The sequence below is a fragment of the Perca fluviatilis genome, chromosome 1, assembly GCF_010015445.1.
Source record: "Perca fluviatilis chromosome 1, GENO_Pfluv_1.0, whole genome shotgun sequence".
NCBI classification, from domain to species: domain Eukaryota; kingdom Metazoa; phylum Chordata; class Actinopteri; order Perciformes; family Percidae; genus Perca; species Perca fluviatilis.
In genome coordinates this window covers 9,028,739-9,172,917 of record NC_053112.1, presented here as the reverse complement: position 1 = coordinate 9,172,917, position 144,179 = coordinate 9,028,739, and the positions used below count along the sequence as shown (strand labels likewise).

General features: G+C 41.2%; 2 protein-coding genes across 3 annotated transcripts in view; one reads left to right on the top strand and one right to left on the bottom strand.

Annotated features, from left to right (window-relative positions):
* The window catches only part of lcor (ligand dependent nuclear receptor corepressor), an 80,918-nt gene extending 73,988 nt beyond the window's left edge, over positions 1-6,930 (top strand). Inside the window, exon 7 of the mRNA XM_039800886.1 lies at positions 4,059-6,930. Coding sequence (XP_039656820.1) covers positions 4,059-5,199 — 1,141 coding nt within the window. The 3' untranslated portion in view covers positions 5,200-6,930. The remainder of the gene's footprint in view (positions 1-4,058) is intronic.
* A 52,634-nt stretch (positions 6,931-59,564) lies between these two features.
* Positions 59,565-135,739, bottom strand: slit1b (slit homolog 1b (Drosophila)). Of its 2 annotated transcripts, XM_039800816.1 has the most exons (39): positions 135,627-135,739; positions 134,658-135,032; positions 119,413-119,484; positions 117,351-117,422; positions 117,150-117,221; positions 99,268-99,339; positions 98,588-98,659; positions 98,111-98,182; positions 97,415-97,578; positions 97,171-97,318; positions 94,994-95,065; positions 92,027-92,098; positions 91,394-91,465; positions 90,812-90,955; positions 90,533-90,696; positions 88,880-88,903; positions 87,795-87,939; positions 86,555-86,629; positions 84,721-84,864; positions 84,202-84,345; positions 83,878-84,044; positions 83,128-83,266; positions 82,237-82,305; positions 81,709-81,780; positions 79,728-79,799; positions 79,465-79,536; positions 77,030-77,193; positions 74,447-74,571; positions 73,938-74,032; positions 71,795-71,934; positions 71,129-71,222; positions 70,745-70,882; positions 69,950-70,178; positions 69,686-69,816; positions 65,453-65,607; positions 64,251-64,462; positions 63,303-63,427; positions 62,454-62,662; positions 59,565-61,122 (listed from the first exon to the last, which is right to left on the bottom strand). In XM_039800816.1, coding segments are annotated over exons 1-39 (4,848 nt in total). In that variant the 5' UTR covers positions 135,629-135,739; the 3' UTR covers positions 59,565-60,859. The 2 variants fall into 2 exon arrangements, with proteins under 2 accessions (XP_039656750.1, XP_039656760.1); XM_039800826.1 differs by lacking the exon at positions 135,627-135,739 and having other exon boundaries at positions 134,658-135,466.
* Between the last annotated feature and the right edge of the window lie 8,440 nt (positions 135,740-144,179).

Below are 144,179 nucleotides of genomic sequence, written 5' to 3'. Positions count from 1 at the left end.
AGATCCCAGCAATTAGTAAGTAAGTGCAGTGTTACAACTGACAGAATTGAGTATGAAACTAAGACCCAAGTTGAAAAAAAAAAAGATTTGCAGTAAAGGATCATTCTGAACAGTTCAATTGTTCAATATACTGTGTCGGTTAAGAGTTCTAGTAAGATTGAAAGAAAAGTGAGATTTCTTAAAAAATGTGATATTTTACTGATTGTCATACCTGTTTTCACAAGTTGAGCAGGGTGAGGTCACCGTTAATGATTTGATGTTCCCAATAATTGACAGTTTCTCAGGAGAAGTCTCCATTTAATGTAATCCATTTGCAGACAGATTTGGAAGACATTGTGATTTCTCAGATTCAAAAAAAAAGGTAATTAAACCCTTTTCAACAGAAACACACACTTTCTTTTTTACTCTAACACAACAAGATATTGCCTGCTGACACACTCTACAAGCGCGGGCCCAGCGAATAAACCTCGAAATGGTACTTGAACCAAAACTAAAATTAGAAACCGCACCTTAAACCCCTCAGGAAAGGACCCCTGCCTCAGGGTCCTTGAGCCCTAAGGCCTCGAGGCTCACCAGGAGTCTCTAATGATCAGTTCATGTAATATTAACTACAGGAGGAGGTATTGTGGAGGTGGAATTACAGGCTTTGAAACTCAGACAGTCCCTAAAGCACACACCACACACTGTGTGCATTACAGGTTACTGGCTTTTAATTCAAAGGTCCCATATTATGCTCATTTTCAGGTACATACTTGTATTTTGTGTTTCTACTAGAACATTACATGCTTAAATGTTTAAAAAAAACACAATCTTTGAATATACCTGTATTCAACCTCTGTCTGAAACACTCCGTTGTAGCGCCTGTCTCTTTAAGTCCACCTCCTGAAAAAGCCCAGTCTGCTCTGATTGGTCAGCGTTTCCGAGTCTTCTGCATCTGCACTCTTTGAGTCTCTGCACCGTCATTGCAGCCGGGGAATGACTGTAACAGCAATGGTGCGACACTTTCTACATGTATATTGTATAGTTGTGCCATCACAACGTTACGAAAGCCCTGATGGCTCGTTTAAAGGCACAATTTCTGAATATGGGCTTTGTACATTTGTCTGTGAACTGACAGAGAATTTAAAGGAGTTGCGTTTTTATACTGTCACAGTATTTACAGTGCCTTGCGAAAGTATTCGCCCCCTTGAACTTTTCGACCTTTTGCCACATTTCAGGCCTCAAACATAAAGATATAAAACTGTAATTTTTTGTGAAGAATCAACAACAAGTGGGACACAATCATGAAGTGGAACGAAATTTATTGGATATTTCAAACCTTTTAAACAAATAAAAACTGAAATATTGGGCGCAAAATTATTCAGCCCCTTTAAGTTAATACTTTGTAGCGCCACCTTTTGCTGCGCATTACAGCTGTAAGTCGCTTGGGGTATGTCTCTATCAGTTTTGCACATCGAGAGACTGACATTTTTGCCCATTCCTCCTTGCCAAACAGCTCGAGCTCAGTGAGGTTGGATGGAGAGCGTTTGTGAACAGCAGTTTTCAGTTCTTTCCACAGATTCTCGATTGGATTCAGGTCTTGACTTTGACTTGGCCATTCTAACACCTGGATATGTTTATTTGTGAACCATTCCATTGTAGATTTTGCTTTATGTTTTGGATCATTGTCTTGTTGGAAGACAAATTCCGTCTCCCAGTCTCAGGTCTTTTGCAGACTCCATCAGGTTTTCTTCCAGTATGGTCCTGTATTTGGCTCCATCCATCTTCCCATCAATTTTAACCATCTTCCCTGTCCCTGCTGAAGAAAAGCGGGCCCCCAAACCATGATGCTGCCACCACCATGTTTGACAGTGGGGATGGTGTGTTCAGGGTGATGAGCTGTGTTGCTTTTACGCCAAACATAACGTTTTGCATTGTTGCCAAAAGTTCGATTTTGGTTTCATCTGACCAGAGCACCTTCTTCCACATGTTTGGTGTGTCTCCCAGGTGGCTTTTGGCAAACTTTAAACGACACTTTTTATGGATATCTTTAAGAAATGGCTTTCTTCTTGCCACTCTTCCATAAAGGCCAGATTTGTGCAGTATAACGACTGATTGTTGTCCTATGGACAGAGTCTCCCACCTCAGCTGTAGATCTCTGCAGTTCATCCAGAGTGATCATGGGCCTCTTGGCTGCATCTCTGATCAGTCTTCTCATTGTATGAGCTGAAAGTTTAGAGGGGGCCGGGTCTTTCGTAGATTTGTAGTGGTCTGATACTCCTTCCATTTCAATATTATCGCCGACTACAGTGCTCCTTGGGTGTTTTAAAGCTTGGGAAATCTTTTTGTATCCAATCCGGCTTTAAACTTCTCCACAACAGTATCTCGGACCTACCTGCGGTGTGTTCCTTGTTCTTCGCAGGCTCTCTGGCGCTTATACACGGACCTCTGAGACTATCACAGAGCAGGTGCATTTATACAGGAGACTTGATTACACACAGGTGGATTCTATTTATCATCATTAGTCATTTAGGTCAACATTGGATCATTCAGAGATCCTCACTGAACTTCTGAGAGAGTTTGCTGCACTGAAAGTAAAGGGGCTGAATAATTTTTTTGCACCCCCACATGTTTTTTATTTTGTTAAAAAAGTTTGAAATAGCCAATGAATTTCGTTCCACTTCATAATTGGGACCCACTTGTTGTTGATTCTTCACAAAAAATTACAGTTTTATATCTTTATGTTTGAGGCCTGAAATGTGGCAAAAGGTTGAAACGTTCAAGGGGGCGAATACTTTCGCAAGGCACTTTATACAGCTCGTCGACCTGCTTTTATCAAAAAAAGTGATCTGATCACATTTGTGTGAAAACCTCATAAAAAAGTTTGTACATTATTTTGTTACTTAGATGTTTTATTGGGAATTTTTTATCTTAACTATTACTGTAATTAAGTAGGTGGGTCAAGAGATAATTAGGAGTTGCAATCCAAAAATTATGAGTTCTGGTTTCAGAGTATTTTCCTCGCATATGAAAAACAGGGATTTATAACATCTACTCATAGTTTGAAAATGAAATGTTTTGAAATATACACATTTAACAAAATTAAATATTGGCTGCAGGGTAGAACTACCTTTCTTTAAAAAACATTTGAGCTTCAAAACACACACACTGTTGTTTAGGGAACACAGAACATGCACTCAGATGCTGAAACAATCTTTCAATCCGTCTCAATAGGGATCCCCCTCTGTTATGTGTATTTCTTTGCTCTTTTTACTTTTACAAATGTATGCCCATATTGAATCCTCAGATCCACCATTACTGTCGGGCGCAGCCTCCCTGATGACTATATGCTTTCTGTAACAGAACACTCTTTTGAGAGTGCAGACTCCAAAGCCTCTCGTTAACCCTGTATTGTCTTCAAGGAGCCCGAGACCGCCCACTGTGCTAATCTGTCTTAAAGCTTCTGCTGAAGACTCCCCACATCGCACAGTCAGTCGCACTGTAGCTCACCAGACTGTTAACAACAGAGAGATCTTTCCCTCAAGTTTCTTCTCCCCTGTGCCATCCGCTGACTTGACAAGCTATTTTCTGTTATTATGAACCTAAGGGAGCAATTTTGCAATTTTGTTGCTATAGTTACTCAGCAGTAGGAACATTGGCTGCAGCAGTTCAAGTGGAGGCACTTTGCGTGTAAGCGGTTGTTTCAGAAGCAGAGGATTTTCACAAATTTGAATCATTGAAATGTAAGATGCCCGCAAAGCAGTACTTGGCAAGAATGTTTGTTTATCCAACATGGGGCATTTCAAGAAATCACAATTTAAAATGTAAATAATCATCAAAAACAAGACATGGGACGGGTCGGTTAGATCTTTTTGCTTGTGAGCCTTCAAAACGAAGCAATGTCTACTTACAACCCCTCGTAAAAGGTTGCGTATGTTTTGGTGTGTTCAGATGTGAACGGTTAAATCCAGAAGTGATGTTGTCTTTTTGGATTGTTATATTTAAGGGTCTGAAAAAGTAAAAATGTATTAGTATTATCCAATAAAGATTAGTCCTCTTCTTCTTTTTTTTCCATCCAGACGATCTATCAAAGTGGAAAAAACCCTGCCAGAGGTGGATGACGACGGCTTGCTGCAGAGAAGCTTGCAGGACGGACTGGGGGAGAACTACGTCAACTCCAACTCCTTCAAGCCTCCATTAGCCCACTCGCTGCGTATCAAGGAGGAGCTCCTCAGCCAGAAGCACCGTCTCCTGAGCCAGCCTGCTGCTCTTTCATTGGCTAATCTAGAATCAGCCGGCTTGCTCAATCATGCGCAGACCTACTCCTTGCTCGGCCAAAAGGGCTCTTCCTCTTTCTGGGGAAGCAAGGCCCACCTCGAAGGCTTGATGAAGCTAAAGCAGGCCAGTGGAGCTCTAAGCGGGGCCCTCAGTGACCTCAAAGACCTGCCTACATTCCTGGAGAATCACCACAACCACCACGGAGCCTTCTCCTTTAAAAGCCACCATCACCACCACAATCAGGTGTCCAAGGCCCAACACCACCACAATGAAGGCAAGAGGGACCAGGGCCACTCGCCTCCTGTCGACCTAAAGATCCCTCAAGTTCGGGGCATGGATCTCTCCTGGGACTCCCATGCCTCTGATCTGTACGGCTATGGCGCCATGGGGGTTGGGGGTGGTGGCCATGGGGAGAACAACCTGAGTCGGAAGCTGAGAGCCATCCTGCCCAAGCAGAACCGCCGGGGAGGAAGCCTTGGAAGCCTGCTGGATGGGGCGGCTGACTACTGGAGCTCGGACTTGGACCACTCCAGTTCCGGGCCAGCGTACTCCACCTCTGACGCGGAAGGGGACCCAAACTCCAAGCAGCCGAGGAAGAAGAGGGGCCGTTATCGCCAGTACAACACGGAGATCCTGGAGGAGGCCATTACCGTAGTGATGAGCGGGAAGATGAGTGTGTCCAAGGCTCAGAACATGTACGGGATCCCGCACAGCACCCTGGAGTACAAAGTCAAGGAGCGCATGGGAACCCTGAAGAACCCCCCAAAGAAGAAGCTCAAGCTGATGATGAAGATGGAAGCAGGAGGCCAGGATTTTCCTCTCGCGGAGTCGGAGAACATGCCAACCGCAACCCCACAAGACAACGGCCCGCCGCTGGTTGCTGTTGAGCTCAAGGACAATGTAAAAGAAGAGATTGATGACAATTTCAAACCAATCGACTAAACGACTTACACATGTAAACCTCAGTCAATGACTTAAGTAGTTTGAAAATGGATGGGGCTTTATTTGTGCCAATTTACTTAGCAGTATCTGGGTGAGCACAAACGCAGGGATAATATGAGGAGGATTCTTAAAACACACTGGAGATAAACTAATCGGATGGTTTTAAACTAGCGTCGCTTTAGCGACGCTTTATAAGGATTTGTTTAGCTTTTATATCCAGGGGCTTAACAAATGCAGCTAAAGACACTAGTTAAATGACAATTATTGAAATTTCCATACGCATGCTGATAATCCTAAACCCCAAAACCCGATCCCCCTCTTTTCTGAACTTGACACACTGATCCATTGCTGCTCATACATGCAGTTTGGGCTTTGGACCATTCCAATTTGGAGGGGGGAAGGTTGAAAATTAACTCCTTAAAAAACTGACAAATTAGTCTCTTTACTGCTCCCCTCTCATGGAGTACTAGCTGAAAATTGGTAAGTGAACTGTCTATTACATTTGAAGCCAACTGTAAGGTTTAATCATACCATTGATGTTCCTCACCAGGGTTCTGAATCAAAACCCATTCTCTTATTGCCAGGTAGCCATGACGCTTTAACTGCAACACTTTTCTTTCCTCCTTAAGATATTCTGCTAATCTCTGTGTGGACGAAAGCAACATTAACCCGTCCTTTTTGAATGAGAAAAGACACACAAAAGTCATTCAGGGATGCATGTTTGTGAGTTTCGTGGACACTACTGACTTCTATAATCAACTTCTTATTCACTTTCTTTTCATTTGATTTGTTTTGCTTTCTTTTGCACTACACTTTTGGGTCTGGCGCTTACAGACCTGGTTACCTCGGCATTGTTGCCCTTGCATCATGCACTTATTATGGTCTGTCTCTGAAGCCCAGTCGCAACCTTGTAACGGGTCAGAGGTGCACATCGTCTGCGTACGCTGATCCATAATCAGATCCCGGGAAGCTCTGAAACCCTCTTTTTTGCCAAGAGACAAGTTGAGGGGGGAATGTGATTATGGATCAGCTGTTTTTAAGGCGAATGCTACCTCATGGACCTCCATCAGCGTCTCACTGCTGATCCTGGAATGCTGGAGCCGCCTTCAGGTTGCCCTGCAAACGGTTGCCGAAGTGAGCTCATCCCTTACATGGAGATCTTTATTGGATGAAGGCCTTTTAGGATCAGAATGTGAAACTCTGCTGCTATCCACTTGATTATCTAGCTCCTACACAAGGCTTTAGCTAGCCTAAGCTAATGCGTTTTAGCTAGTCTTTAGCTAACAACAACACATTGCTGATGTTTTTTGTTTTTGTTTTTTTCTAATCAAACTAAGCAGAAGCGGCTTAGCTGACGAGTTTTAAAAGATATTCTTCACCCTCAAACCTCAAAGACAGTTTGAACGGCAGTTTACAACGACAATGTGCATTTATAGAGGGTTCATTTTGGGATGGTGGGCGGGTAATATGCAGTGGGCGGGCTAGTTGATAGAAGCGAGGGAAAAGCAGATTTAATATATTATAAATTATTATGACTGATGATGTAAAAGCCAATCCTTGATTCTGGATGATTTCTTTTCTCCTCTTTTTTTTATATATTTTTTTTAAACTCAGGGTAACTGAGACAGATGATGTGGGTTTCAAATATTTCCTGTTGGACCTACAGTAGACAGACAGGAGGACAAGACGCGCCTCTCAATAATGCTTTATCTGTGGGGAAAGGCCATGTGACAGCGCTATATATATATATATATATATATATATATATATATATATATATATATAGCATATAGACTTGCTAATGAATCACAACAAAGAACAGAAAACACTGATGCTGGGTTTTGGGGATCGAACTTATGGCGCTAAACTTCTAAAATAGCACTTTTTAAAAGTAAGCAAAAACACGAGAGAAAGAAAGCTGTTTGAGGTCATGCACGTAGTGTAGCTCTGATCTGTGGGATACAGAGCAGGGAGCAATCGGGAGGGCAGAGATGGACGAAAAAAGCTTTAGTGTGTGAGGACTTTCGGAAAGCTGCAGCTTGGACCCAAACTAATCCCTTTTGTTTTCATCTCAATGACCTCCACGATTAAAGACAACAAAAAAAAGAAAAAAAAATGGTCAACCGATTGGACAAGTTGAGTTTTGTGTAGTGTCGTCTCGTTGTTTTCCCCTCCCCGTGCCACTAATAGCACCCGGGATAGAAAAACTATCATCACGTTGTACAAGGCGGGGAAAGCATATCCCTCAGAGGAGACCGGTGGAAAGGAAAAAGTTCTCCTCTGGGATTTTACATCAGGAAAAGATTGAAGGAAATGACAAAAGCTTTTTGGCCGTCAAGTTTTTGTGCTCTGTGGTAAATGTTGCTCTTCGCTCCTAACACTGCCTGGTGCTCACCCAGTCTGTGAGATTTTTAACATGAGAATTGTACCTCTCTGCTCAGATGAAATGATGATGATTCACTCCTTTTGAAATGTATTGTACATTTTATTTATTTGATTGGGTTTTTTTTCTTTGATTATTTTCTTTAAAATGGCATGCACCACTTTTCTTTGGCTGATTTTGGGGCCGTCCAATTGAATATATATATATATATATATATATATATATATATATATATATATATATATATATATATATATATATATATATATGTGTGTATATGTTTGGAGGATTTCAACACAATTAATCTCAAACTCATACTAAGTTATGAATGAATCAGAATCTAATTAGAATTAGAATACTACCTGTTGCATACTATCCTAATTTTTCCCTCTGTGGTGATTGGTTATCCACCTTAAACTTTGTAGCTCCCTTGGCTTGATTGGCAGCTATGAATGGCCAATGGGAAGAGCTTTAGAAGAGACCCCCTAGGACAACAATATTCCCGGGGGCCATCATGCATGAAATGCGTCCAACACTTTGACAGTGCTTAGCATTTGAAGTGTCTAATAGGGTTGTTGTGCGCGTTGAGTTGGACCCAGCGAAGGACAATGCCCTGATCTGATAGTTAAAACAGGATCGAAGCCCCAACAGTGACGATATAAAGCACTTGTTATGAACACGCCTCTGATAAAAGGCATGGCAGCTGCTCACGTAGCCAGCTGTGAATACAGTTAGACAAAACATGACGTAGTGTGCCCCCCTCTCTTTTAAAAAAAAAAAACAGAACAAAAGCCTTTTTAACCTGTTTCATGTAATGCATGTAAAGCATTGATTTCTGCTAAAAAAAAAAAAAGATAATGTGTAGAAATGGTGTATTTGGCACCTAATGCACAAGTTTGCATGGATGAACTCCAACAGCACTTAGACCGAATTCCCCCTGGGAGGTGCAATTCAACTCAAGGGCCAAACTATCACTGTGTATAATTGACACAAATCTCTAAATCCTTTACAAAAAGAAATCTCTCTTCCTTCAAGAAATTCTTGACCCTTACTGTACATTTGGCTCTTGCTATACATTTGCCAATGCTTTCTAAAAAGTCCCATTTTCAGCCTGCTCTTATCTACTGAGGTGCATGCCATTTGAGGTATATTTATTTCATTTCATTCGATTTTTCTTGTTAAAAGTCATGTGGTTAACGGCTCCCCCCCCCCCTGTCCGAAAAAAAGTCCTCCTCCTTGCAGCTGAGTCTCACTGCTGTTTTTAAAGAAACATCGTACTATATTATATACTTAAGAGAACAGTATATATCTATTTATATACATATATATTAACAATGAATGTAGTGAACTGAAATGAATATCTCAAACGTACACAACCAGAACAGTCATCTGCAAAAAAGATTGCACTGTAAGTTCTTTTTCTTTTTTTCTTTTTACCAGACTGTTGTTTTTATTCTTTTGCTTTTAGTTTCACTTCACGCTGCTTGCAATTGGAAACGCAGTCGTTTTCTGACGCGGGCGTGCGACAGTAGCCTTCAGTACTGTAAATGTCTCAGGATCGAGCCAGTGGGGGATGGGCAGCAATATTTGTCAGTCGGAAAATGGCGCAGACTTAACTACCTGTACAAGATGTAATTTATACACGTATAAACTTCAAAAAACGATAGAGCAGAGACAAAGTGCTATACCTCAATCTCAGAATAATGACTCCTTTCTGTGCCTCGTACTTTTACGTATACCTTACCCGGGAGCCTGGCGAAGGGATAGCTGATACTCTGGGAAATGTAGTATCCTCCGCTCTTTTTTTCTTTTCTCATCTGTTCGTTTTTCTTTTCTTTGTTTCGCCTCCTTCTTGCAAAGGGAGGAGGGAGACGCTTCAAGTGTCTGACTGACCAATATTTGCCACCCTACCTCTTTTCAGGTATTTTTTTTCTTTTCGCAACAACAAAACCTTATAGAAGTATATAATGAGCAACAGATTGAGAGAGAGAAGAAAAAAAAGAAGACCCACAGGGGCTTTACAGCTATTCCTGTTCTGAGCACTGGATGGGGTTGGTATGGGAGGGCTGCGAACCTCTCATTTCTTCCTCCTAAAAGTCAAAACATTTTGGGATTCGGTCATCTGGTTTCACCCTGGAGGCGAGGCAGTCGGTCCCACCCTGGTCTGAGAAAGAACCAGGTCTTTTTGTTAACTGAGGGTTTATTTTTTCTTTTCTTTTATGCTTTATTGTGTTTTTTTTAGTTTTTATTTTAGGTGTAACATAACTCCAGGTTGAAACATGACAGGGGGATTTTCTTTTCTTTTTAATTTTTTTTAATTTTTTTTATTTCTCACAACCGGTGAAATCAGAGACCCAGAGGGGAGATTGGGGGTGGGGGACAGGTGGGCAAGTTAACCTTCCTTTATCTGCTGTCTTGTAAAAGATCAATACATCCAAAATCTTTTACACTGCATTCCAAAAAAAAAAACCACACACACAGGAAAATGTACCTTTATATAATGAAAATGAGGAAAAACTATATACTTATGAATATATGTGTATTTATTTGACTGTTTTTGCATCTTCAGGTAAGCCAATCGATTTCTCTTTTGCTTTTCAGGTTTTGTTTTTTATTTTTTATTTGATTTGATGATTTTCTTTCTTCTGAGTGAAAGACAATGTCAATAACGTGATAAAAAAAGAAGAAAAGAAAAAACATGTCAAACAGCAACTACTGTAACCTCACTTAGTAGACGCCACATGGCGTGCCATTTGGTTTCAGGATGGCATGCGATGCTGCGTGCTACCAGCAAAGAAAGACCCACAATGTATACGATTGCCATGCTCCTCTCTGCCGAGAGGTTTCTTCTGTTTCTGTTAATGTCCCGCTGCACATCTGGTTGTCATTTATACCTCAGGTCCGACCACTTCAAAGCAGCTGATTGTACATTAGAAACACACACACACACACACACACGCACGCACGCACGCACACAAAGAAGAATCAGGATTTTTAGTACGGCTCGTTTCCAGATTTTTAGATGTAACTGACGGAAGCAGTTTTGGAATAATTGTCGTTTCTTGTCATCGTTCGTATACTGTTGTTATTCTGATGGCATCTTCGTTTCCTCTCTCCGTTTTCTTCTAAAACGAGAAAAGACACATTCTTTAAAAGCCAGAAGCCAGGTTTCTGTGAATACAACGCTGTATTCTCTCTAGCACATACATCCGTGGAAGAGCACGTAGAGACACACACACACACACACATACACACGCACGCACACTCTCCCTCCTCATCAGGTAGCCACACTTTGTGTGGGCGGGTTACATGTATAATTATGAAGCAGGGAGGCTGCCGTTTCTCATTTAGAAGCAGGTGGGTGTGTTTTGTTCACAGCCTGCAGAACATCAGCCCTGCTGGCTCATTTTGATCTGGGAGTCTGCAGGCACTGCCTCTGTGAAAACCACTTTTCTTCCTCTTTTTGTATTTAAATCAACCTACCAATCTTTCTTTCCTCCATTCTCTATGTGACCAGTCTTTGATTCAGATGCAGTTCTTTTGTTGCGGTTTAAGTTTCTCCTCTTATCTTTTCCTTCCTGCCTCATCTATTTCTGCCGCTGTTGGGAGTGACACATGCCGTTACAGGCCTCTGTGTGTACGAGCTGCCACCAAAGGAGCGAAAAACAAAGACCCCTGCGGTGTTTTATCCGTCTGCTGAGAAGCACATTTGACTTTAATTATACTGTTTTAAACAATGCAAGAATTTGAATTTAGAAATGTAAAAATCTTGAAAAAATTAGTTTTTGCCATGTCCTTTTTCACGGTATGTTGTTTAATTCATATTCAGAAAGGTAAAATGCTTTGAGTTTGAAGATTGAAATCCCACATTTGCCTGTGATTTAAAAACAAGACACAAAGATTTCCCAGTTAAGATAAGAAAGTGTATTGTGGCTGCATTGCATGCTGGTCCATCGAGGTTGCTGTGGCTTAACAAAATTAATTCTCAATCTTAAGACACAAACAAGCTACAAAATAGATGCAAGACCGCAACGAACATCTCCAGAGACTTTGACAGAAGTTGTCTTTCAGCAAACAGTCCAGGACTACGCTTAAATCTCTGTCTGAGAAACGGACACCTTTTTCTTTTAACTGCATATTCAAGAAGACTGTCTCTCTATCTTACTTTGAGTGCCGTTTTTTAAAAGATAATAATTGGCACAGCTACTGACAGTTACAATTTGGCTCGTGTGTCATAAGCTAAGCTTCGCAATGCTGTTGTCCCCCTGCCCCCCCCCCAGACATTTGTCAAAGCTGCGCTAACAGATCAGATCTAAAATGTGCATCTCTTTTGTCAGGGTGTGTGATGCCAAGTGCTGTAAATGTCAAAGCATTTGTGAGGATGTGACAAGCAGTTGCTCAGTAGCAGTCTGGCTTTGAAAAGCAGAGCGGAGTACAAATCTTAAAGGCCAGACACGCCTCTGGAATAATGCTCATCTTCAGCAATCAACACAACAGACACCTTCACTCCCTTCGGTTAGAACAAGAAATTTGGAGATAATGCCAATTCAGGAACCAGAGTGGAACAATTTGACTCCATAGATAAAGGTGTTCGTGTTAAAAGGTAATGCCTTGAGCCATTGTTGTATGTTGTTACTTGTCAGATAAGGTGAGAGCACCAATAGTGTTAACCTCTTGGTCTGGAAACCAGATCAAGATTGTGATAATTACACCTTAAATTTGCCGTTAAATACAGTATTCACTCATATGGTCTTTTACAAAACTGCGTGCTTTGAAAAATAAGAAAATCAAGCCACGTACAGTCAGATTTTGAATATCTTGGGGCTGAGTGTTTTCAAAGTGCACTCTTAAATAGCTGACTGCCGCCTGGTTTCCCAATACTTTGACATTATTCAAAGATTCCCATCCTGGCTCAGTCATCTACTGCTTGAACCCACACTTAACGGCATATACGTTATGTATTTGTTGTTCTTCAATCAGTGGAATCAAGAGGGCCTATTTGGAGACTCTACCGTTTAGGGTTGGTTTCTTAATCACATGTAATCTAACCACCCGAGTGAAATCATGGAGATCAACATTCTCCTGTCGAAGCAAAAAAAAAATGTCATGTGAAATTCAGGTCAAATTTGTCGGCTTAAATTCCCAGCCAACCCCGTGATTATGTTGCAATGTGAAAACCTCGCAGCAGACATTTTCTCACCCTGGCTTTTCTCGCCTCCGCCGAGCCGGCGGTGCTGGCGCGCGTCTCGCCCCTCCGCCTCGGCAGAAAGCCCCCCTTACAGATGGCAGTCGGATAGACTTGGCAGTCTGAGCAGGTTGACGGGAGTGCAGGGATGAAATCTAAGTAAAGTACGGCAGAATAAAGGCCACCGAAGGCCAGCGTCCCCACCCCCACGCCGCAGTTAGACAACAGGCTTTTAATGGAACGCCACTTCGCAAACGAGCGTTACTTTGGCACGTTGCGTCTACGTTTTAAAAGGTGCCACGGCTGCTTTCAAACTCCACTTAGAGAGGGAGAAGGGGATTATTAGGGCCCAAATAGCATATCTGATGCAGCTGAGTGCAGGTCGAACAGGAAATTCAGAGAAATAAAAGACACTGGACTGGTGAAGGAAATGTGGTCAATGCTCTGTGATGGAGTGCATTTCATGAGGTGCCCTTGTGTGTTGCCATGACAATCTCGCAGCATTGTGGAGGTGTTTTTGTGGCCCTTTAGAGCCACCTACATGGACCAGCTGGTCTCTGTTGCTCTGAACTCAACACTGGTTCATCTCCTGCATCGCATTCGAGCATTTGGAGGCTTTGGGTTGAGTTAGGAGAACTGAGCAGAACCGATGCAGTCAAAACAATACCAGTTATTATATTTAGATGATGCTTCTTAAGTTGATTCTTCGGGCTTTGTCCCGCGCCTGTTTGTTTCAAAGGAAATGCTATTGACAGAAGACGTGATTATACAAAATATATAGTCCCAACACTGACAAACAATTATTTACCACAAAATGTCTGTGATCCTCTTCTCATGTCCTCTTTCCTTTTGTTATTCTCCCAGCAAAACACTTGTTTTTTGTCTCGCTCTCGTTTGTATCCACGTGAGAGCATCTGAGATCAGGTATTTGTCCTTCTCCTAGCTCGTCTCTGAGATGCTCGCTGTTGGTTCTGCTACCTCAGACTTAGGCCTGTAGGGATGTTCAGGTGCAGACTGCATTCAGGAGTCAGTCAGTTGATGTGAAAATTGAAGGCATAGTCCGTTGTTGCCAGTGAAGTACCATTCCAAGCATTTCGTAGCATTCCTAGGCCTGTAGTTCAATGCCGGATGATTTGTCAGGCCTCCCACTGGCGGTCCTCGAGGACAGACTAGTCCCCGATTGTTTTGCCGACCGCGGCCATCTCCTTTTCTCGTTATTCCCCTCAAAAATGTGTCAGATCTTAATTGTCCTGTCACTCAGAAGTGTGAAGTTTCTGGAGATGTTTCAGCACGATGCTGGGGCACTGCACCTCCGTAAATGTTTCATTTTATTGTCACTTTCTTTGATGAAAAGTCAAAGTCCCGCTAACTATTTGTCATCCTCTCGGCATCTTTGGGCGGCAGAGCGTGGAGCCTTGGGGCTGACAGGCCCCCGTTTATCCCAGGAGTTCCTGGGCAGCCCCAGGTCCTTCACCTCCCATCAGACCTTTTCATAAACCTCACTGCCGCCTCTTGGGATTATATAAACGACCCAGAGGCCTCTGAACACTGTCTTCCCTCTACTTTTCTCTTTTCTTTCTCTTTCATCTTTTCACAGAGGCTTTGCCACTCTCTCCTCTGATGAGGAACGTGCAGATCTAGATTTTTTTTTTAAAGACAGGGCTTGAAGTTCTTTCTGCAACGACGGGGGGGTAGTTATCCTCTGCAATTTTGAGAACCTTTTCGTAAAAAATAATTAAAAAACACCACTTACACACCACATATACACAGTATTTGGGCAGTCGGTTAATATTTCAGGCTTGGTGAAAGTTTCCTATACTCTCCCGCTGAATAGACTCAACGTTTTAAAGGTTTGGCCGTTAATGTTGTACGATGTCTCTGGTCTCTTGTTTTGATGTTTCAGGGTAACGGGCTTGACTTTTGAGTTTTTGTGTTTAAAAAAAAAAAAAAACGTAAAAACAAGGATAAAAAATAACGGCTTGTGTTTTGTCGGAATCGCCAGTGCATTGCTGTGATCCTCTCGTAGCTTCTTTTTGCAGTCTTTGAGCAACATTTGAGCTTTTGTGTCTTCGACGGCCGCGTGATACCTTCTCTCGTCACCCATCAGTTGTGAAGTCTACACTACGTGCAGATAACCACACCAGCCGGTGTATTTATAGTCGAGTCGAGGAGCAACGCTGGCTTGCGAGCGCGATCGATAGTCAGGTCAGACAGACCGGCCCTCGGCGAGCGGATACCGGAGTTCAGTCCTCAGCCAGGAAGTTTGGCAGTACAGAAGATTAAATGTCATGCAGATGATTCCCACTGCCAAAACAGAAACTATTCAGAAACTCTTTAATGGAACAACCTCAAACTCATCTGGCACAAGCTGACTCATGAAAAGCCAGAACAACACCACTTAAAAGGGTTTTTAAAAAGCCTTCTTTTTTATTATTATTATTATTTTTGACTGATTCTGTACATTATTTTCAGCCAAATACTTTTTCAGTGCTTTATAAAAACAGCAAGGATTGTACATATGATTAACTCTTAGCAAGGGGAGCCTCATGCGGAGCTCACTTTAACGCTCCGCCTTGTTGGTCCTCTGCAGATCTAACTTACAAGACTTGGGACTGTTGCCTTCCCGAATGTCGGAATTAAGAAAATAAGATGCTCGTACTAACATGACATGAAACATGAGCGCTTTGACTGAATCCGCGTTCAGGGGACAGTAACGCTGAGTGTTTGTTCTTTCTTTTAACTCTTTGATAATAGTTTCCATCTTGGTGTTTCTTGGTGTGCAAAAATGTAAAGAAGAAGAAGAAGAAGACAAAAAAAAAAACTTACAACACAGAATACCTCAGAAAAGAAATCCATGTAACCTTGACGACCTCCACATTATTGTCAGATCCTGACCATCAACATTCATCTCCTGGGCACTTTCATTTCCTGTCCCTTTGTCTTTGTCCCCCCCCCCCAACCCCCCACTCGTGCTTCTTTTGCCATGCAGTGCGTAGCGCCCAGTGGAGGTTCCATAGCTTTTTATACCGCTTTGGTTTCACATACAGACGTTACAGGTTCTATGTCACGTGATCACCGTCATGCCGGTAAAGCTTTTTAAGTGGCAGCAAGCGCGTCAAATGGAACCAGTGACGTCTGTAATCGCGTGATCTGTCTTTCAATTTGTGATCGTTCTTGGTCTCTAACTTTTCGCAGCCCACCTTGCGTTCCTCATTTAAAGACGGAAAGGAGGTCGTTTTCGAGACAGTTTGATGCATCTGAAATCAGGCTGTTCTCGTGAACCATTCGTACATATAGATACTAAAAGTAATGCACTGTAATTCGTATGTATTCCTGCTTTATATACTTTTGGTGCCTAAACTTCACTGTTTTTCGCTAGCCTGGTTGACTGCCTCAACGGTTGTGATTGATGCCTCGATTTTGAAAAATTGGAAATGGGCTTGAATGGGCTCTTGCCATTCGATCGGTCGTCGCATGGCAGTCTCAGTAATTACAAAGGATATCATACGAATTGTTGTGCATACGTTTTCATAAGATATCATGAACCCGTTGGTGAGAACGCGTTGCGCGACTTCCAAACGGCTCGGAAAGATCCCCACAAGATCCTCTTAGAATCACTTCAAAAGATGGATCTGCATCGTGACAAAAAAAAAATCCTACCGTCTTTTGATTTTGAAAAGTGGGTTTGCTGAAAGAATGAAGGCCAATACGTGGAACACTTGAAACCACACAACCCCTTACGTTGTTCCTTTTCCATACCTCTTTATCTACTTATCTACTCTTTATCGTTGTTAAAAACTGAATGTAAAAAAAAAGGCAAACACAACTAACCTCTAATTTAACTATACATATTTAAGAATAAGAAATACTCTATATGTGCACATATATATAACTATACAAGCCCAATGCAGACACAAACACAAATGCATATGTATATACAAATCTCTAATGTCATATACTTTTATCTTGAAAAGGAAGAGGATGAGCCTTTTCCATTGATGATTCAGGGAACTAATACAGAAGTCCAGTGCAGTATGTTAGGCAAAGTCACTCCCACTCTGTTCTTGCTTGTTATTTCCCCATGATGTAGCATAGGGCAAAGGGGCGGGGCGACTTGAGTTTTTTTGTTAACAGAAGGAGTAGTAGTGGAACTAGGTCCTAGTGTAGTTGTAGTCTTTTCAAGCCTGATTCTGTGAAAACGGGGGGCGGGGACGGGGTTTTTTCTAAAGTGGACACTGTAGAGACAGTTTATTTATGAAGATGACATGGACGTGAGAGTCACATTTGGGGCGGGTGTGGGGAAGGGGGAGGGGGGGGGTCTTCAGTATAGTTGTACATAGAACTGCTTTACCCATCAACCCTTGCCTGTCTTTTTCACAGGTGAGGTGGAACTGTATATTGAAAGGCACTGCGGAGGAACGGCTTGTGTGTTTTTATGTCTAGAAAAGTAAAGACTGTTTTAAATGGAGGAAGTGGAGGGAGGCGGGGGGGCGGGGGGGGTTAGGGGATGATCTTGTTGAACAGACAATGAAGTTGTTACATAAAACGCTTCGCTTGTTGACCCTCTCGATATTTTTGCATGCTGCTGTAAATACCTCTCTATCAGTCCTTTTTGTTTGAAGAGGCTGATTGATCCAAAAGCGCTTTTTTTTGGATGTTGTCCGCAGGACCGATTCTGATGTTTTTTGAATATGAAATATTGCCCCTATGAGAAAAAAAAAAAATCCCTTTCCTGAGAAGAAGGAGCACCTAAGGTGTTTGTTTGTCACTGCAACAGCTTTCGTAGTGGTTTTTGGCTAAAGCTCTTTTTCAATCGTTTTTATTTTTTTTTTCCTTGTGTAAAGTAACGAAAAAAAGTATGTATGAGTGAGTCTGTGTGGCTTTTCCTCAGTTTTTCTTTAACCATATTCTTGCCTCAGAGCAGTTTTTTTTAGAAACATTGATCTACCTGTACTCAATGGAACGGTGTACAAGTTTGAAGAATTGCATCTCTGAACGTATCCTGGCTGTCTGTAGGAAAGGACGCCTATCTCTGGGCGACTTATAGACCCCAAATGACATCACCCGCACACACCCTCAGGGACCGTCAACAGCACTGCTCTCACTCTTATTCAGGTACTTAATCTACACCGAGTTTTAGCAGTGATCAACCTTAATTCTGATTTATTTTCATAAGCCTGTTCTATGATGACAGAAATGACCCCGCCAAAATCTTAAAAAACGATCAGATGCAGCTTTTCTCGCCGTCAGAATTTTGTTATTTTATTTTCTACTTACGGGATTACATCTCTCCTTTTGTACTTTAGCTGTCTCTGTCTCTTTTTCTGATCTTTGGATATTTGAAGTATCTTACGAATGTCAATCTTCTTCTCCGTTCGGGACTGCTGGGTCCTCGTTCGCGCTCTTGTTCTCTCGCTGACTTGTGCCAGGTGCCATGACGTTTACTCCGTGCCGAGCATCCGCGCTGGCATTTGGTGTTGTGTGGCTACAAAGCACCCGCGTAACGATGACTTACACCAAGCTGACCTCTTAAAGCATTCATACAAGTGCACAAAACAGTGGTTTGGCTCTTTAACAGTGTTTTAAGCCTCCACAATCCCTCACAGCAGTACGTTGGTTTGTGAGTTTGATCTCTCCGTCGCTAATGGAGTTACACACAACACAGAGGAATGTGACAGATCTGCCTTCAGTTCTTCTTCTTACGCTTCAGGGAAAAGTTTAGCAAGCCTCTCTCACCGCGACGGAAAGCAGGACAAAGTGCCCGGAGCTCAGCCGGACGTTGCGTGATCAAAACCTGCCGAACCGTAGAGCTGTGAAGGAGAACAAGGAGAGTCAAACTGGAGCAGAAAGATCTGCTTTTGCAGTTGTCGGTGAAATCGATCGCATTTGTTCTTGGACTCTTTTAGACAGCCGCGCTTCTTCTGCTGTGATCGTTTGTTTGTGTCGCTGCACACAGCTTGGTCCATGCCATGGATTTTTGGAAAGTCTCCCGTAGACTTTAGAGTGCGTAATAAGACCTTGTCATGCAAAAGCAGTTATTTATCGGCGTGGTCGGGACGACGGGGAGTGTATTTTGCCTACATTTTGTACCTCTTACAACAATCGAATCAGTGGACGTTTTGGTGAGAACTGCGTTAAGACTCTTGAAAGACGAAGTTGTTATTTCATGTTGTAAGAACTCTTAAGATTGCTTTTTACATTCCTGATATTGGTTTTGGTAGTAAGCTGATTTTAATTTTTTAGACTTTCTGATTGGGTTGGAAATATTTAGGTAAACGCAGGAAGTATTGTCCAGGGGTTTGGACTGTTGTTTGGGTAAAACCACAATTTGATTAGATTTTTTTTTTTTTAGGTTTCTAACGTTTCGTTATCACAACTCGGTTCTTAACGGGTGGCTGGACGCCCCGCTGCAGGGCCTGCTGGGCTTTTTTTTTTCCTCTTTCCCGCTGAGATTTAGTTTTTGGGTTTGACGATATACCTCATTCCTTCAGTCCGGCGGGCCCTGGGGTTGGGTGGGTCGCTGTGCCGATGCTCAGGACGCCCAAGCCCCCTTTCACGATTTGGTCCCACCTGGACTGTACCTCTCGCAAACGCATATAAACACACACACAACTACACACAGGTTCTCCAAATCCCCCAAATGGACCTCATTTTTTCAATATCTACTGTTTACAGTTTGACAAAAAAAATTGTATAATTTAAAAAATATTTTTCTCACGTTGTAGTTTTATTTATGTACAATAATTTTGTTTTTGTTCTTATTTTGTACCTTGTGAGTTGGACTTGTATTCTTCTAGGCTTATATTATCTATGTCCGTGTAAATGAGCACTTAACAAGGATCACAATAATCGGTTTCAGTTTGATTGACAGCACTATTTTATTTCTCTCTTTCGCTCGCCCTGTTTTGAATGCTAAATCTGATATTCTGATTTGGCTGATGAATAATAAATTGTCTCATTAATGTCTGTGATTTCTTTTTTTTTTGTTGTTGGACAAAAACATGAAAGATGATGATTTTATTTCCTACTGTTATTTTTTAAACTTCATTTTGCATTGAACGTCAGGCGACGCTGATTTAGATCTGTCTTTGTGCATGTGTAAAATATTTTACTGGTTATGTTCTATTAAATTTGGTAAAACAAAAATAAAAAAAATTGCCATTTTTGCCACACATTTCAGCTGTAATGTTGTGTGAGGTAGTATTCACTGGATGCTAGAACCTTCTTTTCAAAACCACTATTCTTCTAATAAATTTTGTTGTGAAAATAAAACGTTGGTCTCAATTGTGGTGATTTGTTCACTGTGTTACTATGTTGAAGAGGTGAAAGTTACAGTTAGTGTGTGAGTTTCTGAGACAGCCGTACTGTCCAGCTCTTCCTCCACTCCGGACTGAATGCAGGGAGGGCCGAGCCTCACAGCTGACCTCTGACCCTTCTTAACAGCCTGAATAAGCAAAATGTCCTCAAAGGTTAAGTAGCCTACCGCCCCTCAGAGGGAGCAACCCCAGCATCCCTCTCACTTACTCGCATCAACACCACAACCGAAAAATACTCCTTTACAAGTTAACGTCCTGCACATTATTTACATGAGTAGAACTATCCAAGAGAATATCCTTCATTATGAAACACTGACCCCCTTGTTACAGTATTGATGCATTCATGTAAAAGCTGTTATTTTAATGTTGCAGTGGGCCCAGGCCACCGCAACTAAGCACGCCACATTGCAAATTAACAACATGCCACCATCCTTGGTTGTTGGTTATTTCTCACAAGTCCCATTATCAAATCACCAATATTGCATGATATATTAGAAATTTGACAGTTCGGTAACACTTTACTTGACAGTACCGACATAACCATGACATGACACTGTCATAACTATGACATGACACTGTCATGAATGTGTCATAAACCTTAAAAACAAGTCATGAACGTTTATGACTTCTGTCATTAAGTGTCATTCGGTTTTTGTCATGACAAGTTGACATTGTTGGGCTTGTCTTGATTATGACAACTTGACATTAATCAAAGTGATATTACCAGAAGTTGTCTTGGTCACGACAACTTGACATTAAATTTGTCTTGATTATGACACTTTGACATTAATCAAAGTGTCATTACCAGAAGTTGTCTTGGTCATGACAAGTTGACATTAAATTAGTTTGGGATGTCTTTGTAATGACAACTTGACATTAACCAGGATGACATTACCAGAGGATGTCTTTGTCATGACAACTTGACATAAACAGAAATTCACCTCTTTTTGTACTCATGACATTTTGACCTAATGATTATTATAATTAGATGTGCAAGATTAGAGACCAATTCTAGCACTTTTTCAGATAGATGTCTGACAGGAAATTTCACAAAACTAGGTGTCATGACACTGTTATGACAGTGTAACTAATAAATATTTGAACCTCAAGTAAAGTGGTACCAATTGTATTTGTCACTAAGATATCATGGATAAGACTTGCTGTCATGACAACATTATGACAGTGTAACTAATAAATATTTTGACCTCAAGTAAAGTGGTACCAATTGTATTTGTCATTAAGATATCATAGATAAGACTTGCTGTCATTACCACATTATGACAGTGTAACAAATACATTCTTTGACCTCAAGTAAAGTGGTAACATTTTTATTTGTCATTAAGATATCATAGATAAGACTTGCTGTCATGAAAACATTATGACAGTGTAACTAATACATATTTTGACCTCAAGTAAAGTGGTAACATTTTTATTTGTCATTAAGATATCATAGATAAGACTTGCTGTCATTACCACATTATGACAGTGTAACGAATAAATTTTTTGACCTCAAGTGGTGCCAATTGTATTTGTCATTAAGATATCACGGATAAGACTTGTTGTCATGACAGCATTATGACAGTGTAACTAATACATATTTTGACCTCAAGTGGTACCAATTGTATTTGTCATTAAGATATCATAGATAAGACTTGCTCTCATGACAACATTATGACAGTGTAACTAATACATATTTTGCCCTCAAGTAAAGTGGTACCAATTGTATTTGTCATTAAGATATCATGGATAAGACTTGTTGTCCTGACAACATTATGACAGTGTAACTAATATATATTTTGACCTCAAGTAAAGTGGCACCAATTGTATTTGTCATTAAGATATCATGGATAAGACTTGCTGTCATGACAACATTATGACAGTGTAACGAAAACATTCTTTGACCTCAAGTAAAGTGGTAACATTTGTGTTTGTCATTAAGATATCATGGATAAGACTTGTTGTCCTGACAACATTATGACAGTGTAACTAATACATATTTTGACCTCAAGTAAAGTGGTACCAATTGTATTTGTCATTAAGATATCATGGATAAGACTTGCTGTCATGACAACATTATGACAGTGTAACGAAAACATTCTTTGACCTCAAGTAAAGTGGTAACATTTGTGTTTGTCATTAAGATATCATAGATAAGACTTGCTGTCATTACCACATTATGACAGTGTAACAAATATATTCTTTGACCTCAAGTAAAGTGGTATTAATATACACAGAAATATGGCATACATACAGATAAACTAACTGAAAAAAATAAAGTGTGCACACAAAAGAAACCCTTTTCAGTTCTATGAGCTCAATTGTTCTTTGATGACAAGAGTTCAGAGATGTTCAACATTGGGGCCCATATGAGTTTGGTTTCCGTTTGTCCTTCCACGATGAAGAATGAATCAAGGGAAATCCATCTAGGTTCAGAGTCTCGATCCTGAACTGGGAATCTCTAAACCCTGGAAGTCTCTGGGATGTGAAGAATCGATGTGATTCAATATCCCTCTGTGGACTGGGCCTCCCCTCCGTAGCCTTTTCACCTCCTCCACCTGTAGATAAGGCCAAAAAAATTCTCTCAATTACTATTCAGTAATAAAATCAATTGCTTAGGCTACAATGAAAATAAAATGAGGTCATATTTCAGTTAACCCCTATTGAAATATCTAAACCTCTATTCAGTTTGTACAACCGTTCTTACATTTCTTCTCTTAGGTATCAAACGTATATAAATCCCTCTCATGTACCAAAAGCACATTTATATTAATAGGCAACCTTTATACAAACAATGCATTTCTAATTCAAGTTGTATGGAACCTTAGTAACATTAACACTATCCTAAATATAATTGCATAAATTGCATGTAAACATCTCTCAAATTGTATTATTTCCCATAACTTAAGCTACAGTGTTGTAATCTAGAGGCATTAAGACTTGCGTGCTTATTTATCCCTCCCTGTAACTGTAGAAAGAATGCACTAAAGATTTGCCTCTTTAAGTTAGCTACTTCACCATAAACTCCAGTTAAACAGTTAAACTCACAATTTGTACTAACATTCATTCAACAAAAAACCCACAGCTAGCAATAGTGTTGAAAAGCAGCATTACTTTCCATAACCAATAGATATAATCATTAGCCTTTTCACAGGCAATATGCAGTAGCTAGTCTTCTAGCCTTTTGTGGCTAATTACCCTATTAGCATATGAATACAGCACCTTAGCTAACCCGTTAGCTTAATGCTATTAGCACCGATTAGCATGGATGCTAGCAAACTCTAGTGTTAAGGAGTTACTCACCATTTTACTGCCTCTAACGCCGTGACGATAGCTGATTCAGGCACAGCTCTCTTTTGCTCTATTTACAACAAGGTATAGCCAGTATTAGATAGTATTTAGTATGTAGAATTGATTTATTTTTTATTTTTGGCCTTATCTACCTGTGGAGGAGGTGAAAAGGCTACGGAGGGGAGGCCCAGTCCACAGAGGGATATTGAATCACATTGATTCTTCACATCCCAGAGACTTCCAGGGTTTAGAGATTCCCAGTTCAGGATTGAGACTCTGAACCTAGATGGATTTCCCTTGATTCATTCTTCATGGTGGAAGGACAAACGGAAACCAAACTCATATGGGACCCAATGTTGAACATCTCTGAACTCTTGTCATCAAAGAACAATTGAGCTCATAGAACTGAAGAGGGTTTCTTTTGTGTGCACACTTTATTTTTTTCAGTTAGTTTATCTGTATGTATGCCATATTTCTGTGTATATTAATACCACTTTACTTGAGGTCAAAGAATATTTTCGTTACACTGTCATAATGTTGTCATGACAACAAGTCTTATCCATGATATCTTAATGACAACTACAATTGACCGTTCGCAAAACCCCGCCCTCGAACGGTCCTCGTCCAATCCTAGCTCAGCAACTGTAACTAAGGAGAAGGACCCCCGTCAAAACATTGCGATTTCAGCAAGATCGTGAAACGATGCGCCTATGGTACAAACGTACCCCAAACAACCTTAACGTTGTCCTTTTTGAACACTGATTAAACGAGAACTCCGGGCAATTTTACGTTAATCTTGACCGCTATAAGGTATAGGAATTATATGCGAGCAAAAAGACGAGCCGAATCGGTGCTAGCAACACGGAGCTGCTAAAGCTAAGCTCCCACTCAGCTAAAACGGCAGTTTTGGGGGCATAAGATAAAGAGTGCCTTTGTGCCTCTTAACAGACACAAAATGCAATTAAAATGTGCAACATGAACAGGGCCCTTACATGACAACAAGATGCGTTTAGCTACTTAGCCATTGTTTAAATTCACCTATACCTCTTAGCTGCTAGCTGCCGTCTGGGATGAGTGAGTGTGTTCAGCCAGGCTCCGGTAATAATCATCACGCAGCAGTTCCATGTGTATTTGTAGCATATATATATATATATATCCATTTTGTGTGAATATGAGTCTCTGCAGTGGCGAATTGTGTGGTAGTTTCCTTAGCCAGGCTACTTCCTCCATCGCCTGCCGTGGCCGACAACAATCCACAGGCGGCCGCTGGTCTGGTGGATGTCCTCCAGAGGACAGTTCATGCTTTCGCGGCGATGTCCTCCAGAGGACAGTTCATGCTTTCGCGGCGAAATTTTGAAGTTTATTCCCTCCTCAAAAATAGGTATTTGAGCACTGTAGTGGTTATGATCATATCAGTGACTATGTAACTACATGGAAACGGGCCAAATCATGCCTGTTTCCCGTACAGTAACAGCGCCACTGAAGGCTAGCTCTAGCTCCATAGTTACTCCAAGCTTCTTCCCTTGTGAACACCTCCGCTCTTCACTTTTCACACATTAAGCTCCGATCTGCACACTGCTGTTTACCTTTTCCTGCTACAACTGAATTCCCACGGGACTTAAGCACAAGACTACAGCCTTCTGCAACGCTAGTTACTCTACAAGAAACAGGCATCACTTGGTCCGCCATGGCTATGTGTCTGGTTCTCAATTGTTTGACGGGCGTAGTAACAATAACTAGGGGGCGTGGCTTTTGCGAACGGTCAATTGGTACCACTTTACTTGAGGTCAAAATATGTATTAGTTACACTGTCATAATGTTGTCATGACAACAAGTCTTATCCATGATATCTTAATGACAAATACAATTGGTACCACTTTACTTGAGGTCAAAATATGTATTAGTTACACTGTCATAATGTTGTCATGACAGGAAGTCTTATCCATGATATCTTAATGACAAATACAATTGGTACCACTTTACTTGAGGTCAAAATATGTATTAGTTACACTGTCATAATGTTGTCATGACAGCAAGTCTTATCTATGATATCTTAATGACAAATACAATTGGTACCACTTTACTTGAGGTCAAAGAATGTATTTGTTACACTGTCATAATATGGTAATGACAGCAAGTCTTATCTATGATATCTTAATGACAAATAAAAATTTTACCACTTTACTTGAGGTCAAAGAATGTTTTCGTTACACTGTCATAATTTTGTCATGACAGCAAGTCTTATCTATGATATCTTAATGACAAATACAATTGGTACCACTTTACTTGAGGTCAAAATATGTATTAGTTACACTGTCATAATGTTGTCATGACAGCAAGTCCTATCAATGATATCTTAATGACAAATACAATTGGTACCACTACTTGAGTTCCAAATATTTATTAGTTACACTGTCATAACAGTGTCATGACACCCAGTTTTGTGAAATTTCCTGTCAGACATCTATCTGAAAAAGTGCTAGAATTGGTCTCTAATCTTGCACATCTAATTATAATAATCATTATGTCAAAATGTCATGAATACAAAAAGAGGTGAATTTCTGTTTATGTCAAGTTGTCATGACAAAGACATCCTCTGGTAATGTCATCCTGGTTAATGTCAAGTTGTCATTACAAAGACATCCCAAACTAATTTAATGTCAACTTGTCATGACCAAGACAACTTCTGGTAATGACACTTTGATTAATGTCAAAGTGTCATAATCAAGACAAATTTAATGTCAAGTTGTCATGACCAAGACAACTTCTGGTAATATCACTTTGATTAATGTCAAGTTGTCATAATCAAGACAAGCCCAACAATGTCAACTTGTCATGACAAAAACCGAATGACACTTAATGACAGAAGTCATAAACGTTTATGACTTGTTTATAAGGTTTATGACACATTCATGACAGTGTCATGTCATAGTTATGACAGTGTCATGTCATGGTTATGTCGGTACTGTCAAGTAAAGTGTTACCGACAGTTCTTTCTAAGGTCCCCAAATTTGGGGTGTTTGATCTGTCATGGGTGTCATGACGTGTGTAGATTTCTAAGCTGTAAAATAAAAACTGCAATAATTTTCGGTCAAACAAACGTCCATGTAACGTTGATAGTAGCCCAAGATTGGCAATAATTAGTTAAAAGTTTTACCCTGTTCACCTGTAGTGTCTTTAGGGTTGGGTACCGAAACGCAGTGCCAATAGGGCACCGATTCCGACGTAGACGGTAGTAACGAGACCGATTAAGAATGAAAACATTTCGGTGCCTGACTTTTTTTTTACCGCCCCCTGGAGTTCCTTGCGTGACGGCAGTGTGGCTATTCAGCACACTTGTTACTTGTGTGGTCCTTCGGGTCACCGGGACCCGAAGGACCACACAAGGGTTATGTACTTGCATTTATTTTGTTGAGAATTGCTCTCTAAACCCTGTCTCTTGTAAAGTAAGTAAGTAAAGTTTGTTTCTAGAGCACCTTTAAACACAGTTTAAGCTGACCAAAAATGCTGTACAAACAAGCACTAAGGTGCTGTATTAACCCTTGTTTTGTCCTTCGGGTCCTAGTGACCCACAACCACACAAAGGCTAATCAGAACTGATAGTGAGAGGATCAATGAAGATGCCGAAGGCAAAACGCTCCAAGGTTTGGCTGCATTTCACGTCTAAGGATGCAGACTCTGCGACATGCAACAGATCCCTTAAACCAATCTCGTGCAAGGGAGGTAACACGTCGAATTTGATGAAACATCTGGCGACACATGGAGTTTATTTAAAAGCCGAACAATGCACCGTGTTTGATAACCTACGTGACGCAAGGCCAAGCACTTCAACAGCAGCAGCCGGTGTCGGCCTCGTTCCTCTTCGAGTAAGTAGTAATTTAATGGCAACCGAAAATCTTGCATATCAGCCATTCATTTTGTTTTTTTAAGTACCAGTTCGAGAACCGTTTAAGCACTGGAACCGTTAAAAAAATACAGAGTAGGTGCCGGTATCGGATAAAACCCAACCAATACCCAACCCTAAGTGTCCCCCCCTTAAATTGTTGATGTGATATGAATGAAAGTTGGTGAGAAATTGGGGCAGATGCGATCATTTCAAAGCAACTACAAGATACTTTCATTGTGTGTTGATTTTGACGGCCCCTGTAGACAAAAGCGGTAAGGTTTGCGTGAGCGCGACCGCCTTGTGTCGGAAAGCTCTTTATCCGGCTAGCGTATTTGTTGTGGAAGGAAGTGGAAGAAAGACACAGATCATATTTTCCTTCTATCACTGGGCTTCACATCCGTCTTATTTAGCCAGTAGCCCTGATGCTTGAAGCTGTAATTCAACCAGCGGACTATCTCTTCCTCTGAGGGACTAAAACTCCAATCGAACACGTAGTCTGTTCTCCAGCTCAGCTCTCACTCTGCTCTCCGATTCTTTTGTCTTTTCTTCTCTCCTCCTCTCTCTCACTCCTTTACTGTGGCTCTCTCTGCAGCGGGGCCTGAGGAAAGAGCGAGGCCTCTGCGGTGGATGGAGGCAGAAGAAGACAAATAACTTTTCAGGGCACAGGAAGTAGGTCATCCTCCTATCAAATATTTATTTCTCATACTGTGCCTAAGGCTTGAAAAGGACTTCCTCTTTAGATGAGAGTGTGTGTGTGTGTGTGTGTGTGTGTGTGTGTGTGTGCGTGCGTACCTGCGTGCGTGTGCGGTTTCATGCTTTACTCATTTGCACATATATGGCTGCTCATGGTCTGTGTCTGACTGAATTGGAGTACAGAGATGAAGGTTCCCCTGTCTTTAGAAATTCTGAGTGCATTTATTTAACCAGTCTTTTCTCCATTAAATAGATACTGAGAAGAGTTTTTCACCACAGTGTCTATATGTACATAACCCCGCAGCCCGGGTTGTTGTCCTGTCCGCCCTGTTCGTCTGCATAAAAGAAACCAGATCTGATTGGTTTTATCAATGCCCACTTACCTGAAAGAGTATTCATCCTCTCATCCGTGGCCTCCCTGCTCTGATAATCCTAACCCTGAAAAACAAACAATCTCCTGGTTCCAGCCTCTTAAATATGTATAATTGCAACTTGAACTGTGTCTGTTTTGTGTGTACTGTAGCCTAGTGTGCATTAAATCATTCAGGGGTATATACTTTCAGTCAGACAAAACAAGACGTATGACATCACCTTGGGCTCTGAGAAAATGTGATGGACGTATTTCACCAGGCATTTTATAGAACAAAACAATTCAGCAGATTAACTTAATAATAAAAAAACAACCATTAGTTGCAGCCATACAAATGAATCATTTAATAAATCAATCAATCAATTATGAATGCTACTTCTGAATGAAAGATTCATCTGTTGAGTTCCATTTTCTTTACTGATTATTATATAGACTATAAAATTGGAGAAATTGCAATTTCCCAGAGCCCACTGTGATGTCTTTTATATTTCTTGTTTTCTCTGACCGTCAGACTGGAACAAAAACAATACATTTACACTGATATAAAAAAAAGAGAAAATCTGCAAAGACTCACGTTTGAGAAGCTGGAACTAACACATATTTGGCAGTTTTTAATCGATAAATTAGTTAAACATTTATTCGATCATCAAAATTGGTGTCTTCATTTTATGTTGATCGACTAATCAATTAATCGACAAAAGCAGATGTTAGAAATTGGCCTCTCAGTGGAAATGTTATTGTCTATTTGTTAAAATGTATGCTGTGCACTCGGGCCCCATTCAAAATGAGGGTCTCCCTCAATGGACCCCCGAGTTTGAAATAAAGGTTTGAAATTAAATAAAATGAAACGGCTCTTTCATCTCTAGCATTTAAACCAGCCATTAAACTGCTGCTGCTGCTGCTTCTCTTTCCAGTGTGAGACCATGGAGCAGAAGTACAGAACATGGTGATAAATAAAAGCTAGATTAAAAAGCTTTAATGGCTCCCATCGTGTCCTCCAGCTCAGTGCGCGACAAAAATGTACGCTTAAGAAATGTACAAGTAGAAACGTTTTGATATAAAATATTCCCCTCATTCCAACCTTTACTCCTGAGACGTGAACTCACTCTCCCTCCCCTCTCTTTCTCTCTTTGTTTTCCATATGCACACTGACTGCTGTGAGAATGTCAGAGGCCCCATCAGAAGCCCCTCCTGCTGTGGTGTGTGGTGGCCGGACCCAGCAGGGCTCCCCATTACTGATTAATGGATCCACATCAGATGCATTCAATTAAGACTCAGCGCCAGCCCCATGCGGTCATCTCCCCAGGCCTGTCTGAGCCCCGACACCCCGAGGACGGCGGCTGCTAACAAGCTCCGATACAGAAACCTCAAATCACTTTACTGTTAACCTACTTTCTTAGGCTCCATCTTCACTACTAGGTTTTCATTCATTTATTTTTTAAGATTATTTTCAGGTGGGATTGCCTTTATTTGAAGGACAAAGTCACAGTGGGAAGGGGAAAGTGGGAGAGAGAGGGGATTCCATTCAACCTCTTTTTTTCTTATGCAACAGTTATTTTGTATGTATATGTTTGTTTTTCTGGATTTATTGTTTATTTCATATTCATGTTGTTTGTTTGTTTATGTATGCACCTCTGACCAAGGCAAATTCCACATAAGTGTACTTATTGGGGCAATAAAACCTTTTCCTGATTCTGATGACATGCAGCCAAAGGGCCACAGGTGGGAATCAAACCCGTGGCCGCTGCAGTAAGGACTGAGCCTTGGTACATGGGGTGCACTCTCTACCGGGTGAGCCACAAGGGAGCCCCAGCTTTCCATTTTTACAGTAAGCTGTGTTTTGAGATAAAAAATGATCTCCATCCACACCAGAGATGTCAAAAGTATTCACATTGATTACTGAAGTAGAAGTATAGATACTAGGGTTTGAAAAGATTTCTGTAGAAGTTGAAGTATCAACTCAAGCTTTTTACTCAAGTAAAAGTGTAAAAGTACTGGAATCAAAACTACTTAAAGTATAAAAGTAAAAGTAATGTAAGGGGAAAGAAATGCCATTAAGGACAAAAGCTTAATAGTGCACTACCCCACCTCCACAAATTTTTTTTTTCTAAAGGCCATAATGACTATAATGATGTTATATTAAAATCATACCTGCTGACTCAGAAGGGCTGAAAAAGGTGACACATCTCTGTGTCTGTGTTTTTCAGACAACGTCTTACAGTCTGGTGTTACAATCTTCTCCAGTGAAATACAGACACACTGTTACACCGTTTAGCTCTCAGCATTTTAACCGTGTTTACTCCAGCTGCTAGCTAACGGTAGGCTAACGCTAACTGCTGCCAACTGTAGCGTTAACTAGCGTCCTGTGCGGCGAAGTTTCAGAGAGAAGCGCAGGCATTTAAGTGGCACCTAAATTGCTATTACAAACCAATAGGGTGTCGGAATGGTATATGTTTATACTTCTCATCCAACCACAATCAAATTCACTCTCTCCGGATGGCGCGATTTATCTGGATAGGGTTATTTTTTGTGTGTTTTTTTGAACAATGACAAGCCAGAATGAAAACAAGCCGAACTGAAATAGGAGTAACGAGGCTATTTTTTAAATGTAAGGAGTAGAAAGTACAAATAATTGCGTGAAAATGTAAGGAGTAGAAGTAAAAAGTATGCTGTAAAATAATTACTCCAGTAAAGTATAGATACCCAAAATTTCTACTTAAGTAAGGTAATGAACTAGTTGTACTTCGTTACTTGACACCTCTGATCCACACAAGAGTTTAAGCTCCAGTAGAACTAATCTCCGTCCATATGAGCACATCAGACAACACATAGCACATTGACACCCGCAAGCCGGTGTAAGTAAAGACAGATTGTCAGAAGTTACTCTGCGGTTGAAAATGTATAAGTTGAAAATGCAGAAAATACTTTGGAGAAAGAACAACAACGGCGAAAATAAGACCAGGGATTTTTTTTTTTTTCTTGGAGTGATGACAAGGTTTAACTGTTACTGAAAGGTATGTACTGTAACCCTACCTGAAACACAGCTTTCAGCAACTTCACTGTTAAAGGTCCTGTAGGTAGGCTTGGGAAGATCCAGGACTTAGCCAAAAACTTTGAACATCAACAACTTTTTAGTCCCTCCCCCCCTTTTTGCTAAAGCCCAAACTGTCTCCTAAGCCCCTCCCCCCACAAGGGAGAATGAATGCATGTGCATGAGCAGTAATTAACACGCAGTTAGACCATGATTGGTGCATCTGAACAGGGAGCTGTGGATTTTTGCAAATCGCACTACAGGCTGTAGGTGTTTTTTTTTAATGACCTGCTTCATGTAGTTCTACTCAAACATAGGGTCAGTTTCAGCAAATATGACAGAAAGTTAGTTTTAAAAGTCTTACCTACTGCACCTTTAACCTACTTTCTTAGGCTATAGTATGTAACCTACATACTAGGTTTTAATTTTTACAGTAAGCGGCGTTTTGAGATAAAAAATTATCTCCGTCCACACAAGAGTTTTAGCTCCAGTAGCAGATTTAATCTCCGTCCATACTAACACGTCTGACAGCGCATATCACATGACCATTCACACACACACTTTGCATGTGTAAACAGGAAGCACATTGTCTGACGTTACTCTGAATATCATGGATGTATAAGGGGAAAATACAGAAAAAAAACTGGAGAAAAACCAACAATGGCGAAAAGTAAGAGCAGGGAGCTTGGAGCGACAGCGAGGTATGTAAGCCTACCTAACCGATAAGATCCAAAGTTCTCCGTTTGTGCCGTCCAGACTACAATACACCCGCAGAATTTTTAAACCAAAACGGGCTCTGCAGTGTTTCCAAAAGTCTCAGTTTTAGAGGCTCGGAAACACAGCAGTAGTAGTATACCTAAAAGATATTTGTTTTTCAACCAAAACGTAGTAGTGCCGCATATGAAGCACTTTGACTTGCCTTTGTGCTTAAACGGTGCTATACAAATACAGTCTACCTTTTACCCACATATAGGACATGCATTATTAATATATTGCTGCAGATACAAAGTGTTCAGAGGGGTTTAGGGGTGATATGACTAGATGATAAATCAATAAGTAGGCCAAGAACAACAAATTAATTAAAGGTGCAAGCGGCGATGAACGGCCCCTCGCACTGCTGGCGGTTTTTGGCAGTGTATTTCCATGACTGTCGGACTACGCACGCAAGAGTTAGACTTAATCAAACAATCTTCGTCCCACAAGACTGACTTCCTATTGCCAGAAGGTGCTGAGCTACCTTAAATCTGCTGTTTGGACATGTCCTGCAAAGAGAGGACAACACGGCCTACAGTAAAGATGGCTCCATGGTAGGAGGAGTGTGTGTATGTGGCAGAACTTGTTGCTATGGTGATTTGCCCAGTGAGGGAGTAGAGGAGGGAGGGGGAAACAGTATCTTTGACAAGCAAACATGTCCATTTAATGATTAGCATACCACTCAAGTCCGTTCTGTTATTCATAAACCGAGAGTCCAGAGATAAGAGTCTTCTGAACGCATTTATGTGTTTTTTATGTTTGTGGTGTCAAATATATGCAACACAGAGCAGGTTATAAAAAGTGAACTGAATGCGTCCCTCCAAATGTTTCTTTTCGTTGTTTCTATTGGCAGTTGGTATGCACAGAGCCAAAAGTTTAAGTCCAGTGTATTCGATAGCTCCTGTACATGTCTGCGACCGGCACAAATGTCCCTACATTTTGACCTAAAATGATGTATGAAGAGTGAAAATTGTGGAGGCGAGAGCAATTTGTTTAGAAAAATTTCAGAGAATCTTACAGCATCTCCCCACTCTGAGGGGTTATATCCTCCCCACTAGCTCCCAACATTCCCTCCCATACACACACATTATAAAATCTCAAACGGTCTGAAAATTGGACCATACATAAACTGTAATTTTTATAAAGTGGGGGAAGAAGACAATCAATAAGAATAGGATGATTCAGTGTGACGAATAATAATCATTGTACCAATTGCTGCTGTTGCAGCACATCAGCACAATGAATAATAATACAGTAAGTATGAAGAATAATAGTCATTGAGCTGATTGGTACTATTGCAGCACATCAGCACACTGAATTAACTAGAAAATGCATTTCATGCAGAAAATGCTTGTGAATGTTGAAAAGCTAAAATTGCTAAAACAAAACTGGATTGCTGGCATAATTGCATAAGAAGGTGAGAATAGTTATATAGTAATAGTAATAGAAAAGTGGGAATGGTTTTAATTAGTATGAATTTTTGTAAAAATTTTGTAATTTTGTAAAGTTTTTTTCTGAAAAAAATACATAATACAGCATGTTGAAAAGTATAGGTATGCCAAAAAAGTGGTAAAAAGTAATAGTATACTATGTCGAAAAAAAGTGATAAAAAAAGTCAAAGTATAGTATGTCGGGAAAAAAAGTGATAAAAGTGATAGTATACTATGTCGAAAAAAAGTGATAAAAAAGTCAAAGTATAGTATGTTGAAAAAAAGTCATAGTATAGCATGCCCAAAAGTGATAAAGATACAGTCATGGTATAGCATGTAGAAAATAAAGTGATAAAAAAGGTCAGTATAGTATGTCCAAAATTGTAATAGTATAGTATGTCGAAAAATGTGATAACAAAGTCACAGTATAGTATGTCTAAATAAGCCATTAAAAAGTCATAGTATGGGATGTCGAAAAAAGTCATCAAAAAGTCATGGTATGTATGTCAAAAAAGAGTCATGGAAAGGGCCGGCCCGGACTGCATTGCCTACTTGCTGATGCTAGTCGGAGCAGTGCTAACAACTGAGCCACTGTGCAACTAAAAGTACTTATGTTGAAAACAGGTATAGCATAGCATGTTGAAAAAAGCCATTAAAAAGTCATAGTTTTATGATATATCGAAAAAAAAGTCAAAATATAGTACCTCAAAAAAAGTTATAAAATGTCATAGTATAGTATGTCGAAAAAAGTATAGAATGTTAAAAAAAAATCAAGGTAAAGTACGTTGAAAAAAACCATTAAAAAGTCATAATCTAATAACAATAAATAAGGTATGCTCATGTGATGTTTTAAGTGGGCTTTTAGTATCTTTTATGATATTAACATTGTTTTTATAAATGTAGATTCCAGTCACCTGCATGTCTCCGAACAGAGAAAAGAGACATTCTAGCTTTGAAAGGTATATTTATTTAGAATTTATTGCATATCTTTTGGTGATGATTTGTTTTGTTAAGCATATTATCACGTTTTTTTTTTTTTTTTTTTAAGTTTTAAACAAAGACACTGCTGAATGAGCCAACCACTGTAAAATTTAGTTGTTTTTTTTTGTTGCCTCCAGCTTCTTTTTCACACCATTGACGTTCTGTGTGTGTGTCGCATTAGGTCACGGCAGTTTCCTGTGGCATCGCTATGTCTGCAATGGAAAATGGAGGACGGGGCACCGCGGCTGAGCCGAGCCGAGCCGAGCCGAGCCGAGTAGAGCTGGTACTAGCAGTGGGTAAGCGCCATTAGTGTGCTGTGAATAGGCAATTTGAGTGTGTAAAACAGTTTGAAGTGGCTTGTGTGCTGTGTTGGATTTATATATATATTTTTTGTATAGCAGTATTTGGTCCCCGTTAATTCTGGGTCTGTGCGTTTGATATCACTTGGTTACAGCATGTCTGTCGAAAAAAAGTAAAAAACGTCACTGCACATCGGCACGGAACTAATCATTTATGATAATAATAATAAGGAAAACATTAGCTGGTTTCCCATCACTTGAAATGGAATATCTTTGGGTTTTGGACTGCTGGTCCCGACCAAAAAAGAGCCATTTGAAGATGTTATCTCTAGCTCTAGAATTGACTTTTGTTTTTCATGTGGGGATTTGGGGTTAGGAGGGTTAATATTATATGTCCCATGACATGGTGCTCTTTGGATGCTTTTATATAGACCTTAGTGGTCCCCTAATACTGTATCTGAAGTCTCTTTTATATAGACCTTAGTGGTCCCCTAATACTGTATCTGAAGTCTCTTTTATATAGACCTTAGTGGTCCCCTAATACTGTATCTGAAGTCTCTTTTATATAGACCTTAGTGGTCCCCTAATACTGTATCTGAAGTCTCTTTTATATAGACCTTAGTGGTCCCCTAATACTGTATCTGAAGTCTCTTTTATATAGACCTTAGTGGTCCCCTAATACTGTATCTGAAGTCTCTTTTATATTGGCCTTAGTGGTCCCCTAATACTGTATCTGAAGTCTCTTTTATATAGGCCTTAGTGGCCCCCTAATACTGTATCTGAAGTCTCTTTTATATAGACCTTAGTGGTCCCCTAATACTGTATCTGAAGTCTCTTTTATATAGACCTTAGTGGTCCCCTAATACTGTATCTGAAGTCTCTTTTATATAGACCTTAGTGGTCCCCTAATACTGTATCTGAAGTCTCTTTTATATAGACCTTAGTGGCCCCCTAATACTGTATCTGAAGTCTCTTTTATATAGACCTTTTTTTGCCCTTATTACTTTTTTTTTTTTTTTTATCTGAAGTCTCTTTTATATAGACCTTAGTGGTCCCCTAATACTGTATCTGAAGTCTCTTTTATATAGACCTTAGTGGCCCCCTAATACTGTATCTGAAGTCTCTTTTATATAGACCTTAGTGGTCCCCTAATACTGTATCTGAAGTCTCTTTTATATAGACCTTAGTGGCCCCCTAATACTGTATCTGAAGTCTCTTTTATATAGACCTTAGTGGTCCCCTAATACTGTATCTGAAGTCTCTTTTATATAGACCTTAGTGGCCCCCTAATACTGTATCTGAAGTCTCTTTTATATAGACCTTAGTGGCCCCCTAATACTGTATCTGAAGTCTCTTTTATATAGACCTTAGTGGTCCCCTAATACTGTATCTGAAGTCTCTTTTATATAGACCTTAGTGGTCCCCTAATACTGTATCTGAAGTCTCTTTTATATAGACCTTAGTGGTCCCCTAATACTGTATCTGAAGTCTCTTTCCCGAAATTCAGCCTTGGTGCAGAACTACAGCCACTAGAGCCAGTCCCACAATGAGCTTAGGATTAGGATGTGCCATTTCTGTGTCTGTAGCTTTAAATGCGAGAGAGGGGGGGGGGGCAAGGTGGAGAGTGGGGGGTGTGGCCTTGACCAACTGCCACTTTTCTCGTTTGAAAGCCATGATGTCTCTCTCTCTCTCATGGGTGGGCCAAATTCTCTGGGCGGGCAAAGCAGAGAAAGGGGAGGTAACCTTTCCCCTTATGACATCATAAGGAGAAGATTCCAGATCGGTCCATCTGAGCTTTCATTTTCTCAAAGGCAGAGCAGGATACCCAGGGCTCGGTTTACACCTATCACCATTTCTAGCCACTGGGGGACCATAGGCAGGCTGGGGGAACTCATATTAATGTTAAAAAACCTCATAAAGTGAAATTTTCATGCCATGGGACCTTTAAAGTTCTCAACAAAATCTCACAATTTCTTACAACTCAATTTAACATCATCACATTTTGTAAAAAAAAGAAATTAAAAAAAGACCAGACTTATTTCATGTTAAAATAGTAGTAAATAGTAATAGCTTCACAATAAAAGACAAAAGCAAGACATGAAATAATACTGAAATCAAAAAGCTCCCTCGCTACATAGCTTGATGATTAAATCCAAAGTGCATCACTGTGTTATTGGGCCTGTCTGACCGTGGCTGAACTGAAGAAAAACCAGCTTCATTCTGCAGCCTTCGTCCACCTTCATCAGCCGCCAGGCGAGCCTCCACGCGCCTGATTGGACGTCTTCAGCTCCTGCGCGGAGCGGCCGTGACACACAAAATATAGGCGTTAATCTCAGGGAGGGAACTAAATGGAAATCTCACAATCACAACTTCATCAGACACTGAAAGGAGCGCAAATGTTCAACAAGGTCATACCTAATTGGAAATGATTAAAACGCTGTTTCGATGGGGGGGGGGGCATTTTTGTATTATTTCAATTTCTTTCTTTCTTTTTCCTCTAACAGGAACTCCTCCCAGGTCACCTTGGTGGTTTCGACTCCTTTTTTTGGCAAATGCGTGAAATATTCAGTTCGCCTCCGGCGCTCTCAAACCCCTACCCCCATCTTTTTCTCTCTCTGTCACTCATCCCCCAACCTCCTTTCCAAACTTCTGTTCTCCTCCTTTATTTCCTCCACTTTTCATGGTTTTTCTTATTTTTTTTGTTTGCCTTCATCCCAATCTCCTCTCCTTTTTCCCTTTTTCCTTGTTTCATCTCTTGCAGCTATACTGTAGCCGCAGGCTGGGTGTGTGTGTGTGTGTGTGTGTGTGTGTGTGTGTGTGTGTGTGTGTGTGTGTGTGTGTGTGTGTGTGTTTCGGGCCACTGGCTGCGGGAGGTTATACGTGGATCCAATGAGTACCTGGAGACCACTAATGCATGATCATATCCATAAAAGGCCATCTGCTCTACAGCATGAAAGACCAGCATGAGAGGAGAGGATGAGGAAAGAAAGAGAGAAAAGAGAGAGAGAGAGAGAGAGAGAGAGAGAGTGTGTGTGTGTGTGTGTGTGTGTGTGTGTGTGTGTGTGTGTGTGTGTGTGTGTGTGTGTGTGTGTGTGTGGATGGATGGGGGATGAAAAAGAGGGGGAGAAGAGGGGAGTGAACAAAGAAAAAGAAGAGGGCATAGAAAGAGGATATGGGATGATAGAGGAAGAGAAAGATGAACAAAGGATAGGAGAACGAAAAAGTGAGTGCGTGGATGGACCAGAGGAGAAAAGGGAGGAGTGAACAAAGACGAATAATGGCACAGAAAGAGGAGAGAGGATGATCAAGGAGGAGAAGAAAACCGAGGAGGGAGAGAGAGAGAAAAAGAGGGAGTAAACGGAGAAGAAGAGGAGAGGAGCTGTGTGAACAAAGAAGAGGGTGATGAGGAGGACAGTTGAACAGAGAAAAGTGCAGAGAGAAGGATAAGCGAGAGGAGGGATAAGTGAGAGAAGAAAAAAGGAGAGAAAATGGGATGTATAAAATAAAGCGTAGGGAAGAACAGAGAGAAGAAATAAATGGAGGATTCCATGAGAACAGCTATCGACAAAGGAAAGAAGACAAAAAGAAAAGGAAAGGATAAATGACAGGGAAGTAACAACAAGGAAGACGAGAAGATGAGGGAAGGAAAGAAAAAGAAAAACAGAAGAATTTGGGAAAAAAGAAAAAAGAAAGGAGTGAGAAATTAAAGAAAATTAACTTCATATAGACTTCAATAAACAGCCCAGTTTCTCACAAGATCAACTCCAACGTCTCTTCTCGCATGTCTCTATCTGTGGTCGTCCATTTATTAAGGATGCATGTCCCTAAACTTACAGTTGTACATAGTTATTCTCCACTTGTATATACTTTGTACATTCTTTTCCCTCATCCTGTAGCTGTAGCACAGCTATGTCCCCATTTTAGGAACAATGAAGTCCATTTCATTTATTTATTTATTTATAAGGACAGCGCACATTCATTAACATTTCTGTAAATGTGCCAGTGTTAGCCAGCCGGCTAATTTTCAACTCTAGTCCTTTGGCCAGATGTTACGAGAACCATCAATTGACTTTGGTCAGTTGTTCCCAAATGTCAAGTCAGCAATAAAATACAATTTACAAAAGCACGTAAAAAAACACACAAAAACAAAGAGACAAAAAAAACAAACATTAAGACACATTAAGAAGACAACAGCAACACAGGGCAGGCCATCACTCATGGAGATTAAAACGGTAAAACGTTCACACAACTTCACAGATACACAAAACATCAACAGACACTCCCAGCAACGGGCAGAATACACAGTGTGATGTACTACAGATATTAAAGGTCCCATGGCATGGAAATGTCCCTTTATGAGGTTTTTTAACATAGTAGAAATGGCGATAGGTGTAAACCGAGCCCTGAGTATCCTGCTCTGCCTTTGAGAAAATGAAAGCTAAGATGGGCCGATCTGGAATCCTTATGAGGTCATAAGGAACAAGGTTACCTCCCCTTTCTCTGCTTTGCCCACCCAGAGAATTTGGCCCACCCATGGGAGAGAGACATCATGGCTTTCAAACGAGCAAAGTGGCAGTTGGTCAAGGCCACACCCCCACCCTCCACCTTGTCCCCCCCCCTCTCTCCTCCTCTATAGCTACAGACACAGAAATGGCACATACTAAGGAAAGCTCATTGTGGGACTGGCTCTAGTGGCTGTAATTCTGTACCAAGGCTGAATTTCGGAAAAGAGACTTCAGATACAGTATTAGGGGACCACTAAGGTCTATATAAAAGAGACTTCAGATACAGTATTAGGGGACCACTAAGGCCTATATAAAAGAGACTTCAGATACAGTATTAGGGGACCACTAAGGTCTATATAAAAGAGACTTCAGATACAGTATTAGGGGGCCACTAAGGTCTATATAAAAGAGACTTCAGATACAGTATTAGGGGACCACTAAGGTCTATATAAAAGAGACTTCAGATACAGTATTAGTGGACCACTAAGGTCTATATAAAAGAGACTTCAGATACAGTATTAGGGGACCACTAAGGTCTGTATAAAAGAGACTTCAGATACAGTATTAGGGGACCACTAAGGTCTGTATAAAAGAGACTTCAGATACAGTATTAGGGGACCACTAAGGTCTATATAAAAGAGACTTCAGATACAGTATTAGGGGACCACTAAGGCCTATATAAAAGAGACTTCAGATACAGTATTAGGGGACCACTAAGGTCTACATAAAAGAGACTTCAGATACAGTATTAGGAGACCACTAAGGTCTATATAAAAGAGACTTCAGATACAGTATTAGGAGACCACTAAGGTCTATATAAAAGAGACTTCAGATACAGTATTAGGAGACCACTAAGGTCTATATAAAAGAGACTTCAGATACAGTATTAGGAGACCACTAAGGTCTATATAAAAGAGACTTCAGATACAGTATTAGGGGACCACTAAGGTCTATATAAAAGAGACTTCAGATACAGTATTAGGGGACCACTAAGGTCTATATAAAAGCATCCAAAAAGCACCATGTCATAGGACCTTTAAGAATTAAAAGTGTTCACATGTCTGACTGCTCAAAAGTCCTTAAGATGTCGGGAGAAAGTGTGTTGGGAAGTACAAAGTCCATCTGTCCATCTACTACTCTTAGGGCTCGGCCTTCACCACCGCACTTTGATAACAAACAGTGAGATAGCATTTTTCTCCCGTGGACTAAAGGAAAGAGTGCTGCAGTGGTGCAGCGAAAAAATTAAAATGTTCTTCCAGTGGACACTTTCACTGATACGAGCCTGAGCTCTTTCACTGAGCAAACTCCCTGGACCTAATACTCAGGGTGAACTAATTATACGGCAGGATCCTACAACACAAAAGTAAATCCACAGGGTTTGGGGATTACAGTGATGAAATATTATCATTTTTTTAAAGAAAAAGGAAATTATGAGAACAAGGAGAGAGGAGGGTAAAGCAGAGAGAAGACAATAAACGGTAAGAGAGAAATGAACTCATTCAATTTCAGAGATGAGCTAGAAGAGGGGAGAGGATGGACTGATGTGAAAGACGAGTAACGAGACAAAGAGGAGAGAGGAGCAAAAGGGCAAGGAGAGCAGGAAGAAGGGAACGAAAAAACAATGGAGGGGAGGGAAAAACAAAAACAAGCAAAGAGAGAAGTGGGTAGGGAGAGGGGAGGGAAATGAAATGTTAAGTGTAAGAAGAGACGGGAGGATGGATCAATAAGAGGAGAGGAAACCAGGAGAGGAAACAGGAGAGGAGAGAGAAAACAGGGGAGGAAGTGAGAGAGGAGGAAACGAGCAGAGAGAGAGGAGAGGAAACAGGAGAGGAAGCACGACGAGAGGAAACAGGAGAGGAAGCAAGACGAGAGGAAACAGGAGAGGACGCAAGAGGAAAGGAAAAAGGAGTGAGGGAGGAGAGAAAACACGAGGGGATGAAAAGGGAGAGGAGGCAAGAGGAGAGGAAACAGGAGAGATAACAGGGTGAAAACTCTCTGAATTAGTCTATAACACTGAAAGTTGGGCATGTGTGTGTGTGTGTGTGTGAGTGTGTGTGTGTGTGTGTGTGTGTGTGTGGAGTCCACATCCTCTGCAGGTATTTCAAAGCTGCTGCCCTCTGCTGCTGTCAGATGGCACCAACACGTGACGTTATGTAATCTCTCAAACTTTGTTTGGGTCCATGTCCTGTCAGCTGCCAGCCATCAGAGCCGCCACGCCACATTAGATACAAATAATCAACTTCAATATAACACGAACCTGAAATAAGGTTGGTTTGAAATACAAAGCTGCGCACGAAAGTTCATTCTGGAAACAGTTGACTAAAATCATGTAAACCTAAGGTCCACTCAGCAATGGACAGTCCTGGAAAACAGCTAGGAAGTGGACCTCGAGTTGTTTATTTTTTTTTTATTTAACCTTTATTTAACCAGGAAGAAACTCGTTGAGATTAAAAATCTCTTTTTCAAGAGTGTCCTGGCCAAGGCAGGCAGCAGTACAACCACACATACATGCCAACACAAAATACACAAAAACACTAAGAACATAAAACAACTGAAACAGCAAATCCCTCAGAGTCAACCAGAATACTAAACACATCAGGTAAAACATCTACAGCCAGATGTCATTCCCTCCAAGTCAAACAACATCCTCTTAAAAGCGACCACTGAGACCAGTTTAGTAAGTTTCAGGGATTTCTGTAACTTGTTCCATGCAGAGGGAGCAGCGAACTTAAATGCCTTTTTCCCCAGCTCAGTTCTAACCTTAGGAACAGACATAAGGAAAAGATCCTGGGAACGAAGATTGTAAGTCCCAGTACTGTTTACATTGATATAGGTCAGAAGGTAGGATGGAAGGAGACCTAAAATAGCCTTGTATATGAGAGTATGCCAGTGTTGAAGTCTCCGTGTTGTTAAAGAAGGCCATCCAACACGTTCATATAGATCACAGTGGTGAGTGAGGGCTTTCATACCAGTGATGAACCTCAGAGCTCCATGGTGTACAGTGTCCAGTGCATGTAAACTTTTAGAGGAAGAATGCATGTATAAAACATCACCATAGTCAAGTACAGACATAAAAGTGGCATTGACCAGTTGTAGGAGACAGGCTGGGCCAAACCTACCACGCTGTCTGTGGAAGTCAAACCGATTAGAAAAAGAGAGGCCAGCCTCAACACGGAACAGTTTGGGACATTACCGGATCACAAAATGTTGGTTTATATCAGAAATATGGGTTTCTTTCAACAAAATTGCCCAAAATGAAAATTGATCCATGGAGAGCAGGTGGAAAATATGATTACTTTAAGGGTGAGGCAACTTTCACCCCTGGTACAATTAGCAGTGTATGCTATTTGTACCCTGGTGCAATATACATAATATACATAATATACAATATATATACGGTACTGTATACAAAAAATAGGTACTACCTAACAAACTAACGGTTGTATGCTTTCACTGAAGACAGAAAGCGCAACTGTAGTATCCATTTTCCGCTAGAAATTCAATTGTTACAAACTTTAGAGACAAAACTTTGCCAGTTTTTGCGGTCATGGAAGATGAACGTCCGCCATGATTTCGGTGCATGCGAGCAACGTGTTTTTGTTGTTACGTCACAGGGTGTGAATAGCTCAGCTGTGTGGCCGAGGCTATTTGTACCGGGGGTGCAAATAGACACTCCGTTACTTTAATTGAATTTGGGGTGTTTTGTTCCATTTTAAAGCATTTGAAAAAAATGTTTAAATGGTTTTCCCAACAGTATATCCTTGACTAAACTTTGACATAAAGCAGGCTATGAAATCTGATCTGATCTTAACTACTATTTCTCAACTACAAAAATAGGTATAATGTCATAAAAATAGTTATATAATAATAGGTTTATTGACCATGAATAAAAAAAAAAAAGCTTTGAAAAAAGTGACAAAAACATTGGGAAAAAGAGCCAAAAAAGGTTAATTTTCAATTTTGACGAAAGTAAATGGTTAACCCTTGTGTTGTCTTCCCGTCGACCATACAACTTGTTGTTTTTCTGGATCCAAATTAAAAAAACAAAAAAATTGTACGTTTTGGTTGTCTTTTTAGTTTTTTTGTTACTTTGTTGATTTTTTTTTTACATTTCTGACAGGTTTTTCAACGTATGTCCCTTTCCTTGCCATTTTTGAAGCTTTTTCTTTACGTTTTTGTAACATTTTCCAAGTTTTTTGTCACTTTTTCAGATTTTTTTCAACGTTCTTTTATATAAAAAACTGTAAATGCTATGAAATTGAATAAAACACCCAAATTCAATGAAAGTAGTGAATTGATCGTTTATTTTATTTTTACAATTTGTTTGAAAGAAACCCAAATTTCTGATATAGAAACCTTTTGAAAACGGGTCAAATTAGACCCGAGGACAACATGAGGGTTAACTTTGTTGCCAAGGTCGACAGAAAGCCTTTGCGCTAAACTTTAAATGAAATTATTATTCTGAAATATTCAAATGAAACCAACCCAGATGGGAACAGACTATATCTGAGGAAAGCTTTGCTGCAATAAATAACTTAAATAAGATATAACATTAGTGTTGAAATATACAGTGCCTTGCGAAAGTATTCGGCCCCCTTGAACGTTTCGACCTTTTGCCACATTTCAGGCCTCAAACATAAAGATATAAAACTGTAATTTTTTGTGAAGAATCAACAACAAGTGGGTCCCAATTATGAAGTGGAACGAAATTCATTGGCTATTTCAAACTTTTTTAACAAATAAAAAACTGAAAAAGTGGGCGTGCAAAATTATTCAGCCCCTTTACTTTCAGTGCAGCAAACTCTCTCCAGAAGTTCAGTGAGGATCTCTGAATGATCCAATGTTGACCTAAATGACTAATGATGATAAATAGAATCCAGCTGTGTGTAATCAAGTCTCCGTATAAATGCACCTGCTCTGTGATAGTCTCAGAGGTCTGTGTAAAGCGCAGAGAGCATCATGAAGAACAAGGAACACACCAGGCAGGTCCGAGATACTGTTGTGGAGAAGTTTAAAGCCGGATTTGGATACAAAAAGATTTCCCAAGCTTTAAACATCCCAAGTCGCACTGTGCAAGCGATAATATTGAAATGGAAGGAGTATCAGACCACTACAAATCTACGAAGACCCGGCCGTCCCTCTAAACTTTCAGCTCATACAATGAGAAGACTGATCAGAGATGCAGCCAAGAGGCCCATGATCACTCTGGATGAACTGCAGAGATCTACAGCTGAGGTGGGAGACTCTGTCCATAGGACAACAATCAGTCGTATACTGCACAAATCTGGCCTTTATGGAAGAGTGGCAAGAAGAAAGCCATTTCTTAAAGATATCCATAAAAGTGTCGTTTAAAAGTTTGCCAAAAGCCACCTGGGAGACACACCAAACATGTGGAAGAAGGTGCTGTGGTCAGATGAAACCAAAATCGAACTTTTGGCGCAACAATGCAAAACGTTATGTTTGGCGAAAAAGCAACACAGCTCATCACCCTAAACACACCATCCCCACTGTCAAACATGGTGGTGGCAGCATCATGGTTTGGGCCTGCTTTTCTTCAGCAGGGACAGGGAAGATGGTTAAAATTGATGGGAAGATGGATGGAGCCAAATACAGGACCATTCTGGAAGAAAACCTGATGGAGTCTGCAAAAGACCTGAGACTGGGACGGAGATTTGTCTTCCAACAAGACAATGATCCAAAACATAAAAGCAAAATCTACAATGGAATGGTTCACAAATAAACATATCCAGGTGTTAGAATGGCCAAGTCAAAGTCCAGACCTGAATCCAATCGAGAATCTGTGGAAAGAACTGAAAACTGCTGTTCACAAACGCTCTCCATCCAACCTCACTGAGCTCGAGCTGTTTTGCAAGGAGGAATGGGCAAAAATGTCAGTCTCTCGATGTGCAAAACTGATAAAGACATACCCCAAGCCACTTACAGCTGTAATCGCAGCAAAAGGTGGCGCTACAAAGTATTAACTTAAGGGGGCTGAATAATTTTGCACGCCCAATATTTAGTGGGAATGCTGTTCTACAGCATTCCAACTATTGTTGTTTCTGTCGGCCATTTTCTTTATTTTTCTTCTGCTTATTCCCTCTTCCGTACGTTTTTTGGCTCTCTGTAACTTCTGCATACTTTCACCTATTTAAACCATTCAACTTTTCAAATGTTCAGCTCTTTCAGCTAATGATGGGACTTCTTCAACTTTTTTTCTACTATTTATACTTTTTCAAATTTTAAGCTTTTTAACACTTTTTTTTAACATTGAAGTGAATGAGAGCAGCCTTCAACAACTTGAAATCCTCTTCTGCTTCAACATGTATCTCCTCCTACATTCTTCCACCTACAGACGTGATTCAAAATGTAAAATGTTCACAAAATATTCAGGTATTCGGGGTGTGCTCAGTGTTTTGATATCTTTTACAGTTTTTGTGAAAAATCTGTTTAAGTTTAGTGATTATTTCAGGAAATTTTATCGATTAAACAGGGTGTGTATTGCGTTTGCTAGAGTGGATGACATCACAGCTAGAGGGTGAAGCTTCGAAAAAATTATCTTAGTTCCTTGTCTGTAAACTGCTCTCACGCCCACAATATCTACTTGTCATACACAATTTATACATCAAAACGTAGGTATTTTTGTCTAGTTTCAGAAAATCTGCTCAGTTTTGTGATACGCCTTTTACTTTTGGCTGGTTGAGCTTCCAAATGACAAGATGTCCATATCGTTCTCCATTGGCTTCAATGATCAAACTCCTAGATATTTCCCAGCGAAACACTGAACGAACCACTTTTTGAAATCGCTGATATGACCACATTTTTACGTTTATCCATATAAATTTTTATACCGATGGGTCACAAAGGCCTTGTGATGCTCAGGATCACGTCATTTGACTGATAGCAGTTATGTTGTTGCCACAGTGAGGCTTTGTTTGGGAGCTCGCTCTCAGGGACTCTGAATAGCTGCAGCACAGCACAGCTGACAGATTCAGCAGGTGACAGGCTCGTTAGCTTGATTACAGACATCAAAGCAAGTAAACATTCCCAGGCCATGGTTACCATGACAACACTTTCACAGACACACACCCAGATACTACAGGCAGTAATATGAACAGTAGTCTATACAGATACTACAGGCAGTAACATGAACAGTAGTCTCTTTGGCCTTCCACTTCTGTCCGTCTGTCTTCTCTGTCTGTCCATCCTCTTTCTGTCCTCTTTCTTCTTTCCTCTTTCTGTCTTCTTTCCTCTTTCTGTCCTCTGTTCTCTTTCTGTCCTCTCGCTCTCTTTTCTCTTTCCTCTTTCTGTCCTCTGTTCTCTTTCCTCTTCCTTACCTCTTCGTTCCTCTCTGTCCTCTTTCTTCTTTCTTCTTTCTGTCCTCTTTCTGTCCTTTCTTCTTTCCTCTTTCTGTTCTCTCTGTTCTCTTTCCTCTTTCTGTCCTCTTCTTCCCTCTTTCTTCTCTCCTCTGTCTTCTTTTCCTCTTTCCTCTTTCTGTCCTCTCTTTCCTCTTTCTGTCTCTTTCTTCCTTTCCTCTTTTCCTCTTTCTTCTTCCCTCTTTCCTCTTTCCTCTTTCTGTCCTCTTTCTTCCCTCTTTCTTCTTCCCTTCTGTCCTCTTTCTTCTTTCTTTCCTCTTTCCTCTTTCCTCTCCTTGTCCTTCTTTCCTCTTTCTGTCCTCTTTCTTCTTCTGTCCTCTTTCTTCTTTCCTTCCTCTTTCCTTTTCTTTCCTCTTTCTTTTCCCTCTTTCTTCTGTCCTCTTTCTTCTTTCTTTCCTCTTTCTGTCCTCTTTTCTTCTTTCCCTCTTTCTGTCCTCTCTTCCCTTTCCTCTTTCTGTCCTCTTTCTTCTTCCTCTTCTTTCCTCTTTCCTCTTTCTGTCCTTTCTTCCTCTGTCCTTTCTTTCTGTCCTTCCTCTTTCTTCTTTTCTTCTTTCCTCTTTCTTCTTTCTGTCCTCTTTCCTGTCTTCCTCTTTCCTCTTTCTTCTTTCTTTGTCCTCTTTTCTTCTTTCCTCTTTCTGTCCTCTTTCTCTCTTTCTTTCCTCTTTCCTGTCCTCTCTTTTCCTCTTTCTGTCCTCTTTCCTCTTTCCTCTGTCTCTTTCTTCTTTCCTTTCCTCTTCCTCTCTTCTCCTCTTTCTGTCCTCTTTTCTTCTTTCCTCTTTCTGTCCTCTTTCTTCTTTCCTCTTTCTGTCCTTTTTTCTTCTTTCTGTCCTCCTTTGTTCCTCTTTCCTCTTTCTTCCTCTTTCTTCTTTCCTTCTCTTTCTGTCCTTTCCTTTGTCCTTCTTTCTTCTTTCCTCTTTCTTTCTTTCCTCTTTCTTCTTTCCTCTTTCCTCTTTCTGTCCTCTTTCTTCTTTTCCTCTTTCTGTCCTCTTTCCTCTTTCTTCTCTTTCCTTTCTTTTCCTCTTTCTGTCCTCCTTTTTTCTTTCCTCTTTCTGTCTCTTTCTCTTTCCTCTTCCTCTTCCTCCTCTGTTCCTTCTTCTTTCTTCTTTCTGTCCTCTTTCTTTCTTCTTTCCTCTTTCTTCTCCTCTCTTTTCTCTTTCCTCTTTCTGTCCTCTTTCTTTCCTCTTTTTCTGTCCTCTTTCTTCTTTCTTTCCTCTTTCCTCTTTCCTGTCCTTTCTGTTCCTCTTTCTTCTTTCCTTTCTGTCCTCTTTCTGTCCTTTCTTCTTTCCTCTTTCTTTCTCTTGCTCTCTTTCTCTTTCCTCTTTCTGTCCTCTTTCTTCTCCTCTTTCTTCTTTCCTCTGTCCTCTTTCTTCTTTCTTTCCTCTTTCCTCTTTCTGTCCTCTCTTCCTGTCCTCTTTCCTCTTTCTGTCCTCTTTCTTCTTTCCTCTTTCTGTCCTCTCTTCCTGTCCTCTTTCCTCTTTCTTCTTCCTCTTTCTGTCCTCTTTCTTCTTTCTGTCCTCTTTCTCCTGTTCCTCTTTCCTCTTTCTTGTCCTCTTTCTTTCCTCTTTCTCTTCTTCTCTCTGTCCTCTTTCTTTCCTTCTTCCTCTTTCTGTCCTCCTTGTCCTCTTTCTTCTTCCTTTTCTGTCCTTTCTGTTTCTCTTTCCTCTTTCTTCTTTCCTCTTTCCTCTTTCCTCTTCTCTTCCTTTTTTCTGTCCTCTTTCTTCTTTCTTTCCTCTTTCTGTTCCTCTTTCTTCTTTCCTCTTTCCTCTTTCTGTCCTCTTTCTTCTTTCCTCTTTCCTCTTTCTGTTCCTCTTTCTTCTTTTCTGTCCTCTTTCTGTCCTTTCTTTCTTCTTTCCTCTTTCTGTTCTCTTTCTTCTTTCCTTTCCTCTCTGTTCTTTCTCTCTTTCTTCTTCCTGTTTCCTCTTTCTGTCCTCTTTTCTTCTTTCCTCTTTCTGTCCTCTTTTCTTCTTTCTGTCCTCTTTCTTTCTGTCTTCTTTCCTCTTTCTGTTTCTCTTTTCTTCTTTCCTCTTTCTGTCCTCTTTCTCTCCTCTTCTCTTTCCTTTCTGTCATCTTTCTTTCCTCTTTCTTCTTTCCTCTTTCTGTCCTCTTTTCTTCTTTCTTTTTCCTCTTTTCCTCTTTCTGTCCTCTCGCTCTCTTTTTCTTCTTTCCTCTTTCTGTCCTCTGTTTCTCTTTTTCCTCTTCCTCTTTCCTCTTCCTTCCTCTCTGTCCTCTTTCTTCTTTCTTCTTTCTGTCCTCTTTCTGTCCTTTCTTCTTTCCTCTTTCTGTTCTCTTGCTCTCTGTTCTCTTTCCTCTTTCTGTCCTCTTTCTTCCCTCTTTATTCTTCCCTCTGTCCTCTTTCTTCTTTCTTTCCTCTTTCCTCTTTCTGTCCTCTCGCTCCCTGTCCTCTTTCTTCTTTCTTCTTTCTGTCCTCTTTCTGTCCTTTCTTCTTTCCTCTTTCTGTTCTCTTGCTCTCTGTTCTCTTTCCTCTTTCTGTCCTCTTTCTTCTCTCTTTATTCTTCCCTCTGTCCTCTTTCTTCTTTCTTTCCTCTTTCCTCTTTCTGTCCTCTCGCTCCCTGTCCTCTTTCCTCTTTCTGTCCTCTTTCTTCTTCCCTCTTTCTGTCCTCTCGCTCCCTGTCCTCTTTCCTCTTTCTTCTTCCCTCTTTCTGTCCTCTTTCTTCTTTCTGTCCTCTTGCTCCCTGTCCTCTTTCCTCTTTCTGTCCTCTTTCTTCCCTCTTTATTCTTCCCTCTGTCCTCTTTCTTCTTTCTTTCCTCTTTCCTCTTTCTGTCCTCTCGCTCCTTGTCCTCTTTCTGTCCTCTTTCTTCTTCCCTATTTCTGTCCTCTCGCTCCTTCTGTCCTCTTTCTTCTTCCCTCTTTCTGTCCTCTTTCTTCTTTCTGTCCTCTCGCTCCCTGTTCTCTTTCCTCTTTCTGTCCTCTTTCTTCTCTCTTTATTCTTCCCTCTGTCCTCTTTCTTCTTTCTTTCCTCTTTCCTCTTTCTGTCCTCTTTCTTCTTCCCTCTTTCTGTCCTCTCGCTCCCTGTCCTCTTTCCTCTTTCTGTCCTCTTTCTTCTTCCCTCTTTCTGTCCTCTCGCTCCCTGTCCTCTTTCCTCTTTCTTCTTCCCTCTTTCTGTCCTCTTTCTTCTTTCTGTCCTCTTTCTTTCTGTCTTCTTTCCTCTTTCTGTTCTCTTTCTTCTTTCCTTTCTATCCTCTCGCTCTCTGTTGTCTTTCCTTTCTGTCATCTTCTTTCCTCTTTCTTCTTTCCTCTTTCTGTCCTCTTTCTTCTTTCTTTCCTCTTTCCTCTTTCTGTCCTCTCGCTCTCTGTTCTCTTTCCTCTTTCTGTCCTCTTTCTTCTTTCCTCTTTCTGTCTTCTGTCCTCTTTCTTCTTTCCTCTTTCTTCTTTCTGTCCTCTTTCTACTTTCCTCTTTCTGTCCTCTTTCTTCTTTCCTCTTTCTTCTTTCTGTCCTCTTTCTTCTTTCCACTTTCTGTCCTCTTTCTTCTTTCTTCTTTCTGTCCTCTTTCTGTTTCTTCTTTCCTCTTTCTGTTCTCTGTTCTCTTTCTGTCCTCTCGCTCTCTTTTCTCTTTCCTCTTTCTGTCCTCTGTTCTCTTTCCTCTTCCTTTCCTCTTCGTTCCTCTCTGTCCTCTTTCTTCTTTCTGTCCTCTTTCTGTCCTTTCTTCTTTCCTCTTTCTGTTCTCTTGCTCTCTGTTCTCTTTCCTCTTTCTGTCCTCTTTCTTCCCTCTTTATTCTTCCCTCTGTCCTCTTTCTTCTTTCTTTCCTCTTTCTGTCCTCTCGCTCCCTGTCCTCTTTCCTCTTTCTGTCCTCTTTCTTCTTCCCTCTTTCTTTCCTCTCGCTCCCTGTCCTCTTTCCTCTTTCTTCTTCCCTCTTTCTGTCCTCTTTCTTCTTTCTGTCCTCTTTCTTCTTTCCTTTTTCTGTCCTCTTTCTTCTGTCCTCTTTCTTCTTTCTGTCCTCTTTCTTCTTTCTGTCCTCGTTCTGCTTTGTCCTCTGTCCTCTTTCCTCTTTCTGTCCTCTTTCTTCTTTCCTCTTTCTATCCTCTTTCTTCTTTCTGTCCTCTTTCCTCTTTCTATCCTCTTTCTTCTTTCTGTCCTCTTTCCTCTTCATGTCCTCTGTTCTCTTTCCTCTTTCTGTTCTCTGTCCTCTTCACTGTCTTCTTTCTTTTTCTGTTCTCTTTCTCTGTTATCTGGCCTCTTTCTCTGTCCTATCTCTTTCCTCTTTCCTCTCTCCGTCCGTCCATCTGTCTGTCTGACAACTTCACCTTTTTCTTACACATTTTAACCAGCAATCCAGTTTAGCTATAACATAAGCTTTTCAAAAAAACTTAAATTATTCCACATATTTTGTACATTAGTGGTAGTATATGAAATTTAAAAACCATTCCTACTTTTTCAACTATTTTCACTACTTCATCTTCTTCTTACGGATTTAAGCTATTCATCCAGTTAGCTTTAGCAATTCAGCTATTCAGCATTCCCACGCATTTTCTGCAGGAAATGCATTTTCTAGTTCAGTTTTTTATTTGTTTAAAAGGTTTGAAATATCCAATAAATTTCGTTCCACTTCATGATTGTGTCCCACTTGTTGTTGATTCTTCACAAAAAATTACAGTTTTATATCTTTATGTTTGAGGCGTGAAATGTGGCAAAAGGTCGAAAAGTTCAAGGGGGCCGAATACTTTCGCAAGGCACTGTAGCTGAAATACTGTCAGATGCAGTTATTCCTGGAAAATAAAGAAAATGAAAACCATCATGATATCCGACATGTAGTCTACATATGTGAGCGCACCTGACGAACATGGCTGTGTGTGTACTGCCCATGAGCTGGCAAAGCTAATCAATATGTGGATCAATATGTCCACTAGTGATAGGTTATTGAAACACTGACACCAGGACTGTTCTGCTCCCTGACAGAGACAATAAAACAGATATGAGAGTCCCACTTTCACTTTTATTTCAGCATGCAGACGATTGTTTTACTAACTACAAGATAAGATAGGGTAGGATCAACTTTATTAACCCCACACTGGGGGGATCCCTGAGCTACAGCAGCTCAAAAGAAGAAGAAAAATTACACACATCAGAATAACACAAATACACATTAAGTAGACATAGGAGAATATACATAAAGTATAGGAAATAGAAAAAATAGAATCAGTTCTAATAATATAGTAATAAAACAAACATATTTACACAATAAACACCCTATACAAACAGACAGTACAGTCCCTCCAGAAAAACGCAATTATGCGATCGTATAATTCAACGCATAATCAGCCAAAGTTCGCATATTTTCAAATACGCCCCACTTTCGTCGCATAAATTGCCGATTTTCCGTGCAAAATATGTGGGGCTTGCATGATTTCATAATCCCCGCATTTTCGTTGCAAAAAAGTCACATATAGCCTATCTTGGCAGAAAGTTGAAAATGTTGCGTTTACTTCACACAAGGGCAGCCATTTTCCCCTGTTGCCATGGGAACGTTATGAAGCGACGTAATTACGCAACGTGAACATAATTGAAAAGCAGGGTGTTGGGGAATCACTTTTTTTCTCTTTTACATCAAACAATCCCGCAATTTTTGCAAGTTCCCGCAATTTCATCGCATAAAATTGCATAAATATCATATAGCATATTCCATCGCACTTTTTAGGAAAACGTGCCGCATAACAAGGATTTTTGCCCGCAACAATCACAAAAAAACTCTGCATTTTTCTGGAAGGACTGACAGTATATAAACACAGATATACAGATGAGTAGAAATGACATATTGCACAGTTGGCGATAACAAAGAGTGATAAATAAATAAATAAATATGCATAGTGCAAAATATTGTCCAGTGATGGCTCATATTGCAGAAACAGCTAGCAGTGCTACATTATGATGTTGTATTAAAGAGTCTGACTGCTGCTGGAATGAAGGACCTGCAGTAGTGCTCCTTCTTGCAATCAGAGTGCAGCAGTCTGCCGCTAAAACCAGTACTTAGTAGTTAACCAGTCCTCTCGAGACCACTATTTGAAGGTCTCGTCTCGGAATGGACAGCATTTTTACTCGCTCTTGTCTCGGTCTCAGATAAAGAAGACTCTGGATTTTATTTTAACTGCGGGGATATCACTCAACTGCCTGTGTACCGTCTGATTTATGTGTCACCATCATTACTGTGATTGGATGTAAAGCTTGGCGCTTCAAATGCAACCAATAACTTGACTCGTTTCTAATTTGAAATGTGTTACTGTTAACCCCTTCTCTCCCCTTAGCCCCTTAACATGCACTTCCAAGAAAGCGAATGCGGGAGACAGGAGAAGAAGCTTTGGGAGATGTCAGCCAAATCCTCGGTAATAAAATCTGGCTACCTAAACCATAACGAGTTGATTTGCAAACAACATCGAAAAGAAAACACACAGCAGTGTGTAAATTCTGCAAATATGGTTAGCATTTTCCACACGTTATCGTGTCATGCAGTGTGGGACTTGCACTGGTCTGGTTTTGGTCTTGGTCTTGACTCGGTCTCAACCCCTCAAAGTCTTGGTCTCAATACCCTCTGGTCTTGGTGAGGACTTGGTCTCGGCTTAGGTGGTCTTGACTACAACACTGGCTACAAGAACGGTGAGAAACCTTGATAAGATTATGGTCAGGTCAGGTCAGGTTACTTTATTGGTACCCGTAGGTAAACTAGGTTTACAGTCTAAGAGGCAGGACATCCTTAAAACGTTGTAGACCACCACATAACATCCAGAGAACAGAGTGATTGCCGCTGGGACAATCTTGTAGTTCTACAACCAGGGACCAGTAGCCTCTGTCCAGAGGGGAGATACTGGAATTCCCTATTCAAAGGGTGTAGGCTATCTTCTAAGATGGCCAAAGCTATCTGCTGTAGTTATTTAGCATACAGGGATGTGGGGTGCAGCTGGGACTTACCATTCAGCTTACTTGACAATCTTGCGATTTGATTTCTCACTTCAGATCGATTCTGAATCTCACTTCTCTTATTTGATATCTCCTCGCTCCTCGGCTGAACCGGAAGTTGTTCTGGCCCTCCGTCGTGAAGGCCGACTCAAAGCTCTTATTCCTTCCCCGAGGAGCGAGGAGGGATCTCCGAGGAGCTAGGAGTGAGGACAATAGACAGTATATATAATGGACCCCCAGATCCCGTGTATCTGGACGGAGACCAGTGAAGGATATTAGAAGCACTTTTCCGCTGAGCGCTGAGCGTTACTGCGCAGCCTCTAACTGAGCTTGAAGACGTAGATGTGACGTGAGCAACCTGTCTGAAAGTGTGAAGTCTTCTGGTAGCTGTGCCGAGAGAAATCTCAATCATTCCCAATCTCACAGAGACGGAGAGCGTAGGTATTTCAATCAGGAGAGACTTGTTTGCAGATATGCAAAAGGTTTAATGTACAACAGCATGTAGTGTACAATGTTTTGGAGATTGAACTCCATCGTTATTAATACATTTAATATATTAATAAATTTAATGTAGGGGTAGGGAACCAAGATGTAACCCCCCGATGGAATCCAGACACCGGTGGTGGCGGAGAAAGCGGAAACTAGACCGAGAAGGCATCGGAGCGACAGCCGGAGAAAGCCCCAGGACGGGAGGCGGAAGGGGAGGAGGAGGGACGACGTCTTCCTGAAATGACAGCTGATAGCACAGGGAGAGAAGCAGCTTTTAAAACAGTGATGTAACGCTGTGATTGGCCTATGGGATCCTTGGCCGATCCTGATTGGATTATCAGAAGGTGAACGCCTCCAGCCCTGATTCGCTTAGGAGGGACTGATTACTTGTTAGGTCTTCCTGAAAGAATTTGTGCTGAGCTACATATGTGAGGAGATAACATAGGCACAGGCTCATGTTGCTAACTAAAATGCTAGTTAACATTAGTAATTAAACCTAAACAGCTAATGTAAGTCCAAACTGCCTGCGAGCTTCTCCTGTACTATACGGTAAGTCCTCTACTGTGTGACAGTAATGCCGCGTTCTATTTACCTCGGAACTCTGAAAACTGGGAATGAGGTCATACCCGAGTTGAATGCGTTCTATTTAAAAGTCTGATTTTCATTGTTTTCATTAGCTCTAGCCCGGTTAGCTATTGTTAGCAACCAGTGGATAACAACGCATTACGCCGTTTTTTGTGCATGCAAACAGTATAACAACATGTCCACAAATAGAAGATGGACATGCCTGTGTGAACGACTTGACTTAGTGACACAAATAAGACAGAAGTGCTTATAACTTTATGTTACTGCAGCTTTCACAACTGTTGATAAAGGGGGCAGCCATGTTGGATTTTGAACTTGGGCTACTGCGAGGTTGTCCGAGTTCCGAGCTCATAAATCCGAGGTCAGGGGGCGTGTTTCTGACTTTGACCTCGTTAAAACCGAGTCCCGAGGTAAATAGAACGCGGCATTAGTCGCGTGGTTATGACACAATCGTTAGCCTATTTTTATAAAAACATCTGCTACGGAGCCATAACGTGAGGTACAAGGTAATGGAGACTTTTATACATTGTCGTGTTTCTTTAGAAATAAACAACGGACAAATAGAGTCTTTAAACGCTTCAGATGTGAAGTTATTCGCTGTCAAAGTGACGTCAAAATGAATGGGAGTCAATGGGATGCTAACGTTGGGTGATGGCTCGTTAGCATCAAAATGGCGCCATAGGAGCTACGGGTTGTTGACAGATGCTTACCCCCTTGGTGAGGACACCTTCCCGGAAGCCATGCAGCTGAAAAGCCGTTGCTAACTCCGCCCATACAGCCCAACGAATTCATGTGACTTTTCAGAGTAAAGGACGTCTCATCGCTCTAAAAGCACATTTCCTCGTTTCCTCTCTCCTTGCACAATTTCCTCCGTCTCCCCCACGCTTCCTCGGTGGGACGGACTGAGACGCGAGGAAGGGACGCAATTGAAGGAAACGTGGTTGCAAATTAATATGCGTTTGTTTACCCGCCACAGTATCCTGGTACACCAGCTTTAATTTCCCCCAAAACCAGGATATGTTTACATGCACAAAACATACCTGGGATACCGAAGCGCATTTATTGCTTTTTCTCAGTATAGACGGACTGAGATACATTCAATCATACGGCTCATTTTAGGGACTTATAGTGTATATTTATACAGTGTGAAGACATCTATACGTAGCTGCCATCACCCGCTGACTTTGCCCTCTAAACCAGCAGCTATGCAAATAAAAAAAAAAAAAATATTCTAAACACATTCTCATTTGTATTGGTAACCATCTGTAATTCTTTCTGTTTGTCAGTACAAACTCTGCAAACAATGAACAGACAGTTTATTAGCGTGAGAGATATATGTTTTTCTACTTTTGCTTTAATGAACCAATGCCCCTCCCCCCTGAGATTAAACACATTTCATCTTTTCTTCAACGTAAATTTCTTTCTCAATAGAAAAAAACAGTCGCTGAATTAATCATTAATATATTTGCAGAGCCTGGCAGATGATGTTCTATTTTTTTTGCCAAATTGGCCGTGTTGTTTATATTTCTCCAGTTTGGAGACAAACACTTCAGTGATTCTGAGCATGATCAATCATCTCTGTTCGTGCAGCTGACAATCAGCCCGCCACCACCGCGTATGTTTTTTAGTCCTTTGTGTGCAGCGGATTGTCAGTGTGAGAAGATGTGGACGCTTTATTGGAATTGGGGGGTTGGGAAGGTGCTGCTGCTATGATTTTATTCCCCTTTAAAGACAGAGGAGAGGGGGAAGGGGTAAAGATGGCAATGTAAAAAGGTTGACGGGGGGGGGGTGGGGCTGGATGGGCTGCAGAGGTGGAGGTGGGGTGGTGGAGAGACGCAGCAGCTTTCACTGGAGAGGGAAGGGTGTGTGTTTCTGTGTGTTGGGGGGGGACTCTGTTAAAGCTGAGGGGGGTATATATTATGGTTTATGGTTACGAGGGGACGCATAAATCAATGTTTCATTAAACAGCTTCAGTCTCAGAGTGCTGCCCCTCCCCTCCCCCCACACCCTCCCAAAGGGACATCCCTCTTTCTCTCTTTTCTCTCCCTCCATCCTTCCTCACTTTGTCCTCCATCTTTCTCTGCTCTCATCATCTCCTACTTGCCATCTCAAAACAGGCCTCCAAGTCGTCTCCTCCATCTCTCCATCTACGTCTCCCCCCCCCACCCCCACTGTCTCTCTTTCTCTCGGCCAACCGTCCCTCCCTCTCTCTTTCTCCGTCTCCGTGAGCGGCCGTCGCCCATCGACTCGGCCCGGACGCTAGACAGCCGCGACCCAACGAGGTCAAAGGTCAGGGCGACGACAAGAAGAAAAACCAGAGCCAGTGTCAAGGTTGAAGAAAGAAAGAAAAAACAAAAAAAAACAGAGAACAACAATGGAGGAGGAACAGCTCTTTATTTAAATAAATAGGGAAAAAAAAGAAGCACTAATTGCTGTCTGCTTTCAGGTGAGACAACATGAACCGAAACACTATCAGATTTTTTTTCCTTCTTTTTTTTTTTGTAAAAGGTTGGTTTGGAAACATTTTTTTTGGCAACTGAAAACAAAGATTTCTCTACAGTCTACAGATGATACAGTGACAACATCCTCTTCAACATATAAAAATACTATGACAAAATCAAATGCATTATAAGCTTATAATATATATTACAATCTGTTAGGCTGTTACTGTGTAGATGTATTGCAGTTATAATAATAATAATATTAATAAAAGCTACATTAGTTTGAATCTGATTTATGCCACAACTCGACGGCTTTTTATGGAAATTTTTAACTCAAAGGCTAAAAGACAACAAATAAAAACATGTTAAAACGTAATATAACGCACCTTTATTTTAGTTTCACATATAAATAACATGTCATCATATATAAAAGCTTCATTCTCTGTGTGGCGTTTCTACGATGCTTTCACTGGCTCTTCTGACAAATCGGAAAGGAAGCGTTTAATCCGAGCAAACACACAGCATTGTCGCATAATGAAGCTAATTATCAGGGACAGCGTCTTACAGTGACACACACACACACACACACACACACACACACACACACACACACACACACACACAACGCTGTAGTTCTATACTTGTGAGGACCCTAATCCACATAATGTTTAACCCCTAACCATCTCAGCTACATGGCTAATCCCAAACCTTTTCGTGGTGCTGTATTATTTGAAATGTATTGTTTTAATACAATAGTTGTGTTTCTATGTTGATACCCGTGACGATGCCTTACATTGAGAAATATAAAAATGAGAAATAAACGACATTATGACTAGCCAGATTCATTCAATGCCAACTCTTGCTATTTTACAGCCTTCAAAAACATGGTGCTTGACCATTTTGGTCGGTACCATAACGGTATTTAGTTTTCAAAATATGATACTAATACTAGAGCTACAAATATTAATTGATTAGTTGTCAGCTATTAAATGAATTGCCAACTACTTTGTGAACTATTAATCGGTTTGAGTCATTTTCAAGAAAGAATTTCACAAATTCACCTATTCTAGCTTGTTAAATGTGAATATTGTTCTAGTTTCTTCTCTCCTCTGTGACAGTAAACTGAATATCTTTGAGTTGTGGACAAAACAAGACATTTGAGTACGTCGTCTTGGACTTTGGGAAAACACTGATCCACATCTTTCACCATTTTCTGACATTTTAGAGACCAAACAACTCATCCATTAATCGACAAAAAAATAAAAATAAAATAGATTTTAGAAAACAGATTAATCACCTATGAAAATAATCGTTAGTTGCAGCCCTCGTTGAAACCCTAAAACAGAGCTTTGAAGAAGTGAGAAACAGACAACATATTCTCATTCTCAAGGTCTAGAAGAAAACCGGTCCTCACAAGGATAGAAGTAAAAAACATACATACACACACTCACACACACACACACTCACACACACACACTCCCAGCCCCCCCCTGCCAGTCTAAAGTGGGAGAAAGGGCATCTAGTGAGCAGCGATGGGAACGTGTCATGACCCCTCTGCTGTCCCCTGTGATGTCTGGTGTCCAGGCTGTGTTGTTGTTGCTGGGCTGAGATTTTTATTTACATTGGGATTAGGATTTCAACTCAATGAACCCTGGGTTTATTAAAAAGATTTCTCCTGTGAGCAAAGGGCTCATTGTGTATCGGAATTGAAAATTGACTGAAAAGCCACAACCTTCATCAACTTATTGCCTAAATTTATAAAAAGGTTTTTTATTTTTCAACCTGGACCCTATTTTTTTTATGTTTATGTGTCTAAGTGACCGATGGGAACAACATTTTTCTTTTCTTTTTTTATTGTTCCAGACAAGCCGCAATATAACGTTAATGGGCTATTGTGCACCTACAATTTACGTCCACTAAAAGTGCAGTTTTTGCCACTGACAATCTCAGATTATTATTCTAAGTGGTATTATGTGTGTCATTATGGAAAAGATCCCTACAGAGATAGACCTTTTCGTTTAAGAGTAAAATTCTTTTTGTTTGACATGAAACAGCCCCGAAATTGCTATCGCCAAACGCACCGGACTCCGTGTAAATAAACATTTTTATCAACGTAAAACACACTTCATTCAACGTCGACAGAAACAAAATAAAAACTTTTTAAAAGCCGCCTTGGTTCGTCTTTTCCACCGTTCCAACAATCGCCACTCTGGTTTGGCTGATATAAACCCATAATTAACTAATTTACATGTGGAAATATGTTGGCTCTATACACGCTAAAAGTATTGTTTATTTAAATGGAGTCTGGTGAGTTTGGTGATGGCGATGTTGGAGCTGTTTCTGGTTAAACAAAAAGGGTCTTACTCTTTAACAAAAAGGTCTATCTCTGTAGGGATCCTTTCCATAATGTTGTCGGACATTTATATAATATTATATATTGTATATATAATATTAATATGAGCCTGTCAGTGGCAAAAACAGCAAAAAAAAAGGAAGGTTAACATTTGTCCTATAGGAATACATTGCAGCCCGGTTCCTGGCTGCCGGTTTCAGCGTTCTCGCTTAATGCTGGACCACTTTGGAAGCTTTTTGTACACATTAGCCACTTAGACACCACTGCATGGGAAAACAGGGTCCAGGTTGAAAAATGCCAAAATGACCCTTTAATTCAGAAAATATCATGCCAAATTAATGCTGTTGTTACATTGTGCGGGACATCAAATCCTTTGTAAGCAAGAAGTAAGCTCAAGAATGCATAAGCTGTCCTGATTAACATGACGGACGTTGAAATCAGAGAAGGTCCCCGCTCGTTACAGCCTGTATTCATATTTCTGCACTTTTGCACCGCACTGCTATTATCAATAACTTCCAGTCGCTTTTCTGTGTGGATGTGTCGTGAGAGGAAGGTTTGGACGGAAGACTGTTGAAGCTGGATGTTTGAAATTATTTTGTGTCCACAACACGTCGATTTTTTTTTTGTTAGTTTACCATATTTTCTTGACAGGTTCAGGATTTCACCTTCCTGGTTATTGTAAGATCAGCACATGATGTCCGTTTGAATCTGTATACCTTCGACTGTCACCGCTGAACTGCTTAAACCGTCAGCAGTAAGGTAGAAATATGGAGAACCTCATTGAGAAGGAAACAATACGTATTTGATTTCACCAGCAGTGAACTGACTGCTATAGAAATACCTGCACATGACGTCTGACAGGTGAAACACTACATGTCTCAGAAAAATGGAGTAATATTTAAACACGTCATTTGTGACTGAGAAACCTTTTATTCCATTAACTAGTCCCGGGTTAAATTAGTACCTTTATTTCTTTCTAGAAGCTCGGCGTCGCAGCTGGGAGGGAACGACGAGCAGCACCTAACCAGCCACACATCAGAAACACATACGAGAAGGCATACGGAGGCTGTTCGACACACAAGTATTAAAAATGAGCTGGAGTTAGGTAGTTAGCGCGCAGGTTCTCCTGCAGCAGGTGAGGAGGAGGAAGATGACGATGAGGTTGACTTGTTGATTTCATGTTTCGAGACGGAAGAACTGTCTTATGTTACAAAACTGCGTCTGTGCGCGAAGAAACACACGAAACAAACACCAAAATGTCCGTTTATCAGTGATAGAATCCCTACAGTGTGTGTACCTCTTTAGCTTGGTGTGTGTGTTGTGTTTGGGCGCGTGTGTGTGTGTGTGTGTGTGTGAGTGTGTATATGCGCGCACCGTCACTTTCACAGTACTACACGCACTCTTTGCAGCCGCATTCCACGGGCTTCTCCACGTCCTGCGTAAACGTGGTCCCGTCGTCGCATTCGAAGGCGAGCCGTCGGCGCCGGACCCTCAGAGGAGCGCAGCAGGAAGCGGCGGTGACGCCCGGCTCGGTTCCCGCCTGGCACCGGCCGCCACATTCGACCCAGGAGAAAGGCTTGGACGTCTGGCAGAGGACGGTCCCGTGCTGCAGGCGGTGGAAATCTCTCACCGGCTCACCTCGACACGGGGACTCTGTGGACGGACAGGGAGGATTAAGGGAGCGCATTTTCCTGCTGACCACGAGGGCTATCGAATCATACAAACCACTTCTGATTCATTAGCCGAAGAAAACAGAATAGCAACCCGTCTGGTTAGTCTGGTTCCCAAGACAATGGATTTAAAAAAAAAAAAAACTTAATTGGAATTATGTTTTACCAACAAAAAAAACTTTCTTAAAGGTGCAGTAGGTAAGCCTTATAAAACTAACCTTCTGTAGTATTTTCTAAAACTGACCCTATGTTCCAGTAGAACTTACAGGTAATAATTTAAAAAAAAAATCCAGCTCCTCTGACTCCACCTACCTAGGGCGATTTGCAAAGATCCACAGCTCCCTGTTCAGATGCACCAATCAGGGCCGGGGGGTGTCTAACTGCGTGTCAATCACTGCTCATACACACGCATTCATTCTCCCTTGTGGGGGGAGGGACTTAGGAGACCGTTTTGGGATTTAGCAGAAAGGGGGGAGGGACTGAGAAGTTGTCGATGTTCAAATTTTTTGGCTAAGTCCTGGATCTTCACAATCCTACCTACAGCACCTTTAAAAAAATTATGTTGACAGTGCTTATTGAGAATGATAAAGACTATGATTTTTTTTATGTGTGATTTGAGTAAACTGAATTTCAGATATGAAAAGTTTTTACCAGCTGGTTTCAATTTTGAACAAATTATCTTAAAAGATCTATAGATGAATTTACTCTAAGTAGGGCTAAAAACACAAAAGCAGAAAATTAAGCAGTTATAATATATACATTGTAAAGCGTTTTGGATAAAAGCGCTTTATAAATGCAGCCATTTACCATTTATAATTTTGACAACTTCTTAATGGTAGTCTATCATAAAGTATCAGATTAGATTATTGTTAAAGATGGCAGAGACCTAGAAAATGAATCTAAATTGTTTAAGAGATTGTTTCAAACATGTTTGGTGTGAATGTGATGTAAAATACACGTCTAATGCATGAATGTGAATATGTTTAGTGATCTTCTGGATGAAACTGATGCTGGGATCAGACTATATGATGGCCCGATAATGGCCTGATCTGACAAGCATTTAGTTTAGGGAAAAAAAATGAGGGGTAAGTACAATACATGTTTTAATCTGTGTTGTGTGTATTAGTGGAAGACAGGCATGTCTTTCTGATTTCCTTTGTGCTTCATGCAGTTTGTAAAAGACTGTAAGCTATGATTGGATGGGGTTTAACTTGTAGTGTAACGTGTTTAAAGCTCCATGATGACCTAAAATGACATAGTGACCATTTCCGCGTTTGAGATTTCAAGTTGTTCCCACCCCTGGTCCTTCCTCACCTATATCACAGCTCTCTCCGGTGTATCCCTGCTCACAGACGCAGTGCTCCCCGTCCTCCGTCTCCTGACACTGGCCGTGCAAACACTGCAGACCCTGGCACGACCCCGCCGGCTCCTCCTGCAGGTTACACAACGCACCGCGGTATCCCTCCGCACAGTCGCAGCGGTACGTCCGTGCGTCCAACGCCACACACTCGCCCTTCACACACCTGGATTAATGGACGCAGTGAGGAAGAGGAAAAGAGCCTCAACATGAAGGACGAATCCACAGAAACCCAACATTTAAGAAAACACATATTTGTAATCATTTATAATGGCCGATAAATGAATATTTAAAAAACAAAACAAAAAAAACCCAGACAAAAACCCCTTGAACCATGTTAAGAGTGTTGGCGTTGCATAGTTTGTCCACCAGAGGGCACCAGAGTCCCGGTTAGCAATATTTTTTTGGTTTTTGTGTTTTTGTTCAAAGGACTTTAAGTTTCATATCTTAAGTTTGTATTTTTATACATTTTATTTATCAGAACTTGAATATATTCTGATGTTCCTATTGTTGTGACAATAAAACAAACAAGTTGATTTTTAAACTGCATTAGCATATTATTTTAGTGAGGACTCATAAATAACTACAAATAACTAATGTTAGGGAGATCTGTTTATGTTTTGTTACGTGTTTCTGGATTTAAAAAAAATATATATATATTGTCCGATATATCGTAATATCAGATTTTTAAATCACCAAATATTTGTATCGATATCGGCCTTAAAATCCTTTATCGGTCGGGATCTATTTCAAATGAATGTAATGAGAAACAACGTTTGGAAAATGCCAGAACAAACATCACTCACTTGCTGCCTTCACACGGGTTGACACCGGTTGCCGTGGTGACAACATCCGCTCCAATGAGGCCTCCTGTGGCTGGCTGGTCACAGTGTTGTCCCGTCCAACCTGGCTGGCAGTGACACTGGGGACCCTGTGAAAAAAAACATGTTTACTACTTTATCTACTCCATCCATCATCTGTGAAAAGAAAAAAAAAAACATAACAAATCTTTGTACCTGAATAACTGTGTGCAGAAATTACATTAAACATCAATAACGTCATTAACCTTGTGTTGTTCGGTTTCTTTTTGTTCTGTGTCCCTCAAAGTTTTTTTTTTTTGCAGCAACACATCAAGAGAACAGAGCACTCCTTGAAAAATGTAAATGCCATACTTGTTTGCTGCAACATGCCGAATGAAATAAAGTACCATTCAAGTGTTCTTCACCTCAGGGAAATGCCTGAGACGTTATAAATCATGAAAGAAGGCTCGACTATTGAAAAAGTTCAAGTAAACATAAACAGGACGTTGATAAAAGTGCATGTTGGTGTTGAGGGAAAGAACACAATTCTATCACAGTGTTTTTTCTTCTAAAATTTCTTCTAATTTATGCATGATTAGTCTTTGATTAAACTTTTCAAGATTCAAGATTTTTTATTTGCCATTTGTGCAAACAGTCCAGGCACATAGGAATTGTACCGGCTCTTCGAGTAAAGTAAAAAAGTAAAAAGAGTTAAGGGCAAAGAAAAGCACACCGACTAAAATAGAAAAAGATTATACAAGGTAAATAAATTAAAATAGAATGAGACAAAAAAACCTTAGATACTGCACAAAAGAGTGCAGTGAACACTGTAACTAGAGGACACAACTATGGGGGATATTGCATTCGTCACAAACTCTTAAGTTGTTGCTGTGTGTGTGTATTCTTCTCATTGTTCACATATGGGCTGTTGTATGTCGGCCGCCTGTCTCCTACCTGAGCAGCGTTGGGCTGGCAGATGCCGTGCAGACAGTAGAGTTTGCGGCAGGGCTGACAGCCCGGCACCACCCCGGGCTTCATGTGGCTCCGGGTGAAGTCCTGCAGCTCGTGGTTGATGTAGAGGTTCCTGATGCAGCCATGGAAACTGGACGTGTTGAGAGTCTGAGAGGAGAGACCCAGAGAGGCGTCCATCGCCGCCTCAGGCATACCTGGAGAGATGGACGGTTAGTGCCAGATATCAGCCAGCCATAAAAGCCCTCGTCTAACTAAAAAGCCAGCGTGAACAGCAAAGTCTTCAACTGCTTTTTAAAAGAATCAACAAAATCTGAACTTCGTAAAAGGGCGGTGCGTTCCACAGCCTGAAATGATTGATCCCCGCTGGTTTTAAAATGAGTGCCGGGGAACCGCTAACCAGGTAGGAGTGTGACACTGTATCGGGGCAGATATATAAGAAGGAGCTTGTCCGTGCAAGGCTCTAAAAGAAAGGACCAGGATTTTAAAATGAATTCTAAAATGAACTGGTAACGTTTAGGTGTGTTTCCTCTCTGCTCTTACCTCCTACGTACAGAGGTGCTGTAATGGGAAAATTACATTTAAGCATAATTCCGTATATTTTTACGTTTTATTTCTACTTTAATTCTCTCACAAATGCTGAAAGAGTTTATCTCATTTCCCACATGTAGATTTTGATTCTAACTTTGTGAGACATCCAGTCTGGAACATTATGTGAGCACTGTTAGCCTGAACCGATAAAGGTACAAGGTCACCCTAGAAACTATCTCTGGTTTTCCCATGCCAGTTAAGATGTAACTGGGGGGTGAAAGTCATACAGGGAGGAGGAGGTGAGATGGCTCCAAGATGTCTCTTCTATTTCTCTGATTGTCTTCATGTGTATCAGATTGCATGTAAAAATTGTAGCGTCATACTAAGCCAAGTGCGTGTGTGCTGTCACTCTGAAGATGCATATAAGCCTGGTGTTCTTGTCCACTCATTTGAGAGACTGACTCCACACTGGGCTGCGGCCTTTTGTGAAATCATGTTTGCTCCTATTTTGCAAAATATATCTTTTTTTAATAAAATATATATTTTGCAAAAGAAGGAGCTTGTCCGTGCAAGGCTCTAAAAGTAAGGACCAGGATTTTAAAATGAATTCTAAAATGAACTGGTAACGTTTAGGTGTGTTTCCTCTCTGCTCTTACCTCCTACGTACAGAGGTGCGTCCCCCGTCGCCAGCTGGCTCCGGCCCTGACTGTCCAGAGTGGTCGGCTCTCCTCCGTCCACAGACAGGTTCACCATCCGATTAAAGGTCACCAGCTCGACCGTGTGAAATTGCCCGTCGTTCACCGTCTCAGTGCTGTGCGAAGAGAGCGTAACACACACATACTGTATTTCATGATACATTTACAACGTAGGAGCAAAGAATTACAAAGAGAGAGCGGATACGTATTATGACTGCGTGGTTGGTGAGAGCTGTGACATGTAACCATACAGTCGACAGTATGTACCGCCAAGTAAACACAACTAGGGCTGCAACTAAGCATTATTTTCATTGTCGATTAATCTGTGAGTCCTTAAATGTCTTGTTTTGTCCACAACTCAAAGATATTCAGTTTAGTGTCAAAAAGGAGAGAAGAAACTAGAAAATATTCACATATAAGAAGCTGGAATTAGAGAATCTTTACTTTTTTTCTTAAGAAAATTACTGAAACCGATTAATCGGTAATCAAAATAGTTGGCGATTAATTTACTGGTGACAATTAATCGATTAATCTTTGCAGCTCTAAACACAACAATGAAAGGGTTTTTTGTATGTTAACTTAAAACAACTTGTACTCAAAGATGTATAATAACAAAGTAGGTCTACTTCACTACTGTACTTAAGTACTAAAAGGCTGTATCTTTACTCTACTAGAGTATTATTTTTTCTCCTGCTTTCACTTTTACTTCAGTACATATTTCCGATGAGTTTAATACTTTTACTACGATGTACTACGATAAAGTTTTTATGTGCTGCATTGTTCCTCGTTACAATTATAAAAATGTTCGGAATCATTCCAAACGCAACATTATCCCTGCCAGAGCGGTAGAGGACTCTGTCACCAGGTCTGATGAAGCTGGCTCATCACTGAGCGAATCAAGCAATCAAGCCGTCTTATAAGAAGGCCGCGCGTGCTCCCGTTCTGCCTTTCGCTCTGCTGCCTGCCCGCACTGAGAACACTTGAGCTTTGTTAGTTTGTTTCGAGATGGAAGAACCAGAAACACCACCTTCAACGTGGAGTGATCGTGGCAGTGAGGGTGAGGAAGGAGACCACCCCTGGCCCTACTTAGAGTCCATGTTTTCATTTGTTGGAGTGAAAGACAATACATATAGAATGAAGTGCCTACTCTGCCTCCTAAAAGATTGCGAAATAATGGCCTTTAAAAATTCACCGTTGAATTTGAAGAAACATATCGAGGTAAGTTACAAATATATTACACAACTAACTAGCTAACTAGCTAACTAGCTACCTGCGGTTCATTGTACATTCCTGTCCTTGTACTGCTGCTACAGCCAAAGGAATTGTGAGTGTCCTCTAGGCTAAACATTTGAAATAACATAAACTAGGGCTGGGCTATATGGAGGAAATCAGATATCATGATATTTATGACCAAATACCTCGATATCGATACTGCAACGATAATGTAGTGTTGACTATTGGTGCTTTCACAAAATAGTTACACAATGAGATTTTTGATAAATAATCATCAGTAATGTGGATATAATGACTAAGAGGGTAAAGGCAAATAATAAAACAGTTAGGTAAGTTCAGAAAATGACATCACTTTACTGTAATGCAGCCTTTACAACCAGGAAAAGACAACACTTATGCCAAATTATGATATTACGATATCCAAAATCTAAGATGATATCTAGTCTTATATCACAATATCGAAATAATATTTATATATTGCCCAGGTCTAATATAAACAATATAAAATTCAAACTTTTGACTGCTTTCTTTAATAACTACATAAAACAATAACACAACATTTTAAAATAAACTACTTGCAATACTTAAGTACAAAAATGTTTGAATACTTTAGTACTTCCACTTAAGTGTGGTGCTTAAAGAGCACTTCAACTTCTACTCAAGTCACTTTTTTGATAGAGCACTCACTCAAGTCTGGGTCTCTAGTACTTTATACATGTCTGTTTGTACTGCTGTGTCAGGGTTTCTACTGTTTTCACACCACTTCTCTGTTCTCTTTATCCTTTCTCTTCTCAGATGACTTGCCATGCTCTCAATCTCCTCTTCTCTGCAGGTGCTTATCACACAAATAGCCTTAGACTCTGCGCGTGTGCGTGCTTGCATGTGTGTGTGTGCTAGGCTGCCGGCTGGCCGGGCCTTCTCCTCCTTCACAGTGAACCGTCCAAACATTTAAGCACTCGACACATGATCAAGTGGACACTCAGATTCAAGTGTCCTCTGGCTGCGTCTGTGATTTGACCAGAATACCCACACTGCCCGTGTCGTCTGTCCACATTCCCAAACACTGCAGGACTCTCTACCAGCAACACTAACGCACTTACGCGCTCTGAGAGGCGTTGCTGGGCTACAGTGAGCTGAGAGGCGGCTGAGGGCCTGACGGGAAGTCCAGTAGATCGCTCGGCTCAGCCGACACTCAGCTTTCAGAAATCCGATGATGAGAACACACTAATCAACCTGCAGCTGCTGGCTGGAGTCACAGGGTTAAGTGTGATGTTAAACATGTTGAGCTGGTCAGGATCAGCAGATAAAACGCTGTATAACTCAGCTCTGACTACTTATCTCCTACTTAGTTTGAAACGGATTTTGTTAGGAACACGCGCCTTCTCGTCTGGTGTGTGTTAACTACCTGCCTGTATACAGTAAAACAGAGATCAACAGGGGGTCCAGGACCCCTAGGGGGTCTTCAGAGTTAGTATAGGGGGGCTGCCAAATTATGTTTTTTTTTTAAGTTTCATTTTTTAAAAATTAAAAAAATGTCTGAAAATATACATTAATATGAATCGAACATTTTAATAGCAAAAATAAATTGGCCTATTTGTGAGAAAAAAAATTATTTACACATTAAAGATGCAGTAGGTAAGTCTTATAAAACTAACTTTCTGTCATATTTGCTGAAACTGACCCTATGTTCCAGTAGAACTACATGAATTATGTAAAAAAACAGAAAAAAGACAGCTCCTCTGGCACCTCCTACAGCCTGTAGTGCCATTGGCAAAATTCCACCGCTCCCGGTCAATTTTCTCCAATTAGGGCCACGGGGGGGTCTATCTGCCTGTCAATCACTGCTCAGGCACACGCATATATAGCGTTCTCCCCTCTCCCCTCCCCGGGCACGAGCTGCAGAAAGGTTTTCCAAAACTCCGTGAATAATGGAGTGGCTTTTCAGAGGTGGCGTGGCTGCAGGATTTTAAAGATCTGAAGAAGGATGCAGATGTAGCCACATTTCCTCTCAACAGGTAACATAATTACCATGAATGATTTATCTTTCACTTGGTTATTAGTAGTCAAAAGTCCACAAAGCTACGTTGGTGAGGATGATAGTAACGTTAGCACAGTGGTCGATCTGATATGATGCTGAAATGGCTAACGGTAGCCTGCTAGTTAGCATTGTTTTACTTTTGGTGAGTAAAGTTAACATTGTGTTGTTGTTTAGTTATTGAACATGTTTTCTGACATGCCGGCAGTTCTGTCAAACTCTGTTGTGTGGGAGGGGCTTAGGAGACGGTTTGGGCTGCAGCAGAAAGGGAGGAGGGACTGAGAAGTTGTCGATGTTCAAATTTGTTGGCAAAGTCCTGGCTCTTCACAATCTTACCTACTGCAGCTTTAAAGATAAGCTTACTATAGGTAAGGTAGCCATTGTGGTAGCTGTATAGTTAAGCTTAAGGAGTCACTGAGCCTTCCAAATGTATGTTTAAGGTTAAAATATGATGTATGAATAATATCCATTTATTTTCATCCATCTGGCCCAGTTTTATATGCAACTCAATTGTATACATATACATATATATATATATATATATATATATATATATATATATATATATATACACATACATACATATAAATATATATATATATATATATATATATATATATATATATATATATATATATATATATATATATATATATATATATATGTGTGTATATCTGCAGTAGGGGGTCCCTGCTCGGTCTCTCTTTCAGCTTAGGGGTCCCTGGCCTAACAAAAGAAGACCCCTGCAGTAGAATATCTATATGTATTTAATATTACATGGTAGTTTCGGTTGATTGTCCTAACTTTGTTTCTGGAAGCATATTTTGAGCTGTACTTGTTGTGTGTGTTTGTGTGTGCGTGCGTGCGTGCGTGTGTGTGTGTACGTGCATGTGTGTGTGTGTGTGTGTGTGTGTGTGTGTGTCTACCTGTAGATAGTGGTGGCGGGCTGGTTCCCAGGATCATATGTAACCCTGACATGACCCTGATGGAGCTCCACAGCGATTGGCTCGTCGTCTCCGTTATAGAGCAAGATACCGTTTTCCTCTGCTGTTGACACCTGAAACACACACACACACACACATAAAGACACACAGATTATGTGTGTGTGAGAGTCGGCTAGTGCTGATATTGAATGTTTTGAATGTCAGTCACGATCAGTGTGACATCTCTGGAGGGGTGTCCTCACTCACCTGCAGTGTGATGTTGGCTTGAGGCCAGTTCTTGACGTCTTGGAGCTGAACGTAAGAATCCCGGTCGACAAAGTTGACGCTGACCAGCTTCTCACAGCTCGGACCCTCGAAGCCGGGCAGACACTGACAGAACGCAGTCCCTGTCTTCTCCACACAGGGGGCGCCGTTCTGACACGTTGTCGGCCGGCAGAGTGACGGCGAAGAAAGGGCCACCTCACAAAACTCACCACTGGGGGGGGGTGGGGGGAAGAAGACATCCGAGAGGATATTAGAAAGTACTTCACATGTTTCCTTATGTTTCTTTATTGTTTTAAATCTGTACCACACATCACTCGGTCGATCTGACTGGGTCATTCTTTTATGTGAAAGGTAACATGAGGCTGTAACTACAAACTACTTTTAACTAGTGGTGGAAACATACGACAACATCCTTTTCAGGTGTGTGCAAACTTTGATAATATTAGTTAAAAATAAGAATCAGTCATTAATGTGGATCAGGTGTTGGACTTAGATGACAAAAGTCAAAACAAACTGCTGATTTCAGTTTTTTTTACGTATTCCCATGGTTTTGTGTAACTTTAAATGATTTGCTCAGTACACTGCATGTAAACACATGATTTGGGAAAAATGTGATTTGAAATCAAGCTTAATGTACACTTGACACATTAACGGCAACTGGTTTTCTATTTTGCAGTATTTCCAGAGTCCTGACGGTCTTCAGTTTCCGGGGTGATGCGCCTACAGTGGCGCCTGCTGTGTTACCAGTATTCCCAGTTTTCCCAGTGTTCCTAGTACCTGTATCCCTGTAAACAGACGCAGCTGTAGCCGTCCAGATGGTCGACACACTGAGCTCCGTTCAGACAGCGATGGTCCACACATTCATTGTAATCTATACTGCAGTCTGGCCCCACCCAGCCTGGAATACACACGCACCTGCAGCGCGCGCACGCACGCACACACGCACACACACACACACACACACACACACAATACATGACACATGGTGTAGGATTTTGGGGCGTCAACAAAGACCTCATCAAAATTCACATATGGGTTTGTCTGTGCACGTGTATATATTTAATCTCATCAGGGATCCGAAACTTTGCTGAGTCTGGCAGTGAAAATGTGTGTGTGTGTGTGTGTGTGTGTGTGTGTGTGTGTGTGTGTGTGTGTGGTCACCTGGGGCCAGTAGGAGTGCTGACGCAGGTGGACTGATGCTGACAGGGGTTTCTACCTGGAGAACACGCATACTCCTCTTCCTCACAAAAAAGACCTGAGAACAAGAGGAGAGACAGAGAGGATTCATGTAAAACTTTGTACTAGACCAAATAACTGATCCTCTAAACAGAATGGATTAGGGCTGCACAACATATGGTTTTTATTTTATCGCCATCGCAATATCAACTTGTGCAATAAACACATTGAGAAAGGCTGCAACATATCGTGATAGACAGAGATTTTTTGTGTCAGTTGAAAGAAAACAGCAGTAGAAAACAGCACACTAAAAGTGAACTGTCATTCTTCTTTTAGTGGTGCCTTTTATATTGAATTCAATGTTCAATTTGTTCAATAAAAGAAAAGCTATATATATGTATGTATATATACTGAAAACAGCAGAAATGCAGAACTGAGTATACTTTAATATGTTTATTTATCGCAAGTAATATCGTTATGGTGATATTCAACAACGTTATAGCATATCGCATATTTTCCTCATATCGTGCAGGCCTAGAATGGATCAACTATGTTTTTTTTCTAATTATATATTTATTGTTTCTTATGAATGTAGCTAAGCGGAAGGAGGAGGTGAAGTGAGACAATCCCAGGCAGAAGTCGGTGTCACACCTGTGTAGTTTGGAGGACACAAGCAGGTGTAGTTGCCCACTCCGTCCACACAGGTGGCTTCATTCTCACACCCGTTGTCCTGACAGTCGTCCACGTTCACCTCGCAGAAAGTGCCATGGAAACCAAATGCACATGCACAGCTGGACGAAAACGAAGAAAGAAAGAAACTGTTATATTCAGGGCTACAAGGCACATGAAATACTGACTCACTAAACTTAGGGGATAAACTGTAAAATGTACAAATGTCATTCATTGCACTACAAAATGCAAATTCATTAGCTGTTAACCAACTTTTTAGCACTTCACGTTGTCAAAAGCAGCACAGACCGAGGTTTTGGGTTTGACAGCAGTCTAACCAGAGAGGCTTGTGATGCCGTCACGTTTCAACTCACAAAAGGCAAAATCCCAAAATATTATTTTCATTAAAATGTTTCAGAAAGCCGGAGACAGTGAAAACTCATTAATTTATCACTTCCCACCCGGACTATTTAACTCACCTTGCCTATTTTAATTCTCAGCGTAGCAGAACGTCCCTGACATGCCTCACAGTCAGGTCCAAAATTAACTTTTTTTTTCTCCCCACCAGCCAAATGGCTAGCGAATGTTCAAATTTTACCAGCCACCAGCCATTGATTACCAGTGGGTTTTTTTTGTCTGGTGAGTGACACAAATCTACCAGCCACTTGCATATTTGACCAGCATTTGGCTGGTGCTAATTTTGGATGCTGTTCACAGTGGTTCAGAATGGAGCAGAAATACTCATATTCTCTCCCTAGACACACACTCTTTGAACCCCTCCCCTCTGCAGTCTTATTAACAAGGCCCCACACCCCCACTGACATTGACTTGTAAACCAACCCCCCCAATCCCTAGTCAATACACTTTGCATTAACCTTCATTCTGGACTATACACCTGCCCATTGCACATTCTGCACTAAACCATTCAGCCTCTTTTTTCATTTTGTATTTATTTGTTTCTGTATTTATTTTTTTATTTTATATTAATGCTTAATATGTTTGTTTGTGTACGCACCAACCACCAAAGGCAAATTCCTTGTAAGTGTTACATACTGTACTTGACAATAAATCCTTTTGTGATTCTGATTCTGATATAAAGTTAAATTCATACATATACCTATAATATATAAATTGTATGTATATGTATATGTATGTTTGCGTTATATTTATGTATGCAAATTTTATATATCAGCATACCAACATTAATCGACGTATTTTAATCAACGGGTTTGCATGATTTCTTACGAAATGTGACCTTGTATTCAACGCTGTGAAGCGACGGCCACCGTTGGGCATTCCATTATAATCCGTCGGCATATTATAATTTAAGTGGGCTGAGAGAAAACTAGACTCATGCACCGCCTCTAGGCTCGGTTTTCAGACTTTAGATCCTCTAGCAGCCATTGGGATCAGGCCGCCATTGTAAAAAAGAACCCGTTCTTAATGATTTGCCTGGAAAAATAAAGGTGAAATAAAAAAAAATAGCCTCTAACTAAAATGACTCATTTTCCAACTGAAGGGGACATTTACCTTTATATACTTTCACTTACTGTTTTACTACCTGTTTACATCTCTGTATATATTTATTTATTACTGACGCCGGTTCTATCCACATATATACTGTACATTTACTGCATTCTTGTTTATATTGCAGTTTTTTCTGTTTGCGATTACAGTACACCTGTCTAATACAAATATATATTATTTTACTTTAATATATGTTATATTTTAGCCCTTTATTTCAACTTCTGCACTATTTGTTATTTTAGATTCTCATTTTTTTTTTATTCTACAATACATATTAAATGAGCAGTGTTGGAGGAAATATATAATATAAGATAATATAAGAAATGCATTGCCGACGACTGCTACTCTGTAATCGTTGTGTGTATGCGCGTATGACAATATCTTGAAACGTTGTCCTTTCTACAGCTGCTCTGCTAGCGTTGCTTAAATCCAACTGGGAAGAAAAACAGCCGAACACAGAGGGCGAAGTCTGTCAGGGAGATAAAATAATTAAAATGTCCTAATGATGCGATATCCATGCAATGTCCAAAATTTGTTTTTTTAGGTGTTTCTCTACTTTCTTTCCATCCCCATCTACAAACGTTTTAAGACTTGTTACCTGAAGCCTCCCGTCTGTTCGTCGCTGATACAGATTCCAACGTTGGTGCAGGGATTACTGACGCAAGCATCGAGTGGAGTCTCACAGTGTTTACCCTGAAATAACACACGCACGCACACACACATACAAACATTAATTATAGAGCATTATTTCATCATTTTGTTTTAAGTACAATATCAGATCAGGTCAAGTGAGTAATTTGATGGGATTATGATCAGAGACAAATGTGGGCTCAAAACAATCCCTGACAACCCACAAACACATTAAATATTGAATCGGTGGTTTTAAATGTTTAGCACTGGGTTTGTAAATGGATTGCTGTGTGTCTACGGGGGGACTTTTAATTAGTTATGAAGGTGCTTCATGAAACAGGCAAACTTGCTATATAGATCACGTGAGCCTGCATCATGTCACACACATCACACACACACACACACACACACACACACACACACACACACACACACACACACACACACACACACACACACACACACACAGTGTCATACCGTGAAGCCAGACTTGCAGGTACAGGTGTACAGTTCTGTGTGGTGGAATTGACAGACACCCTGGTTCCGGCGGGGAGACGTGACACATGGGCTGCATTTGGCCTGAACAGACGCCTCTACCGGACCTGACAACACACACACACACACACACACACACACACACACACACACACACACACACACACACACACACACACACACACACACACACACACACAGAGAGAGGTATAATCGTTATGAAGATCATTATTATGACATTATTTTGGTCACTGTCAACAAGCCAGATCACACAGGCCTCGAAATGCCTTTTCACTTTGTCCTTCACAAAATACTAAACTGGAGAAAGAAGCTGTTCTTTCAGAGCAAACGTTCTCAGAGTTTCTGGGGTCAGCAACAAAAGTAAAGGGCTCAATATACTGTATGGAAGGCAACAGACAGAGCTCCAAACACAATTGTGTTTTCAGAATGAAACAGATAACACATGTTTAGCTTGAAAACATAAAAATCAAATAATGATTTGTGTTTTTACAATATTTCACTCTTTTTTCTTTATGTTGCACTACTGGAAAACCTTATGAGTTTTTTTTTTTTTTGTCTATAGTTTAGTTTTGACATGACATCTGTTTGGGCTTAAAGATGTGAATGTGGCTGCACCTAGATCGTTCACTTCACATGACAAGACAAAGGGAGATCCCGAGAAAAGGTTAGGCACCATGGAGATCGACCGTTACGCAATACATGGAAATAATTTAAAAAAAGAAAATGGAAAAATGTCCTGTAACACAAAAATACATTAGAATGGCACTTGGAAAGCACAGACCTCAGCAAAGACCTTCCGACTTTAGTTAATGAGCTTTAAGTCTCGAACAGGGACGCTACAAAGAAAACATGTCATATTTTATTGCTCAGAGCGTTTAAACATGTTGACAGCTCTTTCCAATATTTGCCTGGCAACAAAGAGCAAATATCCACAAAATATGATCGAGAACTCATTTTTTACGGCCCTCACATGAATGCAGCACAAACACCCCATCTCACAATGTTAATGAAAGCGAAAAACACTTTGTGTATCCGCCCCGCGATTCGGATCCACTCCAAAATGTAATGGGGGCTTCCTTGGCCCGTGCTACACCCTTAAACATAGTTTCATGAAAATCGGGCCAGTAGGTTTTCTGTCATCCTGCCAAAAAACAGTCAAACTAACTAACCCAAAACATAACGTACTTGGCGGAGATAATAAGTAATCTGTTGAAGCAGCCCAGTCTCGCGGCAGTTCGTGAAATGGTCACGTTATTGAATCTATTGATTTGTGTACTGAACACGTTAATGTCGTTATTTTCATGTGGTGAGCACGAATCTTAAAGTAATGTATTTCAACGGGAAGCATATTTCGTGATCACAGAACGATTACGGTAGCGAGTAGTATTGATGAGGCGGAAATCTGCGCAGGGAGGTTGGTCGGGGTGGTGGTGGATGGGTCAAACAACACAGGACTTTCACCATGGGGACCGCGGGGGATCGCGTCTCGCCTGTTGCAGTTCCTTTCCGCGTTATTCTCTTCCTAACCACAACCGTCCTGTTGTTGTGGTTGGCGTGTGGCGGTTCATTTCCCCGTTATTGCGTCCCCCAGAGCAGCCCAGTGTCATGGCAGTTCGTGAAATGGTCGCGTTCGAAAATCGTGACCAGTACACGACATAAACGAGAAAATCGTCACCTGTACACAAATCAATAAATCAAAATAACGTGACCATTTCACGAACTCGTGAGACCGGGTTGGTTGAAGAGAAAAAAGGCCGCTCTGGATAGCAAATCTAAATGACCAAATCTAACTGAAAACAACCTAACAAATAATTTATTCTAAAAAGAAGCTACATCAACCAGCTAAATCCAGTTCTTTTACCTTTACATTTATTGTACTCATTTCAGTGAAGCCATAGTTCAATTGCATCCATATGAATGAAAACATCACGTGAGCGTCGCCCCTCTCTCTTGCCTCGCATACATTGCCAGCATTGTGCATATGTTCTTTATGATTGCACTCTTAAAAGAGAGGCCAGTGGATGTTAAACAAAATACAGGAAAATTAGAATTCAACTCACACGGCAGCAGTTTGTCAGAAAACGTGTCTTCGGTCTTTTATTGTAGACTTTTACCTCTGAGTTAAAGATAGTGTTCAGCATCTTCAGCGGTGACAGGTGTGTAGGAGTGAAAGCAGACGACTTCTAATGAAGGCCACACAGACTAAAAATATATTTTTTTTCATTAACTATCATCTATGGGGAAGCGACAGTATGTGGGTGTTTGCTCTCTTAGATCATTTTACTGATTAAATGGCAGAATCACACAGGAACAAAATAGCCAATTAACTTTGTATTCATCCCAAATCACTGAAAGACCACAGATGATATCAGCATCATATGAATAGCATTTAAATGTCAGGTCACGAATAACCAAATAAAATATTTGTATGTGTCAAAACAAGTGCCAGACATGAAACTACTGCAGAGCTTCTCTTTTATGTGCAGTTTGTACATCTGTGAGTGTGTGTCTTTTTAAGTCAGGGACGGCTTCCTGCCAGCTTACCCAGACACTGGAACTTGTCGGCGGGAGTGGTGAGCAGCAGCTTGCCCTCCATACCACGGGGACCGGCACAGCGGGCGATACCGGGCTCCTTATAGCCACTCTTCACCCAGTCTGACAGCCAGAGCAGACGGCAGTCACAGTACAGGGGGTTGGCTCCAATCGCTCTGACGGGGGAAAAAAAGAAAAGAAAAGAAATAAATAAACAGACAAAGAGTCAGCTCACTGACAGAGGGGAGAGTTTCTGGTGTAGAACGCAAGGGAGAGATGGAAAGAGGTTGGGAAGAAGAAAGCAGAGGGGAAGGAAGATAGTAAAATGAAGGAAGAAAAGAAAGGAAAGAATGATAAGAAGTAAGGGGTGGAGAGGGAAAATGGGGGAAGAAGGGAAAGGATAAAAAGTAAAAGAAAAGAAGAGGAAAGGTGGGAGGTTTAAAAAAGTAGACATGGTATGTTAGGAACGATGAGGCGTGGGAAAGAGAAAGTAATGAGAAAGATGGGGGGGGGGAATAATAGAGGAAATTAGAAATGTAAAGAGGCTGGGGAAAAGGGGAAGGAAAGAAAAAGGAGGTATGGAAACTAGATGGAAAGAAAGAAAGACAGAAAAAAAACAGAAAGAACGGAAGAGACAGACAACAGTGAAGAAACAACAGGAACAAATAAAGACACAGGCAGACAGAAAAACAAAGAGACAGACAAAAAGACAAAAATAGAGACAGAAGGAAAACAAGTAAAGAAAAAGACAGATGGAAAGAAAGAATGTTAATGCTAATAGAAAAGTTAATGTGTCCACATTTTTGCACAATTTTTTTAAGCCACATGGTGGAGCACTCCTCACTGCTCTGCTCAGGCACGCACGCACGCACGCACGCACGCACACACACACACACACACACAGACAGAGAACAAGGTCATATGAGAGGATATTCAATTCTTTACAGTCCATTAAACTCCACAAAGAACAAGATATGAGGAGGAAAACACTTCCTGTCTTTCACTGACCCACACAGAATATCACATGACCACACGTGGATCACTTTGGGTGAGACTGGACTGCTGTAAGTGACTTGTCTTGTACACAGCCACCAAAACTATGCCTTATCAACAAAGGCATGGTTTAAAGGGAAATGACTGCTTTATTGTCCTAGTAGTCATCATTTCGATTGGTTCTGATAACATTTTATGAGCAAAATGAGTGTTGCTGAGACCTGGGGGCATGGAGATTAAAACTAGAACGGTCATGATCGCAGCGGTTGTTTCGCTAAACCTATTCTGGAGGAGAACATTGATGTCGATGTCAAAATGACTATTAACTTTCTTCATTGTCCATCGGAAACATCCATTTGATTTTGTGTACTGACTTCCGAGTTAAATCTCGACCTATTCTGCTGTACTTACCATAGCTTTGTGCACACAGTTTGTTCTGTTTTCAATGATTAGAATTATATCAAACATTTCAGGCGAAGATGCTTTCAGCAACACCTCAAAATAAGTGTTGTACTTCAGATAATCGGAGTGTTTGTTGAAAAATGTGTTGTCTGTCAGTTTTTACCAATTCATTTGGCGAAAACATCATCAGAAAGTAGAAGGGCACTCGGAGAGTGCTGACCTTAGACAAGGCATATCTCACAATGTTAATGCTGTGTGAATTTCCCCAGGTCTGGAACTCATTTTTGAGACTATTCCGACATCACATGAATGCAGCACAAACGCTCAATCTCACAATGTTAAGGAATGTGACAAATAATTTGCTTGATTGAGTCACAAAAGATCACCTTACAGTCCTATTTTATTATCCTTACTGACAGGATTTTAATTCAGAATTGATTTTACACATCTGAGGACAAAAATATAAATATCCTTTTCCCTCCTCCTCCTCCTGCCTTCGATCACCTCTTCTTCTCCTCCCTTCCTTATTCCTTTTCATCTTCAAACTCCCCTCCATCATCCATCTCTCGTCTCCTCCCTCCGCACTTATTGTGGATCCTATGATTGACTCACATGGGTCATGCTTGACTGAAGATGGTTATACTGTATATGTGCGTGCGAACACACGCACACACACACACACACACACACACACACACACACACACACACACACACACACGCCTCAAATCAATAGACCCATGGGGAACTAAGGATCTCTCCAGCTAATTCAATCCACCAAGCAGCCACTTGAAACCATTCACTCTCTGAGAACTGGACTCTATCTAACTGGAGCCATAAAGGCAGAGAGCGCAAAACACACACACACACACACACACACACACACACACACACACACACACACACACACACACACACACACACACACACAGACACACAGACACACACACCTCATTCTGTCAGAAAGGACAGACCCTGCTGTCGACTACACTCAGCTGCTGTCATTTCACATGTGCATGTGTGTGGGAACTACATGCATATTTCAGTGCTTACAGGTGAGACAGGGAGGCCACGTCGCTGAAGATGCCCTGCTGCAGCTCGGAGATGTCGTTGCCATGGAGAGAGCTGAAAGACGGACACAGCTGAGGGTCAAAAACGGTCATACTGAAAACTCACAGAATCCCTCTGACAGGCAGCGAGTCTCATCCAGCTCAGCAACAGAGGAAAGGCAGATAATGGCTTGTTGTTATAAAGCAAGGGGACGGCAGTGATGCGGTTTGGAGTGTGTGTGTGTGTGTGTGTGTGTGTGAGCTCACAGCAGTCTCAGAGAGCGCAGGCCACCCAGTGCCAGAGGAGGGATACAGCGCAGAGAGTTGTAACTGAGGATCCTGCAGGAGGAGAAACAACACAACGGCAGCTTTAACTCTAAGATACAATTAGTATTCACACACTTCACTGGCCTTCTCCTTTCATTCGTTACAGCTTATGCTCAGCTAGCAGTTGGTTGTAAGCATGTTAGTAACTACATCAACAATTATTGGCCAGACTCCCATGAAAGTGAACACATGTATGCAAAAAATATCAAAAATAATCAATGTTAAAATGTCTAAAAATTGGCAATGAAACAACATGGCAACATTTCGCAGCTGATGTGAAACTTTCTGTTGAAGTAGTATTTCCTAGGGCAGCCCCCTTTTAGTCCATTAGTCGACCATTCGGTCGTTTTGGTCCTGGCCGACTAAGATTTCTTTAGTCGATTAGTCATTTTCTATTCTTTTTCATGCTGATTTATTTCCAATAAACTTATATGAGCACATCTCTGGTAAACACAAGGTTTTAAGTGGTGCTTTTGCACGATTCTTTGTGGAGAGACTCAGATTTAAAGATCTGTCGTTTTAATCAACTAATCGATTAGTCGATAAAATCATAGTGTTAGTCAAATTTCTTCAGTCGAGGACTAAATTCTAACGGCTAAATCAGCGAGACTCATTCACAGACATATTGATCCTACACCATCACAGCTCAACTCTGCAGGCTGTAGTGTGTTTACGATTGTCGCTCAGTGCTACGTTGCGTTCCGTTGCTCTGATTGGTTATAGATTTATCTTTTTGATCAAATTGCGTGCAGATGCATTTTGGTCTTTGGCTGTTGTTAAATGCACCATGGAAATCCAAAATGAACTGAGGTTCCAGACTAACTCGCGTCTGTGATTTGGTCTGGCGATGTCAGGCTAGGGCAGGGGCATTTTTTGTTGTTTTTGTTCTGACTTTTTTGTGCCTTTCTCGGACATTTGTCACCTTTTTGTAAATTTGTTGCTTTTCCTGACATTTTTGTATGCTTTTTGTCACATTTTTGTATGCTTTTTGTCACATTTTGGTAGACATGAAGCCCTACAAAAGTCATCAAAAGAGTTCCTTAGCCATCACAGAATTTAGCCAATCAAGCAAAACAATGATCTTTTTTTTTTTTTTTTTAACAACAACCTGTTTCACAGCCTGAATATGAAAACTCTCTCTGCTTCTGGGGGGATTTCTGAGTCTCAGAGTCAGCAAATCTGCCATATTCTGCTTTGAATGTCAGGTAATTGCAGTTTTAAAAAACACTTTCCTGTGTTTGTGGTTTGGCGCACAACTAGGTGGGCCAAAATTTATTGTGAACCCAAATTTTACATTTTGTAGAATCATTGTTGGAGGGAGCCTAAAAACAACAATTTCATTGCCAACAACTGCTTCCATGTAATTGTTGTGGATATGACAAATAAAGACTTCAACTAATAATCTATGCCTGCTTAATCGTGATTTATATCCTGAATTACAACAATAAAGTGTGAATCTTAACATACTTCACCTATTTCCAAGGTTTGTGGAGAAAAGAAATAGTCCAAAGAATAATGTTGTAATCATTTTAACATGAATTAAGAGGTTACTGTACAGTGAGTTGAAGATGGGAAGTCATGAACTTAATTGTCAGTCCTCTCTTGACTGACAACTAAATTTAAGGTGAATAAATATCTGTAATGGAAAATGTCAAGACTCTTCACCATTGAGGCTGAATCCTTCTGTATCTGACACACTAAACTTTGTGTGTCAAAAGAAATGATGCCTCTTGTCAAAGGCAAATATTTTTCGCTTTCTTTAAATGATGATTTCAATTAACAGACACTGGTCAACTTTTTATCTAAAGCAGATAAATGTAGTTTTTTGTCAGAGATTGACTTCAGAGCATTTCAATTCTCCTTTAAAACATGCGTCTGCATGTGTGTGCGTGTTTGTGTGTGCGTGTGTGTGTGGACTCACAGAGTGGTGAGCTGGCTCATGTTGGAGAAGGAGTCATCCGACAGGGAGCTGATTTTATTGTTGCTCAGATCTCTGCAGAGGCAAAGGTCAATTCCAATCAATACTCACTCACACACACAAACACACAACTACACTGCAGGGGTCCCATTAGACAGACACATGCACTCACACGCACACAGACACACAGACACACACACACACACACACAGACACACACACACACACACACACACACACACACACACTAATAACCCATACTGCGATCTCTCTCCATACCATAAACACACATTCAGAGACACACATTTTCCCATTAGAACATCTTCAAATGCTGCTGGTTGTTGAATTGAATTGATCACACGAAGTGGTTCATGTGTGTTTGTGACAAATATATAAATAAATGAAGCTATTTAGAGTGAGCTCGACTTCTCCCCTCAGATTTAACTACGCAGTCCACAGCTCCCCCTGCTGGATGTCTTCATTAATACAGTTACCATGGGGGTGCATAGGGTTTAGTCGAGTGGCTCTTACACAAGCTGCAGGTATTTGAAAGACGCCAACTCTTTAGGAACGCTGGTGAACTGGTTACCATCCAGATACCTGAGAGGAAAAGAGAGAGACATCTGTTGTGCATCTCTGCTTATTACAATTCACATCCTCCATTCAGGAGATTTTTTGAAATCATTTCACACACAATCATGTCTGCACAAAGTCAAAAGGTTCCTGATGTACTTTAACCTGAATAAATGAAATCAAACTAACATGTGGAACTACGTGACAAGAAAACCTTAATAAAAGTTACTGCAGAAAAACAATCCGAGCATTGATAGATATGGGTTTCAAATATAATTTAGATGCATCCGTCAGTCTTACAATGTGTACCAACTACCTCAGTACATCTTTTACTCTAGCTAATGAAGTTGTCATACAACATATCCTATGTACACCTTGATGTCCTGACATTTCAGGGCTTAATTCTGCAACAGCAAACGCCTTCATGCAAATTATCTTTTACCTTTATAATGATTTTAACATTTGTGACCTTTCTTCTTTCAGTCCTTCTTGATGATGATATAATTATAACCAACATGCTGTGGCTGTTCAGATTTTTTTTTAAGTCTATAATAATAGACTAAAATAATAACAGTCAGTGTTTTCTTTGCCCAAGATGACTTATGTCCGCAACTCAAAGATGTTCAGTTTCCTGTCACAGAGGAGTGAAGAAACCAGAAAATATTCACATTTAGGAAGCTGGAATCAGAGAATTTTGACGATTATAATTATCGTTATTATTATAATAGTTGGCGATTAATTTTATAGTTGACAACTAATTGATCAATCGATTAGTTTTTGCTGTTCTATTGAAGATGATGTGAAAAGCAATGAGTCAAAACGTTGCTGTGGTTGTTCTGTCAGACTCACAGTTCGGTGACGTTGCGGGGGAGTCCTCTGGGCAGAGCCTGCAGGTGTTTGTTGCTGCAGCGGACCACTGTGTCCATACAGGTACACTGGCTGGGACACTGTGGCCCCGGGGCACAGCTGCTGTCCACCGGAATCGAGCCTGAACAGAGGGTGAGGGCTCGGCTTACTTCAGTTTACATTGCACACACAGCGTTATAAAACGTGGAACCTCAGTTCAATCATGTCAAGAGGTGATATTCTACATGATGTGGTATTCAAAAATCATTGTAAGGTATCATGTTGCTGCTGTCATGTAAAAACTACAGAACTCCACCTCTAACATTTTGCATTTTCTCTTTCATCTCTGTCTGCATAGATTCATGTTACAGGGATAAGGCTTTTGAACTGTTCTGCACTTTGATCACATTCCTGTCTTTCCCAGTATATTCGTGTTTATATGGTAAACGGACTGCATTTATATAGCGCTTTTCTAGTCTTAACGACTACTCAAAGTGCTTTACACATAACAAGCACCGCATTCACACACACATTCATATACGCTGGTGGCCGAGGCTGCCATATAAGGTGACACCTGCTAATCAGATATAAATTTAGGCACATTCACACACCGATGGTGCAGCATCAGGAGCAATTTGGGTTCAGTATCATGCCCAAGGACACTTTGACATGTCGACCAACCACCGATTAGTAAGCGACCGCTCTACCTCCTGAGCCTCAGCCGCCCCTATGTTTTGAGTGCGTGTATCGTACCATCCTCGCAGCGGAAGTCAGGCACGGCTACGTCCTGCAGGGGGATCTCTCGGAGGAAGGCGGGACTCTGGCAGCGAGGATTCCCAGTCACGATTCGTCGGCTCCGAAGCCACGCCCCGAACCAGGACAGACGGCAGTCACAGTTAAAAGGATTGGCCAGAAGATTCCTGATGGACAGAGGAGATGTAGTGTAGGAGACAAAGGGATAACAAAGAACGACTGTGTGTGTGTGTGTGTGTGTGTGTGTGTGTGTGTGTGTGTGTGTGTGTGTGTGTGTGTGTGTGTGTGTGTGTGTGTGTGTGTGTGTGTGTGTGTGTGACTAACAGCGTGGACAGGTTGGGCAGGGTGTCAAAGGCTCCAGGCAGGATGGTGCTCAGCTGGTTGTCGTAGAGGGAGAGCAGCCTGACGTTACTCAGCCCTGTGAAGCTGCCGTTATGGATACAGCTGATCTTATTGTTCCTCAGCATCCTACACACACACACATAACATACCACACAGATTTAGATTTGAGTACATGAGGCCTTAAAAGTATATTTATTACACTATGTCCAGTCTATTGTTTGTTTTCCCTCTATTGTTGTGTTGTCCATGTTATTACTTTTTATGCACTGTGGCCTTAATTAAATGTATACTTGTATATGAAAGAATGGCAATAGACTTGAACCTAGGAGTCCTATGTTCATCTCATTAAACCCCAATTTTAAACTTTTTTAGAACTGTCTCTCACTCTGAACCTGCCTCTGCCTCTGTGCTTACATCTGTCGGAGGTCTTCAGGGGTCTAATTGATACGTTACTCTCTGCAATGATGAATATATTTCAGGAGGAGTATGAAGTGAACTCACAGCATGCGCAGTCCCTCCATGCCTTTAAACATGCTTCCTCTCACAGACTCCAGGTGATTGGCTGTCAGGTGAAGCTCCACCACCGCGGACCCACCTTCAAACGCCCCGTCCTCAATCTCTGAGATTTTGTTGTTGCTCAAGTTACTGAAAGGAAGAGATGGAAAAAAATAAACGTTTTCTACAGTTTGCACACAGTTTGTGTTGATCGCAAAGCTCCATTCTTAATCTTAAGGATTTATTGCCAAGTAAGTAACACTAAAAAAGGAACTGGACGATTCTGCATCGATGCAGTGACAGACAATACCATTGCCTAATGATGTTACTTGGTGATTTTCCGTTTTTTTTTTTGGTTCTGCCTTTTGGTCTGTTGTCTGCGGTGTTCAGACTCCACTACATTCAAGAAGTGTCTTCCTTAAGAGCAGATACAATAAAAATGGGCGCTCATATATATCTGACTGCTTGAATTTGTCGATGAAAACCATGTGTAGCAATACACAGCATAATAATATGGAGGACCGTGACACCAGTGAAGATTCACACCCCTAGTGCATACTGAACATCATCATATTAAACTTCAAAATGAAAGAAACAAACAATAAATACAGAAACAAATAATGTACATATGACAACATTTAGAAAAAAAAAAAAAGAGGCAATGCACGCAATCCAATGGAATATGATCATTTAGCAAAAAGATAATCTACTCTGCTGAAGCAAGCTGTCTACTCATGTGGTGGAAGTCAGCCAGCCCAATTGTCAGCACTCAACATTTTGGGAGATACGTTTTCCAGTGGTGAAATTAATTGTTACTGTAGTACTTTCTCCATATAATTTGTCCAAGTAAAACATTATAAATCAAGTACTGTACTCAGGTTCATTTGGTCTGAACCTCTTTCATGGTCATGGTGAAGGCTAGACCAGTGGTTCCCAAAGTGGGGTTCTTGAGGGGGTTTCATAGCCTGACGTCGTCATACTCAGAATCTGAGTATGATACTGCTCCATTGGGCTGTGATTATGGGGGGGGTGTTTCAACCGAACCAGGAAAAGAAAATGCCTCTGCACTCCATTGGATAGACCTACAACCAATCAGACGGAGACAGGCGTCACAGAAGCTGCAAGTCTAAGGCAGACTTTGACAGAGCTAAGGCAGAGACGGCAGTTTCCGTGTCGTGCGGACGTTAATGTGTATACATACGTGATCGCGGTTCTCTGTTCCTCTTTTTAAATGAATGCGCTGTCGATATCTTCTATAACAGACGCGATTGCCGAATCTTTGTTGTAAACGAATTCAACCCGAGCGCTCTTTGGTGACGTGGTCGATTACGTTACTGGTGATCATCTGTCCATCATCGTATAAAGCCCGCCCTGACAATTTGATTGGTCCGAACAGCTCTGGTTTGAGCATAGCCCCACAACGGATCAAGTCCAGACCCAACTTCCCGACCTCAAATGTTGCGGGCGGGGCTAAGTTCGGCTGGCATCAAGGCTAGGGGTTTCAGGGATTCCCCAGCAAAAAGCGGACTATTCTATTACTCTAATTCCAACCATATGTAACACAATAACAGGATGTATGACTGTTTTGATCATGGGTTTCATACACTTTCTGCAATAAACCATCTAAAAGCAAACAAAGCTAACCCTAACCCTATCAGATGGGGGACCCTGGGTCAAATTCTTGTCACATGGGGGTCTGTGGTCTCATTTCTGTCAGGCTTAGGGTCCTTGATGTGAAAAAGTTTGGGAACCAGAGGACCAGACAATGAGATGTCCTGGACTTTTCCTTTGATGATTGAAAGGGTATTTGTCATTGTTGGAAGTTTTCTGAGTGACCTACATTTTCTTTAACTGCGACAGGCCCTTGAAGGCCCCGGTGGCCTCCAGCACGGAGAGGTCGTTGTTGTTGAGGCGCCTGGGACGGTCCCGGAGAGCAGACATGAGGAGGACGGAGCAAAAACATCATTAGCACAAGAGTCGGTTCGGAATGTGTGTGTTTGTCCACTGAGCGTGCATCCATGCAGTATGAGTCCATACACAACACGTCAACATGGATATCCATAAAGTGTCTGTGTGTGTAGTCATACACAGTCTGTGTGTGTGTATGTACATGCATAGGAGCCTAATCATGTGTGTGTCTTTGCAGAGTATGGCTTTAACACTGTCGACCCTGCTGGGACTAGCTCTTTGAATAAAAGCATCCCCCCCAATAGAATATGGCACACTGTAACCGTGTATACTGCAGCCAGCCTGATATATAAATAAGGCTGATATAGCCTAATCACAAATACATTGGCATTAGTGCTGGAACACTTAACCAATTGATAGAAAGAAAATTGGATGGGAAATTCAATTCAATCATTCATTTAAGTCATATATCATGCAAACCTTCAAACATTTACTGATTCCATCTTCTCAAAAGAGAGTATTTGCTGCTTTTCTTTGTTTTAAATCATTTAATTGAACATTTTGGGATCATTGATTTGACCAAACAAGCAATTTAAGGTCTTCTTAAACTCAAGATCAATATTTTCCGACATTTTATAGACTAAACAAACAAACACCCAACACTAATTGATTTATGATGGAAATAATCATTAGAGCCAGCCCTAACCAGTATCAAAATACACTGTATGTTATCAGTGTTCCTCGCCACTCTGGCACTAAATGCTAGCTCTTGGGGGAATTACTAGAATTGTTGGGTATTTGTAAATTATAGAGTGTGGTCTAGACCTACTCTATTTGTAAAGTGTCTTGGGATAACTTTTGTTATGATTTGATACTATAAATAAAATTGAATTGAATCGGATAAGCAAAAAGAAATTGCAGTATACTGCATAGCTGGGGTAGGCATTGGTCAAAGATTCCACACTACATTGAAAAGCGACCCCAAAAAAGGAAGACAGACTTCTCAAAGAGTCTAGATGAGAGTCTGACAATAAGCGCAATAAAACGTGTGTTGATTTTGTCGAAAGGTTTCAGAGATGGAGGGAAAATGTTGCTAATAGTTTAGGCTTCTGCTAACCGTGGACTCTAATTAGGCTGTGTGTGTGTTCTGTGCAGGTGTTTAAGTTTCTCACAGCTCTTCAGTGGAGGAGGGCAGGTGTTCAGGGAACTTGGTGAGGCGGAGGTTGGAGCAGTCGACCACGTTTGCCTCACATCGACACTTAGCAGGACACACCGGCTTACTGTTACACTCATAGCTCAGACGCCTGTCTTCAGTACCTGGACACACAGACACACACACACACACACACACACACACACGGGGGGGGGACAGACAAAAAGGACTCATGTGGGTCAAACTGGGTCAACAATCTCATTTCTCTCTTAGTGGTCTGGCGGAGCCATGGATACATTTGTAGTGGTAGTCTGTAAATGATTGACGGTTCTTTCCTTCATTCAGATATCAATATGAACCTGACTGGATGTACACACCAACACGCAAATCTCTCTCTTTGCTTCAATTTTTTTTTTTGATTAGAAAGATTGAAAGGTTTTCAGGAAGCAGAAGATATTGAATCTGCCCAAATTAGTTCCTGGATACATTTGAGATTAAAAACAAGACACCCAGGGGCCAAACTATTTTTGATTTTATATCTACAAAAACAGTTGTCATACGTATGTTATTAGTCAATCAGTTCAATCAATTCTTAACGGCTTGTTTTGAATTCTCGCAGTGGGCGATCTTTAGTTTACATTTGGACCACAGATTGTTCCTTTCACTCAAACAGAACAGGAATAAAAATAGTCGTAATTCTACTCACTTGAAGTATCACAAACTAAAAGAAAGTCTGTATGTAACCCAGGTCTAACTTCATATCACAGGCCAAAGTAGATAACTAGGATTACAAACCACTGTTGTGTGAATAGTAGATGTTAAAGAAGGTCAGGTCTTGCCTCTGAAGACATTTAATGTCCCTGTCCATCCAGAGGAGAATGAACTGACAAGTTCTCAACAACATTGAGAGAAAACGGCAAGACCACAGACTTAAAAGCCGCATCTTGTTCTGGTAATAATATGCAATATAATACTATGCAGTGGGGGCATACTAGTGTTATTAAATCCTGTCAAGCTGTTTGGGTTACATTTATTTGATCAGGCATGTGCAGTTTAGGCTTGGCAGTCAAGTATATACTAGAAGATGCACACACAAATAATCACCTGGGATGTGGTACTGCTCCTTGGCTGTTATGTGAAAGAAAAAGAAACAAAACCATGTCAGTCAAACGGTTTGAAAGTTTCGACAGACACACAGACACACACAGACACACACACACACACACACACACACACACACACACACTAGACACACACTCCTGGGGGAGGTCTTGTGTAAAACTGGCAGCAGCAAACGTTAACATTTTTAAACATGAAAGGAGGCGTAAAAACAATCTGTGTCCAGATCCACGTTTTGCCGTTTTTCTGGAAGCGATGCGTCGGCCTGCGTGCAGCTTTCCAGGCCTGGCAGTGGACTAAAGCAGCGTGGAGCAGTTTATGTGGTGATCAAAGAGCCTGCCATGGTTTCACCGGCCAGGGGCTGGCTTCGCACACTGGCATGGTGTGGGTGGAGGAAATGACCAGGAGCTTTTAGTCACAGGCCTCCAGTTACAATCGATGTGATTAACTCGCTTCAGTCTTATAATGTGGTCACGCACTCGGTCACACTTTCTAACAAACACTGTAACCTTTCACACATAAACACATGATTTCTTTCAGTCTCTTTTTATCCCACACTCGACACGCTTTTCCCTTTCATCAGTGCAGCTGGTTCTAAACTAGCGGTTAACTGCATTTGTTTTGTCATTTTTGAGGTGAACTTGAGATCTGCATCTAATAACGACTCTTAGGTCTAAAACAACAAAAATAAGTTTTATGCTTCATTTTAAGATCTATAACTCTATAATGAAAACATAAAACTTGTTTTTGCTGTACTGTTTGTTTTGCTGTTGGGACCTGAACATTTCCTGCACTTCATGTCACAAGAATTAAAGTCCAAGCCCTACCAGGGACCCCTAGAGGCTGCAATGGTTACTACACCCACACAGCACAGAAGTATTATGCAAAATGAACAGCTTTCAAATAACGTTGTTATTCTTAGAAAACATACAGTACATATTGTCGCTGTTGAGCGAAAACCTTGTATGTCCAAAACCGTTGCTTTTCAGGAAATGAAAAAAAAAGGCTAATTTGAAAACATTTTGTTGAGCTATTTTTCTCAGACAAAATCATGTCGTCACTGTTTAATTATTTGTAAAACCCCCAGGCAGACATTAAGGGTGACCAATAGCATCGATTTATGAAAGAAAAAAACACCATAGATACGAGTCTGAGACGGGGGGCGGGGGGGTAAACAGTACCCAATCACAGATCTTTTGAACTGGAATATATGACCTTCGATGATATTTTGTATCAAAGAAAACCGACGAGAGACGGAAAGTTCTTGTTGGTTCAGCTTTTTCTGGATGAATCATTGTGCAACACTCTGGATGTTATACTGTGAACAGAGAAGGGAATGTGCCTGACAGAACGTCACAAACTAATATATATGCTAATAGCACATGTATATGACAAAAGGGCTTTTGGGAGGATAATGATTTGCATTTCTTACACACACTGTATATGTCTCTTGAGGGAAGCTTTGCTGCAGTTCATCTTAAAGCCATAAAACCAGACTGTCACTACCCGTCTCAATTCACACTCAAGTCTTTCATTATTTCACACACACACACACACACACACACACACACACACACGCACACGCACACACACAACACGCACACGCACACACACACACACACAGACACAGGCACTGACCGGAGCAGCGGAACTTGCTGCTCTTGATCTGTGCGATGCGTTTGTTGGCGAGGCGGCGAGGGCTGGCGCAGCGCGCTCCGCTGGTCTCTATGGGGTTTGAACGCAGGAAGTCGGCCAGCCACTTCACATTACAGTCACACACGAATGGGTTCTGGGCCAGGTGGCTGATGGGAAATCACAGGGGGCAGGACATCAGTCAGAACGGACTGAATGGAGTGGAACAGAACATAACAGAACTTAAAACAGCATGTGATTTGTGTGTGCGTTTTTTTTTCTCACAGTGTCTGGATGCTGCGCAGCGAGCCGAAGGTGCCTTTTGCCAGACTCTGGATTTTGTTGTCGTACAGCGACAGCAGAGCCAAGTTCTCCAGATCTTTGAACACCGAGGCTCTGATGCAGTGGATCTTATTGGCATTCAGCAACCTGATAAACACAAGAGAACATTAGCATAATGAACTTGATGACATCTCACAAAAGCGGTTTTTATTACAAGATTTATATCTAGGGTGGGAAAAGCTGTGTCTTGTCTCTATTTGTGGAAAACGTCCTCATTCTTGCTGACACAACTATTACAACTGAAGCTTCCGCATGTGAAATGCATTGTGTGGTACAAAAGAGGATAATACCGTTTGGCAGTGTTATCGAAAAAGAAAGTAACATCACAGCATGTTATGAGAAACAGATTTACATCAGCTTGATTTGGCAAACACTGTACCGAGACACATTCATTTCCATCCAACAATCTAACAAATGATGGTGTCTTTGGAGCCTTTTTGACACCTGAAATGAATTTGCGTAACACAGAGTCAGTGTAAATGTCAGCTCAGACTAATATATATGCATGTTGTGGTTTGGGCTTACAGCAGCTCCAGAGAGGCCAGGCCATCAAACACTCCGCTGGGCAGCTCAGTGATCTTATTTCCATACAGAACCCTGCACACAAAGAAGATTTTTTTTTCCTTTATTAAAACTTGGATTCATGTGTATTCAATCAGTGTGTAACTAGTTACTATGATGTCTTATCAATTTGCATCATCATAAACAACAGAAAGACTTTTATTGCATTGGTAAAAACATTTAGGTGGCTCGATACTCCACTATAACCCGGCACACATTCCACGCAAAAACACACTCGCACACAATCCGCAAACAGAACAGATTAATGTCAGAGTACACGCAAATACAGTACAGGCATATGTACACACACAGACACACTCACACTCACATATATAGACCCGCAGGCCACCCGCTGTGATTCTGTGTAAGCCCTGATAGTTCATAGAGAATCTCTGTTTACAGAGAGCAGGCGCCACTTTTGAATTATTCATACCAACAGACGCACAAACACACACACGCGGTGCAAACATATGGAGGTATAGACAGGCATAATACAGACATATGTAAACACATATTGGAAAAGGCACTCTCATAACACTCCAACAGTTTATTCACAAACACACACACACACACACACTGAGACACTCTGTTACTCACAGGGAGTTGAGAGCGCGGAGGCCGTGGAAAGCATCAGGAGCGATCTCAGATATCTGGTTGTTGCTCAGGTCTCTGGGAAATAGATAAAACACACACACACACACACACACACAAACACACACACACACACTTAAGTCACAGAAACACATGAATGAAAGAAACAATGACGAATGAGGAAGCCTTAGCCCGGAAATCAGAAATATTGGCTGATTTCTCCCAGAGGCCAAATCATGGTCAGACTGTGTTGTTGTAAAAACCTTTTTATTTGTACCAGAAGTGTCATATAAAAAACATATTATATTATTAGTATATTATTATTGAGGGATGAAGGAGATGAGAAAGTGTTTAATGATGCATTGTTTTGGTTATGAAAAATGTTCATGTGTTATTCTCTGGGGATAAACACACATGAATGGCTTTATTGTTCATTTTTCTAATCCTCAAATCAAATCACTTGAGAAATGAGAAAGCCACTTTATGTGAAAGGCAGGCTCTTAGAGAGTGAGTGTTCTGCTGGCAAACTTCAAGTTTTTTTTTACATCTCTGATTTGGTCTGGCCCGGGCCAAACCACACAACATGTCAGATTATAAAATCCTTGTTCTGCTGCCACCTGTCTGTCGCTCAACTGTCACAATACATTTTAAAACAAACCACCTCAACCAGCCTGGTAATGTAATCAACTGCCGTCTCATCTCATCTCATCTCACAGTGATGATGTAAGAGGACGAGGGGGGAGAGAAGGATGAGATTGAGAGGAAAAGGAAAACCACAGAGAGACAAAGATGGAGAGAGAGTGTCTGAGGATGGAAATGGGCAAGGGAAAAGAGAAAGAAAGAAGCAGCGAGAGTGAACAGAACAAAAGCCACAAAGAAAGAGAAGAAAACTAAAACAGGGCACAAAGCGACACTTGCATACATATTTATTATTGTGGTCAAATGCGCATTTTAAACATATTCACCGGATCACAGTGATATGTGCTTGATTTATCATGCAAGAGCCTTAAAGGCCCTCTGATGGGGACTGCATTGCTTGGCAGGCTGACATGAATCAAGCGCTCCTCCATGCTGAAAATCCACCGGGGCAGTTTGTTATGTCGAGCAGGAAAACCACAGCTCGGTGAACAGTGGAGACAGAGGAAGCAGAGAGCGATCCAGTTGGCAGATCAGAGTTTAAAACACTGACAATTTCCCCAGAGGCATCGGCCCTCAGCGGCCGATATACTGTAATCTCATTGGCTGAGAGGGATATCAAACTTACGGGGTGGAGCCATAAAACCGCAGCTTCTCTGGCTAGATGGTGTTAGTCTGGCTGACTTTCAAACTACCTCCTGTTAAAGGGATACGCCACCGTTTGTTGAAATAGGGCTTATCACGGTCTCCCCTGGCTGTAGATAGGTGGGCCAACGCAGTTTTTGTGCATGCATTGTTTTAGTCCGGTGCAACACCGGCAGCGCCACCGCTAGTTAGCTTAGCGTAGTGAATGGAATCCTATGTTGCCGGTTAGCATGTTGTGAGTAAAAGTGAGCCAACAAAAGACAAAACAACAACCTAATTACTTGCACTGAGACGAAAAATGCGTTGGCCCACCTATCTACAGCCAGGGTAGACCGTGATAAGAACTATTTCAACAAACGGTGGCGTATTCCTTTAATAAACATGTATATTTAACCAATTGGTGTCATAACGGTCATAATTACACTGCAACTCAAAGAAGCTGAAGGAAATCAGTTAGAGCTGATGTTATAAATATAAAATATAACAAAAAAGAAGTTCAAGTGTGAAATAAATACTGTATATCATAATCTCAAAGATTCATAAACAAAAGTACAGGTTACATTAAAAGCTTTCAAGTAGCGCTGCAATGATTAGTCGATTCATTGACTTAGTGCATTTCTAAATTAAGGACTTCTCATGATGTGTTTTTCCTTTAGTTCATTGGTACATTTTCTGCCTATTTCTGGTGGCAGCAGTCTATGCGAGGTAGCCCAAACGTCCTTCTCCCCAGCTCCTTCTTCTGAGACTTTCCCAGTACACATGGGATCTACTGTATATCCGTCTCTATCTTTACTTAACCTGGCTAGAGGTTCAGTCAATGCAATGTTGTCTTATATTAAAGTGCTCATATTCTGCTCATTTTCAGGTTCATAATTGTATTTAAAGGTTATATCAGAATAGGTTTACATGGTTTAATTTTCAAAAAACACCATATTTGTGTTGTACTGCACATTGCTGCAGCTCCTCTTTTCACCCTGTGTGTTGAGCTCTCTGTTTTAGCTACAGAGTGAGACAGCTCACTTCTGTTCCATCTTTGTTGGGAGTCGCACATGCTCAGTAGCTAGGTAAGGACTACTAGCCAGTCAGAAGCAGAGTACGAGGGTGTGCCCTGACAGTACCTAGGTAAGGACTACTAGCCAGTCAGAAGCAGAGTATGAGGGCGTGCCCTGATAGTACCTAGGTAAGGACTACTAGCCAGTCAGAAGCAGAGTATGAGGGTGTGCCCTGACAGTAGCTAGGTAAGGACTACTAGCCAGTCAGAAGCAGAGTATGAGGGCGTGCCCTGACAGTACCTAGGTAAGGACTACTAGCCAGTCAGAAGCAAGAGTATAGGGGCGTGCTATGCTAGCAGCTAAAGGCGCGATAGCGTAGTGTTACAAAGTGACCACGTCTGTCTCTGAAGTAAAGGCTGGACTACAATAGAGCTGTTTGGAGCAGTTGGTGAACAGTGTTTTCTGTTGGAGATGGTAAGTCCCTTTGGGGGGGACTTTGGGCTTTTTCACTTTGTAAACCTATAACGTGCACAAAAAAGATATATAACACAATAAAGGAAAAGGGAAAAGCCAAACAGCATAATATGAGCACTTTAAAAGTCCAAAAAGTGGAAGAATCAGCGACATTAATCCAAAATGTGTTGTTTCTTTTCAAACCTCCACAGTTTTTTATGACTGAGTATATCTTTAGAGGACTCACATTCGACGAAGCTTCTTGTAGGAGGTGAAGGCGCCCGGAGGAACCGACTTGATGCCATTCTGCTCTAAACGTCTGGAGAGAGAGAGAGGGGGAGAGGAGAGAGAGACATATAAGTATATAATAATTTGCCCCCTCTAGGTCATTGCACACCACAGCACAGCTGGCAGCTGGATGTTACTTCCATCAACTGGACTGTCTGCAGTTTCCATTCATACTCCTACATTTGTCCACATGCACATTCATTCAAAGCTCTGCTCCCCTTTAACTATTAACAGTGGTGGAATGTAACTAAGTACATTGACTCCAATACTGTACTTACTGTAAGTAACAAAAGACATGTGTTATTTATTATAATATTATATTATTAATATTATTAATATTACATATTATTTACTTATTATGAATGAAACTACCCAACAATATAACGGCCTACAGTCCAGCTGAAATGATCAGACCAATAAACACAGAATTAGATTTTGAAGCTTTTTTTATACTTTTAATGCTACTTTGATGCTTTCGACCCTTTCTTCGTATCCAGTTTTTAGGGTTTTTCTGCATTGAATAGTTACATACTTTTACTTAAGTAACATTTTCAATGCAGGACTTTTCCTTTCCTTGTTTCCTTGTACCTGTTCCTGTAAAGTATTTTTACAGTGTGGTATTAGTACTTTTTTAAGTAAAGGATCTGAATACTTCTTCCACCGCTGGCTATTACTGCTTGATTCTCATTCAAAGCGAAACTAAAAATATTTTATATCTTATGAGAAATGTGAGAAATAAAAGTTTGAATTTACAAAAATGTGGGCGGCGTCTTCCTTTGTGACATTACATCCTAAATATTTAGAGTCATCATGTTTTCAGCAGCAGTTCCTGAGATAAAATGCTGCTTCACCTACGCCTTGGATTTTAAATCAATATTTATATTTTTGCCAAGATGCTGCAGATCGGCAATACTGCACATTTTTGGGACAGCTATATAAAATAAAGAACAAAAAGCATCTGTATTCTGGTTTCTTACGAAAAATATTTCACAAATATTAAAAAAATATCTTTTTATGGCCCTGTATATCAGCCAACAGGCATAATAGTCTAACTGTGGTTGGCAGAGATTTCTATTCATGCAGCTTTAATCAGAGAGGCAACATCCCATCTACAGTACTGTGTGTTCTGGTTTGTCTTGTGCAAGTGTGCTGGTAGCACTCAGCCCTCACAATGGTTCCCCTCTCTGCCAGCAGACATGACTTTATTTCTCTAGGCTGCAGTGGAGACAAGCACGTCAAACCTTTAATGCTGGATCACACATCAGAACGCTTTACACGTCGGCTGATACATAAAGTACACGTTACTGCCTGTATGGTCTATTTATTATTAGATCCTTTCTTACCACCCGCCGTGATAAACTGCCCCGTCTGGCTACTGAACGTCAGCCACTGGGCTGAGGTGCAGCAGGATTTATGTAGAGAGTGTAGTTAAGTATCTCAAAACCAGTGTGTGTTCAATTGTACTACTACTCATATTGGGGAAAAAAACATGGGATCAAAAATGTTTGGATCAAAAGTTAAAATGTAAACTTCAGGGTATGGTTGGGCAAAAATTCAATATGATGATTTATCGTCTTTCAATGAAATCGATATCATGAAAAAAAAATCATATGGAGATTTCGAGATACACAATTACGTTGTTTAAATTGAAATTAACGAGCACATAAACTCAAACTTCTCCGAAAATGTTACCTGGAATACCTGAGGGAATATTTGAAAATTGTGATTTTGGTTTTATAATCAAACTTTACATTTGTACATTACCACACAATGTGGTTAACATCAACTGCATTACATAACCCATGATTTATCATATGGGAGCAGACACTGTGATATATTGAGATAAAGTCCTTTTTTCCATTTCCATTTCCATCCCTACTGGGCGATATTTATGTGATTTGGACGACTCTTTACGTTTCTGATTTTGCACCAAAGTTCATAATAATATGAGAAAATACTTTTCATTTGTCGAGTATTTATTTAACAGGAGTATACAAAAAAAAAGCTTTACCATGTGGTTATTTCACATAGACTATTTATTTACTGAATTACCAGAAAACGTGCTATATCGTGATATATATCGTTATCGAAATAGATTTTTGCCATTTCAGCCAGCCCTACTCCTGGGAAACTTACATCTCAGTCATGGCCTCAGGCAGGTGGGCAGGGATGGCAGTGAGGCCCCTCCCTCGACAGTCTACGATGTTGTTGCTGCAGGAACACATCGGAGGACAGGAGCCGGACGCCAGGCTGCACGGCTGAACGAAGGCACTGCCGCCCTGGCCTGCAAACAAACAAGACAAAAAACTGATCCAAGTCCACCTTCATCAGCCACGCTCGGACCTGAGGGTGCTGTGTGTCCCTGTCTGGGTTGCCGTACCTGAGCAGGCGAAGTCGCTCTTGCGCAGCTCGGCGAGGTTGAGGCCCCTGAGCGTGGGAGGAGAGCTGCACTGAGTGTAGAGGCCTAAAGCCCCCCTCTGCCGTAGCCATGGAGACAACCAGGCCAGGTGACAGTCACAACGCAGGGAGTTGGAGTGGAGACGACTGGGAGGGAAGGGGGGAGGATATAGAAGAAGGGACAGAGATGGGAGATCAGGGGAGGAAGTGGAAGGGAGGGAAAGGGGACAGACGGGAGTAAAGGAGAGAGGAAAAAGTGAAGGAGGGATAAGGGGGGAATGACGTAAAAGAAGGAGGGCAGAAAATGGAAGTGTACAGGGGGAAGGGGGGAAGAGTGGGGCGAAAGAGAATGGAAAAAGATGAAGGGGTGAAGGTAGGAAGCAAAGGGAAAGGTAAGGAAGGAGAGTGGAAAAAGAAGCCAAAGGAGAGAAGGAAATTGTAAAAGGAGGAGTGGATAGGTGGGAGGACATAACGGAGTAGGAAAAGAAGTAGTGTGGAAGAGAGGAAATGAACCAGGATATGTTAAGAAAGGAGAAATAGTAGAATGAAAGGGGGAAGGAAGGAGACAAGTAAAAAAAAAAAAAAGAAACAAGTATTGGTAAGAATCTGCCATCATTGTGGTTCTTTTTTCAAAATGTGGCATTCTGGGTAACATAGTCCATTGACGTGAAGGACTCACAAAGTGCGGAGCTTCGGCATGTGGTTGAAACTGGAGACTGGAATACTGCTGATGTTGTTGTTGTTCAGAGTGCTGGGAGAGAGAGACAGACAGAAATAGAGAAACAATGAAAGGGAGAGAGAAGAGGAGGCAGAGAGGAATAAAAATAACAGCAAAAAGTGGTGTGAGAAAAGATAGGAGAGAGGACAGGAGAAAGAAAGAGTGAGGGAGGAGAAGATTAGGAGAGATATGGACGAGAAGGGTGAGAGAAGGAGAGTGAGGACAAAAAGACAAGATAGAAATCAAAAAAGGTGGGTGTGACAAAAAGGAGAGACAATTTAAAACGTTGACAGTAAGTGAAAGTGAGAGAAAACGAGGGAAAGAATAAATACAGAAACAGGATTTAGAAATCACGAAAGCATAATTTGACTGTGATGGTCCCAGAGAGATGCCGAACAATCTGAACTCCTTCAGGTTTAATCTTTTCAAAATACTCACAGTACTTCCAGAGATCGCAGAGCTCTAAACGCCCCCTCCTCGATACAGCTGATGTGGTTTTTATCCAGCTGACTGGTAATGAAAGGAACATATTAGTAACAATAATAACATATTTACTCAATCAGTTAAGCCAACCAATAAATCAATAAATCAATCAAGTGATCAATCCTTTTGGTACATCTAACGTAAACCTATCAGTACAAACAGGATATGACATGTTTTGATTGTGTATTTGATGTTGTCAACTGTTTTCTCTGATTTGTGCTTTATTTGTGTGGTATTAGTATTGTGTGTGTGAGTGAGAAGTGGGTAGAGAGAGGTGAGGAAAATGAAATGTAAGTGTAAGAAGAGACGGGAGGATGGATCAATAAGAGGAGAGTAAACCGGGAGAAAGGAGGGAAGCAGAGAGGATGCAAAAGGAGAGCAAACGGGAGAGGAGGCAAGATGAGAGGAAACAGGAGAGGAATCAAGGGGAGCGTAAAAAGGAGAGGAAGCAAGAGGAAAGGAAAAAGGAGTGAGGGAGGATAGAAAACACGAGGGGAGGAAAAGGGAGAGGAGGCAAGAGGAGAGGAAACAGGAGAGGAAGCGAGAGGAGAGGAAACAGGAGAGATAACAGGGTGAAAGCTCTCTGAATTAGTGTATAACACTGAAAGTGTGTGTGTGTCTCTACTTTCACACACAGGTTTTTGAGATCCGTGGCTCCTCTGAAGGCCCTCCTTGGGATGGCCTGGATGCTATTTTCACTCAGGTCCCTGAAAAAAACCAAGGAGCAGAGAGAGAAACTTGCAGTTAAAAGATACAAATTTGACTCTTAGTTGACTGATTTTTAATTGTTGCACATTCAACTGTTTTTGTTAACACACTAAAAGCAATCCTCGCAAATGCGTTGGTACAGTAGCACATGTTTGGTCCTACCAGTCTGTCATATTTGAATTAATAATTTGAGGAGAAAGAGAGAGAGAGAGAGAGAGAGAGAGAGAGAGAGAGAGCTCACACCCCAAAACCCAAGCTTTGGGAAGGACTTAATACATGATTTTTTTTTCTTAATGTTTTCTTTTTACTAACTTTATTGTATTTATGTAATCTGATTATTCAATTAAGCTTCGGCAATATTGTGTTATTGTATTGCTGATGCCATTAAAGCACTGAAAGCCTTCATATCTCCTTCTCCATCTGAAAATGAAAGCCAGATGACTTAGTGGGAAGCAAATACATTACAAAGAAGAAAAAAATAAACATTAGAACAGCCTGAAAAACCCCATTTGTAATGCATATGAATTTACAGCATTGATACAACTCTAACGCTTTAGATTTTAATATCCAGTAGTGTTTCCGGTGAACATTGGGTCATCCTGCAGCCACCCACTATCACTAGGGCTGACCCACACCATTACCAGCTAGTTTCATACCAATCTAAACACTGCTTCCTCTTTAGCTTAATATTGTTTTCCTCCAGTCTAGGGGGATCTGGGAGTGGGGGGGCATGCAGCAATAAAGACTGCTCAGGAACCAGAGAGGGTCACAACTGCTCCAACAGGCCGACTTCACTACTAACAAAAAGGACGAGTGGAGAGAGAGATACAATGCTATAAGTAGTGTAGGAAAGGACCGATGAACAACAACAACAACAGAACCCAGCTGATAAAGGAAAAACTATATGGAAGAGTGTGTGTGAGTGAGTGTGTGTGTGTGTGTGTGTGTGTGTGTGTGTGTGTGTGTGTGTGTGTGTGTGTGTGTGTGTGTGTGTGTGTGTGTGTGTGTGTGTGTGTGTGTGTGTGTGTGATAGACAGCAGAGGAGGATGTACTGGCTGCCCTGTAGGATCTCAGACACACTCCATTAACGTCAGGGTCAAACCACAGAGCCTGACAGAGGAGGAAACACCCACTTACTGAGACTTACACTGCTGATACCATGCACTGTTTGACATCCCCCAGAGCACTCTCTTTGTGGAAGCAGATTCAATTAACACAACACAATGTAACACTGAAACCAAGAATTACTGTTTTTCTCTGCAGAACAGTACGGTCAAGAAACTATAAACCAGTAACGTAGCATCTGCCTTTATTTAATTGCAACAGTTAAATGGCTTAGTTTATAATGTCTTCGGAGGCACATAGTGTGATGTCTGTTGAGAGTAGTGTGATGATATTAGTCTCGCTTTGCCAGACCTTCCTTTACAGCGCTGCGGAGAAGGGTCTGGCTAGTCCACACAGCATTCCAAGATGGGAGAAAAACATGCTCTGGTTTTTTGGCATTTCTTTTAACCAATTACAATCGTCTAAGCTCCGGATGGTGCCGCTGCAAAATAGCCTCAGAAAGGAACTTGTTTTGGTGGAACATGTGTACTTTCAAAAGTTTTTTTAGGCGTGCAACAGAAAACTGTGATTGGACAGATAGTCTAGCTAGCTGTCTGGATTTACCCTGCAGAGATCTGAGGAGCAGCTAACCATAGTCCTCACAAATCGGAGTTTAAAATTCCATCACAAAGAAATAGGAAGGTGACCGACATCAGCGCAAAGACACGCATCCGGCGGAATTTCCTGCGGCACCGGAGCAATCCCGGAAATGGAACGTCATGGATGTAGACTAAGATGATATTGTACATTTAACTGCTGTTGTTGCATTTGTTAACACCATACTACACTACACTCCACGATACAACACTGTACGCAATAATTTAGATATTTAGATAGTTCCACCAGACTAAAATGTCAAGTTTGGCAAGAGGATGGTGCTAATATGCTAATTTGTACATGCTTACATGCTAAACATCAGGGTGTTAACAGCCAAGAGTTAAGTTGGATATACCAAGTTTAGTTGAAGCTGAGCCAAACAAGCGGAGATGTCCTAAAATGGCCACCGTACATAGGATGCAACCTTTGATTTAGGTAAATTTAGGGCCACCCTTGTGGTACTACCCCTTGTGGTAAAGATTTGAGAAACTGGTGTGTCTTGTCATACAATATGTTGACGTTTAAGGTCATACATGGGCTAGTTTAGAGAATAAAGCATTGTATATTGGAGAAATGTGGTGCTACATGTTTAATCTCGAGGGACCTAAGGAGAGTAAAGTCTTAAGGACCCATTCAGACCAGAAAAAGCGATCCGGCGACTCGTTGCAGGGCTGTGCGGCGGTGGGAGTGTCACTTAAAAGGCCCATTTGTGACGTCCTGTTGTGCTTTTAACCCCACAAATTACAAAGAAGCAGAAATAGACTTTATATTTCAAAATTACCATTTTCCCGCCAGATCGTTTAAAGATCTTGACATTTCCGACCGCAGGTGAAGGCAGCGCCATTTCACAGAGAACAAGAGGAAGAAAAGAGACATAGCAAGTGCTTGCAGGAAACAGTCAGCTGTCACACAAACTCCTGGATGTTTTTTACCCTTATAGGGCCCTATTTTAACGATCTAAGCGCACGGCGTGAAGCGTCTGGCGCAGGTGTGTTTAGGGCATGTACGAATCCACTTTTGCTAGTTTATCGGGTAAATTTAAGGTTCGTTGAGCCAGGCGCATGGTTGAAAAGGGTTGTACTTAGTGTCTTCATTAATCATAGGTGTGTTTTGGGCGTAACATGCAATAAACCAATCAGTGTCATCTCTCATTCCCTTTAAAAGCCAGGGGCGTTTGGACCTTGGCGCATTGCTATTATGATGCCGGATTTGCTGAGCAGGAAGGAGAGATTTTCAGGAGAAGAAACTGATCTGCTCGTGCGTGAAGTGAAAGCTGTGTAACAAGCATAGTGTGCGCGCTGTGCATGAGCCTAGGCGCATTTTACTGCACTTTTAAAATAACAATGAAGCGATGCGTCATTGACTTTAGACCAGTTTTTTGTTGGTCAATGTCGCGATCACTTTCCGATGCTTTAAGATAGCAATACGGCCAGAATGCATCTGAACACACCTCCCTGTAAGACCAGGACGCCCATGGGCGCACAGATGGGCGCAGATGCATTTGCTATTTAAACGACATGGGCGCTGGAGGGGAAACTGACAACTGCGTTGGTCTTAGACTAGCAAAGACACTTGCGTCGGGCTTTGCACTGCGCTGTGCAAGAAACCTTCTCGTGGCAGCAATAGAGGCAGTGATGTTTCCTGTTTCCTTTTACGGGACTCTCACACCGCTTCAAAACACACTGACAAGTCTGATCGCCGTTGTGATTGGCCACCACAGTGTGACGTCTGGTTGCTTTTCTCCAAAAGTTTAATCCGTCTCAACCTTTCCGACGCGTACTACCTACAATCCAAAAAGGGCATGGCATTTCTGACGCATACCGCCACTAACCACCGTATGGGAGCGCATGTCTAGTCGCACTGACGTCGAATAGGCTGTAACGTATGCATGGCCGTACGTCCATTACTGGCACCAATCGCCTATCAATCTGCACACTCAGTTCTCAGTCAGTTCCAGCTGAGCTCAGTCTCTGTCAAAGGTTCAGTGGTAAACCAGAGGAAGAAGCATGGAGAGGTCAGGGGCTAAAAGCAGCAAGACGTCTCGAAGTGAAATCAACTAAATTAAACTAAACTTGACACCGTCTGAGGTCCGTGATAAAAGCAGAGGCATCACTGTGCTGCTGAAGCTTAAAGCTCAGCAGTGTCTGAGACATGAAACAACCAGTGAAGGAGGTGATGAAGGATATACAGAGTGAAAGAGGAGTGAGTCAAAAGGAGCACAAGATGAATGGATAGACACAGTGAACATGCGCGAGGAGGGATGAGGATGTCTGTGTTACATTGCTTTGTTGTTTTTTTTCTGATTAACAATGTCTTAAACAGAATCTTTCTGGCTATCATTAACCTAGTCTGGACCTAGCTTCTTATGTGCTCATCCATCCTGTTTAGGATTGACCCATCTCCCAGAACAAATAATCTTGGGCTGAATGGTACCTGGGTCCCTGCAATCCGACATAGGTTATCATGTATCCCGGTCCTAAATTCCTGGACCTCATCAAAGCACCATACCATACTTTGCATTCTGTCGCCCCAAACCCAGACGAGCAGCGAAAGAGGATGGAACGAGAGATGTAAAGGGAAACTTGCAAATAAAAAGGGTTATGAAAATGAGTTGGAAGGAGAGAAAGTAAGAGACAGTATATATATATATATATATATATATATATATCATATCCAGTTGTGAAAAAACAATGTTGTTGAAAGGATTTTAGTTCCATTTGTCACAAATAATTTATTCATTTGCAGTACAAAGAAGAAACATAAAAGAGCCCCGCGAAGAAAGTTCCAACACGACAGTGTGTGATTTCAAAGTTTGAACCCTGAAGAGCAGCGTTTCTTTTCAGGGAAACACGGCTCGATGTGTTTTAGAAAGTGCTTTCACAGTTTACGTCTGAATCAGCAATTGAATGGAATAACATACAGTACTGTAGCTTTGAAAAAGTAAAATAAGATGTTATGTTAACTACTCATCTCAAGCAAGTTTCAAGTCTCAGAAAATGATTACAAGCTTCTTCTTTTTTCCCTTGGGAAGTCATTTCATCTTTTAAACTTCCCTCATGGTGAGAAGAGTGGTTCCCTTTGAAAGCAGTAGGGAGAATACATCTGTGTTAGATTCATCTACACTAAACCAAAGACCAGTGCACAACATGATAAATGTCCACACACAAAAAATAAGATTGCTTGACAAATAAAAGTAGTCTATTCGGCTTCCAGTCGGTGGTGGAACCGTTTCAGTGGAAAGTCGAAATATACGCAACACATATAAAGTGTCCTGCTTTTCTTTATTAGAAGTAGTGCCTTCTTACATGTTTCCTTCTTTCCTTTCTTCTCAGGTTTTATTTCATAATTTGTATTGTTTATTTTTGTATTCTGTATTTCCGCAGATGTTTCTACAGACAGTCAGGGGTGTCAACTGTGTGGGTGCTCAAGGGCTCAGGCACCCATGGCTGACTGTGAGCACCCACGGGGAAATCATACTGTCAGCTGACAATATCAGGCTAATGAGGCATACAGTAGCAGAGAATAGGCCGAGCAGAGCCTAAACATTGAGCTAAACCTGTGTCCGTTCCTTTTGCTTTTTTTCTTCCTTGGTGTCCAGACAGTCCCCTTTAGGCTTCATACAGTAATGTAAAGCACGTCATGTTGCATCACCTTGTGACCCGCTGCCATCTGACCTAATTGGCTCTAACAAGCCCACAATGACAAGAATAGAGGTACAGTAAATATAACTAGTATAACACATCCCATCCATTGACAACTAGATGTTAATATACCTTTTATATGAGAAATTAGGAGCCTATGAAAGAAAAGTGCCATTTCAGTGGGGTAATGCATATTAATGACTATGAGAAACGCATAAGTATAAAGGTATTTTACATGCAGGGTATTACAGTAGCTAAAATGTTCAAAATCACCAGAATTTTAGAAGTATAAGCTGAGTAAATGTACTTAACTCCCCTTCCAAAGTAAGACACTTGGGAACTAAATACTACATAAACCAGGTGCCAAATGCAAGATAAATAAGGTGAAGCTGCACACTCTGGTAGACTTACATTTTTCAACAAGCTGGCTGTCTTTACCAAACAAATTATTAATGAATAATCAACAACAGTCAAATGAAAAAATCTAATAGTACATTAGGGCTACACGATATGAGGAAAATATAGTATATGCGACAAGGTTGTTGAACATCGCGATAATATACTTGTATACTTGTGATAAATAAACAGATATAAAAAATGTACTCAGTCCTGCCTTTCTTCTGCTTTTAATGTTTAAATGCAACACACTGCTTTTTGAATTACAAAAACTGAAAGGAAATTATTTCCAACGTTATTTTATTTAACAAATTGAACACTGAACAGAGCGATGTTTGATTTGTTTTTCTGCTAATAGTCTCTTTCGCCATGTGTTTATTGTTTATTACGGTTGATATGATTAAAAAAAACCGATTTGTTGTGAAGCCCTAATGTTCATGTATGTATATATGTATATATGTATGTATATATGTATGTATGCATGTATTTATGTATGCGAAGACCTTTGATTTATTCTCATATAAATACTTTACATCCACAGCACACATGTATAGTGTATCATAAGACAGCTCTCTCTCTCTCTCTCTCTCTCGTCCACACACACACACACACACACACACACACACACAAAAGATGCTTTCCCATCAGGTTGTCAGGATGTCTGTTGCCAGGACACCAGAAGGCTGGATATGATGTTTACTGGAGGGAAACACCGACTGGTCACAGCTGGACATGTGTGTGTGTGTGTGTGTGTGTGTGTGTGTGGACAGTAGCTAGTCTCATAATATTTGCACACTCTCCTGCTACCTCCTCTAATCATTTTCTGATCCGTTCCGTCATCCGTTGTGTGCGTGTCCTCCGTCCCCTCTGCCCTTCCTCGCTCCTCTTCATCCTCTCATTGTTCCGCCCGTCTCTCCTGTCGTTTCAATATCCTCCTCCTCCCTCCCTGCTCACAGCGGAGGGTGAGAAAGGTAAACTTTCCCACTCAATCCCCTGCTCGTCTTCTACTCGTCACCTCTCCGTCCATCCGTCTCCCCCGACTACAGGTCAAACACGGGTCAGTTTCAGTCTAGCCATGGGCCTAGTGTTGCTCTTCCCTGTTTTTATACTCCTTTGCTATTGATATTAACAACTTTTTAGGTAAATCCTCTGATTATCAAAAAGGAAAGCAAAGAGAGAAAAGTCCCATCACAACTAGGGCTGCACAATTAATCGCAATTTCATCCAAATCACAATATGGATCCAAATCGCACGGGGGCGCAATATTTGTTAAAAGCAAAATATGTGTCAAACAATTCTTAAATAAGTATTGTGGTGCTGCAGAGACGTCCCGGCCTAGAAATTGTATCCTACAGACTAAAGAAAAAATCGTCTTTTGGTACAGATCCTCGCAAAAAACACCAAAATGATCATTCCCTCCAATATCGTACATCATATCGCAATCGCAACATCAGTCAAAATAATCGTAATTAGATATTTTCCTCACATCGTGCAGCCCTAATCACAACTCAAAGTGTCATCTAAGTTACAGCCCATTTACTTTTATTTTATTTTTTTATTTCTTTGCACTTGATGCATTTTGGGCAGATTTGACAACTATCCGATATAACAAAAAAAGTCTGATGTGAATTCAACAAAATAAGCTTGAGAGACGCATTCCAATCTAATAGTTTAAATTAACTTTTAAAAGGTCAAAGGGCATTCTAGCGAGAATTTTTTTAAAGTGTAAATTCATCCATTTAGCCAAGATGCATCTGCAAACTTTACTCCACCCCAAACACAAGACCTGAACTCAGCTGAGGAATCTCAAAGATGACACAGCATGGAGAACACATTTTACTGGTTCTAATGAGCTACCACTTTCTTTCTTCACACACACACACACACACACACACACACAAACACACACAAGCACACGCACACACACACACTGTCTTGTGTGACCCCCATCCAGGCAGGTCATCAGACAGAGTCAGCGCAACAACATAGTTAATATTTTATTTTCATAGTCTGGTTTCCTCCTCAACCTGACGCACAAAAACCCACTAACAGTATAAACAACTTAAATAAGTTATCGTCTGAACAACTGAAAGATACTGAGAAACAGACAGAGGAGGAAGTATCAGATAGAACGGAGAAAGACAAAATAAAACCAAGAGGAGACCCAACAGATGAGGAGCACAACAAAAACAATTAATATCTTAAGTTAACTGATACAGCATCAGAATGCAGACAACTGTGGCCGACCTGGAAAACCACAGTTAGAGAGGATGACCCTAAAAGGTCCTGACAGTCTCTCTCTCTCTCTCTCTCTCACACACACACACACACACACACACAAACACAGTGCATTTCACTGTCTTTGTGGGGACCCGTCATTGACATAATGCATTCCCTAGCCCCTAACCCTAACCTTAACCATCACAACTAAATGCCTAACCTTAACCCTTAGCCTCACCCTAACCATAACCTAATTCTATCCCTAATCCTACAACCAAGTTTTAACCCTCAAACAGCCCTTTGAAGTTGTGGGGTCCAGCATTTTGGCCCCACAAAGTTGTCAGACCCCACAAGTATAGTCAAACAAGAACAACACACACACACACACACACAAATAATGAGAGATTAACCAGGATGTCAAAATAGATCAGACAAGAGGAAGCTGATCACACTTGATCCACAGGATCACACATCTACAAACACGTCTCCCTCATTCTGACACTTAGGAACACACCCTCTCGACTGCACGAGACATCCCGAGGGATTTGCACAGAAAAATGAAGAGAGAGCGGAAGGGAAGCTAAATTAGGGCAAGAGAGAAGAGAGGAAATCAAGTAGGTACATGTTTCAAAAGCCAAATGCAAGACATTTACAGACCTCTGACTGCAACTAGTAAAATAACAACGGTTCTGTATTAAAGGACTAGTCCACTAAAAATGTATTTTTTGAGTATCAAACACTTATCAACTGTAGCTTGTACACTAAAAAGAAAAAGAAACATCTGCAGCATAATGCACATGTCTAATGTTGATCTATAAATGAAATATGAAGTGAAGGGAACAAAGGGAATCTTTTTTTGCAACACGTTACAGATTTTCTTAGACAATATTGTGCTTCTAACTTTGTGGATTACAAAACGCTCTTTCCTAGTAAACAAATCCAGATTCATAAAAAAAAAAAAAAAAAAAAGTTTTCCAAGTTTGGTGTGGTGTGGTTGGACCGCATGAATGCTATTGTGGATTTTGTTTAAAAAAGGATCAAATCCATCCAGCCAGGTTCCAAAATCTGGTGGAAAGCCTGAAATATGACATGTTCAACTATCACAAATGTGTTTAATATTTGGATGTATCTTACTTTTGGCCGTGATGTGCACGTCGTGGAAAAGTTAGGAGTGGTTATGACCTTCTGACATGCAGATCAACTGCAGAGAAGTGGATTATGCTGCAGGAGGGCTTTAAGCAGGTTTTGATACAGTGTGCACTGACTCTGGGTCATGATTCAAATCCAACCTGACAACAGCTCCTGTTTTCCACGAGGGAGCAAGTTTCAAACTTTTTAAGAAAACAGGGGTGGAGAATTTGACGCTTAAAGGTGCCGTAGGTAGGTTTGCGAAGATCCAGGACTTAGCCAAAAAAATGTGAACATCGACAACTTCTCAGTCCCTCCCCCCTTTCCGCTAAAGCCCAAAACGGTCTCCTAAGCCCCTCCCCCCACAAGGGAGAATGAATGCGTGTGCATGAGCAGTGATTGACACCGCAGTTAGACACCCGGCCCTGATTGGTGCATCTGAACAGGGAGCTGTGGATTTTTGCAAATCGCACTACAGGCTGTAGGTGGTTACCTGCGTCATGTAGTTCTACTGGAACATAGGGTCAGTTTCAGCAAATATGACAGAAAGTTAGTTTTATAAGTCTTACCTTTAAGAGATAGATTTCTAATGGGGTGTTTAGCGTCTCTTATCCTGCTCTGTGTAAGATGATGTTAACACAAACGTGATAGAGCCGGTTCGGGACAGCTTTGAACAACAGACGATAAAACAACCTGATCTTCTCTGAGTTCTAATCGTATGCTACTGCAGTATTGTGTTTTATCAGAGCAATGTATTTTGTGAGGGAAGCACAAAACTACCCAGTGGATGCTTTGGTTTGACCCACAGAGTAGCAAAACAGACGCACATGCTTATATTCATATGACAATGTGATCATAACAAACTCATTCTGTGTGGCCAGGTATTGTTCATACCCACTGAGGTTCATTTTAAATTATAATGGGAGTCCCAAAGTTTCCAACGATACCAAATATGAAAAAAAAAAAACACAATACACAAAACATCCAGATGATGGAGTGGTGCAGCTATAAAAACATGTTTTTTTGCTAATTTTACAGCTATTATAAATCTAAGGATAAAAGTTTAAAAGAATGGCAGAGGCCATTAAAAAAAGGAAAATATAGAAGGATAGGGTGAGGGAAAGTCTTCTTGTTTTACTTCTGAAGCCCACAAACATTCATCTTTCTCATTTCCCTTCTGTCTTTGTGTGAACCACAGAGCTGCAGGCAGAGCGCTCACACAGACAAAACACAGCATGAAGGAACGCAAACACACACACACACACACACACACACACACACACTAAGCATGAACACGCAAACGCACCACACACACATGCAAAATATTAGCTTCACACAACATCCAGGGGAAACAGAGCTGACTCTTAATTCAACACAATGCGAGCACATTACACCATCAACACGCAACTACACACACACACACACACACACACACACACACACACACACACACACTGTAGCATATGCGTGACAAACACACGTGTTATTAGTAGACAAAAACACAAATCCACGGGTTACACGACCCACACCCTGAGAAGGTTCATGACCTGATGGCACGAAGGAGGCTGTAACCGCGGCAACAGACCAAACTCTGGAAGCAAATACTGTAAATGTCTTCTCTACCGCTCTTGTTTTTTTTCTTTCTCTCTCTCTCTCTCTTGCTTTAGGTCAAAAAAAGTCCAAGCGTGCAATAAGTGATTTCGCTCATAAATATTTCAGTGCAGGGTGGCCTCTAGCTCACCCAGTAAGAGCGTTCGCCCCATGTAGGCTGAGTCCTGCAGTGGCGCGGGTTCGAATCCTCCCCCCTTTCCTGTCTATTGACTGTCTCTACTACTAATAAAGGGAAAAGCCCCAAAAAATAATCTACAAAAACTTTTACAAAGTGATTTAAAGAAACAAAAACAGAGGGTCCTGTTTAGAGCTGCGACGATTAATCAGCTGTTAAATTAATGACCAGGTATTTTGTTAATGAAAATTCTCTGATTCCAGCTTCATGAATGTGAATATTTTCTAGTTTTCTTCACTCCTCTGTGACAGGAAAGTGAATATCTTTGAGTTGTGGACAAAACGAGACATCTGAGGACGTCATCTTGGGCTTTGGGAAACACTGATCCACATTTTTTCTGACATTTTATAGACCCAACAACTAATCGATTAATCAAGAAAATATTCAACTGATTAATCGACAATGACAATAATCGTTAGTTGCAGCCCTAGTATAGAGGGTAACATCTTGCTCAAAACTCACTTATTACTTTTTTTCTAGTAACGAGTGAATCGCTTTATGCCTCTCTCTTCTTTCATGAACCTTGTTTCTTGTTCTTCTTGTCACCTCCGTCTCTACAGTACTTCCCATTGCTCTTTCCTTCATTACACCCGTTCTTCGCTCTCTCTTTGCTTTACTTCTCTTTCGCCTCTGCCAAATAAATCTCAACTTCGTGTCTCTTGCCCTCCATCAAGGCATCCATCTTGGCTCCATCTTTTTCTACTTCCCTTCCTCTGCCCTTGCCTCTTTTCTTTCCAGCTTAATGTCTCTCCCCTCCCTCCCTCGATCCATCCATCCACAGGGGAGCACAGCACTTAATTGAAAACCCCCACAGGCAGATAAGGGAAAGGTGATTGGGGGGAAAATAAAATAAACGAGGAAGGAAAGGAGGACAAAAAAAACCCAAGGCGGGAGATAATGAAAATGAAACAATGGAGACAGAGATGTGAGAGTTGACTGCGTTTGCCCGCCGTCTCTCACTAATATTTGTATTAGTGTCAATCTGAGATCAGTGTGTGTTATTTTCCCATCATGCTCTCCCTGGGTCAGCTTTACTTTGGACAGACATGACAGGAGACATCACTGTTCCTGGCCTGACCTCCTACAAACATGCTCACGCTCACGCTCTCTCTCACTCACACACACACACACACACACACACACACACACACACACACACACACACACACACACACTCTGGGCAAAAGAATAACAGCTGAGCAGGTTTTTGTAAAGGGAGTGATGGTGTCTGTCCTCGCCACAGATCCTGTTATCCAGCGTGAAGCTGTTTCCACACACAGCGGGGAGCGCCCCGCGGTCCCTGCTTTAAGAAAACTACAATTCTGGGAAAATCCTGCTCCTGTGTGTTCTGCGATGAAGGATTTGAGCCCTGTAGATAATATAAATATAGAAATGCATGCATGTGCAGATGGACAGAACACACGCGGGCATATCTGCTGTCGGCTGGAAAGCGACTTGCACGAGTTTTGTATGTCCAGTTTTAGCATGGAAAGCACTATTAGGAATTAAGTAAATACACTTTAGTAACACCACGCTATGAAAAAAATCAACTTGAACCCGCATTTATAAATATTTGTGATATTCACACGGAGCCAAATTTCTTCACGTCTTGTAAAAATGACTCAGAAAATGACTCTGAAAGGAGTTGGAGATCGGTTTCATGGCACATGAACCGGTTTTCCTGGCTTCGGTTTCATGGCACATTTACTGTTTGTGCAATTTCATCAACATGGTTTCCAGCTGCACCGGGTAACTGTTTTTAACATAGAAGCTCTGATTAATCCACTGTACACCCAGCATCTAGGGAATGAAAGTCAAGCATCTAGAAGGGCTCTACCAATAACCCTAACAATTACCTTTTGTGCAAAATAATTATGTTTATTGCACTAGAAGGATTACATTACATATCAGGTTTTGCCTCAAGGGGCTTTAAAATGGGCATATGAACATTTATATAGACTAGACTATAGTTATATAGACTCACTTTAACACTAAAATAGTATCTGTGGCGGTTTATTTTTCTATTAAATTAACTAATTTAAACATTCAAGTTAGTGCCTATGCTTCAAAAGTATTTTCTAAAGTTTTTTGCAGGTTTTACCAGAAGGTGCACACAAACACAGTAAATGAAAATGCAGACAGACACACACACACACACACACAGATTTCTAAAGATCCACATACATCCAATTATCTCACAACGCAGTGAGACAGCTGACAATTATTAAAAAATGATCCCACAGGCAAACACAAAATTAATGAATGCATGTGCAGACACAAACTTTCTCTCTCTCCCACACTACAGACACACCTATAAATAATGATGTCACCCAATCACACACTATAACACAACATGCATGACTGCTATAGATGCAAATATGTGTAATTAGCCCATGTGTAAATGCAAGCGCACAGACACCCACACATAACAGTCAATTATACTGTACAAATGCAAATAAAAGCAATTATTACACACACACCCACACACACACACACACACACACACACACACACACACACACACACACACACACACACATTACTCCAGCGTTCTCTTCTCAGTAAGTTAGTCAGGTAAACAGCAAGGTCACATTCCGGTTAGCCTCTAAATAGGCGAAACCCAGCAGCTGCTATCACCACCTCTGTTACCTTCACACTGTTAATTAGCCACACTCAGATGCCAATCAGCTGCGCTAATGAGGACAGCTCTGCCTTTCTGCCTAATGAGAGAAACTCTCCAAATGTCTGAGGGGAAAGTTACTGTAACCGCAAGGACACACTCGAAAGGACACACATTAAACCATGCACTCACACTTAATGTCCTACTATATTTTCATTTAGTACATCCATCTTTCTGCTTTTGACTTAATGCACCTTACATTTTCAGTCATTACCATGATTGTCAAAAAAGCAGTGTAAACGCCGAGGTAAACTCTATCAGAAACAGATCGGACAACGTTGTCTGACAACGTTGGAAATGTTGGAAAGGGCGCACCTTTTCAGACGGTATGTACAGGAAGAAATTCATTGTGTTACATTTGGTAGTTCGCATTAAAAGCTGTGTGAAGAATGAAAAAAGAGAGCTAGAGAGAGAAGTTCAAACCGTGGCGCCGCTCTCACCTCCGCATAGCTGACCAATCACAGCGTACGGTGGGTGTGAATGTCGGATTGTCAGTTTCTGAAAGTTACAAAAATGGTCAACACGGACACAGAGGTGTGGGGGGAGGGGGTTCCCGAAGCTATTCGATCATCCGACAAGCACTTCTGACGGAGTATAAAGGCATTTGCTAATTGCTCAATAGCGCTACAAGTAGCCCAAAACTCCAAACAACACCTTAGAGCCAACTTAAAGGAGAAATCCGGCGCAAAATAAACCTAGGGGTTAATAACACATGTGTACCGAGTCGACCGTTCTCTGGGATATGTTTTCATGCTAATCGAATGTGAACAGTTTTATTGCAAACTGCTAATTAGCTTATACCGCTAGTCGTCGGGGCAGAGGGTAAAGTAAAAAGAAATCTCTATTGAAAACATATCCCAGAGAACGGTCGACTCGGTAATCACACTTAGATTTGTGCAGACTTCTGTCATAAACACTGACATGTTTGAGCAGGGCTTTGCTTGGTCCATCTTTATTTTGTTGTTTGCTTTTGCTGTATATTTCTAGATTAACGCCTACTCCTTATAAAGCCCAGAGTTGGCAGGAAGTAGCATTTGAAGGAGTAAATCCCATCAATTCCCGGTGAAAGGCACACCTGCTGAAGCTCTGTTTCGTCTGGCTAACCACACAGTTCACCTGCAGGTCAAGGTGAATAAGCGCGTGTGAGACATTGAGCTACACTCCCATAATTCTTGGGTTCCCCTGGGCTAAAGGGAGGTGCTGAGAGGGGGGCACCCTGGTACACACACGTACACACACACACACACACACACACACACGTACACACACACACAACACACACACACACACACACAGGCAGCCTCTGCCATCAAAATACACAAAGGGCTATTACTGGGTGTGGAGTGAACGCTTCACACAATAACGGAGCCAACAAAAGACTGGAGAGAGCTAGAGAGAGAGAGAGAGAGAGAGAGAGAGAGAGAGAGAGAGAGAAATTAGTCTACAAAATCAAGAAAAAGAAGGAGCAACAAGAAAGAGGTGTAGAGAAAAGAGAGTGCACATGGGAGTAAGACAAGCTTAAAGGGACTCATGCAGAGGAGAAAGCTGTAATCATGGTGATTAATCTGACTTAAAACAGCCGCAGGACGCTTCGAAAAAAAGGTGTTGATATGACAACCTGCACCAACAGCGAAACCCTGACTTGTGAACGTACGGTGAAATTGAACATGTAATCAGGTATTCTAATACAGCGGCCCGTAGACGCGCGTATATAGGGACCCGCACGGACCTTTCGTGGATATGGGCAGAAGATCAAATTTGAATCACGTGGACCCTTGCGGCCACCCAGATGCGGCAACTGCGAATTGCACGTTAGATGTGTGGGGACATGAAATCTGGGTGAAAGTGTGCTCTTCTATATCTTCTATATAAAACCACGAACCTTGACTAACAAAGACAAACAAAAGAAAGGATTTAAGGGAGGCGAGAGATGTGGAGAGAAAAATGTACAAGGAGAGTAACTGAAGTACATAAGGTCATTTGCCCTGAGAGAATAATACACACAAGCAAAAAGCCACTCTGTGTGTGTGTGTGTGTGTGTGTGTGTGTGTGTGTGTGTGTGTGTGTGTGTGTGTGTGTGTGTGTGTGTGTGTGTGTGTGTGTGTGTGTGTGTGTATGTGTATGTGTGTTTGTGTGTGTGTCTGTGTTTCCAAGGGACATCAGGCTTTATAGAGTCCATCAACACAGCAGGAGGAAAAGAAATCACTCCTGCTGGAGGAAGTGCTAATGGCTCTGCAGTGTGTGCCGCTTTGTGTGAATGTGAAAGTGTGTGTGTGTGTTTGCTGATTGATCGAACATGCCAAGTCCATTTCGGCATTCCCAGATGGGAGCCAGAGTGTGAAATTGCCAAAAAAGGCAAACGGCAAATAACCAGGTCAGACACACACATCAACAAACAGACATACACAAACTGTCTTTTTACCATTTATCACTCTCATACTTTCTCTTTCTCACACACACACACACACACACACACACACACACACACACACACACACACACACACACACACACACCCATCCACTTGTTCATCCCCACCTTCCCTCTGTAATTAGTTGCATTTTTCAATGCTGTTTTTCACTTTACCTCCTCCCCCTCTGTGCTCAGAGGGAAAGTGAGAGTGTCTCTTTATATCTGCACATTTTATTTGTCAACCACTAATTCATCAAACACAGAAACACTCACACAGGTACAAAAACACATCACTGTCATAAATGAATCAATCATTGAGAAGAGTTAATTACTGAGCTCTGTTGTGTTTGCTTTTCTTTCTCTCTCTGCAGCAGTGTTTGTATGTGCGTATCCAGGCGTCTCCAGGCAGTAGGAGATACATTCCCCAATCCTACACTACAAACACAATTATAACAAAGACTTCAGAGCAGTGTGTCTGTCTGTCTGTCTGTCTGTGTGTGTGTGTGTGTGTGTGTGTGTGTGTGTGTGTGTGTGTGTGTGTGTGTGTGTGTGTGTGTGTGTGTGTGACACATTTAGCCGCATAGTAACCAACTTCATCCAAGCTTTCGGTTATTAAACAAGAAAAAAAACTCTTTGTGTGTGTGTCAAATTAAAGCGTGACTGTGCCTAGTACTCCTGTGGGACTGTGGGAAGTGATTTGCGGTGCTTCTGCTGTCCGAAGGGAGACTATTTGCAGTGTTTTCTAGGTGAGAAAAATGGGTCAATTTTTGATCTGAAAACTGGCGAGCACACACACTGAAGCGGCAACAAAGGTCTGTTACTTTTCTGTATATGTGACGGTTTATTACTTTAAACCAAACGAATATCAACATGTCTTTGTGTCCAATACTAAAAAATAACAATACTGTAAATTGTAGGTTGCAGTTTGCACAAAAGAAGCACACAAAAAGATGAAATGGCTTACGGAGAAACAAGTAAGGACTGTAAACTCTACGTGAACCTCAGCTAAACTGTGGTTCTACACTGAAATATGGATTCTAATATAATACTATAATACTCTCTCTGTCATGGCAAGCTGCACTATTTCATTGTCTCTTTCTAAATCAGTTTCTTGTCCTGGTTTGAGTTGTAACAATCAAAACACATTTAAAATTATAACATGCAGCAACTTCATCAGAAGGGAAATGATCAGAATCCCTTATCACCACGCACTGTATGATTTCACAACTGGCCCAGACTGCGGACTCAAATATATAATCATTCCAATAATGACGGTGTGTGTGTGTGTGCAAAAATACTGTAAGAGGTACGACAGAGGGAACCAGGTAAAGAGCAGTTTCGCATCGCCAGACCTTCTTCCACAGAGCTGCGGAGGAGGGTCCGGCTAGTCCACACAGCATTCCGGGATGGGAGAAAAACATGTTCTGGTTTGTTGGCATTTCTTTAAACCAATCACAATCGTCATGGGCGGCGCTAAGCGCCGAGCAGAGGAACGGTGCCTCTGCAAAATAGCCTCGGGAAGGAACTTGTTTTGGTGGATGTGTTCAAAGGTTGTTTTAGCCATGCAACAGAAAACTGTGATTGTACAGATAGTCCAGCTAGCTGTCTGGATTTACCCTGCAGAGATCTGAGGAGCAGTTAACCCTAGTCCTCAGAAATCCGTAAAATTTCAACACAAAGAAAGCCCAAGGCAACGGATATCCGGCCTAAATGGCGGAATTTCCGTCGGCAACGGAAGTGGAAGGTCGTCGATGTAGACTAGGTAAAGAGTATAGGGTTCAAAAGTTAGATATTGAATAGAGGAGAGTAAAGGATAGAAAGTATGCAGATAGTTTGGAGACTCACAGTCGAGACAGGCCTTCATTCTTCTGAAACAGCAGCTCTGGAAGTTGGCTGAGATGGTTCTTGTTGAGGCGACTGGAGGGACAAAAACACACGCTGGATTAAAAAAAAAACTTGCCGCGTAAATGTTACAGTCAATTAAGTGGAAATGTCACCTTCTTTCTATTTGCATGTTTATTTGAGTGAATATTTGTGTGCTCTCACAGTCTCTCCAGTTCCTTCAGTTCATCGAAAGCGCCTCTCTCAACGATACTGATCTGGTTCTCCATCAGATGACTGCCATTAAAAAGGATAAAGAAATAAAAACACTGCAACACACATGTATAAGCATGAATGCAATTTGAACTATCACAATTGATTCAGAGACTTATTCATATCACTAATGTAATTTCCACTTGCGGGATCAGTATAGAATGCCTTAATATTATGGTCTTCAAGCATGCAAACGGAAAAAGCAGTTTGTCAGCGGATGAAAAATACTGTATAGTTGCAACAAAATGTCCTCATAGCTTTATGTTCGTAAAATAAAATGTGATATTTAAATATATATATATTTTTTAAATATATTATTTTCCAATTAGACCACATCTGAAACGTTATTCAAGCAGATACTGTTCATCCTTAGTAAAATATCAGGATGTATTCATAGCAGCAAAGATCAGTGCATCGAGTAAATTATACTAATTATGGCATCAATTTCCCACTTAGCAAATAAATAAAAAACACAAGCGAGAGCACTTCATTAGTTTGTGGAGATAGTATAAGCATTTATAAGCAAATTGCATGAATTTTAACGCTGCACACACAATAATAAACAGAGTCTCTGAAAGAACCAAAACCAGGACAACGTGTAACATCTTTTACACTGTCATCGATCAAATTGAAAAGCCTCAACGCGCATTATTTCTCCCACAATTGCCTCTGGGATCTGTACACTTGATGAATACATTCCATAGACTTTCACATCATGAACCACTAGTGTAACACTCAATCCCCTCCTGACAGCAACGAGCCCTGGGCTCCCGGCAGGCTGCTAATCTGTTCTGAGCAGGCCTCCGGAGATGTCATTAGTTTCTGGCATGTCATCTTTTTAACGCCTCATGTCCATCACTGGCACGCAGCACAGTCCCCAGGTAAACACAGGAACCCACCGTCAGTGCAGCCTCTCCCGGAGGGCACTGGCTTTCCAGGTCAAAAGGTCGCAGATAAACCCCTCCCTGTCGTAAATTTGACTGACACGGACACCAAACAAGCCACCTCTGCGTAGCTCATGTGTCACTGCAGAGCTAAAGCATCGCTCTGTTCCCCTCTGGCTTTTTTGTGGCACCGCAGCCTACGAGACCTAAACCGAACAGAGAAATGTGGGAAAGAGCCTCTGCTGAATACACAAAAGCTGTTGCCCCATCAACAAAGAGTCTGACAGCTGGGAGCGAAGGTTAGGTCTCTTTATTTTCCAGAAATGTATCCGTTTGTTTTATGAACTGAAAAAAACAAAAACAAATCAGCAAAAAAAACAAAAAAACAAACAACTTTTGCACTAATTTAAAGGACAATTCCAGAGCAAAATGAACCTAGGGGTTAATAACACGTGTACCGAGTCGACCGCTCTCTGGGATATGTTTTCATGCTAATCGAATGTGACCAGTCTTGTCGCAAACCGCTAATTAGCTTATAACGCTAGTCGTCGGGGCACGCAAAAGCACGCAAAAATCGCTATTTCTATACTACTAACAAGGCTCAAAATAGCACCACACTTTTACGTTCGACTGGTCATGACTGTTTTCCTAAGATGGCGCCCGTATACGTGAACGGTACTCTCTTTATAAACTATCTTTTTAATAAACTGTCTGTACACTTACAAAGTTCTCAATGCTTCGGTTTACATGTAGGGACCCTCATTATGCTACCGTGGAAGTGTGGTGCTATTTTGAGCCTTGTTAGTGGTATAAAAATAGAGATTTTACCCTCTGCCCCGATGACTAGCGTTATAAGCTAATTAGCGGTTTGCGATAAAACTGGTCACAATCGATTAGCATGAAAACATATCCCAGAGGACGGTTGACTCGGTACACGTGTTATTAACCCCTAGGTTCATTTTGCGGCGGAATTGTCCTTTAAAGATGTTCTGGATCATAGTGATCTCTAAAATGAAATGGTGCCAAAACTAGTGTGTGATTGTCACTCTGAACGAGAGTTTGGCTGAATGACACTAAACTAACATATAAACTCACATGTAGGTGAAGGAGTAAATGTGGCTGTGACTTACAGGACTCGGAGGTGTTTGAGACCAGAGAAGTCTGTCTTGGTGACGATGGTCAGGTTGTTTCCATTCAGATCACTGAAAAAAAACAAACACAGATACAACACAGGCAACAGCAGATTAGAGATCAGGAACTAAACTGATGAAGCAAGACATTATCAGTACATAAAAATAATCAATGACATAATATTCCGGTTTTTGCCCTTATTCCGAAAAAGATGATATTCCGACTAAGCTGTTTACGTGGCTAATGAAAGTGAATATTCCACCAATATTCCCGTTTACATGTAGCTGTGCAAAACACGATTTTTTCAAAGTTGTCCCCCGGTGGCAGACTTGTGGGGCCGTGGGAACACAGCGTCTCTCTTTCATTCCTTTAACCAGCTTCTCGAAAAGGTCGGCGTAACCTGTTGAAGTCTTTGATAATGTTTGCGTTTCTCCTTCGTATCTTTTGGGCATGCATCTCTACCATGTTGGCTGGTTGTTTTGTGTACAGCAACCATAGCAACGCACAGAGCTGACCATAGGCAGTAAACCGGCAAGAGGCCGTAAACTGCGGTAAAAACGCTGATTGAGACGCATATTCCGAATGCGCTGTATACATGTCCAAAGAATGCCTCTAAAATCCGAATAAAACCAGCATATCCCACGTCTTAATCGGAAAATGCTATATTCAGGGGTAAAAAGCCATTATTCGGAATATCTAACCGGAATATGCTGTTTACATGACCGGTATCATATTCGGAATAATATTGGTGTGCATGTAAACGTACTTAATGACATCAGAGAGAGGTGCAAAATGGAGCGGAGAAGTATTAAAAAGCTAAGATTTATCCAAAGGGAAAGTGCTTTGTAGCAGTTGCAATACAAAGTAGAAAGAGTGCAAATATTAAAAAGTCTAAAATAACAAATTGCAAATAATGTGCAAATCCAAAATATATACAATACTGGCATGTGCATATCAATATAAACATATACAGCTAGGGGTTACTTAAAAAAAAGTACAACACATGTAAATAATACATACACACAACTACATATATGTTAATATGTTGAGAAAAATATTGATTTTTATTTTTTTTTAAGAATAGAAGAGATAGAAAAGTTGCTATCATAAGAAGAAACATAGTTAGCCAGTATGCTACATTGGTTAAACTGTGTGAGGAGTGAAATCCTAAACATTTCAACAAATCTGTTCACTTTGATTTTTACCCTCAATGCATTTTGTACGAAAATTGTTAATATTACACAAAAATGCAAAATGGCAAGACACAGTCAAACATCAGAACGCGCCAGTCAGAACTTCCAGCCCCAACTCTTTAACAAACAACAATCGTATCACTTTGCTTCTGCGAGTGGGACATCCCAGCTACTGTCCATCCAGTGTTCTACTTCACAGTATTCTCCTACTTAATGTGCGTATGATTTGTATTCACTTTATGAGTGGGACCAGCTGCTTTTTTGCCAGGGGATCAGATATCGTCCTTAACCTCTAATTAATTCTGAAAAATTCAATATGATGTTAAAGTGCTCATATTATGCTTTTTGGCTTTTCCCTTTTCCTTTATTGTGTTATATATCTTTTTTTGTGCACGTTATAGGTTTACAAAGTGAAAAAGCCAAACGTCCCCCCCAAAGGGACTTCCCATCTCCAACAGAAAACACTGTTCACCAACTGCTCCAAACAGCTCTATTGTAGTCCAGCCTTTACTTGAGACAGAAATGGTCACTTTGTAACACACGTTATAATGCTCGCCTAGCTGCTAGCGTAGCACGCCCTCATACTCTGCTTCTGACTGGCTAGTAGTCCTTACCTAGGTACTGTCAGGGCACGCCCTCATACTCTGCTTCTGACTGGCTAGTAGTCCTTACCTAGGTACTGTAAGGGCACGCCCTCATACTCTGCTTCTGACTGGCTAGTAGTCCTTACCTAGCTACTGTCAGGGCACGCCCTCATACTCTGCTTCTGACTGGCTAGTAGTCCTTACCTAGCTACTGTCTGGGCACGCTCTCATACTCTGCTTCTGACTGGCTATTAGTCAGCCTTACCTAGTTACTGAGCATGTGACTCCCAACAAAGATGGAGCAGAAATGAGATGTCTCACTCTGTAGCTAAAACAGAGAGCTCAACACACAGGATGAAAAGAGGAGCTGCAGCAATGTGCAGTACAACACAAATATGGTGTTTTTTTGAAAATGTAACCATGTAAACCTTTTCTGATATAACCTCTAAATACAATTATGAACCTGAAAATGAGAATAACATGAGCACTTTAAAGCATTGATGATTAATCAGTTGCTGTGGTCTGTAGCCAAAAAGTAAACATCTGCCCTGATAAGTGTTACAAAGGCAGCAGATTAAGCTCCACTGGAACTTGCTTTCAACTAGTTTTTTAACAACAGAAAAAAAAAACTCTCCTCAAAATCTTCAACTTTTTACTCCAAAAAAGATCTTTCCTTTCTATGAATTTAATTTGAATTTGAAATTTACATTTCAAAATACCTCTGTACTGTACAGTGCACTGTTTCTGCTCTTTGAAGTTATTTTCACTCAGTTTGCAGAGAAGAAAGTCTTTCCATTGGGAGTTCACTTTGAGGACAATCTGCTTCTGTTTTATACTGTAAATCAGCCAACGTCAGCTTGAAGCTGCATAAAAGTTCAGTATGACATTTCTTCCTGGATGAAACTGCTACTGTTTGACAAGAGTATCATGTACCTCCTTCACTCCACACTGACGTGCTCTCGCCAATCATTGTTTCAACTGCTCTCCGTGAAGGTTTACTACTGTTGCATTCATTCCAAGTCACTCAGGGCAGCAGCTTCAGACAGTTTCCAGCCATTTTGTACACACACTTTAGGTATAAACAGTTGTCAGTGTTTGTTATGTGATATTGTACTTAAGCAGGCCCTCTTTTCAACACAGCCGTGGAGGCTGCTCCGAGCGGGAGGGGTTTAACCCTATGACCTCATTGTCTACTTTGATCGACAGCTGCGAAGAAGAGAGGGGATGATGTCACTCTTCCCACGAGGCTTTGTGGACAGAGAGGTAAACTGAGCCCTGTGCGTGTACCTGTATGAGTGTGTATGTGTGTGTTTGTGTGGAGTGTCATGTTCCTGTACTACTGTAAAGGGTGGAGCAGAGTGTGACCTTGTCCTGTATAATAGAGAAAGAAGGAGAGAGAGAGAGAGAAGGGGGCAGAGAGCTGATGTTGTGGTTTTGCTGTGTGAACCGGATCAATACATGGACTAATGGAAATGCAAAGAAAACACCTGGCAAAGAAGAAAAAAAGAAAAATACATGTCCATAACAGTAAAATGAGCCCTGCACTGCACAAAAAACATAGGTCAGATTCAACTGTTAGTTATTTTTCCCTTCTTTTTTTTTCGAACCCCCAGTGTAGTTTCCCTTCTTTCAGGAGTTTTCTATAAATTGTAGTTAAAGGCTAGTTTCACATTTTTAAGTCCATCCTAATTCAATAATCATGTTCACATATGAACATTGAAACTATGTGCATTTAAACTGCGATTTTATTAATGGGGGACAAAATCCAGGCTTCTTTCTGAGCAAAAACACATTCAGCTGAAGATAACTTGAGGCTCTAGCAGTCGCCGTTGGATAAATCGAGCGGTTATCTTACAGTGATATGCTTTTTAGAACAAAAGTTTCCCCGGTTTGAACAGATGCTGTGAAGCGATAGTAACACAAGGGGGAATTTTTTGGACAATCACTTTGGACAATCCCCACTTGGTTTGCGTGTGACAGGTGTGTCTGCACACACTGTGTGTCTATGAAGCAGCAGAATTGGGCCAAATCCTCCGGGCCGATACCAGAAAGTCCTCCCTGAGAACACCGGATTCTGCTAGGGCTGCAAGTAAAACATATTTTCATAATCAATTCATTTGTAATTATTTTCACAAATTGTTGGAAAACACTGAAATATCTCATTATAATTTCCAGGAGCCCAAGAGCGACAGGTTCAACTAGTTTTTATTCAAAGCTTAGAGATACAGAGATGCACAAAAATAAGTCCTCCTCTCTTCTCTACAGGAAAACGTCTGCCTCCTTTCAAAAATGGATTAGCAATGGATGCACGTAATTGAGGCCAGCATATCTAATAAACTTACAATAGAGTTGAATTTTTGGCCAAAAATAATGGTAGAAAATCATGGAAGTTTGTGTTGCCTTGGCTCTAGCAGCAAGAAAGCACAGCCTCACTCTTTAAAGGTAATTTTATCTTTTATCTGGGCAATGTCACAGAAGCCTGTACAGCAGATTGTTGCACTAGAGTCCAGATAATGTCATTTGAGAGTAGAGATCACGTTTAAAAGGTGAAACAATGAATATGATCCCACTATAAAAAAAAAATATTTTTGCAGTCTGAAGATGGAGGAGGAGGTAGCATGGGATTGGCTGGGACAGAGGGAGGGACGGATGGATGTAGACGGGTCGCGGCGGGGGGTCCAGAATCACTCCCTGGATGTGTGTGAAATTACCCTGACAGTTAGACCGCACAGGCGAAACAAGCATGAGGCGGAGGAGAGATGTAGAGCGAGCGATGGCCATATCGCCACACGCTGTAAGAGCATGTTACGGATGCTCAGAAAAACACCAAGTCCGAAAATATCAGCCCGCTAATTGCTAAAATCTCATAAGATTTGTCTGTTTGTTGTATGAAGAGAAGGAAAGAGACACGAGGGACGAGAGGAACACAAATACAGCCCTGATGCGCCGTGGTTAATCGAGTTTTGTGCAGCATGGCGGGGTCAGGGGTCAGCTGAGCGACAGACTCCCCTCGAGTGGCGACTCTGCCAAACAATAGCTCATTAAAGCAGAACGCGTCCCGCACACACACACACACACACACACACACAGCCTCAGTGAGCAGTGAGGCAGTTGATATGTTCAGCTCTGCTCTCCACTGTTAGATCTGACATGGAGGGAGAGCGGGGCGACTGAGGAAGATGATGAGATACGTGGTGTGGTTAAAGAGAAAGAATTAAAGATGAAAGACATACGTTGAGTAGAAGCACTGATTCCAATCCTAAGGTATAAAACAACATTACTTAAGTATCAGTACCAAAACTCAGACATCATATCGGCACTAGTATTGGAAATATTTCAAACAATATCGATCTCTACCCTGGACCCTTCAGTACAGAGCCAGATTAGTTACAAGTCAGAAAGTAAAAGTGCTCATATTATGCTTTCTGGCTTTTCCCCTTTCCTTTATTGTGTTATATATCTTTTTTGTTATAGGTTTACAAAGTGAAAAAGCCCAAAGTCCACCCCAAAGAGACTTACCATCTCCAACAGAAAACACTGTTCACCAACTGCTAAGTCCAGCCTTTACTTCAGAGACCAACGTGGTCACTTTGGAACACACGTTATAATGCTCTGCTACTGTAGCACGCCCTCATACTCTGCAACTGACTAGCTAGCAGTACTTACTGCGCATGTGCGACTCCCAACAAAGATGGAACAGAAGTACGATGTCTCACTATGTAGCTAAAACAGAGAGCTCAACACACAGGGTGAAAAGAGGAGCTGCAGCAATGTGCAGTACAACAAAAAAAGATGCTGTTTTCTGAAAATTAAACCACATAAACCTATTCTGGTACAACCTCTAAATACAATTATGAACCTGAAAATGAGCATAATATGAGCACTTTTAATAACCTATCCTCCTAGCGCATGCACAGTAGTGTACCAGGTATGAGCCTGGAACATATAACCCAGTGTTTCCACATCCCTGTATTCGGGTTGGGTATAGCCTGGATCAATGGAAGAAGATTTCCAGGATAAAGCCGTCCGGCGTGTGAGCCGTTCTCAAAATCGCTTCGCTTTGGGAAACAACAACACACTTTGAGTTAGCAAGCTACACGCTGCAAAAGGCGGCTTGTGAAGACAATTTGAATCGTGTGACACGGCAGGCCTGCTTGGTTCATTCGGAGAATTATTGTAAATGTTTAAGAAAATTTTATGTTTACAGCATTTACTATCTAACTAATCTTTACTCTAACTCTAACAGGTTTTGGGACAGATTGGCGGGATTGCTGTGGACAAAGTACACATGTCGATTCATGTAGCCAGACCTATCTCCACAGCGCTGTGGAGCAATGGGAGAATAGGTTGGGTACAATGGGTTCCACATAATAATAATAATAATAATAATAATTTAAAAAAATCAATCAGTAGGGTCGATTCAAATTTAAACAATATCCAAGATTGTATAGTCATTCAACATCAAGTCATTCAACATCAAAGAGGAAACATGATACGTGTCTTGAAAGTGGTCAAACATAAAGATACCAATTATCAGCACAACGTTTTTGCCATTAACCGCAACATTAACACACTGTGCTCAAGGATACATTGAGCTAACTTGATCCTGCTAATCAATTTAGCATCTGGATTTCAAGATACACACACATAAACAAAATCCTCCTCCCCACAAAACCACAAATACAGTACAGAGCAATAGTTTACAGAGAAGTCTCAACTGGTCTGCACAAAATAGAAACCCAACACTTTTCTGCTCCATCACCTATTTACAATACAGCGAGCCAATTCAAACAGAAACCTTCACTCAGTGTGCGTTGGTTTTGTTGAGGTCCACTCTGCCCAGTTACAGCAGATGGGCCAAGAACTGATAAACACAGTTTAGAGATTGAAAGTGTAGTTTAGGACTTTTTCCGTTAGCTTGTTTTATAATTTCTGGTCAACCACTGGGTACCAGATGTCAAAAACCATCAAAGCAGCTCAGCGATTATCATTTGAATGCAGAGGTGCAGCACCAGCAATTTCACACCTACTTTTTCAACAGTGTAGAGTGAGCCAGAATTGCGAATTAGAACCCTGACAGGGTGATGCAGGACCCCGACACAAAGTGGAGGGGTCTTGAATCAGCCTCACAGAGGTTACCTGTCTGCATCTCTGTTGGGACGGTTAACTTTACCGCTGAAAAGCACCGCTCTCCGCCGAAAGCCAGGTCGCCCCGGTGAGTACGCTAACCGTGGAGCTAACTAATGATCTGTTTGCACTGTTGCTGTTAGCGCTAACCGTGGAACTAACTAATGCTCTGTTTGCACTGTTGCTGTTAGCGCTAACCGTGGAGCTAACTAATGCTCTGTTTGCACTGTTGCTGTTAGCGCTAACCGTGGAGCTAACTAATGCTCTGTTTGCACTGTTGCTGTTAGCGATCCCCGTTTCCTCCATCCTCTCTCTCCCTTTGTGAGCCGCTGATATTGATATGGGCTCTGTATGAGCAACAACATTTATTTAAAAATGATTTTATTGATTTAAAAATGGTCCTCCAGAGTCTACCATCAAAAGTCCGTCCACGGGAACGGTCTGTTATTCAGAAATAGTAGACCGCGGAATGCCGTGATTGACCAATCATAATCAAGTATTTAACCCAGTTGCATTATAAAAGAGAGATAATTACAAGATCTTTAAAACCTTTTAAAACATTTGCACTTGACAGTATCAAACCAAATTGTATTAATATTTCAGAAGTAAAAATGAGTTTTACTTCAAAACTGCACAGACAAAAGAAAGAAAGAAAGAAAGAAAGAAAGAAAGAAAGAAAGAAAGAAAGAAAGAAAGAAAGAAAGAAAGAAAGAAAGAAAGAAAGAAAAGGCTGTTGCCTGGGTTACCCATTTGTTGACCTGCTGCTACTGACATGTTGGTTGATTGAATGATTGCAATGGTGTTTATTCTCGTCTGCTTTATATGTGAATGGTTGACTGCAAAATTGAATTGCCCTTTTGGGATGAATAAAGTTGTTTGAATTGAATTGAAAGAAAATAAAAAAGGAAAGAAAGGGCGGCTGTAAGCAGGAATTCTGACCAAAAACAGCATGTTACACATGAAATACAATGCAGGAAGTCCAGTTCCCACTTTCATCACAACAATCGCGAGCCCCTGCGTTGGCACCCCCACTGCGCAGACGGACTGTCTCCATTAAAATGGATGAGAGGGCTGCTGACAGTGACAGACAAATCTGGAGCCTGCTGAACGTGAATGAGTGACTTTGTGAGACTCAGATCTGGGGGAAAAAAAAGTTTCTGTAGTTGGTTTGGATTCAGTTCTCACAAACCACACTGCGTTTTAGTGAAAGTGGACAGATCCGTGATCCTAATCACATCGTCAGGATCTTGGTTACTGAAAACTAGCATCAAAACGGCAGTATTCTCAGACAAACCAAACAAACCAAAGGACAGAAATCTATTAAGACCATGGTAACTGCTCCAAACACTTCCCACTCACCCTTTGGAATACCTATTCAGAGCAATTCTGTGCAACCCTGGGGTGGTTTCTCCCTTTGTTTGGTCACATGAGAACAGAGCAATCAGTACGAGAAGTTACTGAGCGGGAGGTTTCGCTGGACCGTTCCAACCAGCCCTGGAGTGCTTCATTTGGACCAAGATCTGACCATGACCAATATCCCTCCCAGACACTTGGTAAATGAGCCAAAGACTGGCAGCAAATATTCTGCTGCTTTGAACAAAGTCATTTCCTGACCGGGAAAGAAAACTACAGAAATCTGCTGTGTGAATTATTACCAAGTCAACACGAGACTGCACTGCAGATGTAAAAGCAGCCGTAGTTATTACCATCACCTTACTGTTCCTCCCCTCTATCACACTTCGTTCTCATCATTATCATTCACCTCCCCGGTTCTCCTCTTTGATGTTCACCTCCCCTCTTCTTCCTCTTCCCCTGACAGCCTTAAACAACTCTTCCTCCCCTGTTCCTCCTCCTGCTCCCTTCTTTGCCTTCTCCTGTTCACTCTCCTCATCACAGCTGCAGCACAGTGGATGTGACTATTAGCGACCACACACACACACACACACACACACACACACAACACACACACACACACACACACACACGTCTAATAACACTTCATTAGTGGCATCTTTCCCACTGAGAGGTTGCAAGGGGAAATGGTAAGATGATTATAAGAGACGGACAGAGAAAGAGACAGTGGGAGAAGCTGAGGTGGCAGTCTTTGCTATTGAAACTGAGAAATGAGGTGCGTGTGTGTTTGTGCATGTGTGCGTGCATGTGTGTGTGCGTGAACGCGTGAGACAGGGATAGGTAAGTGATAATGAAACGGAAGAAAATAATGCAGCTACTTGAAGAAAATAATGAATTCAGCTACTTTACAACAACAAAAAATTGAAAAATGATTCTAATTTATTAATGCAAGTGTTTTTCCCACTTACACCTAGTGATATCTAGGACCACTGGAAGTTTTCCGAGCTTTTAAGGTACTAAAATGATCTCAAAACATGGAGGTGTTTGTCTGCCTACCTAGCCTGACAAGCCAGACCCACATCCAGATGTTGGGTCTGGGAACTCACCATTGGCAGGGCTCAATCCGAGGGGCGGGATAAACGGCTGTCTTTCAAATACCCTCTGCACTCATAGCCAACCAGAGCAACGCTAGTTGATAGATTCAACTTTTGCCGTTTTTTAAGAATGACTTCAGTGCTTAACTCCAAGTCTTCCGGAGTTGCGGCCAAAGCCGATTCGAAAGACTGTTGTTCGCCAGCAGCAGCCATCTTCTTTGTTTTCAACAACTCTGCCGTCCTTATGTCAAGCCCGCCCACCGACTCTATACACGATGTGATTGGCCTGACCAGAATTTGTTTTTTCCAGGTCCAATTTCTAGACTGACCCTGGCTGCAAATTACATTTGCTGCCGCTGGTGCGTCTAGATTTCTAGGCTACTGCCTACCAGCACTATTTGAAAAAGTAACATCAGCATGTCATTCCAGAGACAATGTCCAGGTTACTCAGGACAAACCACAGGGCTCACTGTGGACAGTTTCCAAGTTTCCAATCACAAATGTTCACAGAGAGGTCTGTGGATCATCCTGAGTAACCTGGACACTGTTTCAGGAAGTCATGTTCCTGAGTTTTTCAAACTGGGCTTTAAAAATGCTGTGTGCATTTAAAAACTAGGTGAGGTCTTTGTCGCTTGTCATCACCAGTGAGACAAAAAAAAAATTAATCTCCATTTACAGTCCTTGACGGTCATTCTGAATTAAATTAAGTAGGGCTGCAACTAACGATCGTTTTCATAGTCGATTAATCTGTTGATTATTTTCACGATTAGTCGATTAGTTGTTTGGTCTATAAAATGTCAGAAAATTTGGATCAGTGTTTCCCAAAAGCCCAAGATGATGTGCTCAAATGTCTTGTTTTGTCAACTCCCAAAGATATTCAGTTTCTTCTCACAGAGGCGAGAAGAAACTAGAAATTATTCACATTTAAGAAGCTGGAATCAAAGAATTTTTTCTTTTGTCTTAAAAAATTACTCAAACCGACTAACCGATTATCAAAATAGTTGGCGATTAATTTAAGAGTTGACAACTAATCAATTAATCTTAATCTTAAATCTAAAATAAAGATTTGAGGAGCTCAGTTGCACTTCTGCACTTCAGTTCATCGCAAAATAAAGATGATATAGTACGTAATAACTGGAGTAGAGTTTGATTTGTTCTCACTCTCAACTTAGAATTTAAAGGAGAAAGAGGTGAACACGTTCTCAGAAAAACTGGCACTGTAATAACCACATAATGGGACCTTCCGCCTATTTGGGGACAAAAACGTGGGTCCCCATGAGGTGAACCATTACATTTTAGGGTTAAGGTCAGGTTAACTCTCCAGGGAAATAACATAAAGTCAATGCAATGTCCTTATAAGTGTGCTTTGTGTCTCTGTGTGTATTTTTGTGCTAATCCTCTACACAGTCAATGAGTTCCCTCACTGGCAGCTACATATAATGACACACACACACACACAAATACTTAGGAACACACACGCGTGTAGCTTGACTAATATTTTTCTCAATGAATCATGCCCAATTTATATAATGAGGAATCCAGAAACAGAAATAAGCAGAAACAGTCTGAGAGTCAGTTTTTTTTCCAATTGTGACAGACTGCTGTGTGTTGCAAACGCACACACGCACACACAAACCTCAACCTCCACTTTCTCACTCTCTCCACTGTTACGTGTGTGTGTTTGTTTAAAGATTTCCTCTTCCTGATTTTGTTTCAGGTTTGACTTTTTAATCCAAACGCAGCCAGTACACTCATGAGCATGCTTCACAGATATGCGCTCTCTCTCTCTCTCTCTCTCTCTTTTTCACACACTTTCCACGTTTCATTCTCGGCTCAAATAACCCTGCTCATCAGGGCCCAAAGGGACATCCATTTTTCAGCGTTGCCATGACAATCCAAAGAGGAGGGGGGTGTTTAGTTTGACTGGTGCAGTCACCTTGATAAATGACCCTCTTATTGCTGCCTGTCTCCCAGGGAATACTGTACACACACTCTGTCTCTCTCACACACACACACACACACACACACACACACACACACACACACACACACACACACACACACACACACATCTCTCTCACACTTTTTTTTTTTTTTCTCTCTCTCTCTCTCTCTCTCTCTCTCTCTCTCTCTCTCTCTCCCTGTGGCTAGCTGTCCAGCTGACACACACACTCAGATCACTTTACATGCTAATTGGGCGACAAGCCCTTTAACAAATAGCTATTTAATGAGTTGCTCCTCTCCACCGCAGCGCAGAGCCTGTCTGAGTCTACAGGGTGGTAGAATGCTAGAGCTCTGGGAGGTCACACTGGCTGTTTACATGCACTGAGTAACTGAGTAACCAGTCATTGGTCATTCTCTAGTGTAGGTCTTCTTTTTTAAAATTCATACAAATCACAAAAATGCATATGAAGGTTTGGAGATAACTGTCTCTGAAATTTCTGTCAACATCCCAATGCAACGGAGTTGAATCGAATTTCAATTGGGGTAGCGTTGAAAAACTTTCTAGAAGCAACGTCTCTGTTACTTTGGACAGTTCACAGATCTCCCCATGAGTTTACACTGGAAGTACTTTCTGCCGAAGACATAAGTCCCTTCGAAAACTGCTGAACAGCACGTTCTGTAGATAGGGCTGGGCGACAGGGAGAAAATCAGATATCACGATATTCTTGACCAAATACCTCGATATCGATATTGCGGCGATATTCTAGGGTTGACAATTGGTGCTTCAACAAAATATCTTCACACTTAGATTTTAGATAAATAATAATCAGTAATGTGGACATAATGTCTAAGTGGGGAAAAGGCAAATAATAGAACAGCTACAACAGTCTGGTACATCACTTTACTGTAATGGTTGACTGCTAACCTAGCTCAATTAAAAAAGGAAAAAATGTATCACCGAAAGCTGTCCCTTTTGGTTAAAAATGTGCAGAAATAGAAATGTAAACAACACATTAGGGTGCATCCTGGTATTGGAACTCTTAAGGTTACACAAATGTGGACAAAACCCTATTTTCCGTTTTATGTTTTATAAAATTTACTAAGTAAATTTACAGGCAAGACAAGGCAACACAATTCTTTCCATTTGGGAGTCGACATACGTCCTGACGCAGAATCAGTTGTTTTGCAGATAATGTGACAAATTGGCGTGCCAGATGCTCATTGTTTGCCTGATGCTGGTCTGATCCCACACCTGTTGGGTCGGGCCAGTATCAGGCTAATATGGATCCTGGCATTACAATGTTAAACGTTATGATTTCCTTTTAACATTCCTAACATAAATTGCACCTTTCTGCTCTCCTAAATTAAACAGTATATCCATATTTGTAAGAGTTATGACAGCAGGTGTTTTTCCACTCTGTCAGTTACTATTACTTTGTGTAGCAAGAAACCCTTTCGCGTAGGAACAGTTACCATCTCAGCATTATTAAAAAAGACAATAGAGAAAGCGGATCTGCACGCTCAGAGTTTTTTCCGGGCCATTTCTCTTTGACCCTCATCCCTGATCATAAAGCTATCAGCCTCAGAGGGGAAAACATTCTCCACGCTACAGTAAACCAGAGAGGAGGACGGATAATGTATCTCTCCTGGCACCCCTGACAATCATCAATTATTCACACACAGGCACTCTAGGACCTGAAATAAACACACACACACACATAAAATGTACAAACACATACATGTTCACCCTAAACATACACTTAGAGAGGGACAGAAACAGATACATTGTTTCCTTTTTTATATACAGTACACACAGTCAATGCTGCAATGTTCATTAGGTTGTTTTTTTTAGGTCAGAAGATAAGAGTTTCTAAAGGCAAATCTCCAATGCAAGATTATAAGATGGCAGTGACATGTCTTGTAATTTGTGCCACTTTTAGGGTGCATATTCCCTCCCAGAACTGATCACATCAAAATATCTCAGTCAGCTAACAGTAGTGGCAGTACATCACAAACAAATAGCAGGGGGTAATTTGGCTTTGCACCCAGCTATCACATCCTCTGCAGAACAGGCACTGGAGAGACCAATTAAGAAACTAACAGTATCAGCAGCACACCAGAATGCAGCACAGCAACGTTACGTTGAGAGAAGAGGTATGACCATCATGTTTAGTTTTTTTACTGGAAAAAAAAAACATTCTCGCCGTTTCTCTGGAAGCGATAGTCACTCATGGAATCCTAGAAAACCACCTACCGAGCCAGAGCAGCTGGTGTATGTGCTAATATGTTCCAAGTGCTAGTTTCGGTGTGTATGATTCCTGAAGGTTTCATCTAAATTAGAGCAGTAGGGCAGTAATAACAGTCTTTCTAAGTCATAAATAGTAACTTTTGATTAAAGCGCAATGTCATTTCTCAAAGTGGATAGAAAATTGGATCTGGAATGTCTGAGAATACAGTAGTTAGCTAGCTCAATATTTTGACTTCTACAGTAAGTGTAGTCTATATCCTATAACATTTCACTTCTGGGATTGCTCCGGTGCCGCAGGAAATTCTGCCAATGTCCGTTTCCTTCAGCTTTCTTTGTGTTGGCATTTTAACCTCCGGTGGATTTGTGAGGACTATGGTTAACTGCTCCTCAGATCTCTGCAGGGTAAATCCAGACAGCTAGCTAGACTATCTGTCCAATCAGAGTTTTCTCTCGCACGACTAAAACTACTTTTGAACGTACACACGTTCCACCAAAACAAGTTCCTTCCCGAAGCTATTTTGCAGCGGCTCCGTGCGGAGCTTAGCGCCGGCCAGCACGATTTTGATTGGTTTAAAAAAATGCCAATAAACCAGAGCACATTTTTCTCCCATCCCGGAACGCTGTGTGGCCTCGCCAGACCCTCCTCCGCAGCGCTGTGGAGGAAGGTCTGGCAAAGCGAGACTACAGTAAGTGAAACCCTCTGAATTTTGCCAATGAGGGCTTGGTTCCCCCTTCAGTGATTTGACAGTCTTAACAAAATTAAAGAAATTTTAAATTATAAGGGGCACACTTTTACTTTCAAAAATAGACTTGTCTTGAAAAGGAAGAAAAGCAACTTAACAGGAACAACATATACAAATAAAATGAAATTATATTACATTATTCTGAAGGTTTTGCAGTTATACTGCATAAGATGAAAAAGATACAGAGAAGAGTGGAATAAGAAAAGAGCAGCGGGAGAGAAAAATAAGATATACTTGGAATTTCTCACTAACAGGTGATGAGGAATTTGCACGGTGCATGAGATATGTGAAGTATGAAAAAAAATGGAGATTCAGAAAAAATTGCAGGAAAGAGCAATGATGTTGCAAAATAATGCTGCACTCTAAATCCTGCGAGTCAAGTGGAGAGTCAAAGTGTGTGTGTGTGTGTGTGTGTGTGTGTGGTGTGTGTGTGTGTGTGTGTGTGTGTGTGTGTGTGTGTGTGTTTGTGTGTGTGAGAGATTGTGTGTGATATATAGTATAGTTAAACAGACTACCGGTAAAGAGAGCTGGAAGGAGCATGAAGAGAAGAGGCACTGCAACAAACAAGGAATGACACACAAAGCACACACAGACAAAATACACACAAGGGATAGTATGAAATTACTTCAAACAGGGTGACTCGCACTGATAATTAAATTGACAACTACAGACTCATTTCCACCTACACAAACAAACATGAAACCCCTCCTTTCTCTTCCTCTGTTTTTCACAGACACATCCATCAGATACATGCATGCTTTACGATACTTGTGAGGACCTTCATACCCTAAACCAAACCTTAAACTGGATCTTGACCGTGGACCCAGATTTAAAAGCCTCCTTTTATTGAGAAACAGTGACATGGCGTCACTTTGAATAATTCCCCTCTGTGATCATATGGTCCCCAGAAGTATAGACAAATATGAACACACACGTGGTCAAGTGTACGAGTACTCACAGCCTCTCGGTCCCTCTGGGGATGTTTCTGGGTACGGAGTGGATCCCCAGGCCATGGCAGTCCACCGTGTTCCCCAAGCAGCTGCAGGGAGTTGGGCAAGCCTCCACGCCTCCCCATCCTGCCACCAGCGCCAGGACGCCCCACGCCAGCGTCGTCCGCAGCCCAGACCGAAGAGCCCGACCCGGGGCCGCTGCCAACGCTGCCGTCCCGCAGCCTCCTGACCCAGCTCCATCCCTGCTTCTCCCGGGAGGCATCCTGCTCTCCTGCGGCACTCCAGCACGCTGCAGAAAGCAGCCGACAGATCCTATCCCCTCCTTTACCATCCTTCTCCCAGGGATGACTGACCACCGGCACCACCAGGAGTACAACCCCCTCCTAAAGTGGACGAAAATGCTTAAAGTACAATGAGTAAAATGCTTGAGAGAGGCTGAGACAAGCAGCAGCACAGTCAGGTGAAGTTTAGCTCGGACTGAACGGCTGCCACTTGATGCCAAAGTGGCCTTTCAGAGAGAGAAAGACAGACGGGGGGGGTGGGAGGGAGACAAGTATATCGTCTTCTTCTTCTTCTTGTCCCCGGCTTTAGAGCTCCTTCCAATTGGCGTCTCTTCTTCTACTCTCCTGTGTTCTCTGCTCTCTCTCTCTCTCTCTCGTGCAGCCGTACAGTGTGTTTGCCTCTCCCCTCCACTTTTCATTGAGTCATTGTGCACTGAACAGTGAGCCACTAGAGAAAAAAAAAGGAAAGGGGGGGACTCCCTCACTCCCTCTATCTCACACACACACAGAGCAATCATCCATCAAAAGCTTTTACAAATAACAGCACCGAGACTCCTCCCACGCCACCACCACCCCCCTCCAGTCACACATGTACACACACACACACACACACACACACACACACACACACACACACACACACACACAAACACACACACACACACACAGCAGCAGCAGCACCCAGAGTGAACTCACATCTATTCAGTGACAGCAGTAGCGGGAGCCACCACCTCCAGTGACGGCAGCCTTTTTCTCTCTCTCTTCCCCTCTCCCTGTGTTTGTCTATCACTCTCGCCCACATGCGCTCTCTTCCCTTGGAAAAGAAAAGAGCCCAAGGCTGCAGGGACATGATGAGAAGAGAGAGAGAGAGAGAGAGAGGGAGAGAGGAAATGGTGATCACACTGAAGCATTCGACCGAGAAGCCCCAGCGAAAACGAGAGGACAGAAATGGAGAAACAATTTGTGGAAAGAAAAAAATGTAAATGTGAAATTAAAGAAGCAAGGGAGGGAGTTCTGCTGTTAAATGAGATAACATTTTTTTGCCACAGCTCAGTGCCAAGAGAGCCCCCCGGGGCTGCAGGAACTTGGGTTGGTGGGGAAGGGGGGGGTTTCTTGTGAGACTGGCATAACTGGAATGCCATAAGCTGCCACAGAGCTTACTCAGAAGTCTTTTATGAATTCACTGGCAAGGCTCTGAAATTCAAATGGAGTGTGGCTGAGTTTTTTTTTTTTTTATCTTCACAGAAACGCCAGCTTCAGCTTTTGTGATTGCCATATTACCGAGAAAAAGAGAGGAGAAGAAAAAAACATCTGAATCACCACCAAGAGCGTGGTGGAGGGTAAAGCCAGTGAAAGCTAAGCCTACCACTAAAGGAGTTTACTACCTTTTTGGGCCGTAAATTGCCAGAGTAGTAAAAATTAACACAATTTTCTAGGGCTCAAAGTGATACCTTCAAATTGCTTATTTTGTCCAACCAAAATTCAAAAATGTTGAATGAATTTACATCGATACAAAAGAAAAAGCAGCAAATAATCACATTTGCGAAAGCTTAACCCTGCAACTATTTGGACTTGTGACTCTCTGCCAATCGATCAATTAATCGACTGACCCTGACATCGCAAAAAAAAACTGTACGATAGTTTGGAAGGATAGCAGCGTGAGCCGCCCAACTTTTTCTTTTTTGATGATTTGTTTTGGAGCAGTTTTCAAACTTGTCACTACATCATTCTGGATTTGTACAATTTATAATGGCTCGATGGTGTTTTAAGCCCCCAAAGTCGACTTCAAGGCAGCGCTGCGACCGTCAACTTCAAGGCACCTAACCCTAACCATTGCCTAATCACACCTTTATAATGCGGATATGTGCAGTGCACTGTAATTACATTTTTTCACTGAACAGATTTGATGCAGCGTTTGTTTGCAGGATGATGATCAACAACTGGAGGGCACAGTTTGCGAAGCTTTTTATTTACCACCATACATGAGTGATTATTGCTTGTGGCCTCACTTTGTCTTCTCCCTGCAGACTCAGTCTGACGGGTTAATTTAACCAGGCGCTTTTTAGAAGTGATGGAAAACAAATTGGCCCCTGCTGCAGCTGAATTGAATGACTCATTCGGGCGATAATCAGCAACAAAGGAAGGGACGAGATGTTGACATCTCCCTGGGGGTGGACCCCCTTATTTCTGGGGACATAATAGCTTCTGAGGCAGGGGTGGGTGATGAGGTGGGGGGTGGGTCTTTTACTCCAGACGCGTCTGAATTGATTTCTGAAACGGCAGACCAGATGCTTTGGTCTCAAACGCGTCAATTCACAAAACCTTCAGATCATCTTCCTGCATTTAATATCATTTGGCCCAAAAAACAAGAGAAGACTTTTCTACTGACAAATTAGCAATGCCGGTAATAATAAATAAATAATTTGGGTTATTATGATCAGACACCAGATAAAATAAATGCCAAATGTCCTCCTGGTAATTTTTAAGACAATATGCACACATCCCACTATTGTCGAGTGCAGGTGCGATGAAAAATATAATGTTAAGATATTGTTTAAAGTGCTCATATTATGCTCATTTTCAGGTTCATAATTGTATTTAGAGGTTGTACCAGAATAGGTTTACGTGGTTTAATTTTCAAATAACACCATATTTTTGTTGTACTGCACATTGCTGCAGCTCCTCTATTCACCCTGTGTGTTGAGCTCTCTGTTTTAGCTACAGAGTGAGGCGTCTCACTTCTGTTCCATCTTTGTTGGGAGTCGCACATGCTCAGTAAGTACTACTAGCCAGTCAGAAGCAGAGTATGAGGGCGTGCCATGCTAGCAGCTAGGCGAGCATTATAACATGTGTTACAAAGTGACCACGTCTGTCTCTGAAGTAAAGGCTGGACTACAATAGAGCTGTTTGGAGCAGTTGGTGAACAGTGTTTTCTGTTGGAGATGGTAAGTCCCTTTGGGGGGGACATTTGGCTTTTTCACTTTGTAAACCTATAACGTGCCCAAAAAGATATAGAACACAATAAAGAAAAGGGGAAAAGCCAAAAAGCATAATATGAGCACTTTAATGTTCTGGCATGGCACCTTAATTCATTCAGCTGGCGGACATTTCTAGAGCGGAAACAATCAGTTGATTAATTGAGAAATGTATTGACTATTTTGAGGCCGATAAAAATATCAACCATTGACAAGTTTCAGATTCTCAAACTTTAAGGATGTGCTGCTATATTCTGTCTTACATGCCGGTAAAATAAAGGGTTTTAGCAGTGGTGGAACAAGTATTTAGATCCCTTACTTAAGTTAAAGTACCGTTAATAGCAAATACAACACTGTAAAAATACTGTTACAAGTAAAAGTCCAGCATTGAAAATGTTACTTAAGTCAAAGTATGTAGAGTTGTGTTCAGAATAATAGCAGTGTTTTAAAAAAGTGAATAATACTCAAAATCCTTAGAATAGCTTTTAATTCCATAATATCAATGCATTGGGAACACTGCACATTCAATTCCAAATCAAAACATGACCAAAATTGATCAAGTTTGTGTTATACATTATACCAGAAAGTGAAGAAAAAGGAATGTTAGGCTGTTCAAAAAAACAGCAGTATTTGGATTTTTCTTTACAAACTCAAACATTTACTGTATAAACTGAAAAATGTCTCAATGGTTTGCTTTACTTTGAATCACTGCACTAATATTTAGTTGCATAACCATTATTTCTGAGAACTGCTTCACATCTGTGTTGCATGGAGTCAACCAACTTCTGGCACCTGTGAACAGGTATTCCAGCCCAGGACGATTGCACTATATTCCACAGTTCCTCTGCATTACTGGGATTTGCCTCAGAAACAGCATGTTTGATGTCACCTATGGGATTGAGGTCTGGGGATTGGGCTGGCCACTCCATAACATCGATCTTGTTCATCTAGAACCAAGACTTTGCTCGCTTACCGGTGGGTTTTGGGTCATTGTCTTGTTGAAAGACCCATTTCAAAGGCATTTCCTCTTCAGCATAAGACAACATGACCTCTTCAAGTATTTTGATGTATTGAAACTGATCCATGATCCCTGGTATGTGATAAATAGGCCAAACACCACAGCATGAGAAACATCCCCATAACATGATTTTTGCACCACCATGCTTTACTGTTTTCACAGTACTGTGGCTTGAATTCAGTGCATGGGGGTCGTCGGACAAACTGTCTGCGGCCCCTAGACCCAAAAAGAACAATTTTGCTCTCATCAGTCCACAGAATTCTCCTTTGGCCAGTCAATGTGTCCTTTGGCAAATTTCAACCTATCCAGTACATGTCTTTTCTTCAGCAATGGGACTTTGCGGGGGATTCTAGCTGATAGCTTTGCTTCACATAGCCTTCTTCTGATCGTAACAGTACTCACAGGTAACTTTAAGTCTTCTTTGATTTTCCTGGAGCTGATCATTGGTTGAGCCTTTGCCATTTTGGCTATTCTTCGAACCCTTCGAATGGTAGTTGACCGTTTTTTCCCACGTCGTTCAGGCTTTGGATGCCATTTCAAGGCATTTGAAATCATTTTGGCTGAGCAGCCTATAGTTTTTTGCACTTCTTTATGTGTTTTCCTCTCTCCAATCAACTTTTTAATCAAAGTCTGCTGTTCCTCAGAGCAATGACTGGAACGACCCATTTTGCTGAGTATTTCAGTGTGAAATGCACTATAACCAGCATGCACATTTGCTTATTTCCTTCCTTAAATATATATCAATCACCTCACTAAGGTGAACACAACACTGCTATTATTTTTGAACATGCCCCTTTCAATTACAGATTAAATTTTACAGAATGAGCAGCATGTCATGACTGTTTGTTTTCTATGACTCTGCAACACTTAGTAGTAAATTATCTGCCATGAAGAAATATCACTACCATTGGATTTATGAGGTTAGGGATGTTGGACTGCTAGTATTTTGAACACAACTGTAGACATCATCAGGAAAATGTACTTAAAGTACTAAAAGTACTCAAAAGCAAAAGAATCCACTCACGTTACAATCTGGAAACGATCCAAACAGTTCGGTCAAACAACAAAAATGATTGGCTAATCATTTCAGCTGTCCTTGTAGGTCTATATATTGTTTGGTAGTTTAATTTATAATACAACATTGTATATAATAAACTACATGTGTTTTGTGTGAAAAAGTCTTAATTTATAAAGTAACTAGTAACTGAAGCGGTCAGATTAATGTAGTGGAGTAAAAAGTACAATATTTCTCTCTGAAATGTAGCGGAGTAGAAGTAGAAAGTGGCATGAAAAGAAAAGACTCAAGTAAAGCACAAGAACTTCAAATTTGTACTTAAGTGCAGTACTTAGTTACATTCCACCACTAGTTTTTGGACTGTCGCACAAAACAAGCAATTGTACTAATCGGAATTCTGAGTAAAGTTTTGTGTTTATTATCAATTTATGGGTGACATAAAAATTAAGATCTGGTGAGTTCTACTTGTGTACATTTGATTTTTAAGTTGCATTAAAGTGCCTAAAACCAGATGAGCTTCAGCACAGAAATTAAGAGAGTACGAAAAACAATCATATTGTGGTGTTGGGCTTAGTTCTGACAACAAAATCTAAATAGCTAAAAGGAGAATGTTGTGTGCTGGTAATGTCACGTCAATGTACACCTCAGTGAAATGTTGTTTTACTGTGTAACTGCATCAAAATCTTACTCTTCGGGCGCCTGGGTAGCTCACCTGGTGGAGCGTGCGCCCTTTGCTGCATGTCGTTCCCCCTCTCTCTCCCCTTTCATGTCTTCAGCCTATTAATGAAGGCCTAGAAAGCCCAGAAAATAATCATAAAAAAAATAAACATCTTACTCTTCACAAAATATCCAATATATTTTCATGTATTGCTTATATGTGTGTATATTATAACATAATATACACTACACTGGTAATTTTGTAGTACTGTTGCTTCAAGAAATAGGCATCCATAGATATTTAGTTAATACTATAACTGTGCTTAAAGTTATAGTGAGAGTTTCTGTCGCCCCCATGAGGAATTCTAAGTAATGACAAAAATACTGTCGGTGCATCCACATGATACAAGCCCTCCGTGATCGCGCACCACCCCCATCCCTCCTCCACTCAGTTGCTAGTAGCCAAGGAGGCAATGAGGATTAATAAAAAAAAAACATGGACTCTTCAGAAGAGGTCCTAGGGGTTAATAACATATGTGTACCGAGTCGAAAGTTCTCTGGGACATTTTTTCATGCTAATCAAATGTGTCTCTAGCTTCCAGAATGGCTGTTTTCCAAGACGGCATCCACATGTAATCATGAACGCTACCGTCTTTTTAATCTATCTTTTTAATAAACTGTCTGTACACTTAAGAAGTTCTCATTGCTTTGGTTTACATGAGGGGACCCTTATTATGCTACCATTGAAGTGTGGTGACATTTTGAGCCTTGTTAGTGGTATAGAAATAGAGCGTCGCCGGACGACGCCAATTTCTAATCATAGCCATACTGAGAAAGAGAGTTGTGTGGAGTCGATAGTCTTAATTTGCTTTGTAGCAACTCATTTGGCAATGGCTTGAATGTAATGGACATTCATTATTATTAAAAAAATGACGACTAAAGCTTTAACAGATATTGGCATTGTTCTTTGTTTTCTAGAGATGTGTATTTATTTACTTAATTACAAGTAGAAGTAGGTTCGGAGGTTTAAACCAGAGGAATCACCCTGACTGCACTGCTGAATCCCTACCAGCTCCTGGGACGCCTCACTGGTTGAGTCTGACCTCTGACCTTCCTAAGGAAGGGAGAAAGAGAGTTTCTCAATGGGTAACATGTAAAAATTTGATCTTGCAATTCTTATAATTATGTTTAAATATTGATAAACAGGAGCTATCAAGATGGGCAACCGAGAAAATGATAATTAAAACTCCAATATAAAAACAAAAGCATAGCTGCAACTCTGAACATGGCTGTCTTATTACAAGATAAAAATGAATCAAAGATTTAATACATGACAAATGACAGAATTTATTGTACGTCTGGCTTGTGAGGGCTTTTAGGACACAAGAAACCATTATGTCTTAGTGATATTTTTGAATCAGACTTCCACCACTAAAGTTATCTGATATCACCCTCTAGTGGGAAACCGAAGTAACGCATTGATGTAAATCCTTGTCATAGGTACTCATTTGTTACAGTATAAGGTTCTCATGGGCAATTTTCTTCTCATACAGACAACATACTGTAGCGTAAACACTGGAAAATTAAAAAAATACAATGAAATCAATTGAAACACTGAAACAGACTCTTTAGGAAACAAAAAAGTTTTAATCCGAAGCGTTCGTTTCGCCAAGGAATCCAATGTACTGTACAAGGTTAACTTATTTTACACTAAAATACAGAAAACAAACAAAGGTTACCACAGTTTGAACCAGCAGGTACAACACTCACAGATGAGTTCATTGGGACACTGGAAGAATTGTGCCTGGACAAATGAGGAGGCCGATAACCCAATAAAACCTTGTAAAAGTGATGTTTCTTCCCGTCTAATTAAAAAAGGAAATAAAGTGCAAATAACCATTCAGGTAAAGTTTAAGTTCAAGTACTTAAATCCCACCCACTTTTGTCACATTTAACTTTCTGTAATTCTGTTTTCCTCAGTGTATAGAAGAACTCATCAGTGAGCATGTACAGAAAATAAGTAGAGATCAGTAACTAAAATGTTTCACATTTCCGTAAAGAGAAAAACTAAAAAACTGATGCCCAACAGACAGACTTAAGTTGCTTCAAATATAAAACAGCATTTCCACTAGAAAAACGAGAAAAAGGAAAGAGTAAAAAATAAAAAAAATAAATGAATGTACCTTAAATATAGTTAATGAATTTCATCCACACAAAACATTTGTTTCCCAAACAGCAATAAATACAGAATCCAATTAGCGCTCAGGATTGTAAACCTGCAGTCTACGGAGAACTGAAAAGGACAAGGAGACGTCACGAATAGAGGAAAAGATGACGCAGAGATCCCAGTTCAGTTTCAAAAGGCTGCCGAGATGAATTCAGTGAGCTTCCTTCAAAAATAAAAAGCTTGTGTGTGTACTTTTGTACAAAAGGACAATCAGGGGGATATGAATATGACATATTGTGACACAAAAAAGGAGGTCAAGTATTTAGTGTCCATCTGCACCTGACATGTCAGTCAGGTTATACACCTCAATCACTTTCTACAATCCCATCATTACGACATCCACAACACTTTCCAAACAGGATGCACCAATAACAGATTCCTAACACAAGAGTGAGGAAAAAAAAAATACAGGTATTTCAAACCAAATTATATAGCACGAGCCATGAGTTGCAAATCATCAATAAAAACTTTAAGAATTCTCCTGCATAATTTTTGGATTCTACATAAACTAATGAAACCAAAGCCAATTGGGGTTTTGGTCCGTGTTGCTGATCAGGGAAGTGGATCCTAGCCAGCTCTACAGCTAACCTCTGACCTCCCTGTGGAGGAGTTGGACAGCCCATGAAAAACGGCTATGCTGGGGGAAAACAAATTAAATTCTTAGTGCTGCAATTTTTTAAACTGGTACTGGTGCATCCGTACTCGCAATACAACAAAATGGGCAGATGTCAGTTAAGTCAAGCCATGGAACTGAGAATTGTGCATTAAAAATTTACACACATTTAAAAAGGGGCATTAAGAAATATTTTCACACTCTACAAACAGAAAAACAATGCATCTGTGAATTTTTTAGTCCGATTTTTTTTTCAACTGACGGCGTAAAAAGGTAATTACAGTAAACCATCAAGTACAAGTTCAAACAGCATGGGGGCGGGGGGTCTACTGCTGCCTCGATTGTATAGTTTGTTAGTTTTGTTAGTTCCCTAACAACAGTGTTAAGTAACCCTTTTAAAACATCATAGTCACACAACAAACAAACTGATGGTGGCAGCGGTAGACCAGCAACTCCTGTGTTCTGCGAGGTAGAATGGCCGTTTTTATCAATGGAGTCTGGTGGCTTTGATGGGAGCATAGAACGGCTTCAGTTCCCTCCGTGTAAACATAAACAGGGCTGTCTGAAGGCAAGTTAAGGCTGTGAAAATATAGCATACACTTAAACTGATATAGATTTGTTTTGTAGGTGTCTAAAATACGTTATAGCTGCTGTCCCCGATCACAGCAGTACAATGCTTGGCTTCCGTGTCGGTACTCTGGCCTGCTTCTCCAAATTGGGGGGGGGGGGCGTGCTGACGGCCAT

Bases quoted from the DNA above. Each gene is read 5' to 3' on its own strand.
- slit1b (XM_039800816.1), bottom strand. The intron at 71,935-73,937 runs GTAACAAGTCTT...GTTTTCGTCCAG, and splicing joins GAACAGACGGGAGGCTTCAG to CTGTGCATGTGCATTTGGTT. The intron at 64,463-65,452 runs GTAAGAGCAGAG...CCATCTCTCCAG, and splicing joins CGCACCTCTGTACGTAGGAG to GTATGCCTGAGGCGGCGATG.